This window comes from Tasmannia lanceolata, unplaced genomic scaffold (genome assembly GCF_043159265.1).
Source record: "Tasmannia lanceolata isolate RefF3 unplaced genomic scaffold, GAP_Taslan_0.1 ptg000008l, whole genome shotgun sequence".
NCBI lineage: Eukaryota > Viridiplantae > Streptophyta > Magnoliopsida > Canellales > Winteraceae > Tasmannia > Tasmannia lanceolata.
Genome location: NW_027518685.1, coordinates 30,397,591 through 30,541,769, shown reverse-complemented (window position 1 = coordinate 30,541,769; position 144,179 = coordinate 30,397,591). Strand labels below are relative to the sequence as shown.

The following is a 144,179-nucleotide window of genomic DNA, read 5'->3' as shown; positions in this document are numbered from 1 at the left end:
ATTGATATATAGATGCATGAATGTGACACTGACATTGGATTGCAAACTTTTCGCTTCGTTGGGTGTTTATGGTCTCTGGTGCAATTGTATTTTAGTGGGAATGGGATGGTTGGGTTTGTTCATAAGTACAGTTTAGTTTGCTCCTTCTCACATGGTTTCATTCACATAATATTTATCTTCTAATTAGTTTTCTCTGGAGTTTCTTTCGGAATTTAACAGACCATAGCAGTCAGTCACATTCAAATAATTTATCTTCTAATTAGGATCTGATCCTTGTTCATGAGTCCATTCAAATAATTTGGATTGCACCTTATCATGGTAGTGACAAGAGCTTTAAAAATGAAAACTTAGGAAAATACTATCCATGCCATTTTTTAGATTGTAGTGTAGAACTAATTCAAAATTTTCTTGGAGGATTTACCTGTCAATTTGCTCAATCCTGACTGAGCATTTTAGACTTTTCGTTATGGAAAGAATAAGAAAGTCAACCTTTTTCCTTACTGGCTCTACATGCTTATGATGTGTACTTCAAGAATGTTGGAAATTAATCTTGACCACTAGATCATGATCATCTATCCACTTGATTTCTTGGTTTGGAAGATTCTTGACCACATTGGAAATCTCCTTTGTGGCATTTAATGGCCTAGGGACTATGTTTTGTGTTTTGGAATTGTGCTAGTTATTTACTTTTCATGTGATAGTGTGTTAGTGGTACTTAGGGAAGCTAAGATTAGTTAAGTCTTATTAAATTCGGATTTGGAATGTAGGTTATGTTTTAGACTATGTATCTTCTTCATTTGTAAGTTCTTTAAGTGAAATTGGAAGGGTTTTGAGTAGTACAACAACTTGGGTTATTTTCTTTGTGCTTTTGATATCAAGAGAGCAATCTTCTTCTCTTGAAACTCATCTTCTCCCTCCAACCTCGTTGGTTTTATTCCAACAAAGTGGTATCAAAGCATAGGTTGAAGGTTGATCATGGCTTCCAATATGTTGCAACCTCAACTTCCTCGATTCAATGGCAAGAACTACAACCAATGGAGTATCCAAATGAAGGTTTTGTATGGATCTCAAGATCTATGGGATATTGTTGAGACCGACGTTGAAGAACCGGAGGATCAAACGGCTCTCACTCCACAACAACTCAATGAGTTGAGGGACAATAGAAAGAAAGACAAGAAGGCTTTGTTCTTTATCTATCAAGCGGTAGATGAAGTCATCTTTGAACGAATTTCATCGGTGACTACGGCAAAAGAAGCATGGGATACACTCTATACATCGTACAAAGGAGAAGACAAAGTAAAGTTGGTAAGATTACAAACCCTTAGATGTGAGTTTGATGCATTAAGGATGAAAGATTCGGAATCGGTTGAAGATTTTTTCAATCGTGTTATTTCTCTTGTGAATCAATTGAGAGTAAACGGTGAAGATATTCAAGATCAAAGGATAGTAGAGAAAATCCTTAGAAGTTTGACTCGAAAATTTGAGTATATTGTTGTTGCAATTGAAGAATCAAAGGATCTTGCTTCTTTATCCATAGAAAGTTTGTTGGGATCACTCCAATCCCATGAACTACGAATGAAGCAATTTGATTCTTCTCCTCTAGAACAAGCTTTTCAAACTCAAGTCTCTTTTAGGGGAGGCTCTAGAGGAAGAGGAAGAGGAAGAGGAAGAATTTTTTTTCGTGGAAGGGGGAGAAATGGTGGAGAAAGAAATCAAGAATATGAAAAAGATGAAGGTGGTTCTTCTACAAGAGGAAGAGGGAGAGGAAGACCTCTATCCCAAATTCAATGCTATCATTGTCAAAAGTTTGGTCATACAATGAAGTATTGTAGAAAGAAGATTGCGGAAGAAAGCAAGAAAGACTCCACCTTCATGCATGAGAAAGAAGAAAGTAAAGAAGAAGACACACTTTTTCTTGCTTGTAATGTGCAAGAAGTGGCTCTTGAAGAGACGTGGTATATTGATAGTGGTTGTAGTAACCACATGACCGGCAACAAAGGCGTATTTGTAAAGTTGGATGAATCTCTCCAAAGTGAAGTTCGAACGGGTGATGACAAGAGGCTTTCCGTAAGGGGAAGTGGTGATATTCTTGTTCAAACAAAGAAAGGCGTCAAGCGCATCTCCAATGTTTTTTACGTTCCCGGTCTAAAGCACAATCTCTTTAGTGTTGGGCAACTTCTAATGAAAGGGCACGATGTTCATTTCAAGGAAGATGTATGTGAAATCAAAGACAAGAATCATGTTCTCATAGCCAAGGTGAGAATGACTCAAAACAAGATGTTTCCTCTAAAGTTTCAAAGTGAAGCTTTTCCTTGCTTCAACACTATTGTCAAAGATATGTCATGGCTATGGCATCTTCGCTATGGGCACTTGAGCTTTAGCACTTTATCTCTCATGAATAAGAAGCATATGGTGAGAGGCATGCCGAATATCGACTGCCAAGATCAAGTGTGTGAAGGATGTGCACTTGGAAAGCATCAAAGAGACTCTTTTCCCAGTGGAAAGGCATGGAGGGCATCAAATCCTCTTGAGCTAGTGCATTCGGATTTATGCGGGCCTATGCAAACAACATCAATTGGAGGTAATCGATATTTTCTCACCTTCATTGATGATTATAGTAGAAAGACATGGCTTTATTTTCTTAAAGAAAAATCGGAAGTCTTTGGATGCTTTAAAACTTTCAAGAGCTTGGTTGAAAAGCAAAGTGGTTTCATGTTGAAAACTTTGCGTTCCGATAGAGGTGGTGAATATGTTTCTCATGACTTTGAGAATTTCTTGAAAGAGAATGGGATTCGGCATCAACTTACCACTCGGTACACACCTCAACAAAACGGGGTTGCCGAAAGGAAGAATCGGACGATTATGGAATTGGCTAGAAGTATGTTGAAAGCTAAAGGGATGCCTAATATGTTTTGGGCGGAAGCCGTTGCATGTGCTATTTATCTCTTGAATCGGGCATCATCAAAAAGTGTTCAAGGTATGACTCCTCAAGAAGCTTGGAGTGGTCATAAGCCTTGTGTTTCTCACTTGAGAATTTTTGGTAGTATTGCCTACTCTCATTTGCCGGATGAAACAAGAAGAAAGTTGGATGATAAATCTGAAATATGTCTCCTTGTTGGATATAGTGAAAGTTCAAAAGCGTACAAGTTGTTCAATCCCATGACTAAGAAGATTGTCATAAGTAGGGATGTGAAGTTCAATGAAGAAGAATGTTGGAATTGGAATCAAAGTGAGAAGAAGAAAGAAGTTTTGGTAGATATGGATGAAAGCAAAGATATTCATGATGGTGGAATTGAAGAAAATGAAGAGGATGTGGCTCCTACTATCACTCCATATTCTTCTCCATCTTCTTCGGCTCCATCATCTTCATCGTCTTCAACAAGCCCTGACTCTCCTCCAAGGAAGACGAAAAGCATAAGAGAAATTTATGAAAAGTCTAGAAGAATTACCGATGAAGAGTTGGCAAATTTTGCTTTGTTTGCCGATGCCGATCCGATTAGTTTTGAGGAAGCATGTCAAGAAGAAAAGTGGAAGCAAGCAATGAATCAAGAAATGTGTTCAATCCAAAGGAACAATACTTGGGAGCTAACGGAGCTTCCAAATGGGCAAAAGACTATCGGTGTGAAGTGGGTTTACAAGACAAAGTTGAATGCAAGTGGTGAAGTTGAAAAGTATAAAGCTCGCTTAGTAGTAAAAGGCTACAAGCAAAGGTATGGCATTGATTACAAAGAAGTGTTTGCTCCCGTTGCTCGTCTTGAGACAATTCGTATGGTTCTAGCTTTGGCGGCACAAAATAGTTGGAAGGTTTATCAAATGGATGTCAAATCGGCATTCTTAAATGGGTTTCTTGAAGAGGAGGTGTATGTTGATCAACCTCCCGGTTATGTGAAGAAAGGTGAAGAAAGCAAAGTGTGCCGATTGAAGAAGGCTTTATATGGCTTGAAACAAGCACCAAGGGCATGGTATAGTCGCATTGACGGATATTTCATGAAGAATGGTTTTAAAAGGTGTCCTTATGAACACACCCTCTACATCAAAGAGAACACTAAAGGTGAGCTTTTGATTGTTTGCTTATATGTTGATGATTTAATTTTTACCGGCAATAGTTCAAGTATGTGTGAAGAATTCAAAAGAAATATGATGCAAGAATTTGAGATGACCGACATGGGTCTTCTCCATTTCTTTCTTGGTATTGAGGTCAACCAAAGAGAGGATGGAATTTTTATTTCTCAAAAGAAGTATGCAAAGGATTTGCTAAAAAGGTTTAGAATCGAAGGTGCTACACATATTAGCACACCTATGGAAGTTGGTTTGAAACTATGCAAGAATGAGGATGAGAAAGGAGTTGATGCAACTCTTTATAGAAGTCTTGTCGGTAGTCTCATGTACTTGACGGCTACAAGACCGGATCTTATGTTTGCGGTGAGTATGTTTAGTAGATTTATGGAATCACCAAAAAGAAGTCATTGGGAAGCCGGTAAAAGAATCCTAAGGTATGTAAGTGGAACGGTTGATCATGGGATACGTTATGGAAGAGTTAAAGAATCAAGTTTGATTGGTTATTGTGATAGTGATTGGGGCGGAAGTGTTGATGATAGCAAGAGTACTTCCGGCTATGTTTTTAACATTGGTTCGGGTGCAATTTCTTGGGCATCAAAGAAGCAATCGGTTGTTGCTCTTTCTACGGCGGAAGCGGAGTACATTTCATTATCTTCGCGAGTTGTCAATGTCTTTGGCTACGATGGATATTAGAAGAACTCAAACATCCTCAAGAATGTGGTACACATTTATTTTGTGATAATAGTTCGGCTATTTCACTCACAAAGAATCCAGTTTTTCATGGCAAAAGCAAGCACATAAGGATCAAGTATCATTTCATTCGAGACTTGGTAAATGGTGGAGTTGTCAACGTTCGTTTTTGCAAGACTCAAGATCAAGTTGCCGATATTTTTACAAAGGCTTTGAAGACCAATACATTCATCAAGATGAAGGCAAAACTCGATATTGTAGTGGTCTAGCTTAAGGGGGGCTGTTGGAAATTAATCTTGACCACTAGATCATGATCATCTATCCACTTGATTTCTTGGTTTGGAAGATTCTTGACCACATTGGAAATCTCCTTTGTGGCATTTAATGGCCTAGGGACTATGTTTTGTGTTTTGGAATTGTGCTAGTTATTTACTTTTCATGTGATAGTGTGTTAGTGGTACTTAGGGAAGCTAAGATTAGTTAAGTCTTATTAAATTCGGATTTGGAATGTAGGTTATGTTTTAGACTATGTATCTTCTTCATTTGTAAGTTCTTTAAGTGAAATTGGAAGGGTTTTGAGTAGTACAACAACTTGGGTTATTTTCTTTGTGCTTTTGATATCAAGAGAACAATTTTCTTCTCTTGAAACTCATCTTCTCCCTCCAACCTCGTTGGTTTTATTCCAACAAAGAAAACCCATTTAAGATTTAATACGAACACCCTCTAGAGCCCTTTGCTTAATATATTTTATATTTGCCTTAATCATCATCTTGAGTTCTCAATTTAGTAGGCAATGACCTTAATTTTTACTTAAGCTCCCACTACGGGTTTTCAACTTTGCAGATCCCTATCTCCCCATAGAAAGACTTGACAGTGTTTGCTCTGGGAAGGACTTGGGACCGGCAATGGCAATGGCACTGGCACTGGCACTTAAGGCATGGGAAAGTTTAGAAAGAAATGATATACTGAGAAATTATATGATGGCCGCCCTTTATATGTAAAGGGCGGAGAGAGAAAATATCCACCACGTTGATTTTTGATCAACCTAAAAGTCAAAAAAGGTAATTTTTGATCAACCTAAAAGTTAAAAAAGGAGGTTTGACCTGGATAAAAAATCAAGGGGGATAGTTTGATCTCTCTCTCTCTGCCCTATACGTGGGACGGTCGGCCACCATATAAAAACTCTACTCTGATATACATACGCTCAAAACTCATTGAGCTAGTTATTTTTTTGTTTTCTTTTTCTTTTGCACCCCCTTTCCCAAGAAAATTTGGTTTGAAAAAAGAAAAGGCTCCAGTTTTGTGGCTCAAAAGATTTACAAATGATTTTAATTTTTAGAGTCAAATTTGGGTGAGCATGGCTCATCAATTTTATAAGGGATTTTTTAGGGCGGCAATATCTCGGGTCGGGTCGGGTTTTTTTATGTTGACACAATTGTTTAAGGAAAACTCTTGTTTGGCAAGGCAACTCAACTCATAAAATAGAAAACTCAAGCATGGCAAACTCTTTAGGAGAAATTATATGGTGCAAGGGCTTACTGTAAGCCCAATGGTTTCCACCTTGGCATTCCCATCTTATTTTGATGATTCCAATACACAAGTGATTTATGATCACTAATGTGTTTGATTGTCTAAGTTGTAGATCACATTGGTGCTAAGACAACATTGCTTGGATTGAGGCCAAGAAGATCTCATTGGACCACATCATGAAGGCCAAAGACATCGAAGTCCAAGACAAATGAAGACTTGAAGAATCCATTGAAGATCAAGTTATATTAGATTGTATTAAGATCCAATCCTAGTTTAGGATTTTGAAAGGCATAATTACGTAAATAAACACACACCCTAAATATATAAATGATTGTCCTTGTGGTGTTCCAACACCTTGGAACCCTCATAGCAATCCCAACTTGGTGTTAAGTTGGAAGCCTAAAAACAAGAAATGAAAATCTACTAAAATAGGCTTCTCGGAACTCCAAGAAATTCTCGGAACTCCGAGAAATATTCTCGGAACTCCGAGAAATGGTCCAGTAGACTTTTTTTCAACTTCTGTTTGTATTCCCGGAACTCCGAGATTTTTTCTCGGAACTCCGAGAACACTACAACGATCGGATTTTTAGCCGTTGCGATTTTTTCAGGAATTACAACAATGCCATTGAACGGTCATATTTGATTTTTCCTATATATATGGGCATTCCAAACATCCCAATAATCAATCCTAACACTCTTAAACTCCATTTGAACATCCAAAGAGTGAATCAAACTTGATTATGCCTCTCATCCTCTAAAGCTTAGGATTTGGATCATAGGCTAAATGTGTACATCTTCTACAATTCTTGTAAACCCTTCAGAGGGATTTTTTGTTCTTTCTTTCTTATCAAGAACCTTGTATCGGGCGAGTGTTCGGAGAAGCGTAGCCCACTCTCCGTGGTAAAGATTGCCACCAAGGTTAAAGGTAATCGGAATTTGTAATCGGCACCGATCTTCGCCGAAGTTAAGAAGATCACATAGTGAAGCCATCAACGGGTTTGGTTGGTGGAGTGGAGTAGGCCTCGCGTTTGGAGGACCGAACGACTTTAAATCTCGGGTGCAATCTCTCTTGCTCTTGCTCTTGCTCTTTATTTGTATTTGCATTTTAGATTTAACTTGCGTGCTTGAATTTTATTGTTGATCTCTTAATTTCCAAAATTGGGTTTGAGTTTTCAAAAGAGTTAAAACTTGTTAGAAACCTAATTAATTTTCACTCCTCATAGTTGCCGTACTCGGGACCACCCTTGGAATTTCACTTACAACAATAAGGCCTTTTGTACGGTGGAAGTACCACCCTTGACTTTTGATCCAACAGCAGCTCCTCAAAAAGCTCAAAAAGTGAGCTGCTATTGGATCAAATCAAGGGTGGTACCCCTACCGTTTTGTTGTAAGCCCTTTCACCATATAAAATCTCCATTGACTAATAAATGGTCCAAAGAGAATAAATTGATTCATTACCAAATGAAAATGAATATACTCATACTAGATAAACAACAAACTATTTAGTGCATTAATTATTTAGTTGAAACTTGAAACCCTAGAGCTAAAGGGGGGAAACGAACAGAAGATGGAAAGAATCCCTGTAATTGCGTGCGTGCTTGAGTTTTACTTTTAAGTTTTCACTTTTAAAGTAACAAAGTTTTAGAAAAAAAAATACATACTATAACTTAAGTAACCCGGGTCGGGTCGGGTCGGGCCCCTTAAAACCCGGCTCGACCCGAGATTCATGCGAACTTTTAGATCGTAGACCCAGCTCGACCCGAAACCTGAGAAACATGAACCCAACCCAAGCTATTTTCGGGTTGGGTCGATGCGGGTCGGGTAAAACCCGACCCAAGTTGCAGCCCTAGGATTTTTGCAATTAGTCCCTCCTTTGCAAAGTTATTGCTTGACGGTCCTTAAGAGAGAGAGTTGTGGGTAATTTTGTCATTTTCAAATTTTTAATGGAAGAAAGTAATGACAGTTTGTTTTTGGGAGTGGGCCACAACGGACCACACTATAGGATGATCCAAACCGTCAATGTGATGGGCCACACCGTAAATAGGTTGTGCTCAAAATATCATTTCTATAGGATGATCTCAACCCTCCGATCTATAGAGAACTGCATATTATGGAAATATCTATAGATCGGAGGGCTAGGATCATCCTATGGAAATGATTTTTGGGGAATGACCTATTTACGTTGTGTTCCATTAGATGGACGGTTTGGATCATCCTATGATGTGCTTCGTACAGTAAATTTTGAAAAATACGGGATTATAAGGGCATACACCATATAAAATCTCAGTTTGTAAATGGTGTAAGCATGTATCGTACAGTATTTTTTTTCCCCAAAAGTACTATACCACCTAGGGCTGGATTTTCCAACCCTGAGGGCGGGTCATGGTTCATTTTTTTAGACCCTGACTCAGGTCAGGTCGGGTTATGGGTTAACGCCTCGGGTACCTTGACCCGACCCAACCCGACCCTAAGTTTTCTATTATAGAATTGAACCATCTATGCATGTTTCTTTTGCTAATGTTTTCTATTATCTTGGATTGATGTTTCTTTAGATTATTATTATTAATTGTCTTTGTTGCCCGTCATGTTGTTGAATTCATATTATCTTATTTTGTTCACTTTCTCTATTTATTGATCATTTTGTTCTATATGATAAGTGGTTGCTTTATTTTTGGCACTCTTAACAAGTTAACAGGTATTTGCACTAGGGTCAATTAGGGCCGGCCCGGCCCGGCCTTGCCCAATCAGGGCCAATCAGGGCGGGCCAGGGCCAGCACTGAGCCCTGTAGGGCGGACCATGCGTTGAGGTTCTTCGGCCCTGACTCAGGTCAGGGGTCAGGGCGGGTCAGGGCCGAGATAATGGGACCAGGGTTGGGCTAAGGTTTTGAGAAACCCGACCCAACCCGACCCTGTTGCAGCCCTAGTACCGCCCACACATGACACCCCATAGGATGAGTCAAACCTTTCATTTGATAGGCCCCAACGGAACTAGGTTGTGCCCAGAAAAATCATTCCCATAGGTCGATCCTAGCCCTCCAATCTATTAAATGAACTCCATATTGAAGTTATAAAAGAGAAGGGAAAAGCCGACAAGGAGGGGGAATATCTACTCTTTGTATGTGAAATGAAATGTCTGTAAACGTTGAAAAAATCAATTTGAAAAATTGGTGTTAACGCCATGGAAAGATAGGCCTATGACTTCGACATAAATCTCTCAAATATGAAATGAAATGGAAGACCACTCCCATCTTCCCAGCAACTTCCACGCTTCTTCTTCTAGCCTACTTTCCAAACCCCAACGTCATCTCTACTTCTTGAAAGAACCCCATCGTCAGCTCTGCTTCTTCAAAGACTATGGTGGTGGTGGTCAGAGTTTCACGCTATGGAAGACCACGTTTGTGATGGGCCAAAAAGAACAGCAGTGGAGAAGAAGAAGTTGCAGTGCAAACCCATCTTAGATCACCCAAAGGAGTCCACCAAGGATTGGGTCATTAATACTTTCTATTCCAACAATGAAACTGCTTATCATCCTCAAAACACAACCACCCTCCATCCTACTCCTAAAGATTCTACAAAGACTTCATCTAATCCTCCAATTCTCAAAACCCAGTTCAGAAATCCAAGTAATAGACACCAGACAACAAGGAAGAATCAGAATAAGTTGCAATGGAGACCCAAGGCGGAGAACGGAAAGGCCTCCCACAATGAAACTGTTTCTCATCTTCAAATTACAAGCACCCTCAATCCTAATCGCCCAATTCTCAAAACCCTAGAGAAGGAGAATCAGAAGAATGGTGAGCCCTATATTCCTAAAGATGGTTCTTCTTCAGCTAAGCGACCCATTCTATCCTATGCAGAAACCCTCAAGAAAAATCAACGCGGGATGACAGTGGAAGATCAAAGCAACACATCCAATTCTTCTTCAAAGGGTTCTCTTCACAGAGGTGAGCCTGTAATTTACTTTGAAGAATCTGTTATCAGTGCGAGTGCCGAGAGATTAAAATATTGCCTTGTGGGGAAGTTACCCCGCTCATGCCCGAGCTTGGCACGCATCAGAGCTTGGGCCTGTCGGGTATGGAAACTCAGAGGTGATTGGGCTGTTACTTTTCTAGATGCTCATCACGTTTTCATTAGGTTAGATAACATCTCGGACATGATCCGAATATGGGTCAGAAATAGATGGTGGATTGATGGGCATCTGATGAAGGTCTTTAAATGGACTCCCCAGTTCCAGCCAACAGAGGAAGAACCGTCTTCTGCCGCTGTTTGGATTTCACTCCCTTCTCTCCCAGTTGTTTTTTTCCAAGAAGATCTCTTATTTGCTATAGCGTCTTTGGTCGGAAGAGCACTTTCAATTGATGATCCTACGAGAAATCTGACTCGAACAAATGTTGCGAGAATTTGTGTAGAAGTCAATCTTCTAATGAAGCTTCCTCGTCGAGTATGGATTGGGGTTGGAAAGGGAGGTTTTTGGCAAGATATACGCTATAGGAAGCTACCTTCCTATTGTTCAAACTGCCGCCACCAAGGACATTCCACTAGAATCTGCAAGTTCAATACAATTAACGTTGTAACAAGTGATTCCCAAAATAATACAGCAAACTCTAGCCCTAGCAATTCAAATCACGGTGCTAAAAAAGATGAGCATTCTCAAGAGCATTCTAGGATATCCAAGGTTTTTTCCCGAGATTCTGTCGGGGGAAAAGGTAGTCCAGAAAAACCAGATCAAACCTGTCCTGCAATTGAAGATAAAGATGCAAATAACCAGCGTACGACATCAGCTTCCTCTCAACTACCATTGAAACGAGTGACTATTGTAGAAGCAGTAAGCAAGAGTATAGCAAATGCTGAGAAAATCAAATCAAGAAAGAACAAGGGTAAGGAAACAACTGAGAGCAGGATAGAATGCTCATCTATGTTCCTCTTCTTATTGTTTTTTTCTTTTTGCTAGGTGAGACGGTGTTTGGCGGGACCTTTACTAGTTTATTAATATTGAATGAAACATTTCTTCAAACAATGCCAGATGAGGAGAGGGTTAGAAAGACCCTAGGAAAGAAAAATTCTCATAGTAGGTATGTGTCAAATTAACCCTTATTATTTGAAATTTTGGAGCATTATTGCAAAACGTGATGACCCCTCTAGAAGGTATTTAGAGACCTTGCATAGAGAACAATATCTTAAAATACTTATTGTAGTAGAACCAAAGCTATCCCCTGTTGTTGCTCAGTTGAAAGTAGTTAAAGAGTTTCGCTCATGTTCATTGGGTTACAAAGTCAGAATAATTAAGCAATACTTGTATTTCATTGTATATGTAACTTTTATTTTTCTTTATTTTTTTGAATGGCAATGAATTTATTGAAGAGCACAGGGCACTCTCAGCGACCAAGCAGCTCCACATAGACCTTTAATATAGAGGTAATTGGCGAGCACAGACTTAACAAGAGTAATCCTTTCTCCAAGGGAAAGAGGATTTCTTTTCGAAGAGGAGGGCCTTTCTCCACTTTTTCTATCAGTGTATCCCAAAGCTTCTTGTTGGGATGCCCACCACAATGGAAGACCCACGTATTTTGAATCAAACCCTCCCTATATCATAGCATTCTAGGAAAAACAAGACCTTTTCTGCTCGCCCAGTGAGTGCCCATCATCACGGACTTAAAGAAATTAGGTCTCTGACCCGAAACCATCTCATAAGAACAAAGCATAAGCTTCGATTCTTGATTTTTTTCAGCTTCTGCTACACTAAATACCAAATAGTTGTCAGCATACTGCAAATGGGTTATCTCCACCCTGAGAATCCTAGCCTAGATCTTTCAATCAGTCCACCCAACTTAGCTTTGTCCATCATTTTGCTCGGAGACACCACCATAATCGTGAAAAGGAAAGGGGGCAATAGATCTCACCGGCAAAAACTACGAGACGATTTAAATAACCCGCGAGGGTATCCGTTAACCATGGCCTTTTAAATTTCCACTGAAATTGATACGAAATGACAGAAATGTTTCCATTTCCATCCCGATCAAAACGATATCAAAACTGAAACAGTTGTGACTCGTCCCATGAAGATTTTATTCAAGACTATTTTGGGAGTTGACATCCTTGCATTTAGAAGACAATTTGAGTTCACAAATACTCCTTAAATATAATATTTACCTTTTCTTTTCTTTTGGTAAAACTTTTAGTTCAACACACTCCAATACAGATTTCACTAAATTTTCTCCTTTTGGTCTTTATAAAGGTGAGTCACATGATTTTGCTTAGTCAAAACTATTCTCCTTGAGTCTAAAATTTCGTTCAACACACTACAATGCAGATTTCACTAAATTTTATCCTCTTGATCTTTGTAAAGGCGAGTCATCTGATTTTGATTAGTCACAACTATTCTCCTTGAGCCTAGAATTTATTTCTAATTCTCATTCTTTCAATTTAATAAAAAAAGTATAAAAAAAGGGACAGAATTCTATCAATATAGAAAAAACATGAACTGAAAATTATCTAAATGGTATGTAAAGAATTGATGAAGAGAAGCTAAATCAAGAGTTTATCCTAATAAGAATGTCTACATAATTTTCTTTTTCTTATTAGCAACTCTTGATGATAACACTTGTTGAATAGCTCTATGAACTGTAGGGACTGTGTTTAACTCATGTTTGTGCATTATTGCTGCTGACAGTTTTTTTTTTTCGTTCTACAGTACTTCTAATAAAAAAGGACTCTGCAGTCCTGTTACAACACAAGCTTGCCCAGGATCTCCACATCCTCCATCTGCTCCACCACCAAATATCTCTTCTCAAGGTGCCATATTCTTTTAGTAATCGTTCTTGATTAAAGTTTATTATGGAAGTCTTGCAATTGCTCATCTTTTGGCTTGGTGCAGCTTAGTGTGGTTAGATTTGGCTTATCTGATCCCAGTATCAGATTTAGTCATTTGTTTTTATTTTTTTCAGAGTCACTTGGTTCTTCCACTCTGAGGAGATCCTTAACAGCCATCATTTTTTTGGACATTGACAAAAAATGGGTTCCATGTGGATTTTTACTCTATCCGACATAATATTGGAGCTTTTACATTTATTTCTTTTCTCCAATAAAACCATTGCAATTTCATTTAATTGACCGTTGATGAGATGCAAACATTGAGCTTTTATTTGCTTCCACTCTTGTACACATGCATGTGCATTTCCATCGTTATCATAACGGAAACAGATTGAATCATCCAATACCAAATTCGAGGGGTGGTAAATGATGTGCTTCTCCTAGATGCTTACTGGTCAGGGAGCCTCTTGATTCATCATGTTTGACATGGTCAACATCTGACAAGGCGGCTTCCTGTTGCAATTGTATGCTTGTTGGTGCTTGTTATGTTTTACAGCTACATGATTGCATAAAAAAAAAACTATAATTGTATCTCATTCAGTGTCTCTGAGGTGTTATTTCAGGAGGAAATAGTGCAAAGAATTACGGAGCGATTGCTGGTAAAGTGATTTCAGGCGCAGCTAGGTTTGCGTGGTGGCGTCGTCGTAAGCCGCAAGGACATTTCTTTGATGTACCTGGTAAGTAGTTGTAAAATGGATATACTGAATATCTATGGATCTTGGAAAATGCTAGCATCCTTCATGCGTTCATTCCACAGTAGGGCCACCCATGAAGTGTCTTCATGTGTGTGAAGGATTCTATACCCATGCATGTGTTCATACTTGTTCAAATTTTCTCTCTACAGCTGATGTGGATGCAGAAGTTCATCGGGGCCATCTCAAAAGATTTTCTCTGCGAGAACTGGAAGTTGCAACTGATAAATTTAGCAGAGAGAATATTCTTGGTCGAGGTGGGTTTGGGAAGGTGTACAAGGGACGCTTAGCAGATGGTTCATTCGTGGCAATAAAGAGACTTAAAGAAGAGCGTACACCAGGAGGACAGCATCAATTTCAATCAGAGCTAGAAATGATCAGGATCGGTGTGCATCAAAACCTCCTCCGGCTGCTAGGTTTCTGCACGACACCCACTGAGCGAATGCTTGTTTATCCCTATATGGTTAATGGAAGTGTTGCGTCATGTTTGAGAGGTACTTTTCACATCTTCCACATTGCATTCTTTTCCACTTGCTTTTTGCATATTCTCCTATATTTGGGTTTGGCATTCTCTATCCTTGCCCGAAATTCAAATAGTTCTGGTGAAAATTGAATAAGAACTTATGCCAGAACTGTCTATTTTGCTCATATCTGCAAAATACTCTAAATGGATGTTTATTTTGGTCATTTTTTTGTAGAGCGCCAACCGTCAGAACCACCACTTGATTGGACAACACGGAGGAAGATTGCACTTGGATCCGCAAGGGGGCTTTCGTACTTGCATGATCATTGTGATCCAAAGATTATTCACCGTGATGTGAAAGCTGCAAATATTTTATTGGATGAGCAATTCGAGCCATTTGTTGGTGACTTTGGCTTGGCTAAGTTTATTGACTATGGAGATACTGAGGTGTCCACTGCTGTACGTGGCACAATTGGGCATATAGCACCAGAGTACCTCTCCACCGGAAAGTGTTCAGAGAAGACTGATGTTTTTGGTTATGGGATCTTTCTTCTTGAACTAATCACTGGACAAAGAGCTTTTGATCTTGCTCAGCTTGCAAACGATGATGATGTCATGTTGCTGGACTGGGTATGCACCGAGTCATTATTCTCTCTGCCTTATTTTCATATAATAGCTTAGACATGATTTCCTTTCAATGCTGCCATTTAGGCTGATATACCTATACTTGAGCTATTTTTGTATTCTTTCTCATTTTTTGCGGGTTTGATAGACATGATTTAAGAATATGACTTTGGCTTCGGCAGCCAAAAGAAATATGACTTTGGGATCCTCCATTTCTTTAAACGAACAAACGGAGGTAGAATGCGATTGATTCCCAAATTGCCTTTATGGAAATTCCTCAATATCCCTGGCTATTCATGATGAGCCTGCGAAATATTAGGTAGTTGGTCAGGTAATGGCTGACCAATCCAATGATGCTTAGCTGGTCTTTTCGGACGATCAGCCACACGGGGACTGAGACATGGCCCGGACTCCCACGGGGGGGAGGAGTGGGGAATCTTGGACAATGGGCGAAAGCCCGATCCAGCAATATCGCGTGAGTGAAGAAGGGCAATGCCGCTTGTAAAGCTCTTTCGTCAAGTGCACGATCATGACAGGACACGGGGAAGAAGCCCCGGCTAATTCCGTGCCAGCAGCCGCGGTAAGGAGAAAACAATTATTACATGCACACATGCACCAGTTCTAGGTTTAACTTCGGATATTTTAGGTTCAGAGCAGATGCTCTTATCTGTTTCCTTTTCAGCTTTAACGTCGGAATTAAGGATAGACTTGAAGGTTAAGGTTGATGGAGGAGTCGGGGAGTGTAGTCTAGTAATATGGTCTAGGACTCACTTCTAGGTTTTGAATAAGCATTGCCAACAGACTCGGCCCAAAAACAAAAAAAAATGAAGTGTGTTATAGGATACATTTATGGTGATTCGAGGTTTGCACTTCAAGAAAAAAGATTGGTTTTACAAGGTTTTGGTCTCCTAGATATGGATTATTTTTGTTTCCTTAGAAGTGGTAAATAATCCATGGATTTTTAGGTGAAAAGTTTAAGGTTCAAATTCACGGTCATAGTTTGCGATGGACTTCCATGCACTCTTCCATGTTTATTTTATGGATCCTGTGATAGGGCCTCAAACTTTCATCAGTGAAATATTAGGGGCATTTTTGAGGAGGAAAACAACCCTAACTTTGGCCATTATTGGACTTTTTGAAGAAAAAAACATGGGAAGCATACTTCTTGTACACATGAATAAGCATTAAGTTGTTTCCTTGCTGGTAGACCAAATAACTCCCCTTTTGTAGTTTATTTGAGTATGTCTGGATGATTCCTATCTGAACATGTTTCTTATTAGACCTGGCAAAAAGTGACCCGGACCCGCGGGTCCACCCGGCCCGGCCGTAAATTACGGGTCCGAGTCACCAATCAGTGACCAATTTGAAATTGACCCTCGGGTCCACCCGGCCCGTCAAAACTGGGCCGGGTGGACCCGCAGGTGCCCGTGGAGAAGTGGAAAAAGGTTTTATTTTACCCTTTTTCAGTAATTGTCATATTTCTTTCATTTTCTGTGTAGTTTTTTCCGTAATTGTCATATTTTGCTACATTTTTCGGTATTTTTTTTCATATTTTTTCTACTTTGGTGCCATTTTGCCGTAATTTTTCTATAAAGTTTAGTACCGCATGATTTTTATTTATTGCTAGCCACCTTTGCACAAATCGTACTTCCTGCTTCTTGCACATAAGACAACTCTCAAACAGTCAACATGAATGGGCTAACAGCGCATGATCACATGCAATTGGAGAAGGTAGAGTTGGAGAAGGTGGCTAGCAAATCCCTTTATAAATAAATAAAAAATCTTAAAAAATTATGTCAAAAACCCGGGTGCCCGCGGGTTGTCCGGGCCGGGTCCAGGTCCAACCTTAGTGACCCATAAAAATTTCTGGGTCAAACCTGGCCCGGCCCGCCCGTTTGCCAGGTCTATTTCTTATTATCGTTTATCACAAATGTTCTCATTTGACTGTAGCTTAGAATGTCTATAAAGCAAACCCTCAGTTCCTAGAAAATGTTATTCAGAAAATAGTGCTGCATGAAAAAATCCCACTATTATTTCAAAAACAATTGAGGAATACCATCTTAGTTTTTTATTGGGCTAAAACAACCCATACATGACCAGCATAAATATTCCACTGACCTGTAAAAAGTGGGCTCAACCCTTGGGGATACGGTAATACATCTAAGAAATTATTCCATCTGACGTACTCCCCCCTTGATCCGGGAATAGCGACATGAACTAAATGTCCTGTCCAAGCCAGGTGAGAATTTACAAGCAGTGTGTTCAAATAACAAAATATCCATTGGACAAACTACAATTTGTTGTAATATAGGGAGGCTTCAGTAATTGGCTCCTGAAATAAATGATGACACTTAGTTGAACACCATGTTACCTAATTTTTGGAAGTTCTCGTTACCCATGACTAATCAAAGTTTATAATCTCAGGCACCCCTTTCTACGCCACTATACAACAGTGCCACTGCCTAGCACTAATTCCATTTCATATGATTTGAAATTTTGTTGTTTGGGGGGGCGATCTTGTTTCTAGATAAATTCATTGTGACTAGTTGTTCTGCCATGTCATATGATTTGGAATGTTATCATTCAACCTTGGTTCTGATGGCAGGTGAAAGAACTTTGTGAAATGAGGAAGCTGGACATGTTGGTTGATCCTGATCTGCATAACAATTATTGGGATGCCAAGGTGGAGCAGCTGATCCAGATAGCACTGCTCTGCACTCAGGCCTCCCCAAAGGACCGTCCGAGAATGTTCGAGGTGGTGAAGTTTCTTGAAGGTAGTTTGGCGATGGATAAAGCTTGGTGGTCACTTTGTAATCCAGATCACACTTCTCTACAGTCAGGCCTCCCCAATAAGACTGTTTCGCATGGGCTAGCTATCCCCGGAGCGGTTAATTCCAGATCATTTTGTTCCTCATCATCTGCATCTCAAGAACTGCTCCAGGGACCATTCGGTAATTTTGAAGTCGGTGAGGGTTCTTGAAGGTGACACTATGACTTGGCAGGTGATGAAGTTAACTTGGGATCTCCTTTCAATAATTCAAATATATCAATTAGTATAACTTAAGACTATTAATTACAAATTCCCTAGAAAATAATCAAACATAGTGGTACAATACATGCATTTGCATGAAAAAATCATGGCCGTTTTCACTACCCAAATTTTTTCTTTTTATTATCATAAAGCTTTCTTTTCCCCACGTTAACTTTCTGTTCTGCTATTTTTTTATCCTTCTGTTTTGCTACTTACAGTCGCAAACCTTGGTTCAGAGACAGAAAACTCATGTACAGTTGGAAGCTTCCTGAGATGGGAACGGAGTCTAGGCCGATGGTTCGATGAATGGTATATAGATAGCGTGAATGTAACATTGACACTGGATTGCAAACTTTTGATTGGTTAATTTCTTCTCTGGTGCAATTTGTATGAATAGGATTTTTTGATTTTATCATATGTACAGTTTTGCTTGCTCCTTACGGGGTGTGATTCACATCATCACAAGTAACTTCTCAGTAGTTTTCTCCGGGACTTGATTATGTACTTATGACATGCATGTGCCTAGAGCCACCTCTCTTTATAGATAAATATTGATCTTTCAAACTTGATCTTAAAACTTTCTTCCTTTCTTGACATATCCTATGTTCCAAAATCTGTGATAGCAAAATGTATTGTGACTAGCTTGCGTAGGAGTGCTGTATGACTGCTGAGGCCTGGTTAATATGTACTTTATGATTTTCTTATTCTTCTTCTTCTTCTGAGCTGGGGGAAATGGGGGTTCTTAGGCATAAGGTGGGATGACTGGTTTGGGAAGGAGTTACAGAATAAGGCCATGACTGGACTATTGTGTCCATTAAGCCAGATGACCTTGCAGATGAGTGATTTCTTATTTTAGCCTAGATTTTTGCAAAATAAGCAACCAAATTCTGGCCTTCAAAGGCAACCAATGCTTGGTGAATTCCTATGGCCTTATAGGGCAACTGCTCTTTGTTCAAGAGTTGTCCATTCAAGCCACTTGCCACAAGGGAGTCATGACTTCTAACACTGGGACTATTTTGCTGGACCATGTGAGAAGGAGATGTATTGACAAGAACTTGAAAAAATACTTCGGAAAAAAAGAGCTTGAAAAATGAAAACTTAAGAAAAGACTCAAATGTTATTTTTCAGGCTGCAGTATGGAACTAATTTGAAATCTTACTTCAGGATTTACCTTTCGCAGGTTTTGCTCAACCTTAATTTGAGCATTTTAGGCTTTTCCTTATTGAAAGAAGAAATTTTATCCTTTCCTTCTCAGTCTGCATGGTTGTAATGTCCATACTTCAATCAAATCTAGGGGTTTTTGCAAAAGAAGTCTTCTACTTTGTTTTATTTGCAAAAAGAGTTCTTGTTCGACAATTTGCAAATAGAGTCGTAACGTTTGAATGAATTTTGCAAATCTGGTCATGTCATTTGTTTGTGACCAAAATGCCCATGGTAGATTTCTTTACTCATAAAAGACCAAAATGTCCTTGTATTTAAAAAGACAAACTACCTTATAAAAAGACCAAAATTCCTTCTGTACCTACTAGCATTCTTATACATGAAAAGACAAAAATTACGGGCCCTACTCTATACATGGGCTCGGGTGGAGATCGTGGGACCTGCCCAATCATAGCATTCTTGGCCTATACATAAAAAATGAGCCCAACCTATCACAACATAAGCATAAGCTGTAAAATTATGAACCCTACCCTATACATGGGCTCCACCCCATAAAAAAATAAGGCAAATTGGTGGGCCCGACCAGATGCATGGGTTTGAGTTGACTCTGTGTGACCTGCCTTATCAAAGCATATCCGTGAGCATCATGGGTATTTTGGTCTTTTTAAAAGATAAATTTCATCTTTTCAGATGCAACGACATTTTGGGCTTCTTAAGAGTAAAAAAAATCTACAATTGGGTATTTTGGTCATAGATTGATGGTATGATCCGATTTGTAAAATCAACCCAAAAGTGATGACTCTATTTGCAAATTGTGGAACTAAAAGACTCTTTTTGCAAATAAAGCAAAGTAGAAGACTTCATTTGCAAAAACCCCTAAAATCTGTTGGCTTAAGATTAACACACTACAAAGCCCTTTTCCCAGTATGTTCTAATTTTGTTGTCTCAGGTTTTTATTAAGTACACAATTCTTAAGCTGTACTTTCGGATTTTCAACCTAGTTGGTCCCGAACTCCTTACCATTTATTTTCTTCTTTTTTCTTTGGGAAAATGACCAAATAGAAGGGGTTTCTACTGACTATGACATTTGAAGAGGGGTGTTTTGTAAATCACCAATCAAGAGTGCATATGACTAAAATGCCCTTGATTCTCTCTCTCTCTCTCTCTCTCTCTCTCTCTCTCTCTCTCTCTCTCTCCCTATCAAATCACCTTTTTGAAATGATTACATTTAGAATACAAATCCCAAAACCCACCTTTTTCTCTCTTCTTCTTCTTCCTCCCACCTATGTACATATGAAAAACCCAAAAACCTCTATTTTTGAAACCCAAAAACCTCCATTGTTAGATGTCAAAAGCTCTATTCTATTGCTGAAAACCTCATTTTTAGATGTCAAAGCCTCCCTAACCCTTCATTGCATTGGAAAACGCCTCCATTTACAACAACAATTGCAAAAAAACGTTATTAGATTTTGAAATCGCAAAAATCTTCACTAGAAACCATCATTCCATTGCACAAAGCCTCCATTCAATGGAAAGGTGTGTATTTCTAGCCCTCTTCCTTCTCTTTCAATTATAAGACATGTTTATAAACTTGAATGAAAGTTTTCCATGTTAAACTACTGTTTTCCACTTTATAATCATTGTTATTTTACTGTAAACCACTAATTTCTTAAGTTAAACTACTATTTCACTACGATAAACCACTACTGAAGTGGGTGTTTATAAGTGGTTTATATAGCTCCTTTGGTTAAGAATCCTCAGTAGTGATTTATAATCCTAAGTAGTGGTTTATTAAGGCTTACCAGTGGTTTAGAGTGTTTATAATTAGTTTATAAGGATTAACAATGGTTTAAAGTGTTTATAAGTGATTTATACAGGGTGAGCAGTAGTTTATAGTGTTTATAAGTGGTTTATACAGGCTTATCAGTGGTTTAGAGTGTTTACAACTGGTTTATATAGGGTAAACAGTGGTTTATATAAGCCTATCAGTGATTTAGAGTGTTTATAAGTGGTTTATATAGGCTTATCAGTGGTTTAGAGTGTTTATACATGATTTATACAGGGTAAGAAGTAGTTTATAGTGTTTATAAGTGATTTATATAGGCTTATCAGTGGTTTAGAGTGTTTACAACTCGTTTATATAGGGTAAACAGTGGTTTATCTAAGACTATCAATGGTTTAGAGTGTTTATAAGTGGTTTATATTGGCTTATTAGTGGTTTAGAGTGTTTATACATGGTTTATACAGGGTAAGAAGTAGTTTATAGTGTTTATAAGTGGTTTATATAGGCTTATCAGTGGTTTAGAGTGTTTACAATTGGTTTATATAGGGTAAACAGTGGTTTATATAAGCGTATCAATGATTTAGAGTGTTTATAAGTGGTTTATATAGGTTTATCAGTGGTTTAGAGTGTTTATACATGGTTTATACAGGGTAAGAAGTAGTTTATAGTGTTTATAAGTGGTTTATATAGGCTTATCAGTGGTTTAGAGTGTTTACAAGTGGTTTATATAGGGTAAACAGTGGTTTATCTAAGCCTATAAGTGGTTTAGAGTGTTTTAAAGTGGTTTATATAGGCTTATCAGTGGTTTATAGTGTTTATACATGGTTTATACAGGGTAAACAGTGGTTTAGAGTGTTCATAAGTATTTTATATAAGCCTGACAGTGGTTTAGAGGATTTATAAGTGTATAATATATGGTAAACAATGGTTTATAGTGTTTATAAGTTGTTTATATAAGCCTAACAGTGGTTTAGATTGTTTAAAACTGGTTTATATAGGCTTAACAGTGGTTTAGAGTATTTATAAGTTGTTTATACAGTATAAGCAGTGGTTTATATAGGGGTAAGCAGTAGTTTAGAGTATTTACAAGTGGTTTATATAGGGTAAACAGTTGTTTAGAGTGTTTATAAGTTGTTTATACAGTGTAAGCACTGGGTTAGAGTGTTTATAAGTGGTTCATGTAAGCCTAGCAGCGGTTTAGAGTGTTTATAAGTTGTTTATATAAGCCTAACAGTGGTTTATAGTGTTTATAAGTGGTTTATATAAGCTTAACAGTGGTTTAGAGTGTTCATAAGTTGTTTATACAGTGTAAGCAATGGTTTATAGTGTTTGTAAGTGGTTTATATAGGGGTAAGTAGTGGTTTAGAGGTTTTACAAGTGGTTCATATAGGGTAAACAGTGGTTTAGAGTGTTTATAAGTTGTTTATACAGTGTGAGCAATGGTTTATATAGGGGTAAGCAGTGGTTTAGAGTATTTACAAGTGGTTTATATAGGGTAAACGGTTGTTTAGAGTGTTTATAAGTTGTTTATACAGTGTAAGCAGTGGTTTAGAGTGTTTATAAGTAGTTCATGTAAGCCTAACAGCAGTTTAGAGTGTTTATAAGTGGTTTATATAGGGTAAGCAGTGGTTTAGAGTATTTACAAGTGGTTTATATAGGGTAAACAGTGGTTTAGAGTGTTTATAAGTGTTTTATATAAGCCTATGAGTGGTTTAGTGTGTTTACAAGTGCTTAATATAGGGTAATCAGGGGCTTAAAGTGTTTATAAGTGGTTTATATAAGCCTATCAGTGGTTTAGAGTGTTTATAAGTGGCTTATATAGACTTAGCAGTGGTTTTAAAGTGTTTATAAGTTGTTTATTTAGGATTATCAATGGTTTAAACAACTGAGAGGGAGAGACTACCAACCTGTGAGAGGAGGTTCACTCAGAATCAGAGGATACCGGAGAGAGGTGCACGAACCTGTGGGGCATTGTGACCCTCTAATGGACGGTTGGGATCATCCCATGAGAGAAAGAGGGCATTGTGGCCCTCTAATGGAAGGTTGTGATCATCCCATGAGAGAAAGAGGGCATTGTGGCCCTCTAATGGACGGTTGGGATCATCCCATGAGAGAGAGGGGCATTGTGGCCCTCTAATGGACGGTTGGGATCATCCCATGAGAGAGAGGGGGGGACATTAGGGCCCTCTGATGGACGGTTGGGATCATCCCATGAGAGTGAGAGGGGCATTGTGGCCCTCTAATGGAAGGTTGGGATCATCCCATGAGAGAGAGGGGGCATTGTGGCCCTTTAATGGACGGTTAGGATCATCCCATGAGAGAGAGAGGGAGGCATTGGGGCCCTCTAATGGATGGTTGGGATCATCCCACGAGAGAGAGGGAGAGGGGGCATTGTGGCCCTCTAATGGACTGTTGGGATCATCCCATGAGAGAGAAAGAGAGGAATTGTGGCCCTCTAATTGATGGTTGGGATCATCCCATGAGAGAGAGAGAGAGAGAGAGAGAGAGAGAGAGAGAGAGAGGAGAGAGGTGACGGTATTTTAAAAATGAGGGTATTTTTGTCCTAAACCCTTGCAAACCAGTCACCATCACTCTAGATTGGTTATTTCCAAGTCTCCCCTCTTCAAATGTCATAGTCAGCAGAAAACCCTTTCATTTGGTCATTTTCCCTTTTTCTTTTATTGCTACCTGTTTTCTCTGGGCGAAGTGGAACAACAAACTCTACTGAAGCGGAGGTTAGTGCACTTCACGTCGACATGAGAGCTTATTCAGAGATCAAATGGAAGGCAAGCTTGAAGTAGAAGGGGATTCGCCAAATGTCATTTCTTGGGTTCAAGGCATGGGCATTGGTTCATGGAGACTAGCTAAGTTTTTGGATGAGATTAATTCTATGATCAACGATAGATTCCTCTCTTTTATTCATGTTCCTAGGAGTGCAAATGATTTAGTGGATCGCTTAGCTAAATCAAGGGCTTTGAGGGACTCCTTTTACTATGGGCTACTCTCCCCACTGATGTGAATATGTAATTTCTCATTTATGCCTTCAATATACTTGTTACCTTTCCCCCCCAAAAAAATTTATTGCTTTCCATAAGTCTGATTTAGCCAGAATACATAATTGAAAATACTTGATGATGCTAGCTCTAGGAAGGACTTACGAGTTCTCACAAGGCATGGTATAGGTTTAGAAAGGATACTACTACTTAGTATTCCATCCCATGATATGCATGGGTGTAAAATGGTGGGCTTCCGTCAAATGGCTTACTTATGAGAGAAATTATACAGTGGACGGCCATGAAGTCCAGTGTCGGCGGTCCTGCCCTTGATGTTTGATCCAACAGCAGCCTTTTAAAAAGTGGGATGCTGTTGGATCAAATATCAAGGGAAGTACCGCCTTCAACCTACTTCATGACTCTACTTTTGAATATGCATTTTTTCCCTTTCTTTCACGCATCAGGCAGGGAAGGACTGGACTAAAGACTTTGACCGTCTAATTGTCAGTCATTTGAATCAAAGACAGTAGATTGACCCACCAGATCAATCGTAAGATGTTGGGCCCTACTCATGCTATTCTTAGGTATAAATATGGGCTCCACCCTTCAGAACATGGTGTACGGAAAATATTTTCCTGAAAAAGGTGAATGACACTCGGAAAGAAACATGCTTAGTATATATGATAGATAAAAGATAGGAAATATTAGGACACCCTCTTTTGAGAAGTTTATGTAAATGTAACTTAAGTAGGACTTATTTAGGACACTCATGGTCCGATTTGAAATGGATCTTGACTTAGACACATGAAATTGGCTCCAGAGCACTTAGAATCCAATCCGACCGCTAATGACATCTGAACGAATCGTGAGAAAGAGAGATAGGTGGATCAGATCCTAAGTGGATCTGTTGACACCCCTACTTTTGGGGGAGTCGTGATAACCTTTGACAACTGACAAACAGTAAAAGACAAGGTGAGTTAGTGTAATGGTTATAACATGGTAGTGTGGATATCAATAGCCTTTTGGTAAAATGACAAGAAAACTCCTCTTGACCCACTTTGAGGAAAGGGTATGTCCTCCTTGTGTGCAAAAAACACACAATCTCGGGAATAAAAGTCTTCGTTGATTTATGAAAGGCTACGTATATACTATTTTATAAAAAACTCCTAATCTAGATTTATCCTTATCGCTAAGACTCCTATCTATACTAAATATCTAGAGAGCAAATTTAAAAAAGGGAAATGTGGTCAACACTACTGTATTTTGATGAAGGCACACCTCATTTTATTAAAAGTACGGTATGGCCCGCACCATAGGATGATCCAAACCGTCCATTAGATAGGCCACAACCTAAATAGATTGTGCGTTTATGCAAACCGTCTATTAGATGGGCCACAGCCTAAATAGGTTGTGCTGTTGCCCATCTAATCAACGGTTTGGATCATCCTATGGTGCTAGCCATACCGTACTTTTAATAAAGTGAGAGTGCCCTCATCAAAATACAGTAGTGCTGACAACATTTCCTTTAAAAACATAACAAATATCTCGTGACCCATCTAGTACTTTTAATAAAGTGAGGAGTGCCCTCATCAAAATACAGTAGTGCTGATAACATTTCCCTTAAAAACATAACAAATATCTTGGGATCCATTTAGTCACATCACATGAGAGGAAAATGTCCTCCGAGATTCATCCTTATTATTCCGTTTCACACTGACAAAATCAAAACAAGAGAGAAATACAACAGAGAAAGGTGAGTTCATGGCACTCTTCTCTTTTAATTGGTTTTTTTTTTCTTCTGTTTTCCTGCTTGAAAGCTGACTAGAGAATCGAAATGGGTTTTGGTTTATTGGAATGTAGTTATCAAAAAGACAATATAAAAATATGCTTCTTGGATCTTTTATGTTATAGAGAGGTGCAAAAACATCTTAGGGTTTTCATTTTTTTTTTCCCTTACTTCGTTTTCTTTTTTTAATGATAGAGCCTAAGAAAGACTTTTCTTGAAATTGGACCCATTACTGGTGGGTTTTTTTCTTTTCTATTTTTCTATTTGACATCATTGGATGGATAAGGTTTCTTATATCTTATAATTTTTTGATGGGATGTTTAGGTTTTATCTTTTAGATGTTGATTTTGACTTGTATGGATGCAATTTTTTTTGGTTTCTTCTCTGTAGTTCCTCTCTATTGATCTTATTCTGGTGGGTTTCTCTCTATTTTCATTGTAAGAAGCAAAGGTAAGAAAAATAAAAGACAAGAAAAGGTTCTTCTGTTATCTTTTTCGAATTTATTTTTTTTGTTTGTGAAAGATAAATGAAATAATCGACTTGGGTTTTGAATGTGAATTATTTTTGGCAATTTCTTGGTTGGGTTTTGTGGATAGGATCAAGACCCTCTCTTTTTTATTAATTTTCTGGCCTTTTTCATTCATTGAACAAGCAAACCCCTATGTTTCTCTTCTTGAAGTAAAGGGTCAATGAGCTCTGGATTTTATTTTATTTTTGCCTGTTAGGAAATGAGAGAAGGAGGGAAATTATCAACTGTATTGTACGGTCAGAGTGGTGACAAGTGTCACTCAAGTATAGGTTAGCATTAGCTGGTTTTCAGTTAGTTGTTGTAATTCTGTTTTTGGTTGTTATGCATTTATGTTGTATTCAGCTCTATTAAAAGGGCAAATGGAATGAGAATAAATCAATCAATAAATTTTTCAGCAAACATCTGGGGTTTTTCTTCTCTTTCCAACCAATCAAAAATTTTCTAATTCCTAAGTTCTTCCATCAAAAGAACTTAGGAATTCAAGAATTCCTATCATTGCCATGTTTGGTTGGGTAAGATTTCGAATATTTTGTAGTTTCAATGCTCATTGAGGGAGCTTTTAATGTATATTTTATGAATGTGTGATTCTGTTGACTTGTTTTGGTAATTTTTTAATGTCATCCTTTGCTGATTCCATTGAATTTTTCTAACTCTTTGCGTACAGCTCAGATATTTACTTTACATGTTTTTCCATAATGAAATTTCATATGTAGAATATAGTGACTTTACATTCTTGGAAGATACTCGTGGAGAGGATTTTCTTGAAGGACATTTGCATGCTTTTTTAGGGGATTTTGATCTTCTTGTCTGTATATTTCTTGTTTTCAGGGGTCTTGGTCGCTATGGCTTTCCAAGGTCTGAATTAGTGCGTTTGTTTGTTGAAGGAGAACTTGTTTGTAAGTTTTCTTGTCTTTGTGTTTGGTAATGATGACCTTTTCCATATATGAATACTATAGTGGGCTGGGATTGATTTTTCACGTCCCATTGTTTCGATAGTTACACCCCTCCCTTTGTTATTGAATTTATATCCTTGGTCATGACAGATTGTTAGGAATTGTAATGACCAGTGAAAATGTTCAGAAGCAGAGAGGGGTATAATTTATCAAAATAAGGAGTATCTCTATATATGTGTGAAGAGGGTTGAGAAAAATCAATTTGCTGTTGGATGCAGTGGATTTGATGTTATTTTGTCTATGAAACATCTTGTGGTGTTTACTATTTGCTCAAAAGCTTTTTCTTGTTTGGGTTTCCATGTCGTGAGCGTCCAAAAAAAAAACTAATTGGGAGGATGAGGGTCTGTTAAAGTATAGGGTTCTATATTGCCAATTTTTTGAATAAGTTGAAGGATATGCATATTTTTCTTTGCCGGGATAAGTTGTTACACTGAAAAATAGTCGATCACTGAATGATGAGATACTCTGAAAGCTTAGGTTTCTTTGGAATTTATTTTTGACATGAGCTTATAGTTTTCGTCTTGGAAAGTCTCCAATTATTGATCAATAAGATACATACCCATAAAAATAGGAAAATTATAAAACAAGAGGTTATAATAATGAATGTTAATAAATAATATTTCTATTATTGGTGGGGAAGTTCCCTCAGTGTAATTCTTAGTACCAAAGTGTTTCCACCATTTTGAAGGATCCTTTTGTTTGTTACTTTTCTTTTTCACATACGTAGGTAAGCCGTAAGCATCTATTTTATTCTATTGCTGAAGAGACTATAACTCAAGCTGGTTTTAGAGACATGATTTTTTGTGCTTCTATGTGCTCGGAATTTTTATGTTTCTATATATGATGTACATTTGTTACTCCCTGCGAATATCAGCTCCCAATCTTGTATAAAATGTTCTTCCAAATGGGGCTGTTTGGCAAGTGGAGAAGAATTCTGGATTAAAATTCTCCACCGTATACTAATTAACCCTTTAAAAGGGTATATAGCTAAAGAGAAGGTGTTGGAGTGAAATTTTCTCATAGAAAACATGAATAAGCAAGAACACACGGGTGAGCAGAATTTGCACATCCAACCGAACAGCAGGTGACAAGGGAATCTGGGAGTGACTTTAATTCCCGGATTCCTATCTCACACACCATCCAATGGTACTGTACAAGTTCAATTATTAATTCGGAAAGGTTGATTGGAATTTAGAACTGAACCTGTCATTGGTGCAGTTCAATAAACTTCCCATTATTGATAAAACAACCAAGAAAGAGCAATGTGCAATTATTATTTTTTTCTTTTTGATAAAAAGTGAATGTAAAATATTATTAAAAAAATTAAAAATAAAAAGAGAATGTAAAACCTGAATTTGTGTTACATAAGGGCATGTTTGGGAAACCGTTATTCCAATTCCGTTTCTAGAGTGCAAAATTGTGAAATTTCAAAAAAGTTCCCGAGGAAGCTGAAACTTTTGCTTAAAAAAACTCCTTCCTAAACACACTTTTGGAATGAAAAGTCGAGCCACATTTTTTTAACAGAGTACATTCCTTTTTATTTTCCGTTCCCCAGAGCAAAAGAATCAGAAAATTGCTCCTTAGAATGGTACCAAACATGCCCTAAGTTGCATGGCTGATAACTAAATTTCCTATTTGCTATGATTTGGCCGACACTTTGAATTTATGGCCGACACACGTGTCGTGTCGTGTCCGACACGACACCCGTGTCCACACGTGTCGACACTCGTTTAGACACTTTTAAGTGTATTGCTAAAAGTGTTAGTAACTTTATATGCATGTATGTGTATGAGTGTGACACTATTTCTAGATTTTTAGGGGTTGCCATGTTAGATACCTCATATCTGCGTCGAAACTCGGCACACAAATCAGTGTCCACGACCCATGATTAAATGTACTTTCTATTTTAGGCATGTCCCCGTTTCTAAATTTTGGGAGTTCGCCGTGTCCGACACTCGTGCCCGTGTCCACAAATCATAGCTATTTTGATGTTGCATCATTTTCCTGGATGTCCATGCTTATTTGAGCATTAAGGCTCTGTTCACTTGTTTTTCCGCTGCAGAAAAGGAAAAGAAAGGAAAGGAATCTGACGTGGCAAAATGGAAAGGAAAGGAAAAGAAACAGTGATTTTCCCTCGCTTTCTCTCTGTTCACTTGCCCAAAAAGCAAGGAAAATCACAGTTTACTTTCCTTTCCTTCTGTGAAGTAAAGAGGAGATTGCAACATAATAGAGAAATCTGAACCCTAGAAACACCAAGTACATGAAATCCAACCCAGAAATCCGACCCAGAAAACTACAGATAAGAACTTTCGGTTCTTAAAAATACATTTCTGCAAAACCCATTTCGCAAAAATGAAGAAAAGAAACCCTAAGAAGCAAAAAAGAATGAAATAATCAGAGTAGAGAGAGAGAGAGAGATCAGTACCTTTGCCGGAGTTTGATCGGCGGTGAAACGAGCTTGGTGGACACGAATGGATGGCCGGAGAAGATGAGCGAAGAGAAAAAACCAACCTTACAGTGCAAAGAGATAAAAGAAAATAAATCGACCTAAACACAACAAAGAGAGCAAATAGAGAAAATCAAAGAGAGTAAAGAGACCAAATACGATGAGACCCTAGATCTAGAGGAGGAAAAATAAAAAAATCAGAGCAAAGAGATAGAGAGAGAGGTACCTTACTGGCCGGAGAAGAGGTAGATGGTGAAGACACGATGCCGGAGTATGATCGGCAGTGAAATGGGCTTGCCGGAGGCAACTTGCTCGCCTGAGAAGATGAGATGGTGGCGAGGGGTAGGGTTTCTTGATTCGTGGTCGAGAGAATTATGAGCGCGACTTTTTTTCTCTTTCTCGGGAAAATAGGTTTCCTATGCTTTTAGTCGGAAAACATATCGCGACTTTGCGAGAAAATTCCAATTCCACGTCTTTTTTTTAACTTTCCATGTCAGTATTTATTTTCCCTCGAGAGAACAAGAGAACGGCTAGAATTTAGCTTTCTCGGGAAAAAAAACCACGCTTTCTTTTCTTTTCCTTTCTCGAGACAGCAAGTGAACAGAGAGGGCCTAACAGAATTTTTTACGTTTGAGGATACAAAACTTTTCTCTAAAGATTGCACATGTGTGCTTTCTATTAGTCTCCAATGTCCAATGGTAACTCTGAGAAAATAATAACAGACTTGTATTGAATGTGAAAACTCGTAGCGAAACTCATTTTTTATTTTAGCTTTTTATAAGTCTCCAATGTCCAATGATGACTGAGAAAATAAGGTAAGACATGTATAGAATGTGAAAACTCCCATTTGTATTTGCTTATTTGGATTCATCAATATTCATAGCCACATCAATGTACTATTTTCTAGTTCTTGTTCAAATTATTTAACAACATTGTGTTATGCCATCAAGGTTCATTCTTTTGGGTATATCTTGGAAACCTAGGTTGTAAGCATGGTTTTAAATTTCGACCGAAACAGAAATCTCCGAATTTGTAAATTTCGGCCCAAAAAACTGAAATTTTGTATCTTTGTACCGAATTTTGGCCGAAATTCCGGTATTTCGGCCGAAATTGAAACCGAAACTGAAACCGAAATTTAAAACCATGGTTTTAAGTTGAGGTTTTAAGTTGATTCACATTTCTGTCATCATTATTTGTCATTGTGGAGTTATTTTGGAGTATTTATGTATTTGTATGGTTATACACATTTCCCTTTAAACTATTTTTGTGGAAGATCTAGACTGAGGAGTTTCCCCTTGGAATTTAAATCCACATTCAGATGTGCCACCAGTCCTTGAAGTTTTGTACAGTTGCCAAAGTGGGAAGCAAGTGTGAGAAGCGAAAGCAGGAAGCCAGGCATTTATAAAAGAGAAAATGTGGGAAGCAAAATGCTCTAATAATAGTAAAGAGAAAATGCGTGGGAACCGTCATTGACTGAAAGTCAATATGAAACATGTAATAAGCCTGTAAGAGAACAATAACTACATAGAAACAGTAGGATTATACTAAGTTAGGCAGGAAGGGTTGATATAGGTAAGGATTACAGGTAGAAAGGAAGACTTCGCGACGAGAATTACAAGTATAGAAATTTCCAGTTTCACATGTTGTCTTCATGTATATTTAATTTTAAGCTTTTGGAAAAAAGATCCACATATTTTTCATTTGAAACTTAAGATGAGTTTTTGAGTTTTAAATGTATTGTTTCTTTAAATACGTTCCTTCGACATTATTCTCAACTCAACTAAACTAAGCCTTTGTCCCAAACTCTTTCAACATTATTAAAAGGAGAAAATATTATTTGAGGAAGAAATAATCAACTAAATAGGAAGCGTGCTCTTAATTAAGAAGAAATGTGTACGAAGCGTCTAGGAAGCAGGGGCGGAGCTATGTTGAGTTGGGCAAAAACTTTATTGAGAAATGCTAGCATCAAGCAGGTCCCCTTGAATGTACTCGGCTTGCTTGGTTATCAAATTGCAACAATGGCAATGTTTTTGTCCACTTTCATCGCTGCTTTAAATACAGCTAAAAACTAGACTTTGCCTACTTATTAGGCTGCTTTATACACAGTTGCTTTAAATACGGCTAAAAACTAGACTTTGCTTTTATAGGTTAGACTGTGCCTACGTATTAGGCTGCTTTAAATGCAACAATGGTAATAGTTGTATGGCAAGAGCAGTCATATTAGCATCTTCTTATTCATGTTCAGGCAACAATGCCGAGGGAGTGTCAACTTAACGATGCTAGGCATAGATTAAGAGGAAGGATTGGGAAGTTGAAAAATCCATCCTATGAAGCTTGAACACAAGCAACTACTGAACTTTATTTTCTTCTCCTTCCCTTTCCTCCTTGTTCTTTTTTCTCTTTCTCCTATGACACATCACCAGCCTATTGGTCCGGCGAAAACGGGGATTGGTCCTCAAAAACTTAGCAACCTAGCCTGTTTTCCAGTTTCTCTCTCTCTCTCTCTCTCTCTCTCTCTCTCTCTCTCTCTCTCTCTCTAGGGTTTTTTTGCAACCCTAATCAATTTCAATCTTGGATTTTATCAACTAAAACCTGGATTTTATTATCACGGTTTTAGATGATTAAATCCAAATTTTTGCGTATAATTTTATAAATTTATAATACATAAAAGGGATTTGCTTAAAATCCCTTTTTTTTTTTTGCTTAAAATCCAGGTTTTTGCTTATAATATTATAAATGGGATTCACTAGGGATTTGCCCCCCTTATGTATAAATCATGGCTCCGCCACTGCTCGGAAGTATGCTTCCCCTAAATTTGGGAAGCGAGAAGAACTTAGCTTCTTAAACGAGCTTCCCATCCAACTAGGAAGTTTTCGGTAACTATGGTTTTGTATCCCCATCATGCATTATTGTAAACAAATGTTGCATCATATACTGAAAAAAGACAGAAAAATGTTCTATATGCACATGTGCTTACGTTTCTCTTGCAGTCAGTTTTTCAAGTGAATTTTGTTTCATGGATCACCATGCCGAATGCATGAGGTTTTCAATGATTTTGTATTTACTATTCAATTACCATCCAAAGTTATAAGTTCTCATTGGACTTGCAGGCTGGTTTACCCATTTGCATTTTTTTGGGATATTCACTCTTATCAATATTTTATTTTTTGATATTCACTCTTATCAATATTCACTGATATTCACTTTGGTATTAGAAAGTAGACCATGGGTGGACTCCTTTGCTGCCTCCAAGTAGGCCAATCTACTGTAGCTATCAAGGAACGATTCGGAAAGTTCGATGATGTGCTTGAGCCAGGATGCCATTGCCTACCATGGTTTCTTGGTAGTCAAGTGGCTGGTCACCTCTCGTTGAGGTTGCAACAATTGGATGTGAAGTGTGAGACGAAAACAAAGGTATTTGGTTCTATGGTAATGCTAGATATGAAACCTCCATACATGCCATGAGACTTACATTAAGTTTATCCATGAAATAAAAAGAAGAGTTGCTGTTTCTTGCTAAGTGCTTGTTTAGCTCCTAATGTGATTTTTCTTAACTTTATCTATTATGCAACTACTATCTGCATTTCCTTATGAGTTTTTATTCGATTTGTTGACTTATTCTACTGTTCCAAATATCAACTGGTATGTATCATATCTTCCAATACATATTGTTTTTCTTTGATAGTTCCTGAAATCACACTCCTACCAGGTGCATGTCAGCTGTGTTAGACTGATACCACACCATATCAATGTCGAAAACCCTATGGACCCCTCTTTTTCACTTTTTCCAACCATTTTTTATTCCTTTACCTTATTTTCTCTACGAGTATAATCTTTACTCGTGTTGTGCATAAAAAACATGAATAGAAGTGTGAATTGATTGATCAGAGGCAGACCAACAAATTTGGGGATTTTTTCATTTTGAGTAAATAATCAATTCACACACACACACACACACACACACACACACACACACACACACAACAACAACCCTCTTTTTATTGTCAGGGAGTGTTTGTAAACCATAAAAAGCATGCGTTGTTCATTGAATATAAATGTTTTTGTTGTATTTAGGTGAGATTTTGTGGTTTTTATGAATATTTTGATTTATTTCGTATTTTTATTAATTTTTCCTATTTTGTATCTTTGAGTGTATCTTTTATATTGTTTTCACTTTTTGATGTTTCTAGTTTTCTACATGTTCTTGAGGCTAGATCCTTGAATTTTATTGTATTCGTGTCGAAACTTGATACAATCCAAAAAAACATGATTATATATACTTTCTATTTTAGTTGTATCCCCGTTTCTAAATTGTTGGAGTTTGTCGTTCTGACACTCAGTGCCCGTGTCGACTCCTGACACCCCGTGTCCATGTCAACACCCAACACTTGTGTCCGTGTCCACAGGTCATAGTTTGGAAGCTATCTGCGCTTTTATTTTTTATGATTTCCAAAGAACTTATGTGCGGCTGCTTCCATTTTATTTTACACCAGCTGGCTTATTTGAGTTTGTGCTTTCATTTTATGAAAATGACAGTTCAGACCACGCAAGGTGTATCTTTTCATATTACATTCCTTGTTAATATATTGGACCATATATCTTATTGTATCCAATATTCCAAGTTCTCATTTTATTCACGTCTGACATTGTACCAAAGTGATCAATCATTTTTCTTTTGTTTATTTCTCTTGCAGGACAATGTCTTTGTCAATGTCGTTGCATCCGTGCAGTATCGTGCCCTGGCTGATAAGGCTAGTGATGCGTTTTACAAACTCAGCAATACAAGGAGTCAAATACAAGCATATGTTTTTGACGGTATGAATTGAGAACTTGAAATTTAGATATGTATGTGAAGGTGATCCATAGTAAGATACGTCTTAACCGTAAGTATCCTTCCCTCCATGAAGAAGACCGGAAACTGAGAAACCGATTCTAGCTGCATTTATTTTGACATTATTTTAACTTTATTCACTGCTACCTCTGAAATTTTATTTTGATCAATAACATCTGCGTTGAGGGAACTGAGATTGGTCTTCACACTATTTTTTTCAGTGATCAGAGCAAGTGTTCCGAAGCTTATCCTGGATGATGTTTTTGAGCAGAAAAATGAGATTGCAAAAGCTGTGGAAGAGGAACTTGAAAAGGTAACAACTAGATAATAACGGTTCGCAAGCTTAGAGCCATCATAGGCCGCTCCTGAGCTGCAGCTTTTTTGTGGCACAGGCTATGTCTGCTTATGGCTTTGAGATCGTTCAAACGCTCATAATTGATATAGAGCCAGATGAACATGTGAAGCGAGCCATGAATGAAATAAATGCAGGTAAAAGATTCTCTATACCAATCCAAATTATACATTTTTTGCACTTTGCCGTTAGTTTTTATAGAGGTATTTCATTTTTACAATGATAACATTGTTTAATTACTTTGCACAATTCCTTGGGTTCTGATACTAACTGGGTTACAAACTTACAGCCATCATCAAGACATTAACACTTCCAGATCTCTTTTATCGATTTTTTTTTAAGTACTACTACAAATTTCAATCATAACATGTTTTGAGTTTCATCTATCTTAATAGTAAGTCTTTTATATGGAAATAAAACATTATATTTACTTATTCTACCAAAAATTTTAATATATAACCATATTATCATCTAAAAGCATTAAGATTAACCAAATCCACGCGCCCTAGAACTTTTTGTTTGAATCTATGTATTGCAGGTTGGGACTCCTGGTCCCCAATGTAATTTTCATAGTTTCAATGAAATATGTCGTCTTTCAAAAAAAAAAAAAATCCACCAATCCTCCCACCCGTACTCATGCAACATAGCTCACATATTTATCAATGGCTTACCATGTTTCAGTTTCTGATCCATTTCTTTTTCATATAGCTGCAAGGTTAAGGTTGGCAGCAAATGAGAAGGCAGAAGCTGAGAAGATTCTACAGATCAAGCGAGCCGAGGGTGAGGCAGAATCCAAGTATCTTTCGGGCTTGGGTATTGCTCGTCAGCGCCAGGCAATTGTCGACGGATTGAGAGACAGTGTTCTTGGCTTCTCAGTCAATGTTCCAGGGACAACCGCAAAGGATGTGATGGACATGGTTTTGGTTACACAGTATTTTGACACCATGAAAGAGATAGGGGCCTCCTCCAAATCTTCTGCCGTCTTCATCCCACATGGCCCTGGCGCTGTTCGCGATGTCGCCAGTCAGATTCGAGAGGGATTGCTTCAGGCATCATCTGCATCTCATAAGTAAGATTTGAAACTTGGGTTGTGTGTGTTTATATATGAACTCAAGCTTGTGGAGTGTTTTCGTTATTTTCTTGGTTTACTTTGGGGTATTATTTGCCTCAAAAAACAGTTTGATTAGTAAATAAGTTGTCCAAAAGCATTGCCCTGCAATGACAATGTATATATATTATCATGTATAGCAGTATGAGCAAACATGGTAAGTACACTTTCGGTTGCAAGTTGTATGGGAGAGGATTTCTAAGAGGCCACACTGATTCTGTCATTTCAGAGATTCATAGAGATGAGAATTAGCTTAGCATGCTGCTCTCACTCTTAGGTTTCCTTTTAAGAAATAAGAATTCAATTATAAAATTTGATAGAGATTTTAAGATTTCTTTTAAACATTCAAGTGTAGACTTTCATATTTGATTCGAAGAAAAAGAAAATATCTGATCCTTGAGAATAATCGGGTTGCAATTCCATATTCAGAGAAGTTCTTCTATAGAGATATCAAGATTTGATCTTTATTGCTGAATTTCAAACAAAGTTACAAGAGGCTAAAATGAAATCCTTATTGGGATATGCACTAGCAAGCACCACTATATGACTAAACAAGCTCTCAGGTTAAAAGATGGAGGCAAGAAGAATCTTGTGTAATCTTGACAAAAAGAACTTTTAGTTGTCAAAAGAAATTTTGTCTACGCTGAAATGTTACAATTGTTGTTGATGTTGTACACTGTGAAATCTGATGTTCTTGGGCATTGGGAATTACTTATTTTCCCTCTTCCCTTTTCTTTTTACTTGTCCTCCTGTTCTTAGGTTTACTCATGGGAGATGATATTTTCACCCCTACTGCATTACGTGCACACCCCCCTTATAACCTGATCTGACGTGAAAAGTGGGCAAATGTATGTCAAATCACCTTATAAGGGGGGTGTGCAAGTACTGTAGGGGGGTGAAAATATAATCACCCATACCCATTTGCCTATAGGTGGATAAACATAGGGAAGTAATATGTTCACCCCCTTCCTCAGACCACCACCCCCTTTTCTTTCTCAGTTCCACCACCATTGTCTCTCAAGAACCAGAGCCTATATTGGGAGAAAAGTTTTTCCAAGGAAGATTATATTGTTTCCAAGATATACGGGGACATGAAATGGTTTTGTCTTCAAATAAAGGGATATTATTATAAATTGACGGCCGTGGTTTTATTTAAAAATATCATTATTCATTTCATGTGTAATCAAACAATGGAAATACCAGAAATTTTGAAGGAGTTTTTCATTTTCCAAACTTAAAAAGAAAATTCCTCCAATCCAAATAGGGCCTAAAACATTTCTGAGGTTTCAAAAATTTAGAGGGAAATGATATAATTATGGATAATTTGGACGGATATTATCATAAATTGTAAGTCCCTCAAAATAAATTTTGAATTGGTTGGTTCCAATTCCAATTATCTTTTACTAATTTTCCTTTCCAAACTTTTCCACAAAAATCTTTTCATCCAAACGGGCCTAAAGGTCAAAAGAGGTCGAATTCATAAGGAAAGAAGGCAAATTTTCTGGTTAAATCCACGTGAACATTCCTTCACTATAGAAAATATTTCCACTTGAATCAAAGAAATTTCTGAATCATTGACAACCTGGGTTTGTCGTACAAGAAAAAGGCCCAAATACCCAAATCATTGACTCACCAGAGTGAACTCTCTTGTTTAGCTCTATTTTTGGTGTCAAAGAAAGTCTTAAGACTCCACATTTGGCCAATTTTCTCAAACTGCAAAGAATGTCAGCCCCAATAGAAGAGCTAATGGCAGTTTAGGTTGAGCTATTGATGTGGTTGGGGTGTTAATTGACTGGATTTACCTGAGTTAATTAAAAATTCTCAGCCCCGCCCCCCAACACCATCCACGCAACTCACAAACAACATGCAAGAGCCAAACCAAAAGACAACAGGTTCAACCCATGTTCGGCTCGAGTTGGGTTGGATTAGGGTCAGAAAAGCCAACCCAATTTCAGGTTAGGTTAGGATTTAGACCCAAACCCAACCCTGATTTTATTATGATTTTCAAAATCTTAGGGTTAAGTCTTTTTTTTTGTTTTTTGCTCCAGACTAACTGAGCCCAACCTGACTCAACCCAACTTGGTTTGCGAAAAAAGAGTTAGATGGGTTGGGTTAGAGTTGGGAGATTTAGAGACCTGACTCAACCCAACACCATCCACCCGACTCACAAACCCACCTGACTCACAAACGCCAACATGCAGGAGCCAAACCAAAAGACAACAGGCTCAACCCAAGTTCGGCTCGAGTTGGGTTGGTTTAGTGTCAGATAAGCAAACCCAATTTAATTTCAGGTTGAGTTAGGATTTAGACCTTGGGCAACCCAACCCTGATTTTATTATGAATTTCAAAATCTTGGGATTTTGTCTTTTTTATTTAGCTCCAGACCAACTGGAGCCCAACCTGACTCAACCTGACTTGGTTTGCGAAAAAAAAGTTAGATGGGTTGGGTTAGAATTGAGAGGCTAAGAGACCAGTTAGGTTAGGGCTGACCCTCCTCGACCCCAGGTTTGGGTTGGGTTGGGCCGGGTTTTGGATGAGGATTAGCCTCAACCCGACCCAACCGGGGTTGCATCTCTACCAGCATATGAAAATTAAGAAGCAGATGTAATCAACATCATATAATAATACCGCCCATTTAAGTATAAAACAAGGGCTGTTTATGGGTAAGAAGCAACACCATGCCAAAACTCCCTACTCCTCATTGGTGTTCAAAGAAAAGCAAAAATTCAAGATTAATATCGGTTTAATCTTCTGACAAAAAAGGGGATTGGGTTTGGGAAAAAGAAAATTTTTGGTAAGGAAGAGGCATCTCTGGTCTCTGCCACAGGCCAGAATTATTTTTACAGGCCCACTTAGTAAACAAAACAAAGCAGAATTCTGTAATCAACAGAAAAAATAACACAACTATGCTGAGTTTCAGTTTTTTCCTACCTTATTGCATAGAACTGGATGGAAGCACTACTACTTCCCCCCGTCTTTTTCTTTCATCTAAAAATCTAGGGCTTGAGAGCCAAGGCCAGCCCAAGCTTAGCACTCTTCTCAATGGACCTGGTGTCCACCTCTCCAGAAAGGGTGATAAGGGATTTGGGCCTCCACTCATGCTGGATAAGGGCACTCGTTTTGCCGTAGTTGTTGAGCCGAGCCTTCACTGTTGTCAAGGGATCCAATGCATGCTGAGTTCCAATGGTGAGGGTGTTCTCGTTGCTCGAGAAGCTATGGGACAACTCTGCACCCACCGCCGTGTTCGTAAGGGGGCTCACAGAGTGATAATAGGAAGCACACAGGGTGTCACACTTGTCATTCCTGCATTATTATCAAAGGGTTTAGACTTTAGATGTTCAGTTTTTGAGGAATGGGTAAATCAATTCTATGTTTGAAGGAACTAAAAACTTACAAGTTCAAGGAAGCGATGAGGTCTGCCTTGGAGAAGCTTAACCCTGCATTGTACTTTGTGAAGTTCCCAGTAGCAGTGTCGAAAGCAACGTCACCTCCAACAGCAAGAACATTGCTCCCAACTACACCTGAAAAGTTAACAATGGGGTTTGCAGTCAACCCAATGCTCGTGTTGATCCCTGCGTAATCATACAAGTACTGGAGTTCCGCCTGCAAGCACAACCATTAAACTTCAAAAAGACAGACAACTCACAGAAAATCATTATCTTGAGCTACTACTTCATTAGAGTCTTGCTTCTTCTTTTTTTTCTCAAATCAGATCTAGGATAAACCATGGCCATGGCAAGTTACAAGAACAATAGAGGAACCAAAACCAATAACATTAATTTTTTTAATGATATACCAATAACATTATTTTTTTTTTGAGTGCTTGGCCGTTCACAGTTTATGCTCGTGCCGTGTGGGTCAGGACTATTTGAATTTATTGCTGGCACACATGTCCGACAAGACACGCGCGTCGACGCTCCTTTGGACACTTTTAAATGTATTGCTAGGCGTGTTAGAGTTAATGTGGCTGTGTTGACACGTATTTATATAATAATCAATAATTTTATGTGTATGTATGTGTGATCATTTCTAGATTTTTAGATGTTGCCATACCAGACAACTCATATACCTATGATTTGGCCGACACTTCGAATTTATTGCCGACTCACGTGTCTTGCCGTGTCCGATACGACACGCGTGTCCACACGTGTCCACACTCCTTTGGACACTTTTATTTGTATTGCTGGAGACTTAATGTGGGTGTGTGGACATGTTTTTGTATCGTGTCAAGTGTGGCATTCTGTTTTTTTATTGAATATTGTGTTTACCTCATTTGGACAACTCGTATCCATGTCGAAACTGGACATACGAATCCATATCTACAAATCATGATTACATATACTTTCTATTTTAGCCGTGTCCCCGTTTCTAAAATTTAGGGGTTTGCCGTGTCCGACACTCCGTGTCCGTGTTGACACGCGACACTCGCGTCCGTGTCCACAAATCATAGTCATATACTCATATCTGTTTCGAAACTTGGCATACGAATCCATATCAACAAATTATGATTATATATACTTTCTATTTTAGCCGTGTCCCCGTTTCTAAATTTTAGAGGTTTGCCGTGTCCGACATTCCGTGTCAGTGTCACACATGCGACACGTGTCTGTGTCCACAAATCAAAATCAAGAGTAAACCAATAATATTAAATTAAACACATTTTTCTTCTTTTCATTTCTTTTTTGAGTAAAAAAGTGACGGCGCAAGCTTAAATCCAAGCATTTACATGTCCTTCACATGGGTCTAAGCAATCATTTCACTTCAACACATGAAACTTTGTTGGGATGTACTGCGCATGAAAACAAGTAATTCATTTGAGTAACAACAAAATTGTTGCATTTGCAAAGGCCTTCTTTATTTTGGATTTTAGAAGAGACTGAGAGTTCAAAAGTGATTATTGGACTCAATTAAACGTAAATTTGAGTCCAATAACAGTTTTGGACTTACAAGTTACAATCAGTTCTCAAAATCCAAAAGAAATAAGCCCTAAATGTACGGAAAAAAATTACCAGTGCAAACTATGAAGAGGACTACAATCGTTCAAATAAGATATTGCAGATCAAATATTGCTCTACTGGTGGATTCAGGAACAAAAGGAGAAACAGAAACACAATTTAAATTTTTAATGCTTTTCCCCGTGGAACAAAGAATAGTCATGTAAATAACAATGACGGAGAAGCTTATGGATTTTTCAAGCAAAATACGGAAAAAAAAAGAAGAAGAAATGAGCCAAAAGGCGCAACAGAAGCTTGGAGAAAACAAGATAAATTACACCACTCCCATTTTACGGATGAAAGTACACTTATTTGGAAGTCATACTGAATAGCTCATTATATGGGATTTCTTTTCAAACTAACAAAATAAAGCCAGAGAAGGTAAGAGGGGAAAGGCGGACAATATGTTGTTGAAGTGGATTAAATAAATGACCCATGACAACACAGATACCAGAACTCAGCAATGAAATGAAATAATAGAAAATTTGTTACCTTGCCAGATCTTTGATCTGGAATAGTGAAGCTAAAAATTGTCTTGAGCCCAGGTACTGGTTCATCAACCGTAATGGTTGCGAGAAGCTGGCCAAACCATGTATAATTGTCAGCCAAATAATCTAAATGGCACAAAAAATGCAGTTTACTTCCCAAACATGTTTATCATATAATGCTTTGCTGAAAACTAAGTGTAACTAGGTGTAACACGAAAATGAAAACAAATACACTAGTTACCTTGACAATGAAAACTAGAGGGAACAAAGATTGATAGAACTACATGGATGCATGTGACAAAAGTTATATAGCACAATATTAGTTGATTTCAAACAAAAGATATAATTTTCTATCATCATTAATTAATAAAGGGATTTGCTAGCATCCATCGCAGAAGGCATTTAGCAGATGGCCTGTTGCATCTGACAACAGCCACAAAATCTGCTGCAAATGAGCTGGTGTGGCTGCTGTCAGATGCAACAGGCCATCTGCAAAATGCCTTCTGCGATGGACGCTAGCAATTCCCATTAATAAAATTAACCATATGATATATCAAATATGACAGTATATACACAACAAGACAGTTAAATAATCCATTACTTCTATATTGTACCTGTTCGTTTGAGATTATGAAAACCAATTGTCAGCCTTAAACCTATAATTGGACTCAAAATTATATTTAAATTTGAGTTCAATAATAGGCTTTGGGCTTACAATCGGTTGTCATAATCTGAAACAAACAGGGCCTAAGTAATGCTTACAGACATATATATACCCTTATAAGTCAAATTTTCCACAAATTTTTTTTGAAAGATGACAATTTCATTGACACTTAAAACAGCATTGGGGACCAGGAGTCCCGCGCTGCAGACATATATATCAATGATACTGGATCAGGCATACCCAAAACCAGAAAGCATAAGTCTAACCAAAAGATCGTTATTACAAAAAGTTTCCTTAGCTATACATCCCAGTTCCCATAAATCCAAAAAACTAAATCCTTCCTATATTATAACACCAGAGTCCGTTTCTCAAGTTTTCGCCGTTAAAACAAAAGGCAGAGTTGAATAACAGCAGAGGCAAAAAACACCCAAAAAGCTCCCGACATAAGAACATTCTTCCTTACCCAGAACACTTCTCCAAGTCTTCCAGAATGGTGCTGATTTCATCATAGAACAATTCCTCATTGACAGCTTGGTCGTCTTCATTCAAGTTTGATTTTTCCGAAGCCTCTTTTCTTAGAATCCAATCCTCCAACCTACAAAACCCAACCTTTTTCTTTGCCTCCCAATCCAATCTCCTTTCTTTCCTTTCATCCAACAGGAATTTAACAAAGAAGGGATGCTTGTGCAGGGGCTTATGAGTTTCTTTCACATCGTATAGCCCAGTTAAGTGAAAGAAAACCTCCTTCCTCCTGTTGGCCTCTCTCTTGAAGAGAGTCCATTCCTTTTTAAAGAATGCACCAATCTCCTCTCTGGGAGTTGAAGAGGATTGAGAAGCCTTATCTTCATTGTAACTTAGCACCCTGAAACGAGAAAGAAGTTCCTCCCTATCTGGGACTCGCTTCCTCTATGTACCCCTTAAATTTTCCACAAATTGTAAGCAGTCTTAATAATTTATTTCCATTGAACTTCATAATTTTCATCATACATGATACATCTTAGTTGCGGAAAACTATGTACCCCTTAGATTTCTCATCTCATGCAAATTAATGAAATACCTATTGCAGAAAAGCATCTGTGTCGGGAACACACCCATAAATCAGTGTCCAAGTAACAGAGTTCTTACAGAATAGCCTAAACATTAATCAGTAAAAATATAAATAAATCAAAATCAGTGAAAATGCCTTACATTCGATTTCGTGTCCACTTTGAGGTCAGTAGTGATATTTTTGTTTTTTAACTGTGTGTTGATTTCACCAATGAACAAGTCACCTTTCTTTGTTCCCGTCGAAGTAATTGCCTGTAGGTAGGACATCAGAAAACAATAGAATCAGATAAACATATCATGAATATAGCAATTGATACCATTCAAAAAAATGAATATAGCAATTGAACAGAAATAAAGGAAGTCTTCTACAATAAACAAAATAAATTTGGAGCGGTACAAAACACAAACATGATAATTCTCCACTAACAGGAAACAAATGCACAACAGGCCAATAATCACAGACCAGTATGAGTTGATAATTATACATATTTTCACACATGTAAATTGTCTGAAAAGAATTCCATAATTCAAAATATGCACATGCAAGTAAATTCATGATCGCACATCACTATGATACATGGATATATACATATATTACATTGTATGTGAATATATACATATACATATACAGATCAGTCTAGTAAATACATACATAGGTAGCATAAATTACATTGTAGGTTGGATTTGTATGGCAATATGGCGTAAAATACCATAATCAATTTGACAGGTTTCGTCATATATTTGTGTGACAACTTCGTATTACATCGCATAGGGTATAAGTGCGAGACACGTGTATAAATGTAACGTGTGTGTGTGTGTGTGTGTGTGTGTGTGTGTGTGTGTGTGTGTATAAGTAGATAAAGCACTCCTATTGAATGCAGTTGAACACAGGCTCTGCCTTGCCACATGGCATTGGTTCTCATTCAAAATTTCCCATATGCTCCTTAGAGCTAGATTAGTTAAGAGCAGTAACAATTAAATTTTGAAAATTGGAATCAAATCGTATCATAATAGGAGTTGAATCGTATCAGGTCGTAAATCGCAAGATTCATTAAAACCAAGGTTTTAAATATCGGTTTCGGTACCAATTTCGGACCCCACCAAAATCCGAAATTTCAGGCTGAATTTTGGTATTTCAATTCGAAATTTCAGCCGAAATTTCCGAAATTCCGAAATTTTGTAACAATTTAAAAAAATAAAATAAAATGACATAAAATTGGCGAAATCTGAAATTTCCGTTTCGGTCCCCACCGAAATCTAAAACCATGATTAAAACATACATACATATATCTATATAGCAGAAGAGAAAATAAGAGAATTATTTGAATTTCTCCGAAAATTCTAATAGAATTACACATCACTTTTTTTAACAAAGACACCCATTCAGCCCACATATTTTCAATCCTACCCCCTCCTTTATGCTTTTTTAATAAAAAAAAGTGGACAAAGTCAACATGGTGGCGTTTTTGTTTTTGCAAAATTACAAATTGAGTGCATATGTTACATAATATTACGGATTTTTGTTAACATATTACATAATACTACGGATTCAGGACACCTTTCAAAATATTGACGAATTCCGGGCACCTTAAGAGGAACAACATATTATGGAAACCTCTATAGATTGGAGGGCTAGGATCAGCCTATGGAAATGATTTTACGGGCACAACCTATTTCTGTTGTGTTCCATCACATGGACGGTTTGGATCAACCTATGATGTGATCCGTACAGTTCTTTTTCGGCCCGTGCATCACACAGGGTTTTTTACTAGTGTGTGTATATATATATATATCACAAACATATAAAAAAATCACAAACAAATAGAAAATAATAAAATATCCAATTATAAATTTTTCATCCAAAACTCGTTAATTTAAAAGCTAAGATTAGTTGATTGTTAACAAACTTGTAACATACTAATCAACTATCTCCCATCCAATCCCATACATACTCAACTCAACTCAACTCAAGAAAGCCTTTGTCCCAAACTAGTTGGGGTCGGCTAAATGAATCCTTTAGAAAAATTTCATGAAGAAGGTGAAAGGAATCTACCCAGCTCTAATCCTGGTTCTAGTTGGCTTCTTCTACGTGGATCATTTTCTTCCATTCTATCCTATCCAAACCCATACATATTGGATAATAATCTTGAAAATCATAAAAGACACTAGAACATATCAATTATCAGTCTCAAACATTTATGAAAAAAATCAATTATAAAAAACTAGTAAGTCATCGATGTTGTCCCCATTATAGTTGTCTCTGTCCTCGATGTAAATAATGCCCTCAAGCACATGCATTGTGCTTGACTGGTTCAAATTGGTTCGATTTGTCCGAACTCCTTCACTGTCTTCTTCCTTCTCACGAGAGGATTTTTTAAGGCTTCTGAAGGAGGTCTTTTGAAAGAAATTTTGATTTTCTTTTATACAAAACTTAATTAAGATAAATCGCTTGAATCGTACGATTTACGGTTGAATCGTAAAGATTCAATCATTGGATTCAAATTGAAATATATAAGATTTGATTTGAATCGTAAATCGTAAGATTTTCAATACAACAGTTTTGACAAGGCAATCACTGTTGTTGAAAGGGTCTTTTTATTCAATATGTATACATAAAACAATCAAAATCAAAGTGCATTCCATGTGTTGTGATCTTCGGTGATAATCCAAATCCAAGCATGCAGACCTTGCTCAGCACGTTGGAATCATTTAACCAAGTTTTAAAGAATTGCCTACTAGACTAGAACCTTGCCAAAGTCAAATCACCTTTGAGCTCTATGTTGGCAACAAAGTATATCATAACCACATACGACGAGTTGTCAAAAATCAATTTTAATTGACTCGGAAGAGTCAAAGAAAAGATGAGCAAGCAAAAAAACCGATGTAGTCACAATATTTTCATTTTGATTTATTACTATTTTAAGGTTTTCCATTGATTCGTTTGATTTGACTAATTTAAGGAAATATTCTGCTGATTATACTCTGCTAGACTTCTAGGCGAGTTCCAAGTAGGGCCCAATTTTCTGATCATTGCCAGTGTGTGACCAATGGATTAACATCCAATAAATTCAAAGAACAGGAAAAAGAAGGTAAATATAGGAAAGAATCAGACAGACTCGATTCCCTTGCAGAACTGCATCTCTTTCATTTTTCTAACCCATCTTAAAGAGGTGCAACCTTAGTCAATTGATTATATAAATATAAATGTAAGTAGATGTGTCTGACACTCCCTGTCGACACGGACACATAGTGTCGGACACGGAAAATCTCCAAAATTTAGAAACGGGGACACGGCTAAACTAGAAAGGATATATATGATACAACAACAAATATTAGTTAAAGAAGAGCTAAAAAAGAGTTTATAATCAAAGAATAGTTAATACTAAAAGAGGTAAACGCAATATCCAGTAATAAAACGGAATGTCACACTTGACACGACGCAAAAATGTGTTCACACACCCACATTAAGTCTAACACTTATAGCAGTACATTTAAAAGTGTCCAAAGGAGTGTCGACACGAGTGGACACGCGTGTCGTGTCGGACACGGCAAGACACGTGTGTCAGCAGTAAATTCAAAGCATATAAGAGTATTCTCAGTCACATAGAAAATTAAGTTCTACGAACAAACTTTAGATTATATATCATAGACCAAACAAAAAAGTTCCAAAGTTAGAGAATTTAATAGGTAAAAAAACAGGGAGTGGAAGAAAAAGAATGTCCCAAACCTATGCAACTCATTACAGATGAGTTACACAGCCACTTGATACTAGTGAACTGTCCAAAGAAACCTATGATTTAGACGACACTTTGAATTTATTGCTGACACACACGTGTCGTGTCCAACACGACGGACACGGCATGTGTTTCCACACGTGTCGACACTCCTTCGGACACTTTTAAATGTACAACTAGGAGTTTTAGAGTTAATCTGGTCATGCGGATACGTTTTTGTGTAGTAATCAATAATTTTGTGTATGTACGTGTCACCAATTCTAGATTTTTAGATATTCCCATGTCAGACAGCTCGTGTACGTGTCGAAACTTGACACAAATCCATATCAACAAATCATGAGTATATATACTTTCTATTTTAGCCATGTCCCTGTTTCTAAATTTTACGGGTTTGCCAGCATTGACACGCGACACTTGTGTCCCCAAATCATAGAAAGAAACATAGAAAAAAATCAAGAAAAAACTACTAGAAATTCCCTAGATCAAAACAAATCTACAAGAATCTCCCCAAAATTTTCATAATTACCAAGGATACGGTTTTGTTCCATACATAGCTTTTACTTTTTTCTTTTACCCATTTTACCCTTCATTATATTACCCTTAATGTAGAAATCCCTAACATTAAATCCTTAAAATCTCGCTCTCTCTCTCTCTCTCTTAAATAAAGGCAACTATCTCTCTCTTAAATGAGATTTTATATGGTGTAAGCCAGTATAGTCCATTATTTTTCAAAAAGTACTCTACGGGCTACACCATAGGATGATCCAAACCATTCATTTGATGGACAGTAACATAAAAAAGTTGCGAGCCAAAAAACATTTCCACAATTCCTCTAGGCCCTATTTTTGGTTGCTCAAAAGCTCGGCATTCATTGGCAGTTCAAATGCCAATGAACTTCCAATGAATGTTGATTCATGTTTGGCTGCCAAATTTGCATTGAAACTCCATTTGACTCCCAGACATGTTTGGGACATCATTATTGCCATTTTTTCCTAAATGGTGCCCATGTGGCACTAAAGTTCCCTCCCCTCATCTTCCAACCAAATTTTACCAAATAGAGAAATTTGGGTGGTAGAAGAGTGGATTATCTCTTTTGTTAAAGTATAAAAAGATAAATAACGCCTTTATCCAACAGCTTAACCTTTTGGAGAAGTTGGTTAGTTAACATGGTATCAGAGCAAGATCGGATTGTGCCTTGATCACTAGCTTCGAGTTTAAACCTCTCTGATGTCAAAAAAAAAAAATCCACATGCAATGGTTGGCCCAAGGTGGGACCACATGTGCCACGTGTTTGCCAAGTGGGCCACACATGAGGGGCAGTGTTAAAGTATAAAAGATTAAATACCGCCCTTTCTCCAACAGTTTAAGCTTTTGGAGTAACTAGTAGTTTCACATGGTATCAGAGCCAAAGGTCTTGGGCTCAAACCTCCCGGATAGCAAAAATCCACAAGCGATGGTCGGCCCAAAGTGGGACCACATGTGCCACGTGTTTGCCAAGTGGGCCACACGTGCGGGGGAGTGTTAAAGTACATAAAAAAAATAACGCCTTTCTCCAACAGCTTAAGCTTTTGGAGAAGTTGGTTAGTTAACATCTTTCTCTCTTTTCCCTATCTCTCTCTCTACCAAACTCTCTATATTGGTAATGACACCCCTACTTTTCCACTACTCTCATGTGCAACCAAACATTGCTTACCACTCTTCCACTATTCTTCGGGTGGAAATTCTAGACATCTACCATGCTTGTCTACTCGCTTTTGACTTCTTATTCCACAACTCTCCAAGCCACCCCCGAGCAACCAAACATGGCCCTATAGATTGGAGGGTTGGGATTATACTGTGGGAATGATTTTTGGGTCACAACCTATTTACATTGTGGCCCATCAAATGGACGGTTTGGATCATCCTATGGTGTGGCCCGTACAATACTTTTTGAAAAATAATGGAATATAGTGGCTTGCACAATATAAAATCTCATTTGAGAGAGAGAGAGAGAGAGAATATGTTTCCTTTGTTTGAGAGAGAGGGTGAGATTTCGATGATTTAACGTTGCCTTTATTGATGAAGTGAGAGGCTTTAGGGATTTCTGTTATATAAAACTAAACTTAATACAATGAAGGGTAAAATGGATAAAAGAAAAAATTAAAAGCTATCAAGGAATTATTGGTCGCTAAGAAAAATTTGGGGGGATTCTCGTAGATACGTTTTTATCTAAGGTGTTTCTAGTAGTTTTCCCAAAAATAAATGAAAACTTTCCATGTTGCTTTGAAGAAAATTAATGCATGCAAATGAAATTCTTAACAATTAGCATAGCTGACAAGAAGTTACCATAATGACATGAACTGAGTGCCTTTGAGTTTTATCAGTAAAGCAATAACATTATACTGCAAAGACAGGAGATCAGTCAAAAGAAGTGAATCAAAAGAGTCAAGACACTCTCTGATCAACACCCAAAAACTGTCGTTCCAACTACAAAAGCTCGCTTAAACAAATCCCAAATCGATCAGCAAACTTTAACATTTCCCCCGGATTCCAACAACCATAATCGGCCACATGGAGATGAGGGCATGAGCCTAAAGGTCATCTCATAGGTTTGCAACATACCCCCCCTCCCCCTCCCAATAACAGAACAGAAAACAACTGACAAATGAAAAATACGTTCTAACTACAAAAAATCAGAACATGTATTCGACATTCAACAGGACGATCATAAATCCACAGTATATTCATTCACCAATAATCCCCTCAAAATCTGCTATCGCAGCCATACACACAGCAAGAAAACAATACCAACCAAAAAAAAGAACATTAAAAAACCCATAATGCCATTCCACTAAATCTAGGTTTTTTCGCATAACAATCACAACCCAAATCAAAAATTATAAAACAAATGCATATATAATGTACCAGTATGCAAAAAATTTCAACATCATCCTTTACATGGGTAGCATTCAATTAATTAATTGACAAAGAAAAAAATACAGAACTTGAAAGAATCACACATTACAAAAACATAAATTCCACACAGAGAAAATATAGCAAAAATTAGGAAAAAAAAAGAAAAAAAAAAACAGATTTAAGATTAGAAAAAACGAGAGAGGAACTCACAACTCCTGTCGATGTGTAGGTAGTTACGGTGAATTTGTGATCGGTCTGGTAATCCTTGTAGAGAAGATCTTAAATGACAAAAAAATGCAATAAGATACGAAGCCAAACAAGAGAAGAAAAAAAATCCAAAGTCAGAAATGAAAAATGAGAGAAGAAAAAGAGAAAGAGAAAGGAAAATAACCTCTGGCTTTTTTTCCGATCTCGGCGTAAAGACCAGGACCCTTTCCCATTTTCTTCTCGAGAAAAAAAACAAACGAAGAGAATGAAAGAGAGAGATTTCTTGAGCGAGAGGAACTGAGAGAGAAGGGGAGAGAGAGGGAGATATATATAGAGAGAACAAAACCCTAGCTGGAGCCATTTGTTAGAATCTTGTTTTCCTGGAAAAAATCGTGACCGTTGAATGAGGCCCGAGGCTTCTTCACCCCCAATTCACGTTTAAATGGAAGTGATATGAGTACAACCATGTTTTAATAATTGCACAAAAATAGTTTGTCTTTTCTTCTTTTAAATGGCGATAGCCTTTTTTTCTTTTCTTTTTTTTTTTTTTTTAATGGCAAGATTTCATTAAAAATAGTGGCCACTCCTTAACAGGCAAGGCGATCCGGCTCTCCATTTGCAGACCACTTAACATGATTATATCGAACTGAGTGGCCTTCCACCCGATCCATAATCTCATCATTTTTTCCGGCATGTGTTTTACGAGCTGTTATGACCATCAATAGAGCTTATTACCGACTGCTTTTTAGGTTGAGTTCCGCAACTATTATAATAATGGATTGCGCCGGTTATTCGGTATCACTGACCCGCAAAGCCTATTTCTAAATTTTCTCCGTTTTGTGGCGACTAAAAGATGAGATTCTGCCCGAGAGACTCGGAGTTGATCTAGACTATTGATCTGAGAACAATAATTGCCCACATAATTACACCCCAACTCATTAATCCGTTTTGCAATATTCACATTAATTTATTTTGGCCCAATTATTCGGGCGAGAATGAGAAAACTTGCATAATATGCGTGTTGTTAGAATATGTGAGATCTCACCGTTGGATGAGTTGAGATTCACCATTGGATCATCTTGGTAGTAGAGTAAGCAAGTTGGTTAGATGAGGCAACCTAGATAATTAGGCAACTAGATTAGAATCGCAAGTTGGTTAGATGAGGCAACCTAGATAAATTAGGCAACTAGCTTAGAATCGCAAGTTGGTTAGATGAGGCAACCTAGATAAATTAGGCAACTAGATTAGAATAGCAATTTGGTTGCATTAGCATGTTTCTATCTTTATCTCTTTCCACAATCAATGCTTATCTTTCAATGTTTATCCTTTGAAAATTCTATATAAACACGCATTCGGTTCATTGTAATTTAATCGAGATTTATTAATGAAATCTTCTATTTTATTATGGTATCAAAGAAACCGATCCTACGCTGACCACTATGCTAGTTATATCGTTTCACGATGGACAAACTGATATAGAAGTCCGCCCAGCCACCACTGTAAATCTCAATCCTCTCGCTCCTTGTTCTCTCTGCACCGATATTAGGGTTCCGGAGAGATACATCCACCTCCCTCTCCCTGAAATATATTTGTTCAAGTCATAGGTGTCACTCGCTTTGTCGGCACTCATGTCTCCGCCGCTCACCACCTGCATTGTGTGTTTCCCATCACAACGAATCCTTATGACAACCATGGTTTTAAATTTCGGTTTCGGAACCCATTTCGTTCAGGGCCGAAATCCGAAATTTCAGGCTGAAATCCTGTAATAAAAAATATTATTTAATTCCTTATTGAATTTCGGCAGAAAATTACTGAAATTTCAGGAAAATATTATTTAATTATTAAAATCAATTTTTTTGGCGGAAATTCCTTGATTTTAGGGAAAATTTTCAGAAAAATGAAATTCCAGGCCAAAGGCCAAAATTTCAAATTTTCGGCTGAAATAAAATACCATTTCAAGTAATATTGATTTCGATTTCAGTATCTACTGAAATCCAAAATTTCGGACTGAAATTTCGGATTTCGGTCGAAATTTAAAACCATGATCACAACATACAACTCTCCCCATATTTGATATATGCACTCTCTCTTTTTGGGTCCTTTCCAAAATTTCCAAAGTTTGGTACTATCGTCGATATTTATGATCCAATCCTAGCCTTTGGGTGCCACTTTTTTCTGATTTTCCGTCTTCTTTGCCAAAACATATCCTTCTTCTTTGATATATTTCAATTGAGATACCTTGTTGAGGTGTGTGCCTAAAATATTGGCTCCTATCAGCTGAAGTGATTTATTTCTTTTGAAGTGCGTTCCTAAAAGAGAATTTCAAATTCCATGAGGATCGGTATTCAAACCCGACCCATGATGTCTTGCCCATCGAGGCCCGTTCTTGCTCATTGTGGCAATGGTCCATAGCGACTCATTTTTTAGAAAGATCAATATCCAACAATGAAAACTCGACCATCAAGGCTTGAATATCATCTAGCCCCGTTGATGCGGCTATGATATGTCATGATCCATTGGCTTTTACCCATAAAAAAGAGATCCATTGGCTTTTATAAGCCATCTTCACGGCACATCAACAAGTGACATCTTCTTCGGCAATCAGTATCAGCCATCATCAGTTGACATTTGGCAAAACATTAAGGGTATATTCCTCATCAAACTTTGACAGCATGCTTCAAATCAGAGGATTTTTTTTTTCAAATGGTTCGAAGGAGAGGATTTTGTTTTTCATATTGGGGAATTTTATTGTAATCAAACATATATCGTTTTTTCAATCCACATACGTTTGAAGATGCATGTTAGAATATGTGAGATCTCACCATTGGACTGAGTTGAGATTCACCGTTAGATCATCTTGGTGGTAGATTAAGCAAGTTGGTTAGATGAGGCAACCTAGATAAATTAGGCAACTAGATTAGATTAGTCATTAGGTTAGATTAGTATGTTTCCATCTTTATCTCTTTCCACAATCAATGCTTATCTTTGTATGTTTATCCTTTGAAAATCTATATAAATACCCATTAGGTTCATAGTAATTAGACCGAGATTAGTGAAATATCCTTCTATTTTATCACCCTCAGTGACTATTGGTGAAAGTTATTTCTTGGGGCAAGAGTTATGGCGAAGACGTAGGAGCTGTGGGTGTAACGCTTATGTGTTATTGTTCAGTGTGACAACATTTGTTGTATTCACCACGATACAAATTAAACTTTGTGACAGCATTTGTTCTTTTTACCTAGATATAAATTCAATTTTCGATGCTTTCACCAAGCTATGTTGAAATGGATTTTCATTTTTAGAGAAATTACATGTGTGTACAGGAAGTCCAGTATTTTTTTTAAGAAGTGTTGTAGGGCCCACTTCAAAGGATGATCCAAACCGTTTATTTGTTGGGCCACAACATAAATAGGTTGTATGCCGTTAATCACCACCGCAGGATTATTCTAACCCTCTGATCTATAGTGATTGCTACAATGTGCAGTCCCTCTACAGATTAGAGGGTTACGATCATCCAATGGAGATGATTTATGGGGTCCAACCTATTTACGTTGTGGCCCAACAAATGAATGGCATGGATCATCCTTTGAAGTGAGTGTTAGAGTAGTGCCCTAAAAGCCAGTACATTTCGTATATTTTGTCACATTAATATTAATAAATATTTAATTTCATGGCATCTAATGGGCAATATATGATTGAATATGTGTGATGCGCATGTTATTCGTCACACATTCTTCCTTAGGTAGCGAAGTAGGTGCACCATGCTCAAGGATTCACAGATCCTAAGGAGCAGGGAGATAGGGTATCCTGGTTATTTGCCGACCTTAAAAGTTCCTGGTTGGGGTCAAGATGGGACATCTCCTCCTGTACACAACCAGCACTGGTATTGTCTACATGCACTTGTCACGAAGTTGCTTATCTAAGTCACTTGGGTAGTACACCTAGGGGTGGTTATTCGGTTATAACCGAACCGAAATAACCAAAATTTGATACCAAAATAATTTCGATAACCGAAACCGAACCAAATTTTAAAAAACCGAACCGATAAAAAATTCGGTTATTTCGGTTAACCGAATAGTGTGAGAAAAAGAGGGAAAAAAACAAAATCTCGGTTTCGACCGGAGGGCTAGGATCATCCAATCGAAATAATTTTTTGATCACACCCTAATTAAGTTGTGATCAATCAAATGGACGGTTTTGATCATCCTACGGAGTGCCCATATAGCACTTTTTTTAAAAAAAAATAATGGTTTTTATCATAATTTCAGTTAACCGAATTTTCTTTGAGATAACCGAAACCGAATAACTGAATTTCCAAAAAAAATAAAAATCGAAACCGAACTGAAAAGAAAAAAAATCGAACCGAACCGACTGAACCAATTTGGTTCGGTTCGGTTATTCGGTTATAACCGAATAATGAATACCCCTAAGTACACCCTAAGCAAGAAGAGTGGGTGCGACAATAGGGATTGCACACTGAATAGGATCACACCAGAATAACTTGTGAACAGGAGTTAGTAAGGCTATTCTACCAGATAGGACCCTTTACATGTCCTTAGACCTGAGGGGTCATATTGGTCTACGGGCTCGGCCTAGATTCTTAGCATATCTAACTGTGGTCCTTCTAGAGATCACTAGAGGATAGTACTATAGTCTTGGATAAACCCACGGGGCTAATAGTTATACCCGACATGGAATTCTCCACCCCAACTACGGGATTTCATTTACAGTTTTAGTCAGAGTAGTAGGCTTATAAAATAGCTTGGCCAAGCGAATTTGATAAATGATTTATCAAATATTTTACTAAAAAAGATTGATTGTTTCTTACAAGATTTTGCAAATGCATTTGCGGGCTCTGACTGCTTGACTGGAAGGTATACCATGAGTGGGCCCAAGGGGTAGTAGTTGTCCACCCCCTCGTAGGACCCAACTTAGTAGATCAGGAATAGACAAAGGACTTGCGCATATTAGATGTGATTAGGGGTATGATGAATTGACAGTCATCTTCAGGATTACGTCTCGATGGAGGCCACTAACCTAATGCGATTGTAGTTGTTAACTACGGAGCAAGATCGCAATGGGGTTCATGATTGGGTTCTACAGGATCGATCGTCGGATCCCAGCAATGATCCCACTCATAACTAGAATGATCCATTTATATCCTTTGTATAAGGGTCCCGCATTTATGAGATTGCACTGGCGGACTAGATTCATCACATTTGATGTGAGGAAAAAGATTTACGTAGTTCCTTTGGTGTATACACACCGTAGGACGTATTTGGAATACCCAAAGAGTTAATTGTTAACTTAGGAGTATTTTGAAAATTATAGAATATTATGGATGGAGCTTTTATCCCATTGGATGGGAGGAAATAATTTTATTTAATTAGAAAAATTAAATAACAAGTGTGTCTTTAGCTTAATACACTCATTTTACTAAAACAGTCATAACTTTCTGACCTTTTAGCCAAATTAAGTATGTAAGTACTCGTTTCGAACAAATTTTAAAGGGATACAACTTTGTAATTTATGTCTTTTCCAAATTCATCCATATGATAGTCCAAAAATGAAGTCGAAATTTGGCCAGCAGCTTTGTAGTGGGAATGCACATGCATCAGGATGGGCCCCACATGTAAAAACGCCTAGCCTAAGAAAACCACATTTTTACAAGGTTGAGAACATACCCAATGATAGTAGGAAACCTACATAGCTTCCCACTCTGTGTTGGTTTCCAATATTGAAAGTCTACTCAACTAGTTTTCCCAATTTGAGTCAAATTGTGGGAGAAACTTTAGGAATTTATTAAAGTAGGAAACCAACTCTATATAAACCATCATAGAAATTTTTTGGAGGCTGAAAAATGCTGAAAATTTCGTGCACCCTCTTTGGACAAACATCCAACACTATCTCTCTCTTTTCCTCTCAAGTTTTCTCTCTTTATCTCTTAGTTTTCTCAATTCTAGTTCAAATTATTTTGAGAAAACCTAAAGCTCCATCAAGAATATTCAAATTCCCAATAAAAGGTGTATATATATATATATATATATATATATATATATATATATATATATATATATATATACACACACACACTATGCAGCTAACTTTCCAAAATGTCATTAGTCTTTTCCAGGAAAAAAATTTTGAAAAAGTTTTTCCGATCTGCTAGCCACCTTCTCCGAAGGCTACGTATCGCCCGTCCTTTGCGATTGTATGTGTTCAAAGATTTGTCTTATTAGTCGTGTTGAAAAACCTCACAGAAATACTATGTCTAGAAAGGTAGCTAGCAATAATAACTACCCAAAAAAGCTACTGCTAATAATCATCACGGATTAAAGTTTTGTAGGGAAATTACGGACCACGGGTGTTTGTATATGACAATTACGAAAAAAAACTACCGAGAGGATGTATCGAAATATGACAATTACGAACAAACTACTTTTCCTTATGATTTTTTGGAGATACTACGACTTCGGCGCACCTTGCAAAATATTTACGAACTCCGGGCACCTGAAGAGGAACACCATATTATGGAAACCTCTATAGATTGGACGGCTAGGATCAGCCTATGGAAATGATTTTACGGGCACCACTTATTGATGTTGTGTTCCATCACATGGACGGTTTGGATCAACCTATGATGGAAACCTCTACAGATTGGACGCCTAGGATTAGCCTATGGAAATGATTTTACGGGCACAACCTCTTCATGTTGTGTTCCATCACATCGACAGTTTGGATCAACCGATGATGTCGTCCGGTTCTTCGTCAGCCGGGTTTTTTACTAGTATATACATATGAGGAAACTGTTGGTGAGCTTAAGCTCACCAAACTTATGGTGAGCTAGCTTGCCCAATCACATGGGTCCCACATTTTGGGGAGTGATCCAAACCATTCATTTGCAAGGCCTTATCATAGATAGGTTGTGTACCAAAAATCAGCTCCATAGGATCATCCTAACCCCTCCATTTGTGGAGGACAAAAATGGGGCAGATTTGTGTCTGTCCATTTTTGTCCTCCACAAATGGAGGGGTTAGGATGATCCTATGGAGCTGATTTTTGGTACACCCCCCATCTATGTAAGGGACTTTCAAATGAATGGTTTGGATCATCCTAACAAAGTGGGCCCCCATGTGATTGGGCAAGCTAGCTCACCATAAGTTTGGTGAGCTTAAGCTCACCAACAGTTTCCTCTATATATATATATATATATGTGTGTGTGTGTGTGTGTGTGTGTGTTGTTGTTGAAGATTTAGGGTATAATATGGCTTACCAGATTTCTGTTGAAAGATAAAAAAACAAACAAATAACGTTAGTATAACCTTTTCGATGCGGCGAGATAAGGCACATACTATGTCGCTCTCTTTAAGGTGAGTTTGCACCTCAGCGGAAACTAATTCTGATGCAGCATATTACTGGCCACAATTACCCCCAAGATACAACAGCCCGACGCACCGCCGATCTCTAAGAACTGCACGACCCAAGAGATTCAAACCACACGAACACTTTGATTGCCCAACAAAATACGTAAAATAGAAAGAGAAAGAAAGGAAACTCCGTCTATAGTAAGATAATGGAAAATAAGAAGAAATAGTAAAACTTCTGCAATGTTTTTTTTCCGTTCTGTTAAGAAATACAGAGATTCTTCTCTTTTTTATAATCCAAACATGTATGTTCAACACGCCCTTTAATGTAGTAAAGGCACCCTTTAATAAAAGAGCCGTTTACACAACGTTACAGATGCGAAGAGTCGCATCCCCAACGCTTACCTAATAACGTCGGCATTATTTTTGAAGAACGGCGAAGGTAAAAGTAATGTTTGACGGATGAAAATCAAAATCTAGGGGGAAAGGAAAAACCTTGACTCACACTCGCAGCCGGCCGAGCCGAGCCGGGCCGGGCGGTGCACATGTGTGGTATAGCCAAAAGCCCACCAAGTCCACTTGGTGGCTCATGCGCATAGCTCCCCTTTCTCATCTTCTCATTCACATAGCTAAAGAACTGAAAAGCTATATAAACCCATGAAGCTTTTCTCCACTTTCCAATACGGGACTATTCGCTTTTGTGAAATAAGTGAATAAACAAAACAACTTTGTAAAATACCAACGAAAACCACTTTGTATTAAAATACCAACATGTATGAACGTATATATGGATGTGTGTGTGCATACATATATATATATATATATATGTTATGGTTTGATTGCTATCTGTTTGTCTGGCCCTTCCTCTGATTCGATTGATTTCTGACCGTTTGGTTATTCGTGATTGCGCTGATTATTCAGTATGTATATACATTCTCTGGTATGGTTCTTTTACATGCACCATATGTCTGAAAATTTGCACTTGATATGGACCCACCAGTGGTGTATCTGGACAATATATAATTTGTTATATTAAGTTCTGCCTTAACTTGAACATGAAAATGTTATATGATATTCTGATTAGTAGCAGTTAGTGACACACTGCTAGATTGCTGTATTGCTTACTAGCCTGGTGCTAAAGTGCTCGATGTTGCACATTTCAGACTCTGAGGCATTCTTAGTTTTCGATCCATCCAGTCTGAGGCCTGCATATCGAGGCTAAGTTCGAGAGAGTGGTCATACCAGAGTGAGATGGCGATGTACCTGTTTTTGTTTTTCCTTTATTTGTATAAAGAAACCTTGAGAGGCTTTTATATAAATGAAAGTTTCTTTTATTTCCTTGCCTTTTAGCTATTTGTGGATATTATATTTCTACCATACTTGTCTGGATTTTTATATATTCAGAGGCCTTGCACGCTTGCCGGATTCACCCAGCAAGTGTGCGATGCCTGTCACGTTCCCCGAGGGTTCCCGGGTCGGGGGTGTGACACATGGTTTGGTGAAGAACTTAATTATGAAAAGCACCCACATCCATACAAAATAGTGTGAGTTGCCACGAGAAAAAAGAGCTTACATTTCAAAGTTTCGTATTAAGGAAATTTTGATTGAAACAAAAGGTACACGTAGTAAATAGTAAGTCATAGAATCATTAAATAAATCAAATAAATGTATAAATAATTCTTGCCCATCAAATTTCTTCTTCACTCTCTCAATTTCACTCATTTCTCTGGCCTCACAAAAGCCAAATTCTCTCTTTGTTTCTCTCCCTCTCGCTCCTCCCAATCCATATGTTCAATGGATTAACAAGGCATCTTCCTGCTGCATCGTAGGGCACCTGCGAAGCGTGTGAGCCTGCTTGCGAACGTTCCAGGCTTGGCAGCGAACATGCCCCTCCTAGAGAATCGCCTCCAATTGGGTGCTCCTGATTGGCGGAAAATGGCTCCGTTCATAAATAGATCTCCTTCTGATCGCCATGTCCATTTCATCCACACACTATCTGGTGCATAGTCCCTCTTGGTCACCTATTCCAATCAGACCAAGCAAGTTTTTTTAGTTAGGCTCTATTTCTTTCGACTTAAAATGGGAGTATGGTAAATTTTTTTGTTTTATGCCCATTTTACGCCGAAAAAAAACAACAGGTAAAATGGGCGTAAAACAAAATTTACGCTGATTTTAAGTGAAAAATGGGAGTAAAATTTGTGTAACTTACATAAGTATCTATACATTAGCATGACTCTTCCATGAATATGAGGGTGTGTATGTATGTGTGTATGTGAAGGTAGCTTACCTCGGTGTTACCATGAGGCGTGGCGATATAACGATTTCCTTGACTGATAATGGTAGGATGTTGGCTACCTCCAATGGCATACATTTCCCAATGGGTGTAGTCATTGTTCACCACATGGAAGAATCCCCAACGGCACCTACGTAAATTAACCATGCACACATATAAAACAATCAACTACACCAACACAATAGAATTTGATATTTCCACCTTCTATTACAACGTTAACACTACAAATGTTAACTAAGGTTGTACGTGTTCGGCAACCAAAAATGTAGAAAAATAAGATTTTCTAACTCAAGAGTCGCTTTGGAAGATTCTCATTATCCTGTTTCAGCCCAATTTTTCGGGTGAGAATGAGAAGCCTTACCGAACAACACAAACACACAGACGTGCTGCGTTACTAAGCTCACCTGGGCATCCTCTGTGTAAGCCCCTTTCCAAAGTGGTTGAATGCAAGGGTCACTTGCATGATTGAATCGTTTTGGTTCTTGTCACTTGCACCCATCAACATCACCTGCACCGAAAATCCCTCACTTATATGATTAATTTGTATTCATATAATCACATGCATTGGCCCAAGAATATAGATAGTAGTTGTATTCGTAAGATATGAAGGGCATATTTGACAATCACGAAAAACTATTCCATTGAATATTTATGGACCCAATTGTGAAAGAAGAGCTGACAAGGAGGGACTTAAAAGAGCAGGAGTGGAGCCTAGGGCTTTTCCCCTCGCTCCTACCCTCTCATGTCTCCCTCCCATGCCATCTTTCACAATTTACGCGGCTAATATTCCATGGAATATTTTTCTAATGGAATATTAGCTTACCAAATGTTGAGAGAGGGAGAGGGAGAGGGAGAGGGAGAGAAATGAGAGGGCATGAGTAAAAGGAGATGATGTGAGGTGGCCAAAAATCGTGAAAAATAAAACTCTATTTTGAATAATCATCATCATCATAGGTTATATACACATACCTCATTGTGATGGGTGAAGTGATTGTTGGAGAGCGTAATGGCAGTGGACCCCTCGATGATATCTATGAGTCCATCATAGCAATTGGACATAGAGACATGGTCGATCCAAACATTGGCGGACCCAAAGAGGCCAATTCCATCCCCATCACTCGCGCCCCTAAACCCGAAATGGGTTGGAGAATCCCGAATCATGCCTCCCTGGCCCACTTTGATGTCATGTATGTGAAGACCATGGATGATGACATTCCTGACATATTGGATGGTGATGCCGGCCCCACTTGCTATCCGCACCTGTTGGAGTATAAATGATTAAATAACACCAACTCTTAACAGTTTAAGCTTCTGGAGTAATTGGTTGTTTCAGATGGTATCAGAACTATTGCCTTAGGGCAGATCCTGGGTTCAAAATCGAACAACTCTTTGATATTAAAAGTCCACATGTAGGGCCAACCCAAAAACGAGGGCCCCAGTGAGGCGTAGTGGATTATATAATACCAACTTTAACATCTTAAGCTTTTGGAGTAATTGATTGTTTCACAGCACCTGATAGCCCCGCCCGTCTATGGTCTTGTGGCTGTTCACCATCAGCTCTTGTTGGAGCCTTATGATCATATCGGACCCGAAAATGATCCATAAGGGCTCCGTCTGGATGACTGCATGCCGGAGAGTGCCCACCTTAGGGTTTACTAGGTCATTATCCGATGGGTTCGTGACCACGTAAAACTTTCCGTACTTCCCCCCGATGGTGTTCCGGCCAAATCCTAGGGCACAGTCGGCGAGCCTCTTCCGATTGCGGGCCCAGTTTCGATTGCACCTCCAGCATTGGTCTATTGGGTTCGTAGCCATGCATAGCCCACGGTATTTGCCCAAGTGTCTCCTTGTCTTATTGGATTCTGTGGCCCTGCACAAAATCAAACAACAGGGAGAAAAGTTTCAGTTTCTAATATTTCAGAGAATCCGGGCCCTTCATGGTGGGCCATGGCACGAACTTTCAACAGATTGGATCATCAAATCTTGATCATTTTGATCAAATGGTATGCTTGCAGTTCAGACTTCATCCTATATTAGTGGGCCATGGATTAGACGGTTGGGATCGTTCCATCCGATGAAAATTTTGAATTATGGTCCAAACCCTCTGATCATCTCCACTGGACGCACATTATAGAAACATCTATAGATAGGAGGCTTTGAACCATCCTATGGAGATGATCTAAAGGGTACAACATATTTACATTGTGGTCCAACAAATGAACGGTTTGGATCATCCTATGAAGTGGAACCCACTGTACTTTTTGTAAAATATTGGACATTGGAGCTATAGAAAGAGCGTGCGCACCCATGAACCTCTGAGTTAAGGTGGTCACTGACATCCTCCGGGGTGGGGTGGTAGGCCGCAAGTGCCACGGCACGGGCTTCGTCGGCTCGCTTTTGCCATTCCTCATCGAAGTCTACAATTTTGGCCCGGGAGGGAACCAAGACACCCGAAAAAACCAAGAAAAATAAGAGAGAAAATAGATTAATTCTTGATTTCATTGCCTCCATACTTTCAATTCCCCTTATATTTTCATTCTCTCTTTTCTCTCTTTTTCTTCTTTTTATCCTGATGAATAAGGTCTAGAGATTTCTTTAGTCTTTTCTAAATTGGAGAGAGAGATTAGAGATGGTTTAAATAAGAGGGAGAAGGGTTATCAAAGAGGGTGGGGATATAAAGAGAGAAGGGAGAGGAATGTGGGGAGCCAAGAGTTGAAAAAATTAAAAATAATAACAAGACAAAAAAGTGAGTGATTCATTGTCTGTACATGGATTCAAACAGTTTTCACCAGTTCCCATTTTTAAAGGGTGGAGAATAAAAGTAGGGAAACCAAAAATCCTCCCCAAAAAACCCATATTGACTACAATTTAGCCACAATTATACACCTAAATTTAGTTAAATTACTATGATCACCATAGTAATCCAGCTAAATTTAACAGACTTGGTAAATCACCAATAATTTTCTGATGAATTTAGCCACAATAATCCACCTAAATTTAGAATAGTTATTAAAATCACCAATCATTTTTGGGAAATGATCAGCATCGTCGACATATTTCCTCATCACTAACTCGGCTCATCGTCGGCCGTTTGATCGAAGTGATCAGCATCGTTGTTCTATATTATCATCACTAACTCGGCTCATTGTCGGCCGTTTGATCAAAGTGATCAGCATTGTTGCTCTATATTATCATCACTAACTCCGCTCATTGTGGGTCGTTTAATCATCACTAACGCACCTCGATCAAACGACCAACAATGAATCCTGTTAGTGATGAAGAAATATATAAACGATACTAATCACCTCAAAAATGATAGGTAATTTTAGCAAGTCTTCTAAATTTAGGTGGATTATTGTTGTGGTTAAACTCATCAGTGGCCAAATTATAGTCAATATGGGTATTTTTGGGCAGGAGTTTTGTTTTCTCTATTTTTATTCTCCACTCCATAAAAATGGGAACCGAACAAAAACTGCTTTGAAGTCATCAATCTTCCAACTCTCTAAGGGAATGAATTTCAATAACTTTTTTATTTTTTTAACTCTTGGCTTTCCACTTTCATCTTCCTTTCTCTCCCCCTTCTGCCTTTGTATCCCCATCCTCTTTCACAACCCTCCTCTCTCTTTTTTCTAGTTAACGTTAAAAAACTGCCTGTTGATGTAAAGTAACCAACTAGAAGATTAACAGGTTTAGGACCTGGATTGACTCTGATTACAGCGTGGTCTACTCAATCCAGACTAGTTACGAGAACGGAAGGGGTTAGGCACCAAATCTCACCCGATCAAGGATCTGTCTCTACAAAATGAGTTTGGGCTTTGTTAAGAAACTCCAATGTTAAAACCTTTTCTACGAAAAGCCAAGTGATTATAAGGGGAAGTAGCCAGGCTTGGAAATTCAAGCAGATCAGCACGGATTCTGCTAGTATTCGCTAACCCTTATAACGGGGAATTTCAAGGACCTATTTGAGCTAAGGCAAAGACGAAAAAAATTCCGATTAAAAAGTGTAAGACAAGGTGTGTTCGTCCCATTATCAAAATATGGTCATGCGGATATTAGTTGTCTGTATAGATGATATATGTTAAACTAAAGGGCACCCTTGCAAAAACCAGGCCACAAGGGCGCCCTAGCAAAAACACAACTATAATGGCACCCCATTGAATCCACATCACCCAATCGCATTTATGATGACACTGAAAAATGAGTACCAGCATCCAATGGTCATAAAAAGAAAATAACCTTTATGCCAGAAGTCACAAAAAGAACTCATCAGATTTCTAAACTCAGAAGTGAATGAGATGATTCTGTTGCCCATTGATATGTAGACTGAGAAGAAATCAGGTTTCACCACAATAAATAAGGCAGCAGCTGTAAAACTGTGCATTACACAACAGTCAGGTTTCACAACTGGCCTTGTTATCCATTCTGTAGAATGCAGTCAGTTTTCAAAACAACTGGAGCATGACATAATTCAACTAGAGCATGATACTAATGAACTGGAGCATTATGTATATAATAAGTAATCCATTCCTTTGCCCATTTTTCAGTAACTTCTTTTTGTGTTTCTCATGTCAAATAAAGGGTATGATAGTCTCCACTCATACAAATTAGTTATTTGATCAGAATAACTGTAGCCCTTTCAATCATGTGCATTGCACTGGCAAAATGCTAGTATATGTATTTAATGTACGTGCGCACACAGGAGAGAGAGAGAGAGAGAGAGAGAGAGAGAGAGAGAGAGAGAGAGTGAGAGTTTGGTATGCATAGTAGTGAAGATGGCGTTATTGAGGATGTCTTCCTCATTGTTTAAAAACGCGGATTTGACGCGGAACGCGGCCAGGAAAAATCCTTGTCGACTCAATGCGGACGCGGCCAAGAATGCGGTTGACGAGGTTTACGCGGTCATAACTTGGGAGAGTCGAAGGAGTTTAATGACTATGTAGGGCAAAACGCGGAATGCGGATGTGGTGCAATGCGGAACGCGGCCAAGGCAAAAAGGAGTCGACTCGGGGGAGTTCCTTGTCGAGTCAAGGAGTTTTTGAACACTGGTCTTCCTTTCCTCTAGTGGGTTTCATGAGAGAGAGTTTGGTATGCATAGTAGTGAAGATGGTGTTATTGAGAATGTCTTCCTTTCCTCTTGTGGGTTTCATTTTATAATATTTAATAAAATTATAATTTAGGCCAAATTTGTAACATTTCACCAATGAAATACACCAATCTGCTTATGAATAACGCCAGATTATTCTCAAGATGATTCCCAAACCTTGTAATCATTCCCCTCGACGGCCAAAACCCATTTTTGAGGGCCACTTTGGGGTTTGTAATGACCTGGTCCGAGCTTCACCATTACTTTCTCATCGATAAATGCCGCATAAACATCCCGCTCTGCCTTGACTATCTGAACCTGAATCATACATAAAAAAACTGGACTTACCAAAAGCAGTAAACACATCATCTTTACAGGGAAAAAAACTAAAGGAGAACATGAGGAAAACTAAAACAAGCACTTGATTTTTAAAATTACAAACCAAACAAAGTTGTTTTGAAAAAAAATAGATGGAAAGTCGACTGAACATGTAGACTCCTTGAGGGTGCGTGCTAAATTGAATCCATGTTTTCCACGGCAGATTTGCTCCGATGCTAATAACACAGGCCAGATGCAATCCCTTGCATTGCACGTGTTTTGGAATATTTACCATGGGATGATGCAATTGGTTCAGACAGTCTCTCTCATAACGAAGATGCCCTTTCCATGCGTTATGTACCAAAGGAACTACATTTCCATGCGTGGAGTACCTTTAATTTCGAATTTTAGGCTCTGCTTGTTTTGAATTTTAAGAACCAATTGTGAGTCCAAAATTGATTACTGGACACAAAATTAAACGTAAATTTGAGTCCAATAATCAGTTTTGGACTCACAATCGATTCTTAAAATCCAAAACAAATAGGGCCCTAATCAGAAGGCCATTAAGTGAAAAGGATCGTGGGCAACCATGACATCTATAACGTGCACGGATGCATACTGAGCACATGTATGCCCGCACAATGAGTAAGGATTACTGAATTTAACATAAGCAATTATGGCAAGAGAAACTAAGGAACGGTGCTGGATACATACTGTACTCCGGCAATTAATCTTGGCCCGATGTCTGAGTGAGATAAGTGCTGCAATTTCATCTCGGTTGTGAGAGAAAATGTGATCGTAGAAGACTGATGGAGTTCCAGGATGTGTCAGGATGTATGCATAGCCTTGGATTTCCTTCCCAGACGGGAATCGCCAATGACCCTTCAGCAGATACAAACAGATTAACAGGTTTTATTAGATCCAATTTGTGTAGTAGGCATTCACAGAGTTTATACTTCTTTCCGACATGTCATGCTACAGTTGAAATATCTAAGACCACAGTGTCTAGTGGAAAAATAAAATCACAGAATAAGGTCATAATAATAAGAGGAATGCTATACTGACAGGCGCCCTTGCAAAAAAAAGGGGTAAAGGGTGACCCCATCAGTCAATATACATGTACCATGGCACAGAAAAATATGATCATAACTGCCAAAAATGTATATTGACCAATGGGGGCGCCCTTTACCCCACCTTTTGCAAGGGGGCCTGTCAGTCTAGCATTCCTCTAATAATAAACTACAAACTGGAGATGGCCATGGCCATGGCCACTAAAACATAACTCAAACTTGGGACAGCCCCCTCTAGTGTAAAAGAGTATTCATAAATACACTAGGGGGGGCTGTCACAAGTAAAACAAATGGGGCGAGTATATCACTTCCCATAGAAAAACAAGCTTGCAGTTGAAATTATCAAGAGAACTCCAGAAAATTAAAATTAAAATTTCTAAAATGATTTATGACACTTGTTCAAACATCCGGCATTTCATTGATAGACTCTTGTTTTGGGTACTGCCCAATAATCATATTTCTTATTCTAATAGTAACTTGTCTGTATAAACTGAAGTTGTTTTTTAATAATGTTTGCAGAGAACTATAGAAAGCTATATTTATCGAGAATATTGAAGTACTTTCGTTACACGTAGTTTTAAAAGAAAATTTCCACTTGATATGATGAAACCCCCTTAATATGCTCCGGATAAAAAATAAAGCATCTCCAGTTTGCTAGGTATCTTGGTAATACTAATTTCGTACCGCTTGCAACAAATTCTGAAATTCAGACCACTGGCTCTACCTGAACATAAGGATGCTGCATGTAGTATCTGTTGTACTCTGGGAAAACCCATGAAAGCTTCGATATCCAGTTCTTTTTTCCGAGAAACCAGGACATTTCTTGGTATGTAAAAACTAAAAAGGCACTTCACTTTCTAAATAATTGCCGTGTAAGCATGCATATCGAGCACGAAATGATACCCATGTCAGAATAATGCAAGCACAAGTATTAGGAGTAAACCTTAATTTATATATATTTTTCTTGTAATGTAGAATTATTTACACTTTGTGTACGATTTTAACATATTTCAGGATAACAAAATAAATTATTTTATACCCTATGCTTTTATAAACTCAAATTTATATAAAACTATATTTTGCACAGTAGTACATAAACATATTGATTTTTCCAGTGTACCCGTATCTGATACCTCATGTCCATGACCCGTACTAACAGAACAAATTCTACATGTAGTTAAATGAGATAAAACACTGCCAAATTGAAAGAGACCACAAACTGATTTTTTCTTTTACAGTTCGAAGGACGGATTTGAATTATTAGTTTCTGGATCCTATTGAAGGCAAGCTACTTTTCAATTTCCAAAATAATATACGAGAGAAAGTATGGGTTTAAAGGAGAAAAACAGAGCAGCAGTCCAAACCTGAGTAGAACCAGTATCATGATTCTCTATAAATGTAACAGCACGTGAAGGCCACCAACCAACAACCCCAGGTGGTTTCCCCTTTTCATCTGATAATCGCCAATATTCGCATTTTTGCAGAGCCTGCTTCAATGAAGGTACACTATAAGGATATATAGGTACTTGTTTAGACTAATTTAAGATGCAACATCATCAAATTTCATCAACAAATCAGCTTTGAAAACATGATCTAACAAGTAGATATGTGATCCCTAATTGTTGAAGATAGCAAGTGCTTACAATTTTTTTTGAAAGGAATCGATTTCATCTATATAACAAGGAGACTTTATTTCACAAAAAAAAAAAAGTGAATGCAACACAGTGGATGCAGCACAGAAAATTATGGCTGACCAGTTATTCATTCAGGGAAAATAAAGGAAATATAGATCATACTTAGGTTATTACGTTCCACGGTAAAGCTTTCACTGGAAACAATTATAATGTATAGCTTATTAATTTTCCTAACTGCCCCAATCAACACAATTAACATTTATTTGTTTCTTGATTCAGAAGAAAATCGAAGGACAGAAAGAAAAGAAAGTAATCTTAAGCTTACAGAATGAAGTATCCCTTTAGTAGTGACATCAAATGCACCAGCAGTTCCATTAGTAGCATTAATCCAGTCGATAATCCTCTGTCTATGTGCATCCTGATTATGATCCATTTCTCCATATGTATAACTGAGTGAGTCCCAATACTCTCCAACGGCAAAGAAGGGTTTAGTTGCATCCAAATAATCTTTTACATAACCACCCCAGAATCCTCTGACAAAATCCAGTCTCCAGCCATCATACCCAATTTCTTCCCTGAATGTCACATATTAGCAGCAAATATTTACAAAAAGTCTCATTTGAAAATGAAATGGCGGTATGAAGTAAAAACATGTATAAGTAACTATTCTTTATTAGTTTTGCAAAGCTTGTACTAAAAACAAAATACAGATGAAACCGATCTTACATTTTGATAATTAGAAACATAGGGATGCAAAATATTGCCATAAAACATATAGCACAAGGCTAAAGCATAGTTAATGGAAGCTTCCAAGTTGTATGGGAAGTTAAATTCTTCTCGCTCCCAAACTTGGGGGAAGCTTGCTTGCTACACACTTCCTCATAGTTAAGAGTGCTTCCTATATAGGTGATTATTTTTGTCCTAAAATAGTGTTTCCCCCCTTTTGATAATGCCAAAGGAGTGTAATTAAAAATGAGTGTATTTGAAACTTACAGAACTCGTCTTAAGTTTCAAATAAAACCAATATGGATCTTTTGCTCAAAACTTAACATTACAACTGCATGAATAAAATGCGTAAAACTATAAATCCCTAAAACCTCTAATTCTAATCAGCCATGAAGTACTCTTTACTACTTGTAACCCTAATGAATCTGGTCCTAAGTTACAATTCTGTTTCGTTCGCCGTTTCGTTTTGGCGACCGGAACGGAACGTTTCGGTGTTTCGTTCAGCATTTCGTTCCGCTACGACGAGGGAAATATTTTTTTAATAGTTAAAAATATGAAAAAAATCCAAAAAAAATGAAAAGAAAAAGAAATCGTTAGAAAAATATAAGAAACAATTAAAAGAATAAAATATGTAAAAGATCCAACATTTACTTAAAGAAAAATCTTAAGTGTGTTGACTAGTGCATGACAAGATGAAAAATTTTTAGCCACCAAATTATGAGATTTCTTTACCGCGCTTTTGGGATTTAATGATGTTTGGACATTATTGAATTCATGAATTTTTAAAATTAGACAAATATAAGTTATAGAAGTTAAGATTTTGACCCGACCCATTTTTTCGAATTTTGTACTAGAGCTAGAAAGTTGACTTTTTATCCTTTTAGATTTGGGTCTTGAAACTATTTTTAATAGATTCAAATGGGGGGTATTCCCTTATTTACATGTAAATCTCAAGTCAATGGACAATAAAAAGGAGAACCAAGAAGAGGAAACAAGAGGAGATGGACAATAAATGTCTTGAGTAAAGACATTTACTTGAATGACTTTACATGTAAATACTAAGAAGAAAGAGGAAGAAAAAAGGAGAACCAAGAAGAGGAAACAAGAGGAGATGAAGAAACACAAAAAATGGGGAATTCCGGACGGAACATGGCATTGCGCCTGTTTTGTCCGGAATTTCGGATTCCGACAGAATTCCGGCCAGAATAGACCGGAATCCGGATCGGAATGGAATATATGGTCGTTCCGTTCCGGATTCCAAACCGGAACCAGAATTCTGATCCATTCCGGCTGGAACGGAATTTATAACTTAGATCTGGTCCCTACCATAACCTAGATCATATATATATATATATATATATATATATATATATATATAGAGAGAGAGAGAGAGAGAGAGAGAGGAGAAGAGTTCCTGAGGCTCGAGCTCAGATAGCAAATCTGAGCTTGAGCGTCAAAAACTCATGTGGGCCCACAGTTTTGGGGTGATCCAAAGCATTCATTTGGAAGGGCCTTCCATAGATGGGGTGTGTACCAAAAATCAGATCCATACGATCATCCTGAGCCCTCCAAAAGTGGAGGGAACATGGACAGACACTGTGTTTCCACAAATCTGCCCATTTTTCCCTCCACTTTTGGAGGGGTTAGGATGATCCAATGGAGTTGATTTTTGGTGGACACCCTATCTATAATAGGGCCTTTCAAATGAATGCTTTGGATCACCCCACAAAGGTGGGCCCACATGTGTTTTTTAGCTCGAGCACAGATAGGCTTATATGAGCTCGAGCTCAGAAACACTTTACTCATTATATATATATATATATATATATATATATATATATATATATGAGAAAAGTGTAGCTACACATACGTGTAGCTAACTTAGCTACAGCAATGGCTTAAAATACAGTGGGCCTCACATTGTTTGGGTGATGCAAACCATTCATTTGATGGGCCCTCACATAGATAGGGTGTGCCCAAAAAATCAGCTCCATAGGATCATCCCAACCCTACAATTTGTGGAGGCAAAATTGGACGTGTAAAAACCTTCACAAATCTATCAATTTTTGCCTTCACAGTTTGAAGGGTTGGGATGATCCTATGGAGCTGATTTTTTGGGCACACCCTATCAATGTGAGGGCCTATCAAATGAATGGTTTGGATCACCCAAATAATGTGGGCCCACTGTATTTTAAGCCGTTGGTGTAGCTAAGTTAGCTACACGTATGTGTAGCTTCACTTAACTCTATATATATATATATATATATAAGCAATAATTACAAGTGTGGCCATGGGGCCATCCATGATGAGCCCCTCATAATTAGGTATGAGAAATAAAACTATTTAAATAATATAATGTAAATATTGTCCAATTATCCTAAATCTAAACAAAAAAAGAAAATACAAGAGTAACCATGGTCTAACCTTAGCCAACAGAGCCATTTTTTCAGATCATTCCTCACAAAATCTTGTGAGTGATCAATGTTTGGAGCAGCATGGAAATTGTCACCACTACTCTTATTGCCTCTACCCTGCAAGGCAAAAATTAAGATAATTGATCGTCCAAGAGCACAATGCAAAGTATACTTTTATGCAGCATGGAAATCTACAGATTAAAAAATCAAAGAAATCATAATTTAATAAAGAGAACTGTATAAACAAAAAAGACTTTATCCATGGGAAACTGCTAGATAAATCAATAAATTCAAATTTAAATATGAGGTTACATATCACAAAATCATATATCCAACATCAACAGAATATGATTGCACATAGCATAATCAATAAAGTTTAGCAATTTATACGTTTCATCTATCAGTAGTACTATGTTATTGACAACAATTATTTCAATTTAGTTCCAATGAAGTGTGTCCATGGCATAATCAATAAAATTTAGCAATATATACGTTTCATCTATCAGTAGCACTATGTTATTGACAACAATTATTTCAATTTAGTTCCAATGAAGTGTTTTAAGTGAGCCTTTAAACATACCATGATGCTCATTGAGAACGATGACTTACAATTTTTGAACACAACATGATGCTCATTGGTTGTGGTTGTGGTGGATTTGACACAATGAAGTGCACTAATTGTGGTGATAATGTTGATTATTACTATTATCTGCATGATATCATGCAACTTCGACACGCCACCCCATGGGTCATCTGAACCGTTCACTTCTTCTCGTATATCTCTGGAGGCCGTACAATTCATATATCGATGGAGGAGTATCATTCCCTTCTAAAGAGAGCACAACAGCCATCCATTAGCAAGATTTTAGGTTTCAATTTTGGGATGTGTTTCAGCCATTATGGAAATTGAAACATGTCGGTTTCGGATGGAAATTTCGGTGAAAATATTGTAAATCACGGAAATGCATGGAAACATATGCAAATGATAGACATTTAAGATGTAATTTTAGGAAGTGCCAGAAAAAAGCACAAATACACGCTAAAAAAACCATCACATAAGCAAAAAACCACAAATAATGGTTTAGCAATATCAAACACCTAGTGATATGCGTATAGTCCCACAAAAACATGGGTCCCACTTTTTTGAGGTGATCCAAAGCATTCATTTAGGAGGACTTTGCATAGATAGGGTGTGTACCAAAAATTAGGTCCAGAGGATAATCCTAACCCATCCAAAAATGGAGGGGAAAATGGACATACACTATAGGGGAAAAATGTGCCCATTTTTGCCCTCCACTTTTGGAGGGGTTAGGATGATCCAATGGACCTGATTTTTGGTACACACCCTATCTATGATTTGGCCTTGCAAATGAATGGTTTGGATCACCACAAAAAATGTGGGACCCATGTGTTTTGGCACTCTACCTCATTTAGCGTAAATGAGCTCTACCTCATTTACAGTAAGCCCATATATATATATATATATATATATATATATAGAGGAAAGCTAACTTAGCTACACCGCCGGCTTAAAATACAATGGGCCCACATTGTTTTGGTGATCGAAAGAATTCATTTGATTGGCCCTCACATAGATAGGGTGTCCACCAAAAATCAGCTCCATAGGATCATCCCAACCCTATGATTTGTGGAGGCAAAAATGAACGTGTAAAAGCCTTCACAAATTTGTCCATTTTTGCCTCCACAGTTTGAAGGGTTGGGATGATCCTATGGAGCTGATTTTTGGTGGACACCCTATCTATGTGAGGGCCAATCAAATGAATGGTTTGGATCACCAAAATAATGTGGGCCCATTGTATTTTAAGCCGGCGGTGTCCCCTCTCCCTCTCTCGCACGCAAACCGAGAGAGAGAGAGAGAGAAGGAAAGTTCGGGTTTTGATCCTCCGAATTCGATTTCTTCAATCCTAAATCATTATTTGGTTATGTTTCAATGATTAGGGCATAAATAATAATCTTTAAATCTTTTACAAATTCGAAAGAACCCATTGGGACTTGTATTCCAATATTTAGTGTAAGAAAATGACATTTCTATATAGGATCTATCATCTAAATGCAACAAGTGATAATTGAAATTTTATTTAGAGACCTTTTAAGAATGTATTATTAATATAAAGAATTTAATCATATTTATTTTCAGAAATCAGCAACTTAAAAGGGCTTATTTTATAAAGATTAAGTTAGGGTTTTAAGTTTTAACTCATATTAAATCTATGTAATTTAATTTGGAAAATAGGATGTATAAATGTTCCATAGGCAATTAAAGGAGTGCATTTTCCCTAAAATCAGCAAGTAGAAAATAAGAATAATGTTAAAAATATGCGACTACTTTTACCGAAACACTATAAAGGCGACGCTTATGATTTTCCATAAAAGTTAATATTACTATATGGTATATACATGTTTTTAATGATATTAAATCCAGAAATCAGCAATAAAATAATATATTTAATGGCTGATTTGCAAACTGTAATCAATAAATGTATGTCCAATTATAGTTTTAGTAAGAAAAATTCCTTTAAAAAAAAATTAAGGACCCTAATGCAAGTTGTACAAAATGTGTGTGTGTGCGTGTGTTGCCACAAAAAGAAGTCGTCCTCCTAGAAAGAAAGAAATAATTAGTTAGGAAAGGATGTTTAATAGCTACATTGTGTATGACACCGTTAATATGGTGTTTACACTTTACAGGGTTCGTGCAACTTGTTTAGTCGAACCATCTCGTCTTAACCTTCATTCAACTCAAAAAGGCAAGTGTAGTAGACTTGTATGATAATGGTAGTAGAACTAGCATGTTATTTATGACTCTTTCTAGTATGATAATGTGCTTGCTTACTAGCTGTTTATCTCATGAAATGGAAATGAATTACTAGTTGTTTATCTCATGAAATTGAAATGGATTACTAGTTGTTTATCTTATGAAATGGAAATGGTTAGTTTTTGTTTTAAAAAAAAGAAAGTAATAAGAATGTGATTATGAAGGAATAAAGAAGTGAGAAAATAAATGCGAAATGCGGAAATGATATGTTCTGACAAGTGAAAAGAATTTCTCTTTCGTGACAAGGGAAAAGGGTATGTATAAAGCATACATGAGTGTGCCATTGTTTAGGATTGTGAGTAGTGGGAAGGAGGACCAAGGAGACCCCTTGTATCCAACCTTGGGCAAAATGCCAAAAGCCACCCAGACCGAGAGCATACGACATCTGGCCGGCGATGAATTTTCGGGTGGAACCTATATGGTGACCCAAGCCACCGAAAAGAAAAGAAAAGAAAAGAAAAGAGAAGAGAAAGATAAGAAAAGAGAAAAGAAAATGGGAGTTTGGCGCATGATCACCGGGGCTAGAGAGTTGCATTTTGATTTGTCATTCTCATGCATTGAATCTTTACTTTATGTTGTTCTATTTTAAATTTTCAGTTATTATGGTAAACAAAATTGTTCATAACTATGCCAGTTCATTGTCGTAAAGAATGTAGTTATAACTGACATGTTATTTCTGTTACTCTTGTCGTATGAGCCTTCTACATGGCTTGCTCTCACCCATTTTTGCCCTACAAGACCTGTAGGTAGAGAGGAAGGAGCTTTCACAAACGAAGAGATATGAGAACAATCACGGGAATGGGGGAAGTTCACGTTTAGTTTGTGGAATGACATTATAGTTATATCCGGGATGTATTAGTTATTCAGACTTGTGTTTTGGTTTCAAACTTCTAGTTCAAGTCGCTATTAATTTAATGATTTGGGATAATGGTATAATTTATTATGGTGGACGGACGTTAATTGCAATGGAATACGAATTTTAGTAAAGTTCATTTGGTTAAATAATTTTTATTGCTTCCGCTCATTTATCGTATCATTGGTTTATCATTTGTTTTTTTAAAAAATTACCGTGGTTTTACTTGCCTCGTTTTTCTCGTAGCGACCTGATGTCGGAGCTGGCTCGTTACAATATTTATGCATAGTACACGAAATTTCACATGCAATTTGAATAGATATAATTACGTGACACATATTGGTATTGTATACCACTAATACACTTATGGTTTTGGTTTGGGTATGTGTCTCGGTGGAGATGGAAACAAAAACATTTCAGTCATTTCGTGTCGGTTTTGGTAGAAATTTAAAACCACGTCCATTAGTACCCCCTTCTCCAGCTGCATTTACTCAATCAGGGACTATTGTCTTTCTTGACTCCCAGATCGCAGCAACTACTCTATGGGTTATTGACGCACGAGCCTCGGAGCACATGACAGGTATATCTTCTTTATTTTCATCATCTGATTTGACTACCTCAGTTATTCTTGGTGACAGTAGTTCTCGTAAAATAGTTGGGAGACGTAGTGCATCTCCCACTTCCTTACCTTGTCTTTTGTTCCTTATGTGCCCCAATTCCCCATGAGTTTATTAATTGTGAGTAAATTAACAAAATCTTTGCAATGATCGGTGACAGTCACTGTCTTCTTGTGTGTTTCTAGACCTCAAGACAAAAAGGACGATTGATGGAGGGTATCAGTGTGACGGATATAATATCTAGAGTGTACTCTTAGCCAAGATGTTATGACTGGTCATTCAAGCATCTCTGGCAGTCAGTGGCAAGCTGTTGATTTCTCCCTTATCATTTGTTTCTAGTTTAGAGTGTGAGGGTTGCCAGTTGGGCAAGCATCATCATGTCTTACCCATCCAGAGTTGATAAGCGTGCCTCTCAACCTTTTGATTTGGTTTACACTAATATTGAGGGTCTTGCGAGATGCAAGAACTTTTTGGGTTTTTTTCATATTTTGTTACCTTTGTTGATGATTTAGAATAGCACGGCTTTATCTGTTAAAAGAAACACACACACACACACACACACGCACGCACACACAAAAATATGAGCTCTTTTCTATTCTTAAACACACGCACGCACGCACGCACACACGCACGCACGCACATATATATGACCTATTTTCTGTTCTTAAATTATTTCACAAAGAAATTGAGTGGAAATTTAGCTCACTTATTCCTATTTTAGGCACACTTATTCCTATAGTGACCTGGTGGTCACAGGTTCGAGTCACGGAAATAGCCTCTTTGCAAAATAAGGGTAAGGCTGCGTACATTTAGCCCTCCCCAGACCCCGCAATGGCGGGAGCCTCGTGCACTAGGCCGCCCCTTTTTTTTATTCTCATTTTAAGCTCAGGTAATGCTTTAGAGTACGTTAATAATGATGTTCAAACCTTCTATGCCTCAAATGGGGTAACTCACCAGACCTCCTGCAATCATACCCCACAACAAAATGGAGTAGCTAAGAGGAAGAATATACATTTTTGGATGCAGATCGTACTTTGTTATTTAATATAAATGTTCCCAAAGAGAATTGGGGAGATTCTATGTTAACTGTTTTGATACTTAATTAATCATCTCCATTCCTGTGTTAAAGGCTGATCTACTTTCACTGTGTTATTCCACTCTCATTGGGAGTTTGATCTAACACCTCGAGTTTTTGGATGTGTGGCTTTTGCTCATCTCATTGGCCCTGGGTGTGATAAGTTGCCTCCAGGTGCTATTAAACGTGTCTTCCTGGGATATTCTCGAACTCCAAAAGGGTATAACTATTGGACCCTGGTGTTCCATCGTTGTGTAGTCCGTGTTGATGTCACATTATTTGAGAGAACATCATCCTTTTTTGCATAGTTTCAAAACTCTTATGCGTTATAGTGGACTCCCCCAATTCGACTCCCTTTTACCTTGGCTGTGTTCTTGTCTGAGTCTGCATTTTACCATATAAAGTCAAATAAAAAATCCTTTGACTCCAACGAGTAATGACCATAGTTAGCAAAAAAACGTGAAAATTGGGGGCGGTGATAAATCGACCCCCAAATGTCTTAAATCGACCCCCTATGTGTCTTTCTCTCTCCTCAGGGTTAGAGAGAGAAGTGGAGAGAGAAAGACACATAGGGGGTCGATTTAGGATATATGGGGGTCGATTTATCACTCCCTAAAATTGGGACGGCAAAAATTCAAGTTTAATATGGTAATGGTGCAAAAAAACGTAGTAAAAAATGGAAACACAAGAAAATGAGTTTAGGTCATTTACAAAATATGGTGGGGGTAAAATTGGAAAGTTGGCCAAAAAACGTGTCTAAAACGTTTAAAACACATTTTGCCACAAAAAAGGCAGTTTTATTCGTTGTAAAAGTTTTAAACGGCACACCAATAAAACACTTTTTTTTTTTCAAAAAAAAAACGCCATTTAAAACAGAGTTTTGCTAACTATGGTTATAACCACGTCAACTGAGTACTCGACTGCATCCTTCCAAGTCGACTAGTAGGAGCTTGAATTCTGTGTTTTCAAATAGACGAGCACGTTGTGCCAAGTACTCAACCGCATTGTGCCGAGTCAGCGTTTTGAGACAGTGCTTTTGTAATAAGAAGGAGCTTGAATTCTACTATCCATAACTGTTCTCAAGGGGAATTTGTCTCTTGTGTGTGCAACACGCACATTAGTCTGTCAAAGTGATGAATCACTACTAGAGTTAGAATACAAGACATCGTCACAACATGTTTAGTGGATGGGGCGTGATTGTCTTATTAGCTAGAGGCATTTCTGTCCACATTATTTTATAATGTAATAAAACATTTGAGTAGAGGGCTATTGGTAACACTCGAGATTTTACCCTTCTCTCAGGTTCTTCTCTCACATCAACTCTATTTTATAATGTAAGGGATGTTTAGGCATTACATGTAGATTAGAGGGCATTGTAGTCTTTGTACATATGTTGCCCTATTTTGACCTATATATACATCAGTTGAGAGATTGAGGAGAGATTTTCGGGATTTTCGAGAGACTTTCGAGAGAGATTGAGAGAAGGTTTCACGCGAAAACCCAAAGTGAGAGAGAGAGAGAGAGAGAGAGAGAGAGAGAGAGAGAGAGAGAGAGAGAGATGGAAGGTGGTGCGACAAACAGAGAGACGAGATACAGAGAGAGGTGGGATAAGAGAGGATGGTGTCACTCTTCTTCTTTTCTTCCCTTCGGATCTTTGTAAACCTTCATGTTGGGTTTTCCGTAAAACCCACTCCTTCCCTTTGCCGTAAACCCACTTTAGGTTCTACTCCACCTCCTATTCCTCCATTATCCAACATCCAAAACCCCAAATCTCTTTTCTTGTCTAAATCCATACCCTTGTTGGGTTCTTTCTATTTTCTTAATCTCTTTCTTTATGTTTTAAACCCTTCTTTCTTTCTCTTTTGAATCTCCATCTCCCCTACACTCCATCTAATCTTGTCATCTATTTCTTATCATTGTATTCTGTTAGAATATGAGATCTCACCGGTAGGCTAGATTAGGCAACCATGATTTGATTGGGTAGAATAAGATCACATATTCAAAGATTTGATTTAGATTGATTGGGGCATATTAAGCAGGTGGCTAGATTAGATATGAGATTATCTTCTCAAATCTTGTCATATCTCTTTCCATAAATCTTATTATATTAGTTTCTATGTTTGTCCTCTTGAGTGTTCTATATAAACACTCATTTGGATTGATTGTAATGCATTCAAGATTAGTGGAAAATTAAATTTTTACATGATATCATAGCAGGTCGTTCAGACCTCGCCTTGATCACAATTTGCTGCAGTTTTGTTTTCCGGCGGACAGCTAGATCGGCCGTCCGCCCGGCCCTCTGTTTTTTCTTCGTCCTCTCCTATGATCCCATCCCCAACTAGCATCGTTCATAATCAGCTGGATGTCTCTTTTCAGGGCGCTCTTTATTCTGCATCTTTGCTTCCGTCTACCTAGCCTTGTTTTTCTACATAAGGACAATCCCAAATCTAGATAAGCAATTGATCTTCATCTATCAACATCCCGGTTGGGCTTCATATATCTGGGAGATCATCCAGGGTCATTTTTTCTCTCTGTCAGGCCTCACCTTTGTTTTTTTTTTTTTGCCTCGTTTTCCAAACTGCTGTCGTCCTTTTCTCATCAACAATGGATGACTTGGTGCCTCTTTCTAACAGGAATGATACAGAGATGGAAGACCGATGCAATGATGAAAGGAAAGGAATTGCATGGGAGTGTGCACTGACAGTTTCCAGACCCTTTTCTCATGTCTTTAAGATTCCCTAATTTGAAGTGCACCCCCTTCATTGTTTTTTCTCCACCCCTTATCATTTCACCTACACCATCTCAAAATTATTAATCTGACCCCCTTTTGCTTTTAATCAAAGGTCTATCCCATATTTGATAAATGCTCCACTTTCTTTTACAATTACTTCCCATTGCTCCTATTATATCCAGGACTCCTAAATTTGATATTTGCACCACTTTCTCAAATCTATAAAGTTCGTTGCATTTTTTTCCGCTGATATTCCCTGTCACTATTCTTGGTCGCTAATCATCGTTTCATTACATGTATCTCATTCTCTTCTTTTTCTCAATTTCTATTCTCCTTTCAAATCTTAATTTCCTTTCTATTTCAGTTGAGGTATCTTAGGTGTGTGCCTGAACTAATTCCTCTACTCAGTTGAGGTGCCTCGATTTCTCGAGGTGCGTGGCTGAGAAAGTAGCTTCAATTCAAATTCCATGAGGATTGATAGTCGACCCGTGCTGTATTGCGCATTGCGGCATTGGTCCATAGTGACCCATTTCCAAAAGGTTCGGTATTCAAAACCGACCGAAAGACTCGCCCATTCAGGCTTGAGTCCAATCCACTTCATTAAAGCTCTTCGCGGCTCATTTTTTTAATGCGACACAAGCGGCAATCATCTTCAGCAATATCGGCAACATACATCAATCTTAGTATTTAAACCTCTTGCAAAGTTTTACTATTTAATCATAAATGCGTGAGTGTAATGAAGCAAAGACTTGAGTTTATTTCTGTTTATTTCTGCCTAAGCTGACATGTTACAAGGCACAGATCGAACGCGCACCTGGTGATCACACTACTTCAAAACAATGACTTGATTGCCCAAAGCTACTTGTGCATTGGAAGTACCTAGTTCGTTGGAAAGGACAATCATATGTGATGCATGCGAAGATTCTAGTTAGAGTCCTCTCATCATGCCAATAATTATATTTGAAGGGGTCGAATCTTTTCAAGAGGGTGTATGATGGGGACCATCCCAAGGTGCAAAATTTAATTTGTAAGTCCCTTAAGTTATAGTAGGGGTAACATAGCGGGGCAAGTTTTTAAGCCATTCTAGGATATTTTAGTCTAAAAGTGTGAGGTTTTTAGAATTTTCTAGTTCTCTTTCTTTGCTTATACATATGTAGACTCGAGGCACTTTTATTTTAGCTATAATGATTGAAATGAAAGATATAATGATGATGAATGATGATTGAACAAAGATTTTGAAAGCTTTTTCTCTTGTGTAGATGTGATGTCTACTCCTTGCAAAGGTGTGATGCCTTAATCTTCCTTAAGGTGTGATGCTTAGGAACCCCTTGGTGCCATGGCTTGGGCTTTGGTTGGTGAGATTCCGACCTTGCTATATATTGCTTTCATGTTTTTTTTGTTTTTTCCCATAAACCACCTTCCCGGGAACCCTAAAACTCCATTAATCTCACCCAAACCTCTTGCAATATTTTTCCCCTATCTTCTACTCAAAACTCCTAAAAATACGCATTAAAAAAATTCAAGCTTAGAAATATCATTGAAACCCAACCATGCCTTGTGCCCCTTTTATTTTGTCCCAAAACTAATTTTACACGGTCCCAACATCCTTCGACAGCTTCCCAACATATGTCTGCATCACTCCAAACCTATCCTAAACGTTGTAAAATAGTTTCCAATCTTATATTTAGGAACTCAAACCCAAATTTTCACTCATCATTTTCTCCCATAAATCGTCCTACATCAGATTTGGTGCTAAAGCGGAGTACCAGTCCTTCCGTTGATCGTCCTGCATTAAACAAGATTGAATTCGTGGCTGCAACTCAAAATACCTTCCATCTAAGATATGGACTTGAACACACTATATAGACACTATTAATCAGAAGTGAGAAACACTATGCCAGGCCAGTTGCCAAAAACAAAATTGAGAAACACACTATACAGATGCAATACCAAATTCTCTTTCTCTATTTCATATCGAATCCCATCCTCTCAAATTTCCATATCAAGAGGGGAACCTGATTCGATCATAGGGTTTTTAAAAGAAACTTAACAACCATGTAGACATAACCAGCTCTGTACGACAGGTCAACAATGTGATTGGCCATCCAAACATCAAGGATTTGAAATAAAACCAGTTTGGTTAGGGAAACAAAGATTACCGCTGATGACCCTTTCAATCAAAAGCCCTATGGCTTTGGCCAAGGTTTAAAATTTCGGTTTCAGTATCGGTTTTGGCCACAGCCGAAACTGGAATTTCGGACAAAATACCGAAATTCGGTAAAAAAAAGCAGCCAAATCCTAAATTTAAAAAGTAAATTTCATAAAAAGAAATTTAAAAATTACATTTTCCCGAAATTTCGGCGGAAATCTGGACCGACGCCGAAATTGGTACTTTCGGTGTCGGTCGAAATTTAAAACCATGGCTTTGGCCATAATTTGTTTGGTAGTTTTCCTAGAATTGGGAACACTAGGATGCACTAAAAGCTTCATTCAACCAACAAAAATAGAAAAAGAAATACTACATAATCTCCTCTTCCAATTAGTTTGCAACAGTTACTGAAAAAAGGCAAGAAAAAAACAATAGCCCAGCAGCTAGCTCAATGAGTTTAAAGTACAATTTAAATTTAGATGGAATTAGATATTGTGTCATACAAACAAAAGCTAATTAATAATGTTACTAAGCAATGCCATATAATTATATAAACAAAAGCTAATTAATAATGGTATCAAGCAAAAGCAAATTAATCGTACTATACAAAAGTTTTCAGTCAAGAATAATGTGCTTCCATGTGGTCCAAGTTTAATCAAAGCACCTTCAATTTACATCAAATTATGTGCTCATGCTAAGAGGCTGTCTAAATGAATAACTTTACTTCTACAAAAGAGAGAGAGAGAGAGAGAGAGAGGTATTAACCTTGATATTTGAACTCTTTGTGAACTTTATGTAGCATAGTAGCATTAAATTTTTTGAAGATGAGTAGTGTATCGCAAAAGAACTAGTACCTGGAAATGTGGATCATCGGCAACAACCGCTCGGTCATCCCAATTTAGTCGACCTCCAAAAATATTCCAAACACCATTTTGATTCTGATATTGAGCACAACGATGATTTAAGACAACATCTCCAAGAACTGTAATACCCACCTTGTGCAACCTATTAACCAGAATCTTTAATTCGCCCATACTTCCATATCTGGTACATTCCATAATAAGAAGTCAATATGAAGGCCATTTATCTACATATCAATTAAATTCCCACTCCCCTTTTTTTCACAATTAAAAAAGGAGAAGATGAAAATTAATTAAGAGATATGAAACCTCTGACCATCATAATTTTTTCATATTTTGAGAACAACACGCCTTCTAAAACACGGTCCCATTTAACTAGAAATAAATCTTTAGACGCTTACAAAATGGTAGATATTGTGCCTATACATATTTATGACTTATTCAATACACCATAACTTAATGTATATCAAAATTAAATTATTAACACTCCTCAAGTTGGAGCAGAGATATCATCCACGGGCATATTGGAACAAATTCATCTAATTGGTTGTGTGAATGCCTTCATAAATATATTTGCTAACTGATTTTTTGGACCTCAGATGGAGAAGAACGTATCAATTTACTAGTGACCTTCACAAACAAAATGACAATCTACTTTAATGTATTCATTTCTCTCATGAAACACAGAAATCCTATCTACGTATAGCAGCTTGATTATCAAATTAAATCTTCATTGGCTTGTAGACTTTGAATGCCAACAATTCCATTAGTGTCTTCAACTAGACAACTCATGCATTGTGTGCCCATTGCTCGATATTCTTGTTCCTTAGAAGATTGTGCACCTACATTCCTTGTTGCGCCAAGTAACTATATTTTCTCTGACAAAAGCACAATAGCCTGTTGCAGAACATCTATTAGAGGGTGATCCTGCTCAAACCACAACTAAGAAACTTTCCACTCTTAAATGATTATTGTTCTCGAAAATAATTCCTCTGTCAGGAGCCCCAATTAAGTATCTCATAATGTGTCGAACAACTTTCCAATGGGCAATGGTCATTAGTCATATTTTGCATAAATTGACTTATAACTCTTACATACAAGGCAATGTTTGGACGTGTAATCGTTAGGTAGATGAACTTGCAAAAGGGTAATGACACCTACATGGATGCTCATATAAGTCTCCCTTGTCCTTTAAAAGCTATACAATACGATCCATAGGTGTATCAATGGGGTTTGCTCCTAGAATACTTGTTCCTGACAAATAGATCAATGATATACGTTCTTCGAGAAATACTAATGCCAAAATTCAAACTTGCAACTTTAATACCAAGAAAGTGGCATATCTTACACAAATCTTTTGTTTGCTTTCACCCTTTCTGCTCACCACCTTTGGTGTACTTGAAACATTGGTGATAAGTAGAAGGGACGACATAATTATCTTGCATCCAAAGCTTCCATGCTCTTTGACTGCATAATTTTTTCCTTGATAATTTCCAGTAACTATAATGTTGTCCACATAACTAAAATGACGATGTTACTTACTTGTCTCCATACAAAATCCAAGTGATCCACATGACTTCTTCTAAAGACATACGTGGCAGGAATTGAACTAAAATTATAAATTATCAAACCGAACGGTGAGATTGTTTCAACCAATATATAGTTTTTTGTAATTTGCACACCTTTCTACCTCTTAGGTTGCTCCGTATAGACTTGTAAGTCACTATGGAGAAAGACATTTTTAACATATAGTTGGCACAATGGCGATTCTTTTTTTCTTTTTTTTTTGAAAGATAAAAAAAATCGCCATTGTGCCAACTATATGAAATTGAGATAATTATTCTTAAGCAAAAGAGTTTAAGAAACATCAAGGAGATGTCAATGTTTACATTCTGCACCCACATTTTATAGTGGAGTATGGCAACAAAGTGCGTGTTGTAAGATGGCAGATTGTGCAAGATAGTGTGGAAGTCATGCGACAAATATTATCTAGCATTATCAAAACATAATAGACCCACATCTTTACCAAATTGATTTATAATTTCTTTATAAAAGATTTGAACTATGGACAGAACTTCAAAGCATTGCTTCATTAAATATAACCATGTCATGCGTGAGTAGTCATCCACAAAAAATTTTAAAAAATCAGTCCAGACAAACTTGGACCTCAGGAAAGTCCCCAAATATCAAAGAAACAAATTTCCTTTTATCAAGTCTAGGAGAAGCAACATGATGGTGCCTTCCTAACTCAAGAATAGTAGGTAGCAACGGCACACTACACGACACTTTTAAACAAAAAACAAAAAAGTACAAAACAGAACAGAAGTCCACACTAAACTCAACATTCCACAATGGATCAGTTCACAACCAAAAGAAGAGTAGGTAGATAATTACACATCACACCACACTTTTAAGCACTGGCCACAAAAACGGAAGAGCAGTCTGCACCAGTTTTCAATTTCGGTTTTGGTTTCGATCGACACGAAAACGAAAACATTTTGGTTTCAGAGGAAATCTTTGTAAAATCACGGAAACATATGGAAACATAAGCAAATGATGAAATTTTAAGATGAAACTTTGGGAAATGCTAGAATAAGCACAATACATTCAAATTATCACATAAGAAAGACAGCAATCCATAATGGGTTAAACACGTCAAACACATAGTGACATGCATTTGGTCCATGCTGATCCGACATCCCATGCATAAGATATGGTTACTTTGTTGTGCAATTCAATGATGTTGCCTACCAAATATCATTCTCTACATCAATGAAATAAAATGCAATGCAAATCATAAAAACTTCCCATCTTTTGTCATTCCGACCATTTCAGTCAAATTTCGGGAATTTCGGGATTTCGGTTGAATTTTGAGAATTTCAATGGAAATAATAGCGTGGAAGGAATTCATTGCAATTTTGTTTCGATGGTGGTGGAAACAGAAACATTTCGGTCATTTCAGAAAAAAATCGGGGAAATTTTAAACCATGGCCTGCACTAAGAACAACATTCCATAAAAAAGTAGGCAACAAATCGGAACAACAGTTCGCACTAGGAACAATAATCCACAACAAAGTAGGCCAAGCAAGACACAACAGTCCACAGGAAAACAAAAACAACATTTCATATCTCAGAACAACCGTTCGTACTAAGATGCAACAATGCACAAAGAGGGCAAGAAAAAGCCCTGATACCAAGCACAACAGTTAACGTATGGGTTGAGAACAGATCCACCTCACAATCCTCATAAATTAACTTTATTGTTTTGAAAGCATCTCCTTTGATTAGCAAAGAGATACGAACAATATAAGCTCCATGGATCACAAAGGACCACATGAATGGGCAAAGGTAAACGGAGCAAAGGCAAGGGTTGGAAAATAAAAAGGAGGGGATAGGGATAAGTTTTGGTTTTGTGGGATTCAGAATGGTGAAAGGTGAAAAAGGTAGGGGTTTGGAATGGAGAATGCAGAAAAGATGGAAGTGTAGAATTTTGTAAGTTATGCCATTCAAAAACCAAAATTGTAGGTAACATCTGAACTTTAGGGTCTCAAATGTGGTAATTTAGGTTTTGAGGATTTCAAATTGGGTTGGAAGAACACTTGGGGTTCGGGTTTTTTTTTTTTGGAATGACGGAACAATTAGGGTTTGTTATAGGGAAGAAGAAACAAATAAGTTTTTGAGGGGTTAGGCCGTTAGGGTTTCAAATTGATGAAGAGGGAAAAAGGGATATCAAATGGGAGGAAGCTAGGGTTTTAGGGTTATCAAATATGGTAAAAAAAAAGGGTATGGACAAACGGGTAAGGATCTGGGATTCTTTTGGGGTGTTCTCAGTCAAATCATTCTACAGTCATCTTGTGCCTTGCTCTGTGCCCTCCATTGAAGGCAAAGTGTGGAAGATCCAAGCTCAACCCAGAGTATGCACCTTCAGCTAGACCGCATGTCATGGTCAGATTTAGACAATAGATTTCCTTCGGAAACAGGGGACGTGGATAGTGGACCATTGTTCATTGTGCATTGGCGCAGGGGAGTCGATTGACCATATCTTTATCCATTGCAAGGTAGCCAATGAGATTTGGAGTAGTATCCTATCCAGGTTTGGAATATCTTGGGTCCTTCCAGCAAAGCTTCTGGATCTTCTAGAAAGTTGGTCATTGGCTCCTTGGAAGAAAAAATGGAACGTCTCACTCTTAGCCAACCTATGGGTTATATGGAAAGAAAGAAATGCTAGAGTCTTTGAAGGTGTAATTAAGTCTCCTCATTTTTTATTTATTAAAATAATAGCCTTGACAATTGCATGGGTGAGGACTCTTCCTTCTTTTCGATTTGTATCGGCCTTTGAACTATGGGAGGTTTGGAGGGAGGTTTGCTTCGGCATAGAATCACGTCCATTGATTGGTCAACAATGGAAGGCTCCTGTAAATGGGTTGCTTAAGCTTAACTTTGATGGCTCTAGTATGGGGAACCCTTGTCTAGCAGGTATGGGAGGGGTCCTAAGAGATTCTAACAATAATGTTTTATGGGCCTTTTCAGGACCTCTTGGGATTACGATGCTAGCGAGGCGGAGGTTAGAGCCATCCACTAGGGTATCAAAATTTTAGATAGAGATTGTATGGGTAAGGTCATTGTGGAGGGAGATTCCTTGAATGCTATTAGGTGGCTTAATTGATCGATTGACCCTCCTTGGAGATTTGTGTATTTCTTTGACAAGATCCAAGATCGAATGGAAGGGTCGTCTATCATATGTAAGCATGTCAGAAGGTCCGCTAATAATGTGGCAGACAGTCATGCTAGAGATGGCATGGGGAAGCAGGGTCTGGAGATGTTTGATCTCCTCCCTCCCTGATAATGTTTTTGCTTCTCTTTTTTTTTGAAGGGTAGTTTTTGCTTTGATTGTATACTCTCTCTTTTTTTGTATCTTCTTTTTGTAATTTTGGGTTGACCACCTCGGTCCTCCCTTTTCCCTTTGAATGAATTGCAACCGTTCAAAAGGGGGGCGGGAAGTGGGGGTTCAAGTATGGTCTTTGAGTGTAGGGGGTGTTCGAAGATGGGTTTTGGGGTTGTCAAAGGTGGATTTTGGCTGATGGGTTTTGGGTTCTTAGGGTTGTCAAAGGTGGAGTTTGGGTGATGGGTGTATGAAGATGGGCTTTAGGTTTTTATTTTTAGGGTTTTCGAAGGTGGAGTTTTGGTTACTAGTGGTTCAAAGATGGGATTTGGGTTTCTAGAGAGTTCAAAGGTAAGGTAGTAGGAATTTGGGGTTTTCGAAGAAAGGTTATTATTTAGGGTTTGGGTCTTCAAATGTTAATAAATTAGATCATAGGGTTTTTCAAAGATGGGTTTTGTTTAGCATATTTGAAGATGGGGAATAGGTTTTTAGGGTTTGATAATGGAAGGACTAGGGTTTTGGGATTGTGGTCTCAACGACTCAAATAGCGAACAAGATCCACAATGGATGGCTCGGATAACGAAGAAGGTAACTATGTTGAAGTTCTCAACGAATCCAACAACAAAGAGGGTAAGATCCACCGGACGAAGAAAAGAGAGTAGAGAGTTAGGGTTCTATGAAGTCCACACCTTGGATCTTTCTCTAATACCATATTGAAGTTTAGAATCTTAACTCTTGTAAAGAAAGAAGAAACAATGAGATGAAGAGAAGATGAGATTGAAGAAGAAGAAGAAAGAGAGACTAGAATTTTCGTGGAGGTTGAATCCCCAATCCTACGACTTGAAGCTTTTTATAAATCTATCTTTAAGCATATGACATTAGGGCCATCGATGATGGCCCCTATATAATTATCATATAATAAACACCCTACTTAAAAGAATTACATTGTAACTTAATGTAAATCTAATTTAAAATCTCAACAAATACAACCGTGTTCATTGTGCATTCATGGCTTTGTGAATTATATTGTTAAAAAACACACTAAACACCACATAGCATGCAGGATCAACCATTAAACACTCACGGAAGGCGACAGGGAGAGATACAGCCAGATAAAGATAAGAGGTACATGTAAGTTAGGGGGTATAGATGTAAAACTAATAATAGTTTGATCCGGAATTGATACAAGCAATCCATTTTGCAGGTGAATACAACTCAATAAATTGGCAATTTTGAAACACTGTACATACAAATCATGTGTGTGTGTTTTGGGGGTGGGGTGTTCTCAAAACAAGAAGACCGCCAATATTAAGAGTACCTGGAATCCAAGTTATATAAATCCCTCGGCATGTAACCTTCAGGTGACACGGAATCTGTAGGCGGCGGTAACCAAATTGTAGTGAAACCCATTGAAGATAAATCTGTGGCTTTATCAATGAGCTCAGAGTACCATCTTCCTGACTTATGAGATTCCCAGTTAAAACTTTGGCAAAGTACTTCGTATCCTGAGCCTGTTCCAGAACAAATCTTTACAGGGGGAATCAAATCCTCAATGTCAGAAACAGGCTTTTCCAAAAATGTTGCACTAGAGCTTCTAAATATGCCATACGCTTCTGCAGCCAATGTCTCGATTTCTTGAAGGATCTTTTCTTGTGCTTCTTTATTTTTTATTTTTGATCCCTTTCCTGAGGAAATATCAATTATCAAATTCCTTATCTCATTGATAATTCCACCAGTATATGCAGCATTACTAACTGCTAGATTTGCCTCCAAAGACGTATTGGCGACCAAGCTACTCACGTTCGTGAGTGGGACGTAGAAGTCGCTGCCCATATTATTCATCCAAGTGTTCTCGTTAAGCTTGAGCACGAAAAGCACCCCCATGAATTCCTTCTTCAAAGATAAAAGCCCCCAACTTCCATGTCCATTCTCTTTTGGCTGTGACACAGGAAGTCGGTAAAATGAGAAACAATTAATAGGAAGGGAATGAAATATTCTTCAAAACTATCTAATGTTCCAATAGAACTGTTCAAAGCAAACATTTAAGGCTAATTAAAAATTTATTCACACAAGCATAACCTTTAACCGAGATGAGATGCAAAAATTATGTCAATATGATTACAAGCATAAATCAAGTGTTCATCAGTTTCAATTGCCTTGGAAACCAAAACTGTCAGATTTTCAAAAGTTCTAAGGAAATTTATTAGGGGTGCAACTCAGGTCAGGTTGGATCGGGTTGAGGCCAACCCTAACCCAACCTGAGATAGCATTCCCTCAACCCTAACCCGACCCAAACTGAGCCTCGTGTTGAGGATGGTCAACCCTAACCCAACCCGCCTCTAAATCTCTCAACCCTAACCCAACCCACCTAACCAGAAATCAGGTCGGGTTGGGTTCGGGTTCATCTAGGGCCAAACAGAAAAATACAAGAAAAAAACATAACCCGAAGAAAATAAAGATAAAATTAGACGGAGATTGGGTTCTGGTCAGGTCGGGTTGCCAAGGCCTCAACCCTAACCCAACCCGAAATCAATTCGGGTTGGATTTTCCCAACCCAGCCCGAGGAAATGTCAACCCAACCCGAGCCAAAATCGAGTTGAACCCATCAGGTTCAGATTGAGCCCAACCCAAGTTGCACCCCTAAATTTTTTATTTTTTTGAAAATGAAGTTGCACCCCTAAATTTATCTTCTCAAATAAATTAATAGCTGATTACTAATAGGCAAACAGTGGATGGAACTACTAAGGAGAAGGATCCAGTGATAATTCATTTGCTTGCATAGATAACATGTATTTAGTTACTGAATCAGGTAAGATCAAGTTTTTCCCACATGGATACCTGTAATAAAGTCTGCAAAGCCTTTTTCCTGAAGATACTAGTTTCTGGTGGATGCGGAGCTGCCGGAATTTCCCATCTTTTATCATTATCTCGGCAGACACCCCAGTGAACAGTAACATCACCCCGTAGATCAGTGTCAAAATGCACAAGATTCTTGTCTTTCTCTTGGCTGTCACTAACAGAAACACTCACAAAAGTTTGAACATGTTCTTCCTTTAAAATTGAATATTCCTCATAGAATCCTTCAATGCGTTGATTCTGCTTAGCACGTTTTGAACCACTTGTGTTATCCCCTTCTTTAAGTCGAGATCCTTCAGTTCCGAGTAAGGTAGTAGATATTTGGCCAAGAATTCCTAGTAGGATCCAATAGTAACAAAGATCTGTTTTGTTAGATTCATTGCAAAACTCAAAATAAACTGCTCAGTATGGAAACAGAAACAACTTAATGAAGAGAAGATTGTGGTATGATTCAGATAATGTAGGAAATGAAATGTTGTTCACTTCCCTGTAGTTAGAATTTAGCAGCATCTGAGAAAATGAAAAGGAAAATCAATAATATTTCTTGAAAGAAAACATAGTAAAAAAAGGACCTTAAATCAATCTTTTAACAAATAAAGACATGTCATTCTAGCAAAAACATCAACAAAGGTAAAAAAAACTATGAGATATAAATATTGCATACTACTCCATATTTTAACAAGATCTAGCAACGAGGTTGACTATATTTGGTTCTTCATGATTGAGTGAAACATACAGGTGGATCACTATTTTATTTGACAGAAGTCTGAATGTAAAGAAGTTGAAGCTTCACCTGGACAAATGGTCAAACTGCTGATATTTTTCCAAAAGCCTAGACCCAGGAAAGACATAAGTTTTTTTTTTTTTTTTTGTGTAAGAAAAGAGAGGGTAATTGAGCATAAACTAAGAAAAGAGACCAGGTGTCAGAGAATCAGTTTGGATTCATGCCCGGACGATCGACTATGGAAGCTATCTTCTTGATAAGGCGGTTAATAAAGAGATTTAGAGCAAATAAAAAGGACCTTCATAAGGTTTTCATTGATTTGGAGAAAGCGTATGATAGGGTTCCCATGAGTGTTATGCGGTGGATCCTTGAAAGGAAAAAAAGTGCCTACTAAATATGTTGATGTAATTAAGGATATGTATGATGGAACAGTAACTAGTGTCAGAACCACAGATGGCACATCTAGTGAGTTTCCAATTACAATAGGACTGCACCAAGGATCAGCTCTAAGCCCCTATCTTTTTACACTAGTTATGGATGAGCTTACGGAGGGTATCTAGAATGAGGTGCCGTGGTGTATGTTATTTGCAGATGACATAGTATTAATCGACGAAACCAAAGCATGAGTAAATGCTAACTTAGAGTTATGGAGAACTACTTTGGAATCCAAAGGTTTTAGACTGAGTAGGACTAAGACAGAGCATATGGAGTGCAACTTTAGTAATGTAAGGAGGCGGGACAAGGATGTAGTAAATATGACTGGACAGGAGGTACCTAAGAGGGATATCCTTTCGCTATCTTGGTTCAATTCTACATAAGGAATGAGAGATTGAAGAGGATATTAACCATTGGTTGAAGTGGAAGCTTGCCTCAGGAGTTCTGTGAGACAGTAAAATACCTACCAAGTTGAAGGGAAAGTTTTATAAGACAGTTATAAGGCCAGCCATGCTGTACGGCTCAGAATGTTTGGCCACCAAGAAGTAGCATGTGCATAAGATGAGTGTAGCGGAAATGCGAATGCTTAGATGGATGTGCGGCCACACAAGGTTAGATAGAAATAAAAATGAAGACATTCGTAGAAAGGTGGGGGTGGCACCAATTGAGGAGAAGATGAGAGAGCACCACTTAAGATGATTTGGACATATCCAACGTAGGCCTTTGGATGCTCTGGTGAGAAGAGGCGACTCGTGCCAAATTGATGGAGTAAAAAGAGGTAGGGGCAGATCGAAAACAACTTGGGTAGAAATAGTGAGGAAAGACTTGATAGCTAGGAACATAACAGAGAACATGACCTTGGATAAGATAGAATGGAAGAAAATGATCCACGTAGAAGAACCCAACTAGAGCCGGGAGATTCCTTTCACCTTCTTAATGAAAATTTTCTAAAGGATTCATTTAGCCAACCCCAACTAGTTTGGGACAAAGGCTTTGTTGAGTTGAGTTGAGTTGAGTGTGTGTGTGTGTGTGTGGTGGGGGGGTGGGGGGGGATGGATTTGCTACGCAATTTCACAACTGGCTTCTGCATGTGAGAACAGCCACACAGGTCGACTTTTTGGCACATTTTGTCTTATTCATTTAATTCATCTGAGGTGGCTGTTCTATCATGCAAAAGCCAGCCGCAAAATGGCATTCAGTGAAATTGCCTAGCAAATCCCCCCACCCCCCCAACAACACACACTCACACACATATATATATACATTAGGTAGGTATGTAGGTAGATAAGATACATCCATTCATGCATGCATACATACATACATAGAAACAACAATGATGCACAGCCCAGTAAGTTGTTTTGGGCTTTTCATGAGATCTTTTTTGGACTCCGTATTTTGTCGTCCTAATATTCTATCGCATCTAATAAATATTGAACGTAGTCAGGACAAACCATAATCAAATCACCAATACTTTACTACACAGTAATCTATACAACCTGGCCATACACTGAAGCCCCTTTCTCCACCAACAATGTAGTCATCTTTGTCAAGGCAATCTGTAAGAGGCACTCTGAAGTCTCTCCCTCTGTGCTGATACCAAGCTCCCACTTCCTCTTCCTATAAATAATGGATAACCATTTTGCAGAAAGAATATGAAGCCGCATAATAAAGAGACTTGGAATTGAAACTGCTAAACAAGGGAAGTGAGGACCTTTAAAACAAAATGTATTTCTGCAATTGAACTGGAAGCACTAAAATTAATCTGCACTTCATGGAGTATCTGCCCTTCCAAAATTGATGGAGAATTCTTAAATGGAGTCTCGATTGCATAATTCTGAAAAATATAAAAGACGGTAATAAATATTTACAGAAGTTTAAAACAGTATTAAATATTTATAGAAATCACCAAATGGAAGCTGAGCATGAAGGTAATCCAAAAAATCACTAAATACCTTTATGAGAATGGAACCTGGAGGTCTCATTTCAGGAGGCGGTTGATCCCATTCACTGAAATTTTTCAGAAGATATATCACAAGCTATAGCCTTAATCAATTAGGCTAAGCCAAACACTCCCATTTGAAATGAAAAGGTAAACAAGGATGAAAAACTTTATAATCCACTAAACCATCAAATGCCCTATTCTATTTACTTTATTTCATCGAGTACATCTCCTAGCATCATCTGATAGTTTGAATGTACATAAAGTATGTTGCATTAAATTGTGAGACATATAGTCCTACTTTTGTAAGTAGGAAAATTTAAACAAAGCCACCGACCTAAAGAAAGGAGAACTGGTCCATTTGTTAATAGAATTCATCTCTGTCAACCTGTAACTCATTTTTTTTTTTGAAAGATAACAATTTTATTAAATGGTGTAACCAGATTACATCAGTGGGGACAAGGTGTCTCTCAAATGTAAAAATCAAGATTACCTGTATCTCTTTCTATCATAAGCTAAACTATATTCCTCTAGACTCTCAGCAACAAAAGACTCTTATTGTTGAATTTTATTATTTACACAGTTCAATCACTCCTATTGTTGAATTTTATTATTTACGTAGTTCCAGCTTCTTTCTTTCTTTTTCTCTTGGCAGTGGTGGTGTTATGGGTTTCCCAGTCTTCTTGTTAATTTGGAGAAATTATATGATGAATGGGCGTACAAACTCATATTTGTGGTGTGAGTGAAGCACCACCATTGATATTTGATCCAACAGAAGCATCTTAAAATATGTGCTTCTGTCGGATCAAATAGCAAGGGTGGGATGATGAGTAGGAGTTTGTATGCCCATTCATCATATAATTTCTCGTTAATTTGTTTCTTCTATATCAAATTAATCCGATTCCAATCCTAATAACCAATCAAGTATGGAGACATACAGCCTAAAATTCATCTGCCTAGAAAAAAGAAAAAGAAAAAAGTAACCAGATATACATGCTATGATGCTACTGATTGAGATGAGCATATTGTTGGAGGCTTAATCAACAATTTTAGCAACTAAATCTCAAACCCATGTTTTGTACAAAAGAATTATATATGTGTGTGTGTGTGTGGGGGGGGGGGGGGGGGGGGGGGTTGGATTTGCTAGCGTCCATCGCAGAAGGCATTTCGCAAAGCGTCTGTTGCATGAGATAGCTTCCACCTCAGAAGAATTAAATGAATAAGACAAAATATGAGCCTATGTGTCTGCTCTCTCATGCAACAGACGCTCCGTGAAATGCCTTCTGCGATGGACGCTAGCAAATCCATATATATATATATATAAGATAGCTAGATGGGGGTTTCACTATTCACTGCTGAGGTGGCAGCATGAGAGAAAAGGGGTGGATTTTTTGAATTTTTTGAAAATCCTTTTTTTGACTTTTCGTTTTTCTCTTAGATTTACAGCATTGCTCTTTTACCATTAACCCCTTTACTGATATCTAACATCTATCTCTATGAGAAATTATTTGAGGGTAAAATCGTAATCTACATACGAAAAGTACCGACCCAGGGTACCAGTCTATGACAATTAGGAAAAAAAACTACCAAGGAGAGGTAAGGACATATGAGAATGACAAAAGAACTACTTTGTATTACGCATGCAGGACACTTGCAAAATATTGACGGATTCCGGGTACCTGGAGAGGAACAACAATTATGGAAACCTCTATCGATTGGAGGGCTAGGATCAGCCTATATCGATTGGAGGGCTAGGATCAACCTATGGAAATGATTTTACGGGCACAACCGATTGATGTTGTGTTCCATTACATGGACGGTTTGGATCAACATATAACCCGCTATAGATCGGAGGGTTCGGATCAACCTATGAAAATTATTTTTGGGGCACAACCTATGTAGGTAGTGGCCCATCTAATCATCCGATGGTACGGGCCATACCGTACATTTTAATAAAGTGAGGACTGCGATCATCACAATATGGTGCATAGTGGCATTATAAAATATGGGGGCAGTGATAAATCGACTCCCCAAATGGATAAATCGACTCCCCATGTGTTTATCTCTCTCCTCTTTCTCTCTCTAACCTAGAGGAGAGAGAAAGACACATGGGGAGTCGATTTAGCACTCCCCAAAATATGGTAGTGAGGACATTAGCATTATATAATTTGAAACCATCGTTGTTACTTGGATGTTCCCACGAGGGTCGGGTTCAACCCGAATTTGGGTTGGGTCAGGTTGGGAAAAATCAACCCAAATTGGAAATCGGGTCGGGTCGGGTCGGGTTGGGCTGTCGGGCAACTGACAGCCCAACCCGACCCAAAACCCGAATTTGGGTTCTATCTCAAGAAGTTCTGTATATGTGTTTTTCTTTTTCAACACTTAAATAGTCTCCACAATCCACAATGGACGGTTTGGATAATCCTATGGTGCGGGCCATACCGTACTTTAATAAAGTGAGGAGTGTGATCATTAAAATATAGTAGTGCGGATAACATTTCCCTTTGTTAATTGTTAGTCCCTGTTTGGTTTGGATTTTGAGAACCGATTGTCAGTTAAAAACTTACTATTGCTTCTCAAAATCCAAAACAACCCGGCTTCAGTTGAGGTCGTCAACAATTTCAACCATATCAAATCGGGTCAACCCGACCCAACCCAACCCGAATTGGAAATCAGGTTGGGTCGGGTTGAGGAATTTGCAGATCGGGTTGGATCAGGTTGAGGAATTTGCAGATCGGGTTGCACCCGGTCGGGTTGGAAATCGAGAACTACTTTCCTTATTCACTATGTGCGGGTCAAATAGGGAAAGTTTGACCTTACGAATGCAGGACACCTGTAAAAATATTGACGAATTATGGGCACCTTATGATGTTGTCTGTACAATTCTTTCTCGGCCCGTGCATCACACGGTGGTTTTTGCTATATGGGGGTTTCACTATTCACTACTGAGGTGGCAACAGGAGAGAAAAGGGAAGGATTTTATGAATTTTTGGAAAATTCTTTTTTGACTTTTTTAAACAAAGGCACCCATTCAACCCACATATTTTCAATCCTACCCCTCCTTTATGCTTTTTAACAAAGGTACCCATTAGAGCCACATAATTTCAATCCTACCCCCCTCCTTTATGCTTTTTAAATAAAATAAATCTAATGGGTGATCTTAACCATCAGATTTAAGAGGAGCAACATATTATGGAAACCTCTATAGATTATAGGACTAGGATCAGCCTATGGAAATGATTTTTGGGGCACAGCCTATTGAAGTTGTGTTCCATCACATGGACGCTTTGGATCAACCTATGATGTGGTCCGTACAATTCTTGGGCCAGGTACGGGTCCAAGATTCGTGACTCGTAAATTTCCCCAGGTCATTTTGACCTTCCCCGTGTCACCCGGACCCTTACGGGTCGGGTTAAACCCTCCCATTTTTTTCAAAATCCTTCAGAGGAACAACATATTATGCAAACCTCTATAGATTGGAGGGCTAGGATCAGCCTATGGAAATTATTTTACAGGCACATCGCATTGATGTTGTGTTCCATCACATGGACGGTTTGGATCAACCTATGATGTAGTCCGTACAGTTCTTGGGCCGGGTACGGGTCCAAGATTCGTGACCCGTAAATTTTCCCAGGTCATTTTTACCTCGCTCGTGTCAACCGGACCCGTACGGTTCGGGTCAAAGCCTCCCATATTTTTCAAAATCTTTTTCATAGGCCCGAATATTAATTTCTTCAAATCTTTGAACTGGTCTATCCCCCACTGTTCGTTGGCCCAAAAATTAATTTCTTCAAATCTTTGAACAAGGTAGGCCCCACCTATATTTTTCAAAATTAATTGTACGCACCACCACATGATCCAAACCCTCCATTTCATAATTCTAGCCCTCCGATCTAAATAAAAACTGCATATTACGAAAACCTCTATAGACTGGAGAGTTGTGATCATCCCATGGAAATGATTTTTGGGCCACAGCCTATTTACATTGTGGCCCATCAAATTAATGGTTTCAATCATCCTATGGTGTGGGTCGTGCATTAACATTAAGGCCAAATTTTAGGCCCCACCCATATTTTTCAAATGAAGTTTGCAATCAACGCCATAGGATAATCCAGGCCGTCCATTTGATGGGCCGCCACGCAAATAGGTTGTGCCCCCAAAATCATTTCGATGGGATGATCGCAACCCTCCGATCTATAAGGTTTCCGTAATATGGAGTTTCTCTATTGTCTATCATGAGAAGTTAAATATAATTTTTCCCCACTCCCCGTGCATTGCACGGGGTGTCCCACTAGTATATATCAGGAAAAGGTTTATGAGGTATCGCGCTGCCTGAGCAGCCCTCTAAATACACCATCTCCCATAGTTGTTTGACTCATCCAACCCATTCATTCTATAGGTTATAGTTAGGATTATGGTTATGGTTATGGTTATGGTTATGATTATAGGGTATGGTTATATATATATATATATATATATATATATATATATATATATATATATATATATATATGAGGAAAGTGTTGGTGAGCTTAAGCGCCCCAATCACATGGGTCCCACATTTTCTGTGGTGATCCAAACCATTCATTTGCAAGGCCCTATCATAGATAGGGTGTGTACCAAAAATCAGCTCCATAGGATCATCCTAACCCCTCCATTTGTGGAGGACAAAAATGGGCAGATTTGTGGACAAATAATGTCTGTCCATATATATATATATATATATATATATATATATATATATATATATATATATATATATATATATATATATATATATATATATATATATACAGGGGCGATGCCAGAAATTTTGCACAAGGGGGGCAAAATTATAGTAATTTTTTATCCATCTTAAAATTAAGATAGAAAAAATTTCTATCTTGCATAAGGGGGCAAAAATTATAGTTAATTTTGCACAAAAAAGGGAGATAAAAATGGTAAAATTTAAATTTTAAACTTATTTATTTTCTATCTTAGGGACTATTGGAAAGGAGGGCGTAATTTTTAAAAAAGGGGGTAAGTATAAAAAAATATTAAAAAATAAAGGAATATTTTTTTTTTCCAAAAAATTAAGGGGGGCAATTGTCCCCCTTTCCTCTCATGTGGCATCGCCCCTGTATATATATATATATATATATATATATATATATATATATATACACACACTAGTGAAAAACCCGTGCAATGCACGGGCCAACGAAGAACCGGACGACATCATCGGTTGATCCAAACCGTCGATGTGATGGAACACAACATGAAGAGGTTGTGCCCGTAAAATCATTTCCATAGGCTGATCCTAGGCGTCCAATCTGTAGAGGTTTCCATCATAGGTTGATCCAAACCGTCCATGTGATGGAACACAACATCAATAAGTGGTGCCTGTAAAATCATTTCCATAGGCTGATCCTAGCCGTCCAATCTATAGAGGTTTCCATAATATGGTGTTCCTCTTTTGGTGCCCGGAGTTCGTAAATATTTTGCAAGGTGCGCCGGAGTCGTAATATCTCCAAAAAACCATAAGGAAAAGTAATTTGTTCGTAATTGTCATATTTTGATAATCCTGTCGGTAGTTTTTTTTCGTAATTGTCATATACAGGCACCCGTGGTCCGTAATTTCCCTACAAAACTTTAATACTCAATGATTATTATCGGTAGCTTCTTTTGGGTAGTTATTATTGCCAGCCACCTTTCCAAACATAGTATTTCTGTGAGGTTGTTCAACACGGCTAATAAGACAAATCTCTGAACACATACAATCCCAAAGGAAGGGAGAGACGTAGCCTTCGGAGAAGGTGGCTAGCAGATCGGAAAACTTTTTCCAAAAAAGTTTTCCTGGAAAAGAAGACGAATGACATTTTGGAAAGTTAGCTGCATAGCATATATATATATAAGTGTGTGTGTGTGAAATAACCAATTACACCAAAAGCTTAAGCTGTTAGATTTGGTGTTATTCAATCATTTGTACTTCAAGTCTTCAACAATATAGATGTAATTCTCATTGCTCGACGCCAATTATAAGTATGAGGCTTATCAAATAAATTCATTTATGGAAATAAAATTCTAAATTAACAAATCACATAAAACCATTACTAGAGGAACAATACATACCTGCCCAAATCATCAGAATAAGTTACCCCCCAATGCAAAATCCATTTCCCTGGAAGATTACATCCAACAGTAAGCTCCCAATTCTCTCTCTCCTTCGCTGCTTCTAATCTCACCGAAATCGTCCCCTCCACCTACCATTTCCAATTAAGCAGCAAAAAAAAAAACCTCTTAAGTCGAAAAATTCACACAAACAAAAAAATAAAAAAATGTACAAAAAAAAAGAAAATTCTTCAAAATGAATTTTTATTTTTCTTACTGCTTGTGTTCGCTTGAATTCAAATCTCTCCGAGAACAAGACCGGAGCTCCGGCATCCGATTCGACTAAAGCCGTTTCGGACAAAACAGCACGAATCGGATAAACCCTAAGCGGCTTTAATTTACTGAAATTCAAAGATTTTGTTGAGAAATTCAGTGGAGAAAGAAATCTAGGGTTTTCTGTACGGCACTGGTGGAGCAGAGGATTCAATCGTAGGATCGACATAGGGGGGGCGAAATTAGGAAAATGAGGTGTGTGGATTTGATGACTTTCCGTCTTTTCTTTTTCATTTTTATAAAAGAGAGAGAGAGAGAGCTTTATAGGGTGGGTGGCAGATATTTAAAAGTCGGTTGGTTTTTTGTGACTTTTTGAAAGTGATGGTTCTTTTCTGACGAGATTCCATTTTTTTTTTATATGTGTCCAAATGTGGTAGTGAGTGCCAATATCATTTCAGCGCGTGGTCTTTTTATCCAGAGGTAAAGCTTTACCGACATATAGAAATCGCACGAAAAGTTGGGAACCTTTTTATTCGGAGTCCGACTGTAAAAACCTGAAATCGCATGTAATTTAGACCGTTGATCTTGGCAATCATCATGAGCTGACACTTATTTAATCTAGACCGTTGATCTTGGCAAACATCATAAGGTGACCCACATGATTTTATATGCATGTGTATTTGAGACCTTTGATCTTGTCAATGAATCATCAATGGTTTCTTGATGGTATATTCACCCCCTTTTCTTCCCCGGGCCACCCCTGTAGTGTGAGAAGAGTAAGTAATATATACACTAGATGGGTGGCCCAAGGAAGATAATCAAGGGTGCGAATATGTCACTTCCCTAATATATTTATAGGTAAGTTGGCTTCTTGGTTTCATCAGTATTCGTACGTGTGACCTAGACAGATGGCTTCTATGCACATGCGTGAGGTAGACAAATGGTGTGGACCATGATGAGTCATAAGATGACCCATGTGATCTAGTCCCGTGCCGACGTCCGAAAAATCAATATTTCAATTAAGGAAATGATATCAGCACAACCATGTTTGATATTTTCACTAATGCATCTTGTCTCTTCGTAATTAAAGAGCTATCAAACGGTTATTTCAGTTCTCAAAAAGTATTCAAAAGGCAATTAAAAAAATAAAAGAGAAGCTGGGTCTGTGCAATTATTAAAACATGGTTTTGCCGATATCATATCCCTTCAAGGCTTCAATTATCCTAAATTCATATCTCAGTTGTAAGGTCCTTCACCTAGCAACGACTAGGTTACGGATTTAAACACGCCATGTTTTGTAGGTCCCATTATATTGGCCATATCGGACCTCGGACCCCTTCAGATTCTGGCATATTAACAGATATGGGCGGCTATATCGAAAATATTCCAAATACATTGGCATATCAAACTCTTTCCGATCCAAATATTTATCAATATATCTGTCCGGATATATTCCGAACAAGTCATCTATCCGAGGCAAAGGATACTTATTCTTCACCGTCACCTTGTTCAACTCACGGTAGTCAATGCATAGTCTTATACTACCATCTTTCTTTTTCACAAACAACACATGTGCTCCCCAAGGTGACACACTTGGTTTTATAAATCCTTTTTCTAGTAATTCTTGCAATTGTCCTTTCAGTTCTTTCATTTTTGCAGGAGTCATTCTATATGGAGTTTTAGAGATTGGTGCGGTATCGGAGCTAAATCAACAGAGAAATCAATCTCTCTATCTGGAGGCAATCCAGGGAGATCTTCAGGAAAAAATCAGGAAACTCCCTCACCACTGGTATATCTTCCAGACTCAACTCTTTTTGTCTGCTATCTACTACTGCAGCCAAATATACCGTATACCCTTTTCTGACTAAACATTCGATTTTCATGGCTGAAATAATCTTTGGGGAAGTATAACCACTTCCTATAAATCTAAACCTTCTTCTCTTGGAATATGAAAACTCACTCGCTTTGCTCGGCAATCGACAGTAGCGAAGTGAGAAGATAGCCAATCCATCCCCGGTATCACATCAAAATCTCGCATGTCTAATACTATTAAATTCGCAAATAAGTCCATTTCCTCTATTCTGATAGTGCACATCCTGCAGACCTGGTCGACTAATAATTCATCGCCTACCGGCGTACCCACACATAACACATAGTCTAGGGGTACAGAATGTAAAGCATGCTCAAAAACATATACAGAAGATACAAAGGAATGAGTGGCACCAGAATCAAATAAAACATGCGCAAATCCATAAGCAACAGACAGAGTACCTGATACAAACTGCTCCTGATGCCTGTGCATCCTGCTGAGTCATGGCACAAGCTTTACCCTCTGTACGCGGTCTACCACTACCCGGATGCTAAGCAGATGATATTTGTGCTGACGAAGCACGCCCTGACTGAGCTCTCGGTGTCTGAACTAACAGGGCCCTCAGGGCAAGGAATGGCGGAGCTCTAGGATTCTAGGGCCTCTGTACCGACCTAGGCTCTGGCTCCTCATCGAACACTGAGCAATCTTGTGGCCCTGCTCGCCACATCTAAAACAGGCACTCGATGCATGCCTACACAAATCAGTGCGATGAAATTTCCTACATACAGCACATGTCGTCCTTTGCCGAGAAGTGGCTTTATCATGTATCCCTTGACTAGGACGACGCCCTTGGGAACCATGCGACCCAGATGAATTCTTTGGCCTCTCATATGGCTGGTATCTCACAGATCCCTGAGAGCTCTGACCTTTAGAGGCACTAACATCTTTGCTTTCTATCTTTTGATCTTTGATTTATGAATCTTGATTATTTTTCGAAGCCAACTCTATATTATTTGCCCTGTCAACCAGTTCATCATAACTAATTGATTTCACTGAAGCCAAGCTTATCTGAATGAAGGATTCTAATCCTTCTTCGAACCAATCATCTTAGCAGTTTCATCTGCTATTAAAGTAGGTGCGAACCGAGCCAACCTATCAAATTCAGTCTCATTTTCTTCAACCGATCTCAAATTTTGCTTTTGCTTCATGAAATCCCTTACTAAATTACTACGCGTACTCGGTGGAAAGTATCTAGCGTAGAATGCATTACAAAAATCTTGCCACTTGAATAACTCTGATTTATTTGCATTTGCTCTCTCAATTCCTTCTCACCGGTCAAGAGCATTATCTTCTAACATATATGTTTCATATCTCACTTTTTCTTCGTCATCTTTACAATTCATTGCCCGAAATGCTTTTTCTACTCTTCTCATCCAAGCTTCTGCATCATGAGCGCTACCAGTACCCAGAAAAATTCTAGGAGCCATTCTCATGAACTCAGATATGTCATGACTATGCCCTGAGCAGATGATTGGGAGGGCAGTTGTGATCTCTGTTCTCGAACAAACCCCACTAATTCTTAAACTAACTCTCGTACAAGCCTGGCTCCTCCACCCTACTCTCTTGATGTATGGTGTGCTGAGGGGCAGCTTGCTGCAAAGCAAATGATTGGTCTCTATGAGGCGATCCTACAACCGGTTGACTTTTTATCTCTTCCTGAGGTACCTCTTCCATCACATCATCAGGGACTCTGCCCTGAGAGTTCTCCTTTTGGCGATTCATTTTCTTAGTACGAGGTTTCCTAGGCGGTGCCATTCTGATTCAATAACAACAACACAATTAATATTAGGGTATATTTGAACTAGATAATAATACTGAATCAAAAGAAATTATAAAATTTACACATCTTTGGAGCACATAAACTAATCATACCTATCTTGTTCCTGCACAACTCGCCCACATGCTAACCAGGCGTCCCCAGTGCACATGAGTTTCTTATTAGCACAACTAATTCATGTGAAAAAACAGGCGTCCCCGATGCACATGAATCCATCATGCTATTTCCTAATTGCTCCTTGCCTAATTTCTACCCAACTCTCAATCTTTAATTAATTGTCCTAAAGATCTAAACCTATGCTTTGATACCATTTTTCATGTCACGCCCCCGAACCGAAGGCACGACAGGCACCGCGTAGCTGTAAATAAAAATCTCACAGGCACGCAAGGCTTTCTTATAGAATATCAATATAACACCAAAGATACATTCACAATTTACTTGAGCAGCATTCAGAGCAACTAAAACTTCTAAAGCTTTATATACAGACAACCACCAAAATTCTTATTTACAAACCTTTCTCCCTTTAGTATTTATAACACTCCTCTACCCATACAAATACTCACACATATACTAATTCAGAAAGTCTATCAAGTACTGGGTAGATCCCTCACCTTGAACAGCCTCGGAGCCTAAAAAATTTGGTAAACCACAGTGAGCTCGAAAGCCAGCAAGTAGTATAACTCATCTAAAGCTAAGTCTAGGTATGCAGAAAACAAATGCAGAATAGAAAATCACATTTTCGGGAATTCAGAACTTACTGAGTACATACAGAGTTTAACATACAAAATCAGAATCAGTATTCGTACGTATCAGAAAATGTATAGTAACAAAACAATGCTCATGTACTAGGAGGCGGAGACAGAACCGCTTTTGCAATAGATATCAGATACAAGTCGACAGGGTCAATTGTTTAGCCTCCTTTGACATAAGAGGGCCAACGTATCATCCGATTGGCTGGGGCACAGACTCACCAACCATCATGAGCCAAACACGAGGGGCATTACTAAAATGCTGACCTCATGAATTTTCTAGACATACCCAGAGTTACAAAATCTAATACTAAATCATATTTTTCAAAGAATAATTTTAGTTGCAAAATCTTTCAAAAATTTCTATACGAAGGCCGCTAAAGTTAAGCTAAATACTTATTGTATAAGTACTCCCAAACCTCAATGAACAGGATAGTCAATCATCTGCGTAAAGGATCACATGTGAATCAAAACATAACCTAAAATTATCTACGGGAAAATACGAAGTCTAAAACAAACAAAGAAGAAACAAGAAAGTTCTGGTGAAAACATTTAACTTGATGTTAAATGACAAAAATACCCCTTCTTTAAATACTTACAAATGAAATAAAACCTAGGGTATTTGGGGTATTTCACATTTCACGAGAATGTTAAAGTACAAATGATTAAAGATGGATGCTAAACTCACAGGAGCCCTTGCAGAAACCGCCTACAAGGGCTCCTCCATTGGATCGACGAAATCTTCAGTGCATTTATAATGGCGCTGATAACTGTAGAAGCAAATGGCGAGGATCCAATAGAGGAGACCTTGTAGCCAGTTTATTCAAGGGCTCCTGTGAGCTTAGCATCCCTCATGATTAAATAACACCAACTCTAGCAACTTAAGCATTTATAGTAAATGGTTGTTTCACATGGTATCAGAGCTATTGCCTTACGGCAGGCTTGGGTTTAAAACCCAACGATTCCTTGATATTAAAAATCCATGCCAACCCAAAAAAGAGGGGCCACATGTGAGGAGGAGGGTAAAAGTATAAATGATTAAACCACACCAACTCCAACAGCTTAAGCTTTTAGAGTATTTGGTTGTTTCACAGGGATTTGCTAGACAATTTCACAAAAGCCATTTCGCTGCTCACTTTTTCAGGAGAGAACAGCTTACTGGAACCTGCGAAATTTAACCCTATTTCAGCTCGGGTTAGATGAGTATTTTTCCGAGTTGTGTTGAGTTAAGGTTGGAAAAGCCACCCCGATTTAATTTCAGGTTGGGTTAGGGCTGAGGCCTTTCGGAAAGCCAATCCAAACTGATTTGGGAAATCAAGATAGACAGGTTGTGTTAGGGTTTAGAGATTTAGAAGCGAGTTGGGATAGGATTGACCCTCCTCAACCCGAGGCTGGGGTTGGGTCACGATAGGTTTGATGCAATGCTACCTTGGGTTGGGCTAGGCCAACCCCCAACCAGAAGGTGTTGCACCCCTAGATACTTCAAAACAAATACAGTAGTACCATACGAGGTCTCAAAAACATTTCCACCTATAGTATAGGATTTGCTAGGGAATTTCAAGGAAAGGCATTTCGCGGCCGACTTTTGCACGAGAGAACAACAACAGAGGCTCACTTTTCAGCAGATTTTGTCTTATTCATTTAATTAGTCTTAGGTGACTGTTCTCTCTTTCAAAAGTCTGCTGCAAAATGGCTTTCTGCGAAATTCCCTAGCAAATCCCCTGTAATATCTACAATACAAACCATGTTTCTTTGCATTATCCCATGAGGTGGGACCCACCATCTCTACCAAATCAATGCATAGAGTCCCCTAATGTTATTGAGGGGACCCACCACCATTTTACACTTATTTTGATGGTGGCGCCCACCATTTTACAACCATGCATAATACATAGCATGGGCCTCGAATGCTATTTATATGATTTTCAATTCCTAGGAAGCTCAGTCATTGAAAAGGAAGAAAAAAACCAATCCAACTCTCTTCCTTCAAAAAATGTGAAAACCAACCACCGTTTTTGTTTCCATAACAGCAGCGGCAAACCCAATGAGCCCCCTCTTCTTTCATCTTGGAAAATTGTCGTCTTAGCTGCACCCAAAACCGGCTTCACTTACTATTTTCCACCCCTCCCAATACCAGACAAAAGTTCTCTCGGCGTTTTGGGGCTTCCCCTTTGTCTTTTTCCTTGATAAAACACCAAGGACGCCTTGTCTCACCCGCGATTCATCTCTATCTATATATATATATATATATATATATATATATATATATATATATATCTCTCTCTCTCAACTTTAGGTTTTTAATCTCCTCATGACTATGATTTTAAATTTCGGCCCGTTTGGTGAATTTCTGTTGTTATCCAAATAGAAATTCACTTTGACCAGAAAAATACTAGATTTTACCAAGAAATATCAAGATTTCATTAATGTTTTTCGTGGAAATATATGTAACATGCAACTTTTCAAATAAAAAAGAAGCAAATTTCTATTAAAACGTCAACATTTCGACCTTAACCTTGAAAGAAACAACTCCATTAACAACAGAGAAGAACAACGAGATTCCTTTAAGATATCTCCAAAAAATTGATAAAAATTAAAAAGAAAAACCAATGATGAGCAACCTTATGGGATTTCAGCTGTGATTTCGTACCAAATTTTTTTCGTGATTTTCTAAGATTTCGGCCGAAATTTCAGACTGAAACTGAAATGATCCTATTTCGTAGATAAGCAAAACCTACATTTAAAACCTTGCTCATGACAACTTTTTCCCATTTTTATTTTATGAGATTTGCTAGGCAATTTCGAAGAAAGCTATTTGGCAGCTCACTTTTGAAGGAGAGAACAGCCACAGTCTCACTACGTGAAGGCAGAGTGCATGTAAACTAGCACTTCTCTAATTAAAGAAATAGTATCCGCACCCCTGATTTTGATATCGGCACTCCTTACTTTATTAATAGCTTTTTAGTAAGGGAAGTGATATATTTGCCCCTTTTCCTCCCCAGGCCACCCCCATTGTATTTATGACTACTCTTTTTTTTGTTTCGACCATCCAACCGTCTAAACCGACGTTTCGATCATCCTATTAGTGTGATTTACGGGCCGTGATACAATCACCGCTGGGCCAGCAAAATGAACAGTTATTAGTGAAGTGATATATCCCCCCCCCCATTTCTTCCCCAGGCCACCCCTCTAGTGCATTTATGACTACTATTTTTACTCTGAAGGGGTGGCCCAGAGAAGAAAAATGGGAGAATATATCATTTCCTGATTATTGTACAAAACCCACATAGAAATGTATTAACATTTAAACAATTTTCCCAGCTGGGTGCGTGGTGGAAGTATCAGCCAAGCCAAAGAGTACTACAGTGAGTTCGTTGGAAGGAAGGGTGGCAACATTAGGGTTTTGTCCTAAATGATCCCGAAATCATCGTCTCCCTTTGTCAAGTACTACAAATTTTGGAGTCACACTAACAACTCATGCATTATAAGAACTAAAGCATTCAATTCTTCTTTTGCATCAAAGTAAGAAAGGAGGAGAAAAAGCAAACCAATAGAGAAAAAACGATGGAGGTAATCTTGGTGAAGAGGGAAGCAAACATGGGAAAGCGTCGAATGGCCGGAGAGTATGAGGGCGAGACACGGCCGAAGTGCGTCAAGAGAAGGCGGCAAGGGCTAGCATCGGCGGCCGGAAATGACAATACAGGACAACAGCTAGATCAATTTTCTACCACCACTACAGTCAAGAGAAGTTCTATATATCGAGGCGTAAGCAGGTCCAAAAGAAAATCCATCATCATCTTCTTCTTCTTTCTTCCTCCTCCTTTTTATACTACTACTTTGTAATACAAGAAAATAATAGGGGTGTCAATGGATCCACTTCGGATCGGATCCACCTATGTCTTAGTCACGATCCATTCAAATCCCTTATCGGTCGGATCAGATTCGGAGTATTCTACAGATCTTACTTCTTGTGTCCCGGTCACTATCCATTTCAAATCGGACCGTCCATCGGAGTGTCCTATTAAAATAACAAAAAATTTCAATTTTCTTCATTTGAAGTGAACTCCAAAACTTCCTCAATTCAGAAAAGAATTAGTGATTGTATCTAGGGAAATGTTATCAGCACTACTGTATTTTGATGAGGGCACTCCTCACTTTTATTAAAAGTACTGTATCGCCCGCACCATAGGATGATCCAAACCGTCCATTAGAGGGTTAGGATCAACCTATGGAAATGATTTTTGGGACCCAACCTATTTAGGCTGTGGCCCATCTAATGGACGGTTTGGATCATCCTATGATGCAAGCCATAACGTACTTTTAATAAAGTGAGGAGTGCCCTCATCAAAATACAGTAGTGCTGATAACATTTCCCTATATCTAATAACAACCCATGATTTTGATGAAGAATAGAATTTTATTGTTGAAAAGGACTAATGTTTGAAGGTGAGTGGCAACTTTACAGGAAGAAAAATCGATTGAGGGAAGGAAGAAAAAATGATGTCTGGAAAAAGGTGGAAGTGGAAAGTCGTAAGATAAGCAATATTTTCTTCATATTTATGAGAAAACCCCTAATTTTAAGACTTATTATAAGAAATATTTTGATGGTATTTTAGTAAAAGGACTTCACATCGTGACTATCCATCTGATTTTTTTTGCCATGTCTTGACCACGATCCGAAATTTTTCGGATCTTACGAAGAGGATCCAAAATATGTCCATGTATCCCACTAATGTGCCTAGATCCTGTCTATTAAAGTTCGGATTCGGACCATCCATCGGACGGACTGTCTGGGTCTATTGACACCCCTAGAAAAGATTAGATACCCCGGGGACAAGAGAGCCAATCAATGGATCCTCCGTTTCCATCCATTTTTCCCATTAGGCTCTTTCGACCTACAATGGGTGTCAAACAAATATTCCGCCCATTTTTTCACATTCACTTGACATAAAATTCATTTTAAGCCCATTTATTCTATATTACAATGGACGTAAAATTTGTATTAGAAACATTCTATATCAAAAGAAACCGAGCCTTACCGTTTCTTGAGATTACTAGAAATCCATAATTTTTGCACTCTTAACTTTGGAAAAATTCACTTCACAGTAATCCGTTTTTTATCTACATTTTTTCTACACTCCATAAATATATAAAGAATGTTGACTAGTTAGGATTCATAAGAAAAGGAATAGATGATCAACTCACAAGAGAACCCTTTCCCGCGTCAAGCACTAATCTATTTTTAACATCTGATTAGAACATGTAATCATTCGAATAAAGAACAAATGCTCATTACTACTACTTTCTAATACAAGAAAGTATGATAAAAATTGCAGGCATAGATGGACAGGTCGTTTCGAAGCACACTTGTGGGATAAGGGAACTTGGAATGCAACACAAAAGAAGAAAGGGAAACAAGGTACAAGAAATTATGATCAATATATACTTCTTTCTCTAGCTTATTTATCATCTTTGATTTTCTTTCTTTCTTTTTTTGTAATTTTCTGATCTTCCTGTTCTTCTTCCTGGGTTGCGCTCCGATTTGACGTTCAAACAAAACAGTCTATCTAGGTGAGAATTTCACCCTCTTCACGAAGATCCAGTTTGATCTTTATAATCTTATAGATGAAGCTTAAGATATATTAACTGATTGTGAATTAATCTGCCTTGTTTTTTATAATCAGGGGCATACGATGAGGAAGTATCTGCAGCGACGGCTTACGATTTAGCAGCACTGAAATACTGGGGTCCGACGACATTCACAAACTTCCCGGTATTTATAATTTGTTCATCCATTTTAGCTTTCTTAAATATCAGTAGAAGAATAATCCAGTTTAATAATGAACACCAAATTTTAGACAAAATTATCATTCTAGGCAAGAAATTTGAATGATATATTGGAGGGTGATCTGAAATTCTAAATCATAATCGATCGACATTGATTTTGCAGGTATCTGATTACGAGCAAGAAATCCAAATAATGCAAAGCGTAACGAAAGAAGAGTATTTAGCATCCTTAAGAAGGTATTAACTCTATTATTTCAGAGTTCTAACTACATTTGGATCTCTTCTTGTTGACCTTAATTTTCACCAAAAATCTTTCTACTGCTCATGAAAACTCATTTTCATAACTTGGTTCCAAAATATTGCACCCACCATTACATTTGGATCTCCATTTACAGACCTTTGGATCTCATTTTGCTGACCTTTTCAGCAAAGATCTTTCTACGTAACTTTCTATTCCATGGATTGACATCAGCTTCACTTCTTGTACACAGAAAAAGCAGTGGCTTCTCTAGAGGTGTATCCAAATACCGTGGTGTTGCAAGGTATATTCTTTCATATATGAAAGAAATTCTACACTGAAATATCCACTAAGATTGGTGTATAAACTATACATCAATATATGGTGTATAATCTCTCTATCCATTATCCACCATCCATTACTGAAAGAATCCCAAGATACTAGAAAGATTGGTTACAACAAACATCGGTGTATAGACAATATATTATACTCAACTTGTTCTTTGTGTTAGAAAAGGGTCATGAAGATTAGTAAATTGGGTTTTTTTTTGGATAAAATGCAGGCACCATCACAATGGAAGATGGGAAGCAAGGATAGGAAGAGTTTTTGGAAACAAGTATCTCTACCTTGGAACCTATAGTGAGTTCTTCTGCTAAGATAAACTTCCATGACTTTGTTTATTATCTCTTAGGATGCAACCAAAATCGGTCCTCATTTGAATATATGATTGTTTTAATTTGATATTACTTGCAAATAAACATTAAGACCTCATTGGGAGCCATTAAGTATTTTATTTCTGAAACTATTATAACCATTATTTGCAAATATGATTACTAACATAGATTATTCACATGAATTGTTAAAGGTACACAAGAGGAGGCCGCCACAGCTTATGACATCGCAGCGATAGAATACCGAGGGATCAATGCAGTGACCAATTTTGATTTGAGCTCATACATTCGATGGATAAGACTAGGAGCCAGCCCTCTTGTTATTCCTCAAGAACCCCAAAACAACAGAGAAACTCAACTGAACGAAGCGGAGGCGTTCTTGCACCGCAATCCCTTCATTTCTGATGAGTTGGGCTCTCCTCCAAAGCAAGAATTTAAAGCTCGGCAAGTCCATAGTAGCTCTTGCAACAAGTCGTCTTCACCTACAGCCCTCAGCCTCCTCTTCAGATCATCAGTATTCAGAGAATTGGTGAAGAAGAACTCAAATGCAGCTGATAATGAAAATGAGGAGGACGAGGCACGGCATGGAAAACAGTTGGGAAGTGATGGTGAGTATGGTGAGATGTTCTATCATGGAATTGCTGATATTCCATATGCGTGCTCTTCCAATGGAGAGATTGTGCCCCACATCGAGCTGCAAGGGAGTGACTCTTCCTACTATGACCATTCAGGGCAGCCCCTCTGGAGCAGCGTCTTAACTAGAAGTTGAGGAGAGAGATTATACAGTACATTTTTGAAATTAAGCATGCCCTCCATCCATTAACTAGCTCGAATCGATCGGAGGTGGCTTGATAAAGGTATCTCCCAGTTGTTCATGAACGAATAAACTTAGTGATGAGCTAACTTTGAGTGACCTCCTCTCGAACAAATTGGTAGTCTAGCTAGTTCATTTTGTTCCGGATTAACTGACATGTAGAAGGATCTAATAATATCACTCATTGTTCTTTGGCTTTCCATCCTTTCTCTTCAATCCCTTAGTAAGGCCATATGAATTAGAATGTCCTTCACTCTCACTTTCATTGAGTAAAACTATATTTTTTAAATTAAATTTTTCAATCTTGAATTTCGAGGTTGACCATTTTTGTTACCATTTTAAATCAATCCTGGATCACTCCATGCACTTTGAAAGTATAGTTGAATTCAGCTCTAAACGTTCGATCGAGGCAGTGCTTGCCTGATTGGTCGTAGCCTGGATGATAAGAACGGCATCTCAATCGTAGAAATGTCCGACTAATCAGTTCTACGCTATACAATCAGCTAGGTGATACACCAATCAACTAGACAGATGATGTTGCGACACACAGTTTCACGAAATGACCAGTTGACTCGAAACATCTTAGATCGATCCACGCTCCGAAATCAAAACTAAACCATGCAAAGAACTTAAACGAAGGTCATCTCGTGACAAAATTCCATGAAACTCCACCTCTCTTCAGAATCTTTGTCAAGCTTTCATAACTGTCTTTTTTTATCGTCCTTCACCAACAATCGCTCCAACCACAGCTCTGATACCACTTTGTTGAAAATCCGCCAAGTCTATCATGATCTACACAGCGTACATGATAGAAATTTTAAACAAAACACAAGCACAAAGGTAACAAATGTGGTTTATGTGGTTTGAAAATTTGCCTATATCCAAGTGAGAGAAATCATATCACACTATGAGCAATAAATACAAGAGATTACAAGGAGAAAATTGCCAATTCCTTGACTCAATCCTTACATAATCAACACTCACAGCCCAAAAGCTCAAACCCAAGCTTACCTCGCAACCAAGAGAAAAGCCTAGTCGTCTCTCTTCACCACATGAAAACCTCTCTCAGCTTTTCTCATCTTGCATAAAATATAACAATACCTTATATTGTTAGAATTTTAATCGAACTTAAGCGAAAATTGATCTTTACCTATGGCCATGATGATCAGATTTGAAGCTGTTGACGATGCATGTGATCTGACTGTTGAAGAAGCTCCCCGACGAACAGGACGAACTTGGTTCTGATGCAGTCTTTAGATATATTCAAACCTTATGCTTAGTTAAATCAATATAATCACCGGTTCGTTCTTGGTAGACCAGGAACCACCCGGAGAGAAAACCCTAAATTCTTTAGTTTCTTGATCAAAAGTTGCTCCCATTAAGCAACTCCTTAATTTAAAGAAACTATCTATACTTTCCCTAATTAACTAGCAGAGGTCAATGCGGGCCACCCTAAAGGAAACATGTTTCCAACATATACAACTTAGGTTTTCCCCAAGTCTCTCTCTCTCTCTCTCTCTCTCTGAAGCTACGAGAGTCTTAAAGTTATAAAAAACCATTCAAATACACTTCTTCTTCTTCCTAATCCTAATAGGAAACTACAGGAAGGGAGTCCTCACTTGCATGGAAATAAGACAGTAATCCCCAAGAAAGAGATTCAGAAGTCTCTATCTTAACTGCACAGACCCAATACCCATAAAATTATCATAGCCTCTGCAGAATAAAAGGTGTTCAAAAGAGATTTTTCTCATCAGGAGCTGTGAATCTTCAAAAAATTAGTCATTTCTGTCAACATGGATTCAAGTGCACTAGGTTTATGCGCGTTTGAACTGACTATGTGAAGTTGCTGCTACTTCAATAACCAAAAAAATGGCAACCCCCTATTCAAATAGACACTCGCGACTATTATCATATTAAAAAAGTCACCCGCGACTACTTCCAGGAAAAAACTTGAAGTTGCGAGGGCGATCCTTCTAGTTAGTGATCAGGAAATTGCCACTGAATTAAAGGCGGGTAATAGAAATCACATTAGATTAGTAGGAATAATTGTTGAAACACCTTCAAAATCTCCATTGCCCAAGGAACAATGGATTAGAAGATAGAACAAAGTAGTGAGATAAGTAAAGAAAAGAACAGTGGATCTGAATAGTTAAGTTCAATCAGACCCGCAAGGGAAGAAGAGTGAAGTAAACAAACTTCAGAAAAAATAAACAAAAAAGGATGAAGTAAGTGCAACAAGGGCAAGTCAACGAGAAAAAGGACCTTCACTCGCGTTCTGTCTTCGAGTCTTGGTTCAGTTCGTTCCTCTCTCACATCTATGACTCTTGACCTGTAAGAGAATGATGCTAACTTGACGATAATTTAACCATACTCCAAACAAAGCATTATTAATTTTCCTCAAGTTTCAACTAAGCACTTTGCTTGTGAAAAGGTTCAGATTATCCCAATGGCTCTAGTGAAAACTAAAACTTGGATTGAATGAGAATCACTGCACATTATCCCCGAATATTCATAGATAAATCAGTCTAAGAAACCCTATTTAATCAAAAACTAAACAATTTTCCTCAAGGAAGGTGGGAAATCAACAGCTCACAGAGTATCATGATCAAACTAACAATTTAGTTTCCTTGATCATTAGAACTAATATTTGATTTCAGATTTGAGAAAACAGCATGGAACCCCCTCAAGATGCTTTTGGGAAGGTATCGCTCCCATGTAATATAGGAAAGCTGAGGAAATGGAATAAACATATTCCGATAAAAGATTCACCAAAGAAATTAAGCAATAGACAAATACATGATCTAAAATTTCACAAATTACAGTGCTCTCTTTATTTTCGAGGGAACAATACTACTGCAATCTGCGGTGTATCGATATTCGGAAAAAATATATATGGGTACATACACATAGATTTTAACATTGCATTCTTTTTTTCACATCACTTAAACAAGCAGTTGGTTTCCTTCTAAGCAACATAATCTAGCAGTTACTATATAATATGCATAGGCCTCGTTTCTTTGCTGATAAATGCGGACGTACCTCCAGTTCATGCAAAGAACTCTGCTTCCATGTCAGTTTTCTTCAGTGGTATACATTCTTTCGTTATTAACACACTGAAATCAGCACTTGATGGAGGCAGTCCTACAAAAACATCAATTTATTTATAACCAACGCCTCCCCCATCACACGCACAAACACACAAAAAAAAAAGGAATAAAAAGTCCCGACACAATAAAATTAGAAAGTTCTGGTTGAAACCTGGTCACACTTCTTGGTGTGTTATCCAAGCTAATAATGTCATCTTGAGGGGATGCATCGATTTTGGGATTGTCATTCTCTGACCATAAGGTGTCAGCTATCTGCTGAAGACCCTGAAAGTGAAAGCAAACATGATTGCATATCAAGGCAAGTTTGAATTTCTTCAGCTTTTCATTAAGGCCCTGTCTGGGTTGCAAGAAAAACATTTCTGACGGAAAAAAAAATTGTTTCTTTCCATAATTTAGAGGGAAATGATTATGCTTATGGTTAATTTAGAGGGATATTATCATAAATTGAAGCTCCCTCTAAGTAATCATGGAATAGGGTTGGCTCAAGTCAATCTTTTTTTGTGTAAAAAAGTACGAAAAACTAGAAATATTTTTCTTTTCCAAATTTTCCAAAAAAATCTTGGAATCCAAATGGGCCTTAAGTTCTTGACCAGCGAATCCATGTAAATATCAAAATCAATTGAAACCCTGCCGTTAAGATCCATGTAACTATGCATGATGAGACTTGAATAGATGCTAATGCAAAATATGATTGTTATAAATAAATACAACAACGGGAAACTGTGATACAAATTTTGCAATATGTAAAAGCATGGAGTCCAGTGTTAATGCCCTAGCAGGGGACAAGCATGCAACCAAGCTCCATATGCATATGCATGGAGTCGAAAAAGTGGAATGGTAGAATCTACATAAATTATGTGTCATAACCAAGGATTCAAATTTCGGTTTTGGTTTCGGTCTCGGTCCCTAACAAAACCGATTTTTTAAAAAAAAATTTGGTCATTTCAGCCGAAATTTTAAAAATTTTGGCTGATATGACCCAATTTCGTCCAAAATTTATGCCGAAATCCGAGATTTTGAAATTTCGGTCCAAATTTCGGATTTCGGCCGAAATTTAAAACCATGGTCATAACGGGAAAAGGAACAGAAGAATAAGGAAACAATTTATGAGAAAACCTTCAGACTGTTGTTCCCTGTAGATTCCAAGAGCAGACGATGCTTCTCAGTAGTAGGCTTTGGCATATCCTGCCAGGCATTTTACGACAGAATTAGATTAACAAAGTTGAAAGTATAAACTGAAAGTATTAGCCAATGAAGTGGACAGCATAGACTCAAGATAAAAGCAACTCAGCAAGCTCAACAAGTGGAAACAAAAAGAGCATGAACCTTTTTTTCTTTTTCTTGAGAGAATCAGAAAGTACATAATCCTAAATGAAGTAGACATAAGGAAAAGTCAACGTATCAAAGCTCAAAAGTCGGCCAAAACATATCAATTTTGGATGGCATGTTTTCACTTCTTGTTTCTTTAATTTTTTATTTTTATTTTTTTTTTTGGAATGGCAGCTGCTTGATTTTTGAAAGGTCTCAAGGTCCCTCACAAAACCCTGTACTGGGAAGAAAATGGGACAAAGGTAAGTTAGATCAGATCAAAGGGAAATGAAGTAAGGGTTTTTGCTACACACGGAGAGATATTAATCGCACGGAAGAGAAAAAACAGATAAATGAAGTTAGGGTTTTTGCTACACAAAGAAATACGAGGAAAGACAAGTAATTGCACAACACGGGAAAAACGATAATCGACTTAATCGCAACATGCAATTAACAAACAAGAAAAAGTTGAGATAATCGCAACTTGCGATTAGCAAACAAGAAAACAACATGAGAGAATTGCATCTTGCAATTAAAAGATGAGGCTAGGATTAGAATGGGAGCTAATCGCAATATGTGATTAACGTTATAGCAGAAAAAAGATGAGATCTGAGGTCGAAGAGAGAGAAATAATGGGTGCATAGAGAGATTTTGGAATGTCCGAGAGAAAAAATAAATAAAGATGAAAGGTAGAGAAATATGGTGAGAGAGAGATGCCGAGAAACCAAATAGAGAAACCCAAACCAAGGGGGAGTTTTCACGCAAACAAAAAAGGGAAAACAAAGGATACCGAGATATGGGGAGAGATTTTAGAGAGATTTGAGAAGAAAGATTTCGGAAAATCAAACACAAAAAGGAGCAGAGGGGTAGCAGCGAGAAAGAGAATGGTGTGGATGATGGATAGACTCTTCTTCTTTCCTTCTTTCCCTGGATCTTTAAACCTAAAGCTCTGATACCATGTTAGAAATGAGATTAGGGTTAGAAGAAGAAGAAGAAGAAGAATAGAGAGATGGAGAGTATCCACTAAAGGGAGCTCCACATGTATACAATGTATATATAGGCCCAAATAGGGCATCCAATGTACAATGACAATAATACCTCCTATCCTACAACTAATGACTAAACTACCCTTACATGTTATTCAACAAAGTTGATTGAATGTATCTACGGTAAATTTATCGTAAGTATCCCTTAGTAATTTTTTGCATATTTGGAAGGTTAACTTACCAAGTAGGAAACCAATAATATATATACTCTATATCTCACATACTCGAGTCTATCCTTGGAGAAAGAGACATTCATTTCATAGTGACCCTAAACGGCTAAATGTCTTTATCTTCTTCTTCACTTGTTATTTTCCCTTTTCTTTGTTTCAATAGCAACCACATCATATCAGAGCTTTGAAGCTCTGATACTATCTTCCTTGTGCTTGACATTAAAAGAAAAGGTTGAAATTGTTGATGGCAAAAGTTGTTCTTGGATAAAGGGTGGTCGGTCTTCATATTATCTGGTATGTGCTGAGTGATCTCTTCACCACTTTCCGCATTGTGCTACACATATAATCATTCCGTGAAGCCCAGATGATATTGTTCGAATTATATCAAACTCCTTTAATCTCGAAGGGAATAAGATCTATGTAGAGTTATGGTTCATGCTTCTTGACTCCCAGAATTCAAGGTCAGGGGGCTCCCAGCATGTACTTGCCAGAATGGAATAAGATAGCTGACCAGGCAGAAGTTTCCTAGTAGTCCTCTTCTTACTGTTCTAGTGTTTTATGAACAACCAAAGTTAGCTAGTGCATGGGTACTTAACAATCCAAGAATAAAAACAAATATTCTATCTAGGCATTTCTTACCTGACAGCAGTCGAGTGCAAGATGTGTTCAGACACAAGTTCGACCATCACCATGACAATAACTTGAATAGTGTAAAAAAGTTAAAAAAAAAAGAAGAAGAGTTCAGTCCTGAAGCAAATTAAGCAATTCCACAAAGGAAGTTGTATAGCGTAAACAGAACCAAAGAGAGAGATGTCCCAGCAGTAATAACACAAGCAATATCACAATGTTGTAATAAATAACAATTTGCATACTTCTATAATTAATCTTGGCCATCACACAGCCCCTGTTTATTTAGGATTATGACATCCGATTGCCAGCTCCAAACCGATTAGTGGACTCAAAATTACATTTAAATTTGAGTCCAATAATCGGTTTGGCCCTCACAATCGGTTGTAATAATCTTAAACAAACAGGGCCTTAATGTGGCTCCTGATTGATAACTTGCAAGGTGAATATCAATAAAGAGCATTTCATGTGACTAGGACTTTATCATGTTATATAGACTCTATAAATACCACTGCTGAAGAAAACAGTATTTAGGCAATTGGGTGAACACTGAACACTGAACAGAATGCTACACCCAATATCTCAGATGTACAGAAAAATTAAACAATAAATTAAAGTAGAAAGTACTAAAATTTATTCCAACCTTCAAAAGTTCGAACATTTTCCCATCTCTAGGACCAGCGAACTGGCAAAGGTACCAAACACCAGCATTTGCAAAATCCTGTTAACACTATCACGTCAGTGTCTCTACAAGATGGAAATATATCAAAATCCTACCAACTATGCACCTTCCTCTAAGTATGACATTTGATAAACTGTCTACAAGATGATGCCAAGTAGATTAGTGGTTATGATCTAACATGACAGAGAACATGTCCTGAAAATTGCAACCAAGAACACTCTCACATATAGGAGCACACTTTCATTTCAAAAAACTTGTCGCTAAAAGGAAAAAAACCCGTGGCAAACATGAATTACAAGGTGGTTTGTGCTAAAGCTGCTCTATATAAAAGCTAAGAAAAAAAATGCACCCAATACCAGCAAGCAACAAAGCGGTGCTTATTAAAATTACTTAACAGGAACATGTTAATGTTACCAACAGGTATGGATAATAAAAGACAATAAAAAATTCACATTTTCATACGAAACATCATGTTTCTTGTGTTATGAGATAGAATGTGTCCTTTTAATGCCTTAAAAACCATTCTATTTTCATTAGTCCTTAAGTATTATTAATACATTGGTAAGCATTTTCGCTTATATGATCTTTTTATCACATGAGAATTATTAATGTGTTATATGTATACATTGAGATAAATTATTTTTTTGAAAAAGAAAAAGATTATTCCTCTAACTCCGGTATGCTTGCATCTTAACGTGGTACCCTAGCAGAAAATCGAGGATTGTAACTGTTAAAGCACTCGAGAATAAAAAAAGCAGTCTTGTAATTCACCCTTAAACCGGCCAAACCTCAATGCTTTCATTTCACCCATATTCTAATCATCACAAAGTTGCTTGTCCACTCCACACTAAGCAATGTCATCCATCATCAATACCAGCCTCTCAGCCAGCTACTCAGTTTCCTCCTCCAAGCATTCTTGTCCTTGAAAGGACCTAGAGATAGCTACTTATTTCAATCCATCTTTCCTAAAAAGGTTAGGTCACAGCCACCTTGTCAGGGAAAAACTTTGCAATTTTACATAAAACTAAGGTTCGCAAAACCTAAACCTGGGGTTGGACTCAAGACTACAAGTCATGGTTTTAAGCTTTCACTGATATGTGTCGATTTCGGCCAACATGCGTCAACTTCCGTGGAGACTCCAAAGCCCGTACCGAAATCCAAAGTTTGATTTCTTACATGCAGCTACATAACCAAGAAAGCTCATATATCCAAGAAATATTAATGCGCATTCCATTAATAAGATAAGTAAGTTGTTTTAAACGATAATAAGATGAGTAAGTTGAAAAGTAAAAGAAATGGTACGATCAACAGCTTTCAAAGTAAAAGAAATGGTACGATCAGCAGCTTTCAAAATATGTAAAATATCTATGTTTAGAATGAACCTAACTATCCCAAAAATGTGAGGCAAAGCATGTCACTATATCCAAGAAATATTAATGCACATTCCATTAATAAGATGAGAAGTTTTTAAAATTGGATAACAAGATGAGTAAGTTTTTAAAACGGCACGATCATCCGACAAAATATGTAAAACATCTATGCTTAGAATGAACCTTTTTTTTAACGATGATGCTTAGAATGAACTTTACTATTCCAAACATGTGCGACAAAGCATGTCACTAGGTGTTCAATCTTGTTAAATCCTTATAGATGGTAGTCTTGCTTATGTGATGATTTAAGTGTGCTATTCTAGCATTTCCTGAAATTGCATCTTAATTATCCATCATTTCCATGCACTTACATAAAATTTCATGATTTTTTACAAGATTTCTATAAGCCTTCAAAAACTTCCACGAAGTACTTTTTTTTAATAGCATTAAAATTTACTCATCAGTCCACCACTACATAAAGTCCCGATCAAGGTGATCAGGCTACAGCTGCATGAGCTGGACTAAAAGGAATCCATAAAACATATTAAACTCAGAATTCAAAATTTATTTTTCCAGTTGCAAACTTCCTTCTATATAAGCAATAGAATAGCTACCATTCAAAATAAAAGCAATAGAATAGCTAAGTGATCATCTTGCAGCCAGAGAATCAAAACAAAATTTTGGATTCTATCTATCATTCCATAAAAAGCACAAAAAACAAGTTCAAGGCTCACCTGTTTGCTTTCCAAGGTACCTATCTTCCCATCCTGAAAGAAGAAATTGAAATTTGGATGAATGTAGAAGCAAGAATGCTAAGTAATAATGATTCAAATTATCTTTTTGAAACAAGACTCACCAGACCAAGGACCATGTTTTGCAATGACCCTAAATCAAAGCCAATTTGAGAAAGATCGGCACGAACATCAGTAACCTGATAGACAAATTTTTAAGCCTGTTACCTAAATGATTCGAAATTGCACAAAAGAACTCATGATTGTGTTTTAAAGGCACTCGTGTTATGGTGAAAACTGCATCAACATTGAAATTGATTTGAAATAGACATTGTTGAAGTGAACTAGCACCATCCTCGAAAAAGTCTCAACTCAACTCAACTAAGCCTTTGTCCCAAACTAGTTGGGGTCGGCACCATCCTCGAAAAAGTAAATAAAAAAAACTAGAGGGCATTACTATCCTTCAATTTTGGGAGCTCTTGGATAAGAAACCCAGTCTGTGTGCCTCACATGGCCCAATAAGATCCCAAGATGCCATCTCACCAACTTAAAATTTACAAAATGACGGGAGATATTCATTAGTAAAATGCACCTCGTTCTTGATTAATTTTGACATCTCTTTCTGCTCATCCAGTTTTCCATCCAAGTTCTCGATTCGCTGTGTCAAATGCTTCTTTGCAGCCTGAACAATGAAAGCAATGTTAGTGTGAGATCCACATAAAATTGCGTAATTATTATGATAATGGAAGAAGCAATGTTCAAAAAGAACATCTAAAGTCAAAATCTGGTTGAGTTTTCCAGTATATGATGCCTGCCACTATTAAGGTGCCAGAAGGGACAGAGTAGATCATTTCAAGCATCGTGGCAATGAAAACTTTAACAGTTCATTCACTCCAACCACATGCACAAAAATTATGCTAATAGTTATATTTGCATTCTCCTGAAAGTGTTAAAAACGCTTCATATATTTTGAGGTGAAGGGTCAAGATTTATAGCAGTGTTAAAAACCCTTCATATATTTTGAGGTAAAGGGTCAAGATTAATAGCCTTTATCATGGAACAACTATAAATCTGGATGTATACTTCCAATCAGGTAATTTACACAATCCTAAAGGTAAAATCTCGAGAGATGAACTGGCAAAGCATAAGTTCAGACCTGCCACTTGTCAATCAATCCACGTTGCAGTTACACAAGAATGTGGACAGGCTAACTACCAATTACTTGCCTTCATTCCAACTAATTTTGCATTGCACGATGCCTTGAGGAGGCTTAACATTTTATATAGCAAATTTCTTTGCAGGAAAAGATATGAAAAGGGAAATGCAAAAAGTATTTGTGATGCAGAAACTTACAGCAAGAGAAGCAGATATTTGCTCCAAATTTTTTGTCATGCTCGAAACAGCATTTGCCATATTACGCTTGGTTACATACATAAGATCTGATAAGGACAGCCCCTAAAATACAAACAGAAAAAGAACATGTCAGTCTTGTATGTGCATTCACGAAAACATAAACACGTTTACTGATTTATTTATTTATTTATTTGAATTGCATGGACATTTTTACTGATTTTCTTTTTCTTTTTTTGAATGGTATGGACATGTTTACCGAGAAGCAAACAAAACAAGGTCTGAGGCCTTCATGATGGTAATACCACTAACAAAATTATGAAAAGATTAATACTCACAATAGATGGATAAACATGATACTACTACTTCACCTTTCAAACATGATACTACTTAGTAAAGTTGATACTTTTTATGCATAAAATACACAAATCTTTAGGAAAACAGTTATACAAAAACATGAAACTATGTAACTGGTAAAAAAAGGACATGGCTTTATTAATGTTGACCAACAAAAATAAGTAGTTATTTGTGATAGAACACGTACTTTCCACCACATGTATCCATAGCCCAACGCCCCCAATGCGGCAGCAGGCACTGCAAGAGACGTAATGCTTCCTGGCGGAAGAAAATAATGTGTAGTCAATAAGTTGAAAATGAATGTTATCCAGGAGCGAGGCAGAATGTCCAACCAAATTTTTGGCCCCGAAATCAAATCAACAACATGCACACTTCCCAAAAAATGAAATTTTGTTAAGACAAGAAAGTAGAGATTAGATCAAAAAAATTACAAAAGTTGAAATAAGTGAGGATACGTAGTTTTCTTATGCATACTAATGTAATAACAACAGAACCTGTAATGTCCTGCTACTTCATATTTAAAAGTAAAAAAGTTAAAACCAATAAATTTTAAGTAATTGAATTTAGAAATTTCACAAAAGTTGAAATAAGTGAGGATACGTAGTTTTCTTATGCATACTAATGTAATAACAACAGAACCTGTAATGTCCTGCTACTTCATATTTAAAAGTAAAAAAGTTAAAACCAATAAATTTTAAGTAATTGAATTTAGAAATTTCACAAGCAATCATATAAGAGATACCCATTTGGCTAGAATTTCCGTTGAGAACAGTTATTGGACGTGCTGTGGCTAGTTGTCGGACCTCCGTTGCTAACCGACGCACCTACAAGATCATCAAGAGGAAGGCTAGAAGATAAAACAAAACCAATTATAATTTTAAAGGGGGAATTGAATTTTTATTAAGAAATATGAATCCCCAATGCCAGGATGGCCCCAAAGCAATGAAATACAGAGATGTGTTTACTAACAAACCAACATACCTACTAAAAATAAAAACAGCTCACTTACCCCGATGCAAAATCTAATTATCATCTAATGTTTTAGAGAACAAACTTTGCATTAATTCTGGATAGCAGTGATAGGATGTATGAAATCAACAGTGAGTATACGGTAAAACACACAGAGAAAACTTAGGGAATTTGAGTATACGTTAAAACGCACAGAGAAAGCTTAGGGAATGAACATGTAGAAAATAAACAAAACAGAAGTAACAAGAAAAATAATAGAACCTATATGTTTACATAAAGTGTGGAAAAAAGAAGTGAATTCTTATCTAAACATTGCACAACCTACATGTTTACATAAACTAATGGAAAAAGAAGTGATTTGTTATCTATAAACATTGCATAATCTACATTTTTACATAAACTAATGGAAAAAGAAGTGATCTGTTATCTATAAACATTGCACACTGATTGTAATAAGTCATACATATATTACAATGGTGACTTCAACAAGCAGCATTAGTCACCTCTTCTAATCTTGAACAATGAGAATTCATCAAAGAAACAGGAGAAACAGAGGAAAGGGATAATAAATACCATCCAGGAGAAAAAAGTGCAGAAAAGAAGAGATGGAGTTTACTGGAAACATGTTTTTAAGACTTCAATTGTAATGGTGCTACTGTTGGAGTAAGATATGTTCGCTCTTGAGGTTACTAGAAAAAAGAAGTTACCTGCGCAGTAAGCGCATCAGAGTAATCAGAGTCGCTGTTTGAGGGATCTCCAGATTTCTCCAATCCTTTCAGTAATTTCTGAGCCAATAAAACAGAAGAAAAATTGTGATGACATGTTTACGGGGAAAGACATCTATTCAGAAATAAATAAATAAAAACACCCAAGAAAAGAAAAGGAAAAAAAGACTATGCTACATGGATTCTTCTGAATGGGTGAAGTACCATTATCTGACATGTGTGGGATTTCAATGCTTTACGACACTTTTTTCAAGGATGGATTTTATTAAAAAGGGACGAGATGGCTCAAAGCAATAGAAGCAAAAACAAACCCATTAATCTAAGGGGAAAGAAGATGAAATGAGAGCATGATCGTGCTCCATCCCAGATTACTTATGCTTATCAGCCGAGCCATTGGCTGATCTAAGGATGGGATATGCGCAAAGGAGATACACATCTGCTTACTAAGATCATGAATGTGAGGGATGCAGTTTGCAAATCTCTAAGGCCCCAATGAGCTGTTGATAGCCCAAGAAACAACACTTGGTTGAATCACCCTCCACCCAAATCTTTTTACCTTGGAATTCTAACACTTCTAGATTTCTTTACATCGTTTTTTAATTAATACTACTAAAAACAAATTTAGAGTTACCACAGGTTTTGAGTTTTATTGTCCTAATAGTAAGTTTTTTTATATGGAAATACAGAATAACATTTACTTAGCCTATTAATGAATACTACTAAAAACAATTTTAGAGTTACTACAGGTTTTGAGTTTTGTTATCCTAATAGTAAGTTTTTAATATGGAAATACAGCAGTACATTTACTTAGCCTATTAATACTCCCATTATATATACCACCATTTATAACAATATCAGTATGTAAAATTATAAATCTTTTGAATTGATTAAAATATATTCTTTAATAATTAGAATTAAGAAGAAAAGACAGAGAACAAAGACACATGACCGAGATGGTCAAGGGCAGTCCAAAGGCCTGCATGGAACACTCAATCCTCTTCCACAAGGGGAAAACATCAGTAATAAGCATGACTGCCTATCAACTCCACTAGGGGTGAGATCATCAATTTTGAAGTAGTTCGATCAGTAAACACGCAAGAGAATTACGTGATTCAGTTGTAGCTTATCAAAAAATTCATCAATACGTTGGCAAGTCCCCAAGGGTTTCTGAGAGAACGATATTAAGTGAATTCCCTCAACAATGAGGGAACCCCTAACAGAATGCCACATCTCAAGCCGAGGGCTTTGGCTTCATTCAACTTTTTAATGCAACTGGGACCCCAGAACATCGTGATCATGGATAATCCCTCCACAAGTCTTGGGCCTCAGGTTCCCCATGCTTAATCCATCAAAATTGAGCTTGATGGATCCAATAGAGGAAGACCACCTCGGCAATGGAGAGGATCTCTCTGAGGAGATGACTCCAAAAAAATCACATGAGATGCAAAGGTCGGAGGCAGGGATGCCTTTGAAGTCTTTCCTAGACATAGCCCCAGACAAAATAAAGCTAAAATAGAAATATTTGATTTTTTGTTAACAGATCCTTTCAGATGGAATTTCTTTGTCCGGGAGACTTTCTTCATTTTCCCAAACTTTCTTCATCTTTCCTTTGGGGAGCCATCATCTTTATCATCCTTCTCCTAGAAGAGAAAGGTCTTCTCCCTTTAGGGAGTCTCTGGGAAGAGATCCTAAAGGGACCTTCAGAAAGTCTCTGCAAGAGATTCTAAAGGAATTTTTTTCATCCTTCTCATGAAAGAGAAAGGTCTTCTTCCCCGTAGAAAATCTGCAAAAGAACGAAAGAAAAAAAAAATGTTAGCCCAAATCTTTTCTCACCTTTCTCTCTTCTTTTCCTTATGCTTCTCCTTTCGCGTAGCTTTTTCTCCTAGAAGATCTGGTACCCTTTGCGTAGCTTTTTCTCCCCAGGATTGGATCCGGATCCTTTTCCAAAGGATCTTTCCTCTATTTATAGAGGTCTTTTGAAGCAGTTAGCAAGTGCCACCTCATCCCTTACTTTCACTTCACGATCTCAAGTTTCCCTCCTTGGAGCCATTGTGGGTGCCACCTCATCCCAAATCCAGGATCACACGATCTCAAGTTTCCCTCCTTGGAGAACTTATAAGGGAAAGTTGATAGATATGCAAAGTGATGAATTTCTCATCCAAATTTTAGAAAAATCGTATCTCCACAATGAGATATTGCAAGCTTTAGAAGGTAGAATAGTTAGAATCCAGAGTAAAATATAAATCCAGTACCTGACAAGCAAGGAGGATCAAATCACCAAGTTTAAAGTGAAGATGACGAAGAGAGGACTCATACGAATGTGATAAAGTGCATTGTTTTTCTTACAGGTAGTGGGAGCGATCATTGTAGCTAGGTGAAGGGGTCGTGGGTGTCGTAGTTGGATCGCGGTTAGAGAGATCTTTGAGGGTAGAAAGATTATCCGAAAAATTCGCGTTCGAGGTGGAGCTTTGCATCAAGGATGATCTGAGATGGGAATAAAATCGAGTTATATCCAGTTTAAAATCGGCAGGTTTGACGAAAAGGGCAATTTCACCCTATGGCAGATGAGGGTCCTTGTTCAACGGGACCTGGCTAAGGCATTGAAGGGAAAGGATTGGAAGCTAGAGAAGATGGCGGATGCTGAGTGGGAAGACATTGAGTCAAAGGCGGTCAGCACAATTCGGCTATGTCTGGCGGATAATGTTGTGTTTAAAGTTATGGAAGAAGAAGAAGCGTCTGAAGCATGAGAGAAGTTGGAAAACCTTTAAATGTCAGGAAAACTTGGCCCACCAATTGTATCTGAAGCGGGAGTTGTACGGGTTGAAGATGCAGAAAGGCGAGAATCTTCTGGAACGCATTATTGTTTTCAACGAGCTTGTGGATCAGCTCCACAATGTTGATGAAAAGTTGATGGAAGAATATACTAGGTCCTTTTATTTCTTACTTAGCTTTTGGATTTGTATGACAACCTGATGACAGCTTTATTGTATGGTAAAGAAACATTGAAGTTAGAAGAAGTGACGACGTCACTCATATCGAATGAGATGCGGAAGAAATATGTTCTTGATGGGAGTCAAGAGCATGGGCAACTTGTCTGTGGTGGGAATCAAAAAGCAAGGTCATCTGACAGAGGATCATGAAAAGACAAGGAAAAAACAAGTCAAGATCCAGGGTCAACAAAAAGTGCGTGCAATGTTATCATTGCAAGGAATATGACTACTGGTGTTCATAGGATCTCGAAGGCTAGTTGGAAATAGAGTGGTGGCATGCCCAGGCATAAGGTCTCTTTCACAATCGGTGCAGAGATGGGTTTCCAGGATGCAGACGACTGGAAGGAGATGACGGTACCTACCTCGGGGTGGATGAATCAAGATCACTCTCCACTCAACAGGTCAGCAGCTGCACCTGTGCGCCGGCCGTGTTGGCTGAATCAGGTGGAGTCTGAACCAAGATGATTTGATGGTGTGAAGTTGATTCTTCAGAAGGCCAATGATGATCTGGGACGATAGCGGACTGATGGCGACATCAACGGGTAATATTCAAGTGATTGGGAAACAAGTCAAAGTGGAGATTGTTGGGAAAGTTGCCTTATTTTCCAGGTTTCCTTTTTTGGTGGGAAGGTAAAAATAAGAAAGGAGCCTCTTTTAGGTTTTTGGAATAACCTGGATTTAAAGAGTATCAAATCACATGATCCATGGTGCGGTGACTATTGAGAGAAATCCGAGTGTCCGTTTCTCGTGGGGCTTGAGAGGATAAAGGGAGAGAGGGAGAGAGAAGATATTTTCTTGTCGGGTTTTTTCTTGGGTTTCTCTCGAGTTACTCTCGGGTATAGTCATCCTTGAGGGGGCAAGAAAAAGGTTGCAATTTGTAGGTGTGCGTGTCTACATGGTGTTCCCATTGTAATCCTTGTATTTTGTTTTCTCACGGTGGAAGATCGTGATCCCACCCGCGGATGCAGAAATCATAGCCAAACCACGAAAAATCTAGGTGTGCATCTTGTGGCTTGTGATTATTTTCTACTTTTCCGTTTATTTGTGCACGATTGGATCGGATTTGCCTGGCGGTTTTTCTCAATAGACACTAATGCCCCTTTTGACAAACAATACGACAATAAATGTAAAAAATAAAAGAAATTACTGAGCTTTCACTCTAGGATGGGTTCAAATGTTCTCAAATCTCAATGAGCGACTACTCTACGTATAATGACACCTATGCAAAATTAGCAATAAATATGTTCAAAATCCAAGCAGTTCACACGATTCCAACTAAAACTTTCTCAACAAATGACCTTAAAGAAATCAATAACCATATGCAAATATCGAACTAACAAAATAACCCTAAAAAAGAAGTAAACAGAACAAGATGCACATATAACTGACCTGAAGCTCGCCCAATATATCCGATAATTTACCATTTTTCAGCACAATCGAGCCAGTATACCCTACAAAAAAAATTCAAAACGAATAAAAAAACACAGTCAGATTCGAGAAAAAGAGAACGAATTGGATCGAAGGTACCTGCTCCGACCAAGATCAGGATCTTGGATAACCCTATTCCGGTTTGCATCGACATAGCGATCTCTATCAAACTGGAATTATCAGAAACCCTAACCCTAACCTTTCCTAACCCTAAATTGAAGCCTTTTCTACGTAAAGATAGCTCTCATCAGGGCAGGGTTTCTCTTCTCCCTTGCTGGTTTTAAGGCTCTCTGATTTATATGAGTGTCAATACTAAATTGAAGGCTTGCCAATCGAAGTCATCTATAATCTCGAATGTAATTACACGTGGCAGTTGAGGTTAGTTCTATTGAGTTTATCGAGCTGGGCCCACTATGGATCAAAATGATTTTGGATCAGTGAGCCCCACTGGAATTCAATGGGGTAGATTTAACTAGGAATCAAATGACTGATATTGAGATCATGACACGTATGACATTCAAAGGCTAAGCCCATCGTTGGTGGGCCCACAAGAACTCTTTTGAGTTTTTGGCAAGTTGGTCCAAGTCTCCAAGCCCACATGTTTTCCAAACAAAAAGGTTAGATATTTTAATAGGGCTAATGATATTGACACTACAATTTTGTATAGAGCACTTCTACCAAAACGGGTTCCCGTTTTGTAAAACAAGACGGGGAAACACCATTGGTACACATCCACAAAGAGACGATAAAGAGGACTCGAAATCCCCATTAAGCACAACAAAATCGTAAAATGACCAAATCATCACTCCCGTCCTTTTTTTCCCATACTGGAATCCGTCTTGAAAGTATTTTCCTTTTTTTATAATTGCACTAGCTCACTTTGTATTTTCTTTTTTAATTAGTTTCTGGGAACTTTTGGGGATTGTAGTAAACCTTGACGAGCTGATTTAGTGCAATTATCAAACCATGGTAGCGTGAATCCTTTTAAAACTTAATTTCCAGAATGGGATTTGCTAGCACCCATTACGGCTTTCCACCTAATTCTATATGTATCTATGAGATCGAGTATGGAATTCTGTTTATTCACTTTAAATTGAGTATTCGTTTCCCTTCTTTTCCTGCTAGGATTGGAAATCTTGTATTTTACATATCCATACGTTCAAGTCAGATCAGATATTGTTATTCATGATATTGATCCGATTCAGTATTATTAGGATGTAATATATCCCATAAAATTTACAGGAGAAAGACTTATCAACTCTATGGGATTGGATCCCGAGTTGGAAATTCATCCAGTTAACATAAGAAGAATATTTGATTCGTAGAAATGACAAAATAAATCCTTTGCTTCGATCCGATGTTTAAAACCACCACATTCCTTTGTTTCTAATGATGTTTTTGAAGAATTGAATCCTTGATTGTCGTAGTATCTGTTCCTCTATAGCATGGACGAACTCTTCATAAGCAAGAAGAAAGAAGGAATTTTTTAAAAAAAAAAAGATTGAGTTAAGGGAAAATGCCATTTTGGAGTTTTATCAACAATTTGCTTGTGTAAGTGGGAATCCGGTATTTTCTGAGTAAAGAACCCATTTCTGTACTAAGGGTAGGTTGATAACCCACAAGGCATTCTACCTAACAAGGTGGATACTTATGATCCTACTTGGACGAAATGGAAGATATTGTCCATAAACAGAAGCACGTCTTGTTCATTAACATCCTGGAAATATTCCACCATGCTCACTATTCAGCAGGTTTGGTCTTCATTCATGAGGTGGCTGTTGCCACATGCAACAGATCATCTACGAAATGCCTTCTGTGATGGACTAGCAAATCCCTTCCAAAATATCCCTCAAACTAACTTCTTTACATTTGTTGTTCTTTGGTTTTGAGATTACAAAGTTAGACTTAATATAAAAAATTCTTCTTCTTTTTATTTAATTATTTCAAATTAATGTTGGCCCGGTCTACCTCTTCCTTCTTAATTCTCACATTTGTATGATCAATGAACACATTTTGATTCCCTATCACCTGATTCAAAATTATTTCCGATGGATCCGTAAAACTAACGAAACCCCATGGGACAATCTTAAATCCAATTTTTATATTATTTTATGAAAATACCCTCCAAATTTTTATAAATATAAGTATTGATTCATGGGTATTTATGCAAAAAATAAGCCTAATCCATTTTTTGAAATATTTCTATTTTTATTATTTTGTCATTCATCTCTCTCAAGTCTCCCGTCACACCTTCTTCTCCCCTTTCTCTAACTGCTGACCCTAAGTACCCGACCCATTGCACCCTCATGCCTCACCATTGCTCCTTGCGCTCGCCAGGGGTGAAGGCACATATAGCGTGAGTGGGGCCACAGCCCTGAGCTCCCCTATGACTTGTAAAATCCCTTTTTATGAGTACTAATATGTGCAGAAATTCCAAGTGATATGGCCATGGCCCCCCAATGACTAATGCAGGCACAGTGTAAATTATTCCGGCCCCCCGAGTGTAAATTCCTGGTTCCGCCCCTGGCACTCGCCCTTGCCCTCTGTTGAGAACTTAATTGTGAATAATGTACGTAGGACCTACCAAGACACTCTAGTGAGGGAGAGAAGAATAGAATCCCCAAAGGTTCAGAAGTTGAGGAAGAGACAGAGAATAAGGAAGTTTGGCCAGAAGATAGAGCACCTGTAAACATGGCTTCACTAATGTACGCTTCAGGGATCACGTGCTTCCCAAGCCCCCCAATTGCTCAAATCCAACTCATGTATTTTCTTTTCTCTTGCTTGTTTTGAGCTTGTCTTCAAGGGTATCATGACCCTGGTTGTTTGGCCATCTTCCTTGGAAATTGTATAAGGATTGGGCAGCAGTAGCGATCTTGTTCATGCTAGTGTATCATCTTTCTTTATTTAATATACTGGCAAGGGTCCGGCTAACCCTAGCTTACCCATAAAAAAAAGACACTATGATGAGATGGTCTGATTTGGAATAGATAGTGACCAAGACACGGAAAAGTAGGATCCAAAGAACACTCTAAATATGATCTGACTGATAAGTGATGTAAATGAACCGTGACTATGCCATAAGTGGGTCTAATGGAAAATGACATGGAGACCGAGAGTATCACCTAACAGGGGACCTGCAATGAGAATATGCCATGTGTTCCAAAAAAGGAAAGTTACTTTCTGATATTTCCCTAGAACTAAGGGCTGGCTAACGTCTCTTGTGATGTTGTGGCTAGAATCAATTTGTCCGGTCCCCTCTTAGATCCTACTCTCAGTTTCCCTAGCATTACTCAAAAATAAATTTGTATAGGCACGATTACAGGTTTACAACTATGACCCCTTCCTATTTGGCCCCATCTTCAATCTCACATTGCTTAAGGGGCCGTTTGGATATCAATATTTTAAAATCTCAGATTTCCTCAAAATCCTGGATGGGAGATGAGAGAAGAAGGAGACCTCCGGTCGTTTTTTGATTTCTCTCCCCTCTTTTTGTCGAGTGAGAGAGTGGGAGATCGTATCGTGTTTTCAGGTTTTTAAATCCTCACGATGGGGAGAGATTTCTAAAACCTGAATTTCTTACTTAAAATCCAAGATAACGGATTGTAAAATCCATAAATTTGCACCGCTTTCAAACTAAAACATGGATTCTAAAATCAATGTATCCAAACAGCCCCTAAAGGTGAAGTTGGTAGCAATTGGGAGATAGATTTATGCAATGGGATCGACATTGGATCTCACATTGTCAAGCAGCAGAGTCGAGAGGCACTATGGATCATCTACTGGCCCCACCTTGTATCTCACATTGTAGTTAATATGCATTCTAGAAGATAAATCATCTAATGGGCCCACCTTAGAGAGAGAGAGAGAGAGAGATTAAAAAGGTCGCATGTGCTCGACCTAAACTTGCCCAAAGCCGAACACAGACAGAAGTGATGGGATCGACAAACCCTGCAGAGTCCTCCGAGAAGAAGAAAAAGAAGGGTTTAAAGGTGGAAGGTTATCCAGTGGAGGGGCTATCGATCGGCGGTCAAGAGACCTGCATCATGTTCCCAACTCTAAAGATGGCTTTCGACATCGGTAGATGCCCACAGAGAGCCATCTCTCAGGACTTTCTCTTCATCTCCCACGCTCATATGGATCACATTGTCAGTTTCTTATCCACTATAAAACCCTTTCCTCCATGCTTACTTTAATTTTATCAATCCCCATGCTTTTATTTTTCTTTCTCTCTCTTTTTGTGTGTAATTTGATGTTCACTGCAATTGCATATCTGTGGTGTTGCCGTTGAAATCTGTCTTGGCTGTTACGTGCCTAGATGGGTCACACTTAGGGTAGAATAAATTAGTCTATATTTGTTTATACCTTGTGAAATTCTCACTAGTGTTTTTTTTTTTTTTTTTTGGTATGGATAGGAGTCTTAGAGATGAAGATTTATTTAGATTGGCTTGGGTAGGAGTTTTAGAGTGAGTGGTCAGGTAGGTTTTCTATAACATGTAAGTAGTCTATTTCAAATTAATGAAGAAATTTATTTTAGAAATTGTGTTTTGCACACAAAGGAGGGCTGACCCTTCCCTCAAAGTGGGTCAAGAGGCTCATCTTCCCTCTAAGAAGGTCAATCATGCTGCGAACCGATTTGGGTTCATAAGATTGGCTCTCGGAAAGTGAACAGGGCTGACCTGGCCCTGGGAAGATGACCTGCGACCCACTAACACAGAAGGGCGTTGGAAAGATGACCGGAGCTGGACTCCGGGGCGACTCTCTAATGCCTAAGGCAGACACGACGAGCTGAGCTCTATGAAAAGATGAGAGCTCTGAGAGTGATTGGTGTGACATGATACGTACCTTGGATTTTGGTCCCCCTTTTATAGAGTAGAGTCCTTAACCCTTTAAGAAAGTTGATTTTCTAGGACTTTTTCCTAATTGGGCAGGTTTCTCGGAGTTTCGGTTTTCGAGTTTGTCTGCTGTGACAAATGTAGTTTCTCGGGTTTCTGGAAGGGTTGTGAAATTATCCTCTACCCTTACTAGCCTTTAAATCTCCAGGTGCCACGTGCTGAGGTTCCAATTGGATGCCAGATTTTACGCCCAACATACCGCCCCCCCCACTTCCTCGGGTCGTTTAGGGCAAAGGAAGTAGTTTTGTTTGGTTGGATCTGGTCGATTGATTGGGGCAATTCCCTTCAGTTGATACCTGGAGTTCTCCGGTGGTTGGGGACCGTTTGTCTTGGTCTAGAGAGGTCGGTGTGGGCGCCCATCTCTGTCTGTTCGGCTTGGTCCGAGCCGTAAAGCACATCTCCATCCATGATTCCATTGGCCTTGAAATCTTCTTGTAGAACTGATCTGAGGGCGGATACTGTAGTGTGAACTGTCTCCTCATGGGTGAAGGCAGGATCATTTCTTTTCGAATGACTCCCACCTCGGTTTATCTAGGTCAGCTCTCCGGGCTGCAAACAGTCGATGAAGATCTTCTCTTAGGTCGACTAATGTAGGTCGACACTCTGTTGATCTCGGGTCTCGTAGCTCTGGCGGAGGTTTCTAACCGGCAGAGTTTGGCTAGAGTAGCTCAGTTTCCGGGGGTGTTTTTCTTGTTAGGTTGACATTGGCACCAGGACCGTGCACATCGGTCCATATAGGTCTGTTTTTGGACCAAACACCTCAATTTTTTGAACTTGATCCGAGATTTTTCTGGTTTTCAATCTCCCCCTCTTCCGACAGAAGCGGAAAGAGTCAGTTCACCTTACTAATAGGGCTCTGCGCTCTTGAATTCTGATTGATCCGAATGTTGTAATCCTGTTGTTCCTTTATCCCGCGCTCTGTAGCTGCTGGGGACTTCCCAGACGAGGAAATAGCTGTCACAGAAGAGGAGGGCAGTCACCAGTGACGAAAGGAGCTAGTTACCGTAGGAGCTACAGATTCCGAAAGTTGTACTGCTGTCTTCAGGGGCGAATGCAAAGAGCGGTTTGCGCTTCGCGCCCTAAACGTCTTAGTTACCTGCAACTGAATCTGTAAGCGGCGCAGGCAAGAGGGATAGGGCTGGAATGCACAATGATAAGGAGGAGAAGAATTAGTAGAGATTGATTGGAGGTCTGTTGGATACAGCTGCCCTATTTATTATATATCAATAAATCGATGCGACTCAAGCTATCTTGTAAATTGGTTTCCCCTTGTAGGGATAGGGCATGACAAAACACCTCCCTCCTTTAGAGCTTAGTTCAAATGCCGAACGGTGGGCAATCGAAGGCAGCACACACCATCATGAATGCTTATGTTCTTTTGGGAAAATGTAGAATAATACACCTACCGAGACGAAAGCCAAAGGCGAATCCCGTAGGTGGACATGGCAAGCAGACAGTCGATGAATTTCCTACCCATTAGCTGACGAGTTCTTGCAGTTTGGGCGGAAGTTTATCCTTAAGCTTCTTGGGAACATATTTGGGATCTGCTTTTACCTTGGTCTGTTTAAGTCGGTTAAGGTTCCTTCCACCTCGGAACATCTAGGTTGGTTGAGGTTCTTCATCCACCTCGGACCGTTTAGGTTGGTCCGGATTTGTGTCACTTGCTTCTTGACGCAGTCGTTCTTATTCGGCTAGGATCTTCACCTGCTTAATAAGAGATCAGTTGGATGAGCTTGATATCTTGATCTGGGTTGGTTGGACATTGCCTTCTACTCGAATTTAAGGAGATCCGAGCTAGATATGCCGATCTGTTTCATTTTTTAGCCTGGGTTGATTCGTCCTGCCTGATCACGCCAAGCCGCTTGCTTTTTCTTCCAACCTGATCTTGCCGAACTGCTTGGTTTATGTATTTGAGCTGCTCGGCCTACACTGATCCGTCCTGAAACTTGCGAATTACTCTCCTGCCCTTGGTGGGAAACCTTGGCGGGAGATTTCAAGCTCGGGACTTCGACATATCCTCTCGTGATCCAAGTATGTCTCTAGTGCCTACTGCGGTGATGACATGTCTCTGATCGCTGCTTGGGAAGTGGAAAGGTCACGATCTAAGGCGTTGGTTTGCGTTAGCTCGGGCGGTGGAAGGCTATTTAAAGGATGAGGTCTTCAGTTCTTTCCGATGCCTGCCTAGAGAGCTCGGTCTTACTAGCTCAGTCCTTTGCTTTTCCGCCAGTTTGGCTTCAGTAGCTCCTGCTTCTTCCTTTGGTAGTGCAGTCCTTCCACTCCGGTTGTCGAGCCCACAAGTTCGCTCCAGCCAGCACATAATCCATGTCCTCCCAGAGCAGTCCATCTAGATTGGCAGTACAGTAAGTCTTCTTTTCCTTGTTTCCTATATTTCCTTTTCATATGTCCTCAACTTCTTGGTCGGCCTTCGATGCTAGGTCGGTTGGCCCTTCTGGTTATTGGCTGGAAAATTGCTCTGACTCTAGGTTAGGTGTCTGTTCTTCTTCAGACTCATCTTCGGAGTCTGCTTCTTCATCTGCACGGGCAAGTTTTCGGATCATTCCTCTCCCCGAGGAGCATGTCCTATTACTCTATTAGTAGCCGTAGGGGATAATGCGGTAAATGCCAATCCGGCTTTACGGGTTCGTGTCTTAGACGAACCATGTTGCTTCACCGAGCAGGACTAAATCCAATACTTGCATTTAGGGAAAAAAAAAACCTTGGTTGGAAAAAGCAAATTCAATCCCAAGAAAGTGCTTAATATAACCTAAATCCTTGATATCAAAAACATTGTGCAAGTATTGTTTTTGGCAATTTCTTTTGAACTATCCCCACTGAGAACAATGTCATCTGTACTTATTATCAAAATAACTGTAGTTGTAGTTATCTTCCAGATGAAAGTTGAATGGTTATAGGCACTTCATTGAAAACCCTACTGAGAAAGAGTAGCACTTAGCTGATCGAAAGATAACCTGGATGCTTGATTTCAAAAACAATGCACAAGTATTCTATTAGAATAGTAGTAGTGCCTGTTGTCCTCCTAATGAAAATATGAAACATGAATGGTCATAGGCACTTCATTGAAAACCAACTGGGAAAGAGTAATACTAAGTCAGTTGAACTATGCTTTTGGTGAAGGTTTCGAACGATAAATGGCCGTTTGGAGTCTACCCACATTCCCTTGCTCCTCCAAAGGATAAGAACTCCAAGGTAAAGCATATATACTCCCTCTTGATTATCTCTATGAAGAAAAGCATTCTTCATGTCTAATTGATGCAAAGGCCAAGAACGCATGACAGTCACAAAAGGAATCCTTGCAGAGTTTAGCTTCACAATAAGAGATAATGTCTCCATCATTCAAAACAATAGGAGATAATGTCTCCTGACAATTATATCCGGTTCCCTTTTCTACAAGGCATGCTGTATATCTATCAATTGCACAATTTAATTTGTACTTCACAGTGTAGACCAACTTGCACCCTACTGCATGTTTTGCCCTAGGTAATTCAAGTAGACTACTAGTTCTTTGTTTTTCAAGTGCTGCCATTTTAGCCATAGCATCTTTCCACTTAGGATGAGCTAAGGTTTTCTGCAAGCCTAGTAGGAATAGAAAGAAAGGAAACATAAGCAAGACATGCTCAAAATAATGGAGACAATGAACTATATGAAACAAAGTGGTTAATAGGGTGTGACAAGTACAAGTTCTTTTTTCTTTATGGAGATCAATGGGCAAGTTAGAGGAAGAAGATGGAGGAATAGAAGAAATACCTGGTGAATCAAATGGTTGTAGATGTTCTTTGGATTGGTCTATTTTTTGGATTTGAGACTTCCTACTGGTGTAAACTTTGCAAAAACTTGTCGGCTGGAACAACCCATGGAAATATTGATGTGGTGTTATGTCTCGTCTCTAGGCAAAATATATTGTGGATTGTGGGTAATTCAGTGTTGAAGTGGTGTTCCGTCTCATCTCAAGGCAAAATAGATGGTGGATGTGGGGTGATACACTGAGTTACCTCATATAGTTTATACACTTGATCATTCTTGTAAAGAAAATGAGAAGAGATCCGATTGGAGAGAATGATTTGGATGTCATTTCAGGTTGAATAAAAGAGGAAAATAAGCAACAAGATTTTGGATGCTGTTTACCTTGATTTCGACATCATTCGAATACTAATTGAATAAAATAATCTACTTCTCGTGTGACATCATTATTATGGTTATTTTATTAAATTAGTATTATATTAGAGGAAAGTGTTCCTGTGCTGCAGCGCAGGGAGCTCCCTGCGCTTTAGTGGCTTATAAAGTCTCCCATTCGTCACTTTTTGTGGACCCGCAAAGGTGGACCCGATATACGAACCAATGGGAGGCTTTATAAGCCACTAAAGCGCAGGGAAGCTCCCCTGCGCTGCAGCGCAGGAACACTTTTCTCATTATATTATGGTATACCATGTAATGAAGAGTGATTTGTCAAAATCAAATCACTCAAATGACTCGCAGCAGGCATCACCCCATTGGTTGACATTGCTTGAAAATTTGTTTTGACTGGATGATCTCTTTTTTTTTTTTTTGAATAACTTTTTTTTAGAATAATTTTAACCGGATGATCTTAGCCATGTGATTAGTGGGCTGCAAATGAATGCATAAGGCAGGAAATGAATTTCCATTTTATAACTATCCTTTTTGCAGGCCACTGATCAGATGGCTCATTTGACCAGTATGATTTTCCATGTTATAATTAGACTGACTCTGCAGCCATCCATGTGTTGATTTGAATGATTTGCATTGTAGTACGGCACAAATGATTCACACTAGGTCATTCATCTTATATTATATGTTGTAATATTTATTTATTTTATGTAAGACAACAAAAAACATGATATCACTAGTGGAATACCAATGCGTCCATATGGATTAGTCCCACACTAAAAATGGGTTGGGGATTCCCTATGTCATAAAAAAAAAGACGTTCAACGGTGGATTTTTTTTGAGACAGACTTCTATTCTTGCATCTGTTTGCTGTTTTGTTACCTTTGTTTTGTTTTGTTTTTGTTTTTTTTGAATGGCAGACTAGAGCTTGCTGTTTGATAGAACTATCACATTTCTTATCATTGCTGTACTACTAATTATTGTCTAAATGCTTCTCTGTTGATTTCAGGGAGGACTTCCCATGTATGTTGCCACTCGAGGCTTGTACAGCATGAAACCCCCTACTATTTTTGTTCCAATAGCTATAAAAGAAAATGTCGAAAAGCTATTTGAGGTACACAGAGCAATGGATCAATCAGAATTAAAGCACAATCTTATTGGACTGAATGTGGGTAAAGTCCTATCTTCTCTATCCAATTGTTAGTTGTGACAGAAGTATTATATTGGAATCCAGCGTTTGGATTTGAATTTCTATAGCTTTATCTTTGCAGGAGAAGAGTTTCATTTAAGGAAGGACCTTAAAGTGAGAACATTCAGAACTTACCATTGCATACCAAGTCAGGTAATGATAGGGGAGGTTGTGACTTGTGAGCCTCTTACAAACATATGCATAATTTTAAATTTTGTCTGAAATCCGAAATTTGGGCCGAAATATTTCGGTGTTGGTTTGGACTGTAACCGAAAGTACATTGAATCGAAAAAATACAGGATTTCGCAGAAATTTTCCTGAAATTCCAAAATTTATTTTTCACCATTATTTACAAAATAAAAAATTTCCACCGAAATTTGATACATTTGAGTGGAATTAAAAAAATGAATTTTTTATCAGGGTTTTACATGATTTCGGTCGAAATTTCCACCAAAAGGCGGCCGAAACCAATACCGAACCCGACATTTAAATTCCTGTCTATATGTTCGTATGTGCGTATAAACTAGTTTTCAGTGAAATGTTCCCATTAAAGAACTCTTTTGCTCATTGCAAACTTTTTCTAACTTCTCCAAATCTATGCCAGGGCTATATTGTTTATTCTGTAAAACAGAAACTTAAGCAGGAGTATGTTGGCCTATCTGGAAATGAGATCAAGAACTTGAGGTTATCAGGTGTGGAGGTCTGTCTCGATAGACACTTCATAGGAACATGCTAAAAAAGGATTTTTAAAAAAAAATGGGGTTTGTTTTAATCTGTTAGTTATGCATATTTCATATTATCTTTTCTGTGTCTAGCTTTGAATTAGATCCGCATATTGGCAGATTACTGACACGGTGACAGCCCCTGAGATTGCTTTTACGGGAGATACTATGTCTGATTTCATTATTGACCCAAATAATGCTGATGTTTTAAGAGCAAGGATTCTTGTAATGGAGGTGATCTTCTATATTTGTTCTTCATGCATTATTATTTCTCTGCTTATAGTTTCTACGAAGCTTGGCTCATGTTGCGATCTCTGTAAGTTTTTTATTTTTATTTTTTGAATGATCATCTCTGTAGGTTTTTATTTCTTTTGAATTTTAGAAATATGTTATGATGACTGTAGATAACTTGTACTTTCCAGACTTCAATAGTACATTCACAACATCTAAAGATTATCTAGAACAAGGTCTCACTGTTCTAGACGAATGGAAATCTAAAGGATAGAAGACAAATGAATGGAAATGACTTGAACAAGTGAACAACACAATATGATAGAAAAGAATAGAACACAGCGTCTTACCACATCTAAAGGTATCTAGAACAGCATTTCACTATTCTAGATGAATGGAAAAGTAAAGGATAGAAAATGAATGAATGGAACTGACTAGAACAACACAATATTATGAAAAACAAATAGTGCCTCACCATGTCTAAACGATATCTACATCTCACTATTGCAGATCAATAGACTCGTCAGTTGCCATGTCTATACTTGTGGAAATAGGCAAATGCTTACCAAATCTAATTGGATGACTACTGTTCCAAAAGTGTTCCTCATATTTCTATTGTGCATGTGTTTGCCACAACTTGGAGGCTAATCACTGGTTAGTAGTCAAAGTAATAGTATAGTTATAAGTCTTATGGGGAAGTTACCATCCAATGGCTATGGCCTAAGCCTTGTGGCAGGAGATCATGACTGTTGATTTGGTCGGGCACCACAGGTCCATCCATTGCTATTGGTCCCACTTTGCTTTGATCAGATGATCTTGGACCCTTTTTCATAGGTGATAAAGAAGGTATTCTTTATGACCAGACAAAGCTCTCAGATACTGCAGCCTTGATCTCTGTTTGGCATGGGATTTGGACCGGTTGTAATGCATGGTGGCCTCATCTCCTTAGTTGAGATCCATATGTATGTGTGTGCGTATCTATCTTGGCTGTCAAGGGACTCGTGAAAGTCCCATTTAACTATGGTATTCTCCATCCAAATCTCGGTGCATGTTTTGGGTTTGCGTGCTTAGTTACTCTGATAATTGATAACACAACTGTGGTGAATGGGTTGTGTGAGCTCCACATCAGCTACTTCCCTATTAATCCCTGAGCTATACCGAACCTTTTATATTTTTTTTCTTCTCATGCAGAGCACATTTGTTGACAATGCAGTGACTGTGGGGCACGCAAGAGACTATGGCCATACCCATTTGTCCGAGGTCCTTTCTGAAGCAGATCATGAAACCCTTTTTATGCTCTATAAATATGTATTTCATATAATTTTAATATCCACTGGGCTTCTAATTATCTGTTCTTTTTTCTATACCTGTGATTATCTTTGCAGATAGTTAATTATGCAGACAGGTTTGAAAACAAAGCCATTGTTCTAATCCACTTTTCTGCTCGCTACCAGTCGGATGTAAGTTTTTGGCAGTTCTTTTTATGTAAGTTTTTGGCAGTTCTTAAAAATTTATATTTCTTTTTTTCTTGGGTCTAGTTAATATTTTCATAATCATAATTCAGGTCTTGATCATATAGCTACTGGCTTTATCAGGAAATTCAGGCTGCTGTTTCCGCATTGCCTCCGATGTTGGCTGGTCGAGTTTCGGCACTTACAGAGGGCTTCTGATGAGAAGTTGGAATTCTGTAAGATTCACTGTTGAGAAAAAAATGAAAATCTCTCTAGTATCCCTTACATTAGTAGTTATAATCACTACCTCACTTCTCTTCTAATGCCACAAAACTTCAGATGAAAAAACTAGCCTTAGGCCATGTTTGGCAATCATGAATATTTTTTTCCGGAGAATATTAGTTTTTCAAATTGTGAGAAAGGAGTAGGGAGAGTGGGAGAAGGAGAGACTTGAGAGGGCATGAGTTAGGCGAGGATGAGAAGAGACTAAGAAACTGGGAAAATTTTAATCGGATTTTGACTAAAGTATTTTTTTCCCTTGTTTTTCAGTATTTTCTCATGCTCTCCTCACTCAGTCCCTCTCTGGTCTCTCCCTTTCTCACCTTTCTCATCATTGGGTGACCGAATATTCCATGAAAAAAACTCATGGTCGCCAAACATGGCCTTAGATTATTATCTTGCCTAAAAAGACTTCTGTCTTTTCCTCTCATGGATGTCGTTGCTTTTTGCCCCCTTGAACTCATTGAAAAGTTGAAAACAATACCTGGTATGCCTAACCCCAAAATTTTCTCATTCTTTTCAGCACCAAACCAACCAGCCCATGTCTTCATCGTCTTCTCCTCATGATCTCTCATCCGTTGTTTGGTATCCAGTTTTCGCTACTATTGTACTTCCATTTCCAGTAAAATAAATGAAAAACACTCTCTTGAAATGGAAGTGACTATCTTAGAAGATTGGATAGGTTCCAATCTATCACAACTTTCCCCCCTTTTCTCAGACCCTACCACATCTTTGGCTCTGTTGAATTTTTTACTGATTTTTTTTTTTAACTTTCAAATATTTTCCTGGGGGGAAAAGCACAGCTAAGTCGGGTTAATCAGGCAATGTTCTCTGGATCCTCTACTGTAACTTATACGCAAGTGGGAAAGAAGTCTCGATGTTCGAATGCCGGTTATTTCTTAGAAGGAAAGTTCTAAGAGGATAAGGAATCTCATCGTGTTATGCGGAAAAAATCACAAACTTAGGACAGTAATTCCGCTCCAAATTTCAATGATCAAAACCTTGATCTTGTTACTCTTGCATTGCTGTCCAAGAGCCAGTGACAAAGTCTCGACATTATAAAGGTTTATGTTTATCTGAACTAGTATCTGGTCCTTTGCCATCCAACTGAGGGAGCCAAGCAACTTACAGACTGGTGATTTTCAAGTATTCTTGCTTTCTTTTGTATCACAGGCATACTTGACATGTTGCTTTTACTTCTGGGGCTGTTTTTTTTCCTCTTTAATAAAGGGAGTAAGAATGGAGAAGAAGAATGTAAGCTTAGCCAGTATAATTTATTTTTTGCTAGGTAAGCTGGGATTGATGTTGCACTTGCTTCGAATGAGATTTTTTTTCCTGAACAATCAAATCCCATTGATCAGGGTTCTGGTCTAATCTATTTTTGCTTTCTTATACACTGGTTGGCGCGATGAATCTCTTTTGCCATGGACAGGATTGCAAAGAGATGTTTAGGGAGTGTTTTAAATTAAAACGAATTTGTTTCCAACGCGCTTGTGACAGAGTAATCTTCAGGGGTTTTTTTTTAAAACAAAAGACTTGTCCTCAAAGCTTGGTGTGTTTGTAGTTTCTTTAAAAGCTTGGCAATTTGTAGTTTTGTCATAGTTAGATAGGGTGCATTCGGATTGTCGGAATCAGATCCAGAATTGGCATCTTGATTCCAAATATCACTTCTTGGGTGGAAACCAGATGTCATCGTAAACTTTCCCAATTTCAATTCCACGCCCATTTATTTGAATCAAATGTCAGAATTAGGTGGAATCAAAATATGATGCTGGTTCCAATTCTTGATTCCTGCAATCCAAATCCTAACCCTCCGATCAGAATGTTAGAGGGTGATCCTAACCCTCTATAGATCGGAGGGTTAGGATCAACCTATAGAAATGATTTTTGTGGCACAACCTATTTAGGCTGTGGCCCATCTAATGGAAAGTTTGGATCATCCTATGGTGTGGGCCATACCGTACTTTTAATAAAGTGAGGAGTGCCCTCATCAAAATACAGTAGTGCGGATAACATTTCCCTAAAAATAAATTAAGATAGAAGTTGGAACGAAGTAGAGGTGCTATTTTTTTTCATGGAAAATATCTCAGCCTTTGAATTAAGCATTGCTAAACTGATATTTACATTCAAAATGCGGCTAGAGAGAGAGAGAGCAAAGCGATAGAGCCAAAAACCCTCTTTAGTTTCAGCCTCTCATTTTGGCCGTTACAACCAAGGTTTTAAATTTCGGTTTCCGTACCTATTTCGGACCCCACCGAAATTTGGGACTGAAATTTCGTAACATTTTTTTTTTTTTTTAAATGCCATTTTCTCGAATTTCGGTTTCGGTCCCCACTGAAATCCGAAATTTAAAACCATGGTTACAACAAAGGTTTCAGGTTTCAATTTTGCTGTGTTTCAGTACGGGAACTTTATGTAAAAATCCTGTAAAATTACAGAATGAATATGTAAGACAAAATTTCAGGAAATACTAGAATAAGTATAAATACACACTAAAATTCGTTACATAAACTTAAAAAAACCACCAATAATGGTTTAACATCAAACAGTTAGCTCTTGTTCGTTTCAGATTCTCATGAACCGATGGTGAGGGCCTTTAACTGATTAATGGCCCAAAATTACGTAATTTTGGGCCGTTTGTGTGACATGCATGTTGTGCATACTACATTTCACATAAGGGTGCAACTCGGGTTGAATTTCGGGAATTCGGGTTGTGCTTTTACCATAAAATCGGGTCAGTTTCGGCTTGATTTCAATTCATTTTTTAGCAAAAGCACGACCCGACCCGACCCAAGTAGCACCCCTAATTTCATATGCAAGTCATATAAAGGAAATGATATATTCGCCCCTTTTTCTTCCCCTGACCTGGCCACCCTTTTGTCGTGTGAAAATAGTCATAACACATTTCGGCCATTTCGTGTTCTCAGTGACAAATTAAAATAAAACCTATGTTATAACTCCCAAGTAGCTATCAACAACCAACGGGTTCAAAATAAAGAGAATCATGGCAATCCCAAACTGTGCAATGGAACAAAATCTCTGGAGATGATGAATTTCTAAATAAAATATTGAAGTAACATGATAGAACAAGAACCAACAATCTAGGAAGATCATTATCAGTCAACACGAGCACCCCCTAAGTGAAGGCATTGTAATAACACCCAACAGTTAATGGCAGCTGAAACCATGCACATTATTATTTGCGACTGCGAGAAAACTCGAATAAAGATCAAACATTATCATCAATAATTCACCAACTTACAACCTTTTCTTATTTATCTTATTCGTCACTCAATACATAGCCAGACTAGACAAACTTGGTTACACAAACTCTTATTCTAATATTATATTCATTGT

General features: G+C 38.0%; 8 protein-coding genes and 1 pseudogene across 29 annotated transcripts in view; 5 read left to right on the top strand and 4 right to left on the bottom strand.

Moving 5' to 3' along the window:
• The window catches only part of LOC143885151 (hypersensitive-induced response protein 1), a 38,614-nt gene extending 2,504 nt beyond the window's left edge, over positions 1 to 36,110 (top strand). The window contains exons 1-7 of one of the 9 annotated variants that reach the window (XM_077389176.1): positions 25,504 to 25,649; positions 27,040 to 27,107; positions 32,830 to 33,024; positions 34,305 to 34,425; positions 34,663 to 34,754; positions 34,834 to 34,930; positions 35,502 to 36,110. In XM_077389176.1, coding sequence (XP_077245291.1) covers positions 32,836 to 33,024; positions 34,305 to 34,425; positions 34,663 to 34,754; positions 34,834 to 34,930; positions 35,502 to 35,866 — 864 coding nt within the window. In that variant the 5' untranslated portion in view covers positions 25,504 to 25,649; positions 27,040 to 27,107; positions 32,830 to 32,835 and the 3' untranslated portion in view covers positions 35,867 to 36,110. The other 8 variants (XM_077389169.1, XM_077389175.1, XM_077389170.1 and 5 more) reach the window with 8 other exon arrangements.
• Positions 9,414 to 18,523, top strand: LOC143885150 (uncharacterized). 3 transcript variants are annotated; one of them, XM_077389168.1, is made up of 8 exons: positions 9,414 to 11,156; positions 11,231 to 11,351; positions 12,971 to 13,071; positions 13,713 to 13,826; positions 13,994 to 14,335; positions 14,540 to 14,934; positions 17,534 to 17,930; positions 18,202 to 18,523. In XM_077389168.1, the coding sequence occupies exons 1-7, from the start codon at positions 9,662 to 9,664 to the stop codon at positions 17,906 to 17,908; spliced, it is 2,943 nt and encodes a 980-aa protein (XP_077245283.1). In that variant the 5' UTR covers positions 9,414 to 9,661; the 3' UTR covers positions 17,909 to 17,930; positions 18,202 to 18,523. The 3 variants fall into 3 exon arrangements, with proteins under 3 accessions (XP_077245283.1, XP_077245282.1, XP_077245281.1); XM_077389167.1 differs by having other exon boundaries at positions 18,196 to 18,523; XM_077389166.1 differs by having other exon boundaries at positions 18,178 to 18,523.
• On the top strand, positions 15,116 to 15,519 carry LOC143885717 (18S ribosomal RNA; annotated as a pseudogene).
• Positions 36,111 to 38,606: 2,496 nt separating the features above from the next.
• Positions 38,607 to 50,270, bottom strand: LOC143885149 (mitochondrial outer membrane protein porin of 36 kDa-like). Its single transcript, XM_077389165.1, has 6 exons — positions 50,115 to 50,270; positions 49,934 to 50,001; positions 43,236 to 43,346; positions 41,388 to 41,474; positions 39,296 to 39,504; positions 38,607 to 39,204 (listed from the first exon to the last, which is right to left on the bottom strand). The coding sequence occupies exons 1-6, from the start codon at positions 50,161 to 50,163 to the stop codon at positions 38,898 to 38,900; spliced, it is 831 nt and encodes a 276-aa protein (XP_077245280.1). The 5' UTR covers positions 50,164 to 50,270; the 3' UTR covers positions 38,607 to 38,897.
• Positions 50,271 to 58,857: 8,587 nt separating this feature from the next.
• On the bottom strand, positions 58,858 to 62,233 carry LOC143885147 (pectate lyase-like). The gene is made up of 6 exons (XM_077389164.1): positions 61,893 to 62,233; positions 61,100 to 61,457; positions 60,557 to 60,847; positions 59,992 to 60,095; positions 59,582 to 59,717; positions 58,858 to 59,315 (listed from the first exon to the last, which is right to left on the bottom strand). The coding sequence occupies exons 1-6, from the start codon at positions 62,096 to 62,098 to the stop codon at positions 59,094 to 59,096; spliced, it is 1,317 nt and encodes a 438-aa protein (XP_077245279.1). The 5' UTR covers positions 62,099 to 62,233; the 3' UTR covers positions 58,858 to 59,093.
• A 2,463-nt stretch (positions 62,234 to 64,696) lies between these two features.
• On the bottom strand, positions 64,697 to 99,463 carry AMY3 (alpha-amylase-like 3). Its single transcript, XM_077389163.1, has 13 exons — positions 99,154 to 99,463; positions 98,898 to 99,028; positions 92,800 to 92,854; positions 92,559 to 92,681; positions 92,344 to 92,464; positions 89,671 to 90,023; positions 88,151 to 88,770; positions 81,945 to 82,134; positions 70,843 to 70,949; positions 68,018 to 68,267; positions 67,423 to 67,545; positions 65,703 to 65,870; positions 64,697 to 64,988 (listed from the first exon to the last, which is right to left on the bottom strand). The coding sequence occupies exons 1-13, from the start codon at positions 99,376 to 99,378 to the stop codon at positions 64,830 to 64,832; spliced, it is 2,625 nt and encodes an 874-aa protein (XP_077245278.1). The 5' UTR covers positions 99,379 to 99,463; the 3' UTR covers positions 64,697 to 64,829.
• Positions 99,464 to 107,081: 7,618 nt separating this feature from the next.
• LOC143885145 (AP2-like ethylene-responsive transcription factor At1g16060) lies at positions 107,082 to 111,243 on the top strand. The gene is made up of 8 exons (XM_077389162.1): positions 107,082 to 107,318; positions 108,882 to 108,964; positions 109,108 to 109,116; positions 109,230 to 109,318; positions 109,496 to 109,569; positions 109,824 to 109,874; positions 110,133 to 110,209; positions 110,436 to 111,243. The coding sequence occupies exons 1-8, from the start codon at positions 107,110 to 107,112 to the stop codon at positions 111,008 to 111,010; spliced, it is 1,167 nt and encodes a 388-aa protein (XP_077245277.1). The 5' UTR covers positions 107,082 to 107,109; the 3' UTR covers positions 111,011 to 111,243.
• A 2,589-nt stretch (positions 111,244 to 113,832) lies between these two features.
• Positions 113,833 to 128,207, bottom strand: LOC143885144 (uncharacterized). The gene is made up of 13 exons (XM_077389161.1): positions 128,015 to 128,207; positions 127,877 to 127,938; positions 123,480 to 123,557; positions 122,546 to 122,627; positions 121,991 to 122,061; positions 121,450 to 121,551; positions 120,689 to 120,778; positions 120,222 to 120,296; positions 120,100 to 120,132; positions 117,957 to 118,034; positions 115,279 to 115,347; positions 114,314 to 114,426; positions 113,833 to 114,196 (listed from the first exon to the last, which is right to left on the bottom strand). The coding sequence occupies exons 1-13, from the start codon at positions 128,067 to 128,069 to the stop codon at positions 114,175 to 114,177; spliced, it is 930 nt and encodes a 309-aa protein (XP_077245276.1). The 5' UTR covers positions 128,070 to 128,207; the 3' UTR covers positions 113,833 to 114,174.
• Positions 128,208 to 131,801: 3,594 nt separating this feature from the next.
• On the top strand, positions 131,802 to 142,216 carry LOC143885142 (tRNase Z TRZ1-like). Of its 12 annotated transcripts, none has more exons than XR_013253151.1 (9): positions 131,802 to 132,060; positions 137,960 to 138,122; positions 138,222 to 138,292; positions 138,744 to 138,839; positions 138,982 to 139,095; positions 140,284 to 140,352; positions 140,478 to 140,552; positions 140,688 to 140,818; positions 141,621 to 142,216. XR_013253151.1 is itself a non-coding variant. In XM_077389159.1 (9 exons), the coding sequence occupies exons 1-8, from the start codon at positions 131,848 to 131,850 to the stop codon at positions 140,760 to 140,762; spliced, it is 876 nt and encodes a 291-aa protein (XP_077245274.1). In that variant the 5' UTR covers positions 131,802 to 131,847; the 3' UTR covers positions 140,763 to 140,779; positions 141,644 to 142,216. The 12 variants fall into 12 exon arrangements, 6 of the variants coding, with proteins under 6 accessions (XP_077245274.1, XP_077245273.1, XP_077245272.1 ...); XR_013253150.1 differs by having other exon boundaries at positions 141,602 to 142,216; XR_013253155.1 differs by having other exon boundaries at positions 140,478 to 140,577; positions 140,688 to 140,779; positions 141,644 to 142,216.
• The last annotated feature ends 1,963 nt before the right edge of the window (positions 142,217 to 144,179 follow it).

Excerpts from the sequence above, each read along its gene's own strand:
- LOC143885144 (XM_077389161.1), bottom strand. The coding sequence starts at position 128,069 with ATGTCGATGCAAACCGGAATAGGGTTATCCAAGATCCTGATCTTGGTC. Across the intron at positions 120,297-120,688 it reads CAAAATTAATCAAGAACGAG|GTTACTGATGTTCGTGCCGA; the intron begins GTGCATTTTACT and ends TTTGTCTATCAG. Across the intron at positions 115,348-117,956 it reads AAATGTTCGAACTTTTGAAG|GATATGCCAAAGCCTACTAC; the intron begins GTTGGAATAAAT and ends AATGCCTGGCAG.
- LOC143885145 (XM_077389162.1), top strand. The coding sequence starts at position 107,110 with ATGGAGGTAATCTTGGTGAAGAGGGAAGCAAACATGGGAAAGCGTCGA. Across the intron at positions 107,319-108,881 it reads ATATATCGAGGCGTAAGCAG|GCATAGATGGACAGGTCGTT; the intron begins GTCCAAAAGAAA and ends TAAAAATTGCAG. Across the intron at positions 109,319-109,495 it reads CGACATTCACAAACTTCCCG|GTATCTGATTACGAGCAAGA; the intron begins GTATTTATAATT and ends TTGATTTTGCAG.
- LOC143885147 (XM_077389164.1), bottom strand. The coding sequence starts at position 62,098 with ATGGAGGCAATGAAATCAAGAATTAATCTATTTTCTCTCTTATTTTTC. Across the intron at positions 60,848-61,099 it reads TAGACGGGCGGGGCTATCAG|GTGCGGATAGCAAGTGGGGC; the intron begins GTGCTGTGAAAC and ends ATACTCCAACAG. Across the intron at positions 59,316-59,581 it reads CGCCTCATGGTAACACCGAG|GTGACCAAGAGGGACTATGC; the intron begins GTAAGCTACCTT and ends TGATTGGAATAG.
- AMY3 (XM_077389163.1), bottom strand. The coding sequence starts at position 99,378 with ATGTCGATCCTACGATTGAATCCTCTGCTCCACCAGTGCCGTACAGAA. Across the intron at positions 92,682-92,799 it reads CAGGTTCCATTCTCATAAAG|AATTATGCAATCGAGACTCC; the intron begins GTATTTAGTGAT and ends TATATTTTTCAG. Across the intron at positions 90,024-92,343 it reads GGGCTTCAGTGTATGGCCAG|GAATTCTTGGCCAAATATCT; the intron begins GTTGTATAGATT and ends GGATCCTACTAG.
- LOC143885149 (XM_077389165.1), bottom strand. The coding sequence starts at position 50,163 with ATGGGAAAGGGTCCTGGTCTTTACGCCGAGATCGGAAAAAAAGCCAGA. Across the intron at positions 43,347-49,933 it reads CCTACACATCGACAGGAGTT|GCAATTACTTCGACGGGAAC; the intron begins GTGAGTTCCTCT and ends TCCTACCTACAG. Across the intron at positions 41,475-43,235 it reads AAGTGGACACGAAATCGAAT|CTTCTCGCAACCATTACGGT; the intron begins GTAAGGCATTTT and ends TGGTTTGGCCAG.
- LOC143885150 (XM_077389168.1), top strand. The coding sequence starts at position 9,662 with ATGGAAGACCACGTTTGTGATGGGCCAAAAAGAACAGCAGTGGAGAAG. Across the intron at positions 13,072-13,712 it reads ACCAAATATCTCTTCTCAAG|GAGGAAATAGTGCAAAGAAT; the intron begins GTGCCATATTCT and ends GTGTTATTTCAG. Across the intron at positions 14,935-17,533 it reads ATGTCATGTTGCTGGACTGG|GTGAAAGAACTTTGTGAAAT; the intron begins GTATGCACCGAG and ends TTCTGATGGCAG.
- LOC143885142 (XM_077389159.1), top strand. The coding sequence starts at position 131,848 with ATGGGATCGACAAACCCTGCAGAGTCCTCCGAGAAGAAGAAAAAGAAG. Across the intron at positions 132,061-137,959 it reads ACGCTCATATGGATCACATT|GGAGGACTTCCCATGTATGT; the intron begins GTCAGTTTCTTA and ends TGTTGATTTCAG. Across the intron at positions 138,123-138,221 it reads TCTTATTGGACTGAATGTGG|GAGAAGAGTTTCATTTAAGG; the intron begins GTAAAGTCCTAT and ends TTATCTTTGCAG.